At 35.3% G+C, this 121,896-nt stretch overlaps 24 protein-coding genes, 1 long non-coding RNA gene, 1 other non-coding gene and 1 pseudogene across 42 annotated transcripts; 13 read left to right on the plus strand and 14 right to left on the minus strand.

Annotated features, from left to right (window-relative positions):
- Positions 1 to 2,543: 2,543 nt before the first annotated feature.
- Positions 2,544 to 3,335, plus strand: LOC105949717 (putative CCR4-associated factor 1 homolog 11). The gene has a single exon (XM_012973038.2). It carries the CDS (start codon positions 2,544 to 2,546, stop codon positions 3,333 to 3,335), a length of 792 nt encoding a protein of 263 aa, XP_012828492.2.
- A 3,290-nt stretch (positions 3,336 to 6,625) lies between these two features.
- LOC105956143 (sulfate transporter 1.3) lies at positions 6,626 to 14,023 on the plus strand. Of its 3 annotated transcripts, none has more exons than XM_012979982.2 (15): positions 6,626 to 6,752; positions 7,020 to 7,114; positions 9,777 to 10,104; positions 10,211 to 10,259; positions 10,853 to 11,057; positions 11,324 to 11,498; positions 11,607 to 11,672; positions 11,892 to 12,005; positions 12,098 to 12,214; positions 12,297 to 12,423; positions 12,521 to 12,807; positions 12,891 to 13,081; positions 13,187 to 13,272; positions 13,396 to 13,472; positions 13,618 to 14,023. In XM_012979982.2, the coding sequence occupies exons 3-15, from the start codon at positions 9,802 to 9,804 to the stop codon at positions 13,753 to 13,755; spliced, it is 1,935 nt and encodes a 644-aa protein (XP_012835436.2). In that variant the 5' UTR covers positions 6,626 to 6,752; positions 7,020 to 7,114; positions 9,777 to 9,801; the 3' UTR covers positions 13,756 to 14,023. The 3 variants fall into 3 exon arrangements, with proteins under 3 accessions (XP_012835436.2, XP_088670877.1, XP_088670878.1); XM_088814751.1 differs by having other exon boundaries at positions 6,734 to 6,752; positions 7,039 to 7,114; XM_088814752.1 differs by lacking the exons at positions 6,626 to 6,752; positions 7,020 to 7,114 and adding an exon at positions 9,559 to 9,611.
- Positions 14,024 to 14,317: 294 nt separating this feature from the next.
- On the minus strand, positions 14,318 to 14,920 carry LOC148765047 (protein ETHYLENE INSENSITIVE 3 pseudogene; annotated as a pseudogene).
- A 1,649-nt stretch (positions 14,921 to 16,569) lies between these two features.
- On the plus strand, positions 16,570 to 21,625 carry LOC105956138 (sulfate transporter 1.3). 2 transcript variants are annotated; one of them, XM_012979975.2, is made up of 15 exons: positions 16,570 to 16,850; positions 17,013 to 17,099; positions 18,122 to 18,446; positions 18,562 to 18,610; positions 18,724 to 18,928; positions 19,034 to 19,208; positions 19,314 to 19,379; positions 19,471 to 19,584; positions 19,672 to 19,788; positions 19,889 to 20,015; positions 20,110 to 20,396; positions 20,484 to 20,674; positions 20,786 to 20,871; positions 20,965 to 21,041; positions 21,166 to 21,625. In XM_012979975.2, the coding sequence occupies exons 3-15, from the start codon at positions 18,144 to 18,146 to the stop codon at positions 21,301 to 21,303; spliced, it is 1,935 nt and encodes a 644-aa protein (XP_012835429.2). In that variant the 5' UTR covers positions 16,570 to 16,850; positions 17,013 to 17,099; positions 18,122 to 18,143; the 3' UTR covers positions 21,304 to 21,625. The 2 variants fall into 2 exon arrangements, with proteins under 2 accessions (XP_012835429.2, XP_088670876.1); XM_088814750.1 differs by lacking the exons at positions 16,570 to 16,850; positions 17,013 to 17,099 and adding an exon at positions 17,747 to 17,922.
- Positions 21,626 to 24,244: 2,619 nt separating this feature from the next.
- On the plus strand, positions 24,245 to 29,401 carry LOC105956137 (sulfate transporter 1.3). Of its 4 annotated transcripts, none has more exons than XM_088814746.1 (15): positions 24,245 to 24,618; positions 24,792 to 24,857; positions 25,875 to 26,205; positions 26,321 to 26,369; positions 26,483 to 26,687; positions 26,793 to 26,967; positions 27,073 to 27,138; positions 27,293 to 27,406; positions 27,491 to 27,607; positions 27,694 to 27,820; positions 27,902 to 28,188; positions 28,276 to 28,466; positions 28,567 to 28,652; positions 28,748 to 28,824; positions 28,960 to 29,401. In XM_088814746.1, exons 3-15 carry the CDS (start codon positions 25,900 to 25,902, stop codon positions 29,095 to 29,097), a joined length of 1,938 nt encoding a protein of 645 aa, XP_088670872.1. In that variant the 5' UTR covers positions 24,245 to 24,618; positions 24,792 to 24,857; positions 25,875 to 25,899; the 3' UTR covers positions 29,098 to 29,401. The 4 variants fall into 4 exon arrangements, with proteins under 4 accessions (XP_088670872.1, XP_088670873.1, XP_088670875.1 ...); XM_088814747.1 differs by having other exon boundaries at positions 24,317 to 24,618; positions 24,774 to 24,857; XM_088814749.1 differs by lacking the exons at positions 24,245 to 24,618; positions 24,792 to 24,857 and adding an exon at positions 25,458 to 25,802.
- A 163-nt stretch (positions 29,402 to 29,564) lies between these two features.
- On the minus strand, positions 29,565 to 32,022 carry LOC105956142 (non-specific lipid transfer protein GPI-anchored 31). Its single transcript, XM_012979981.2, has 3 exons — positions 31,595 to 32,022; positions 31,020 to 31,046; positions 29,565 to 30,111 (listed from the first exon to the last, which is right to left on the minus strand). Exons 1-3 carry the CDS (start codon positions 31,938 to 31,940, stop codon positions 29,918 to 29,920), a joined length of 567 nt encoding a protein of 188 aa, XP_012835435.1. The 5' UTR covers positions 31,941 to 32,022; the 3' UTR covers positions 29,565 to 29,917.
- A 4,851-nt stretch (positions 32,023 to 36,873) lies between these two features.
- Positions 36,874 to 41,835, minus strand: LOC105956139 (sulfate transporter 1.3). 3 transcript variants are annotated; one of them, XM_012979976.2, is made up of 15 exons: positions 41,464 to 41,835; positions 41,234 to 41,318; positions 40,027 to 40,351; positions 39,866 to 39,914; positions 39,561 to 39,765; positions 39,280 to 39,454; positions 39,109 to 39,174; positions 38,911 to 39,024; positions 38,710 to 38,826; positions 38,497 to 38,623; positions 38,129 to 38,415; positions 37,851 to 38,041; positions 37,654 to 37,739; positions 37,478 to 37,554; positions 36,874 to 37,326 (listed from the first exon to the last, which is right to left on the minus strand). In XM_012979976.2, the coding sequence occupies exons 3-15, from the start codon at positions 40,327 to 40,329 to the stop codon at positions 37,189 to 37,191; spliced, it is 1,935 nt and encodes a 644-aa protein (XP_012835430.1). In that variant the 5' UTR covers positions 40,330 to 40,351; positions 41,234 to 41,318; positions 41,464 to 41,835; the 3' UTR covers positions 36,874 to 37,188. The 3 variants fall into 3 exon arrangements, with proteins under 3 accessions (XP_012835430.1, XP_012835431.1, XP_088670879.1); XM_012979977.2 differs by having other exon boundaries at positions 41,234 to 41,300; positions 41,464 to 41,719; XM_088814753.1 differs by lacking the exons at positions 41,234 to 41,318; positions 41,464 to 41,835 and adding an exon at positions 40,572 to 40,713.
- Positions 41,836 to 42,763: 928 nt separating this feature from the next.
- On the plus strand, positions 42,764 to 43,904 carry LOC105956140 (chlorophyll a-b binding protein CP24 10A, chloroplastic). Its single transcript, XM_088814754.1, has 2 exons — positions 42,764 to 43,174; positions 43,286 to 43,904. The coding sequence occupies exons 1-2, from the start codon at positions 42,954 to 42,956 to the stop codon at positions 43,833 to 43,835; spliced, it is 771 nt and encodes a 256-aa protein (XP_088670880.1). The 5' UTR covers positions 42,764 to 42,953; the 3' UTR covers positions 43,836 to 43,904.
- A 181-nt stretch (positions 43,905 to 44,085) lies between these two features.
- Positions 44,086 to 47,185, plus strand: LOC105956062 (pollen receptor-like kinase 2; the record flags this gene model as incomplete). Its single annotated transcript, XM_012979884.2, has 2 exons — positions 44,086 to 45,514; positions 46,348 to 47,185. Coding segments are annotated over 2 exons (2,124 nt in total), but the record flags the coding sequence as incomplete, so codon positions are not given.
- Positions 47,186 to 47,807: 622 nt separating this feature from the next.
- On the plus strand, positions 47,808 to 50,356 carry LOC105956136 (plant/protein). The gene is made up of 4 exons (XM_012979972.2): positions 47,808 to 48,081; positions 48,190 to 48,310; positions 49,655 to 49,808; positions 49,963 to 50,356. Exons 1-4 carry the CDS (start codon positions 47,881 to 47,883, stop codon positions 50,183 to 50,185), a joined length of 699 nt encoding a protein of 232 aa, XP_012835426.2. The 5' UTR covers positions 47,808 to 47,880; the 3' UTR covers positions 50,186 to 50,356.
- A 28-nt stretch (positions 50,357 to 50,384) lies between these two features.
- Positions 50,385 to 53,983, minus strand: LOC105956135 (uncharacterized). Of its 2 annotated transcripts, XM_088814755.1 has the most exons (7): positions 53,634 to 53,983; positions 53,295 to 53,354; positions 51,948 to 52,437; positions 51,512 to 51,854; positions 51,229 to 51,314; positions 50,713 to 50,809; positions 50,385 to 50,603 (listed from the first exon to the last, which is right to left on the minus strand). In XM_088814755.1, exons 3-7 carry the CDS (start codon positions 52,265 to 52,267, stop codon positions 50,508 to 50,510), a joined length of 942 nt encoding a protein of 313 aa, XP_088670881.1. In that variant the 5' UTR covers positions 52,268 to 52,437; positions 53,295 to 53,354; positions 53,634 to 53,983; the 3' UTR covers positions 50,385 to 50,507. The 2 variants fall into 2 exon arrangements, with proteins under 2 accessions (XP_088670881.1, XP_012835424.1); XM_012979970.2 differs by lacking the exon at positions 53,295 to 53,354 and having other exon boundaries at positions 53,634 to 53,854.
- Positions 53,984 to 62,892: 8,909 nt separating this feature from the next.
- Positions 62,893 to 66,945, minus strand: LOC105956134 (putative pumilio homolog 8, chloroplastic). The gene is made up of 5 exons (XM_012979969.2): positions 64,801 to 66,945; positions 64,563 to 64,725; positions 63,705 to 63,868; positions 63,342 to 63,600; positions 62,893 to 63,235 (listed from the first exon to the last, which is right to left on the minus strand). The coding sequence occupies exons 1-5, from the start codon at positions 66,090 to 66,092 to the stop codon at positions 63,128 to 63,130; spliced, it is 1,986 nt and encodes a 661-aa protein (XP_012835423.2). The 5' UTR covers positions 66,093 to 66,945; the 3' UTR covers positions 62,893 to 63,127.
- Positions 66,946 to 68,383: 1,438 nt separating this feature from the next.
- On the minus strand, positions 68,384 to 71,941 carry AOX2 (alternative oxidase 2). The gene is made up of 4 exons (XM_012979955.2): positions 71,368 to 71,941; positions 70,306 to 70,434; positions 69,289 to 69,777; positions 68,384 to 68,643 (listed from the first exon to the last, which is right to left on the minus strand). Exons 1-4 carry the CDS (start codon positions 71,734 to 71,736, stop codon positions 68,584 to 68,586), a joined length of 1,047 nt encoding a protein of 348 aa, XP_012835409.2. The 5' UTR covers positions 71,737 to 71,941; the 3' UTR covers positions 68,384 to 68,583.
- A 522-nt stretch (positions 71,942 to 72,463) lies between these two features.
- LOC105956126 (ubiquitin carboxyl-terminal hydrolase 3-like) lies at positions 72,464 to 76,361 on the minus strand. Its single transcript, XM_012979954.2, has 6 exons — positions 75,948 to 76,361; positions 75,193 to 75,309; positions 74,991 to 75,089; positions 73,878 to 74,060; positions 73,083 to 73,264; positions 72,464 to 72,991 (listed from the first exon to the last, which is right to left on the minus strand). Exons 1-6 carry the CDS (start codon positions 76,062 to 76,064, stop codon positions 72,589 to 72,591), a joined length of 1,101 nt encoding a protein of 366 aa, XP_012835408.2. The 5' UTR covers positions 76,065 to 76,361; the 3' UTR covers positions 72,464 to 72,588.
- A 1,946-nt stretch (positions 76,362 to 78,307) lies between these two features.
- On the minus strand, positions 78,308 to 78,699 carry LOC148765048 (uncharacterized). Its single transcript, XR_016029752.1, has 2 exons — positions 78,467 to 78,699; positions 78,308 to 78,353 (listed from the first exon to the last, which is right to left on the minus strand). It is a non-coding gene; the product is annotated as an uncharacterized LOC148765048 (long non-coding RNA).
- A 627-nt stretch (positions 78,700 to 79,326) lies between these two features.
- On the plus strand, positions 79,327 to 81,745 carry LOC105956131 (putative glucose-6-phosphate 1-epimerase). Its single transcript, XM_088813362.1, has 8 exons — positions 79,327 to 79,626; positions 79,819 to 79,893; positions 80,124 to 80,180; positions 80,437 to 80,606; positions 80,686 to 80,826; positions 80,934 to 81,036; positions 81,157 to 81,259; positions 81,371 to 81,745. Exons 1-8 carry the CDS (start codon positions 79,531 to 79,533, stop codon positions 81,535 to 81,537), a joined length of 912 nt encoding a protein of 303 aa, XP_088669488.1. The 5' UTR covers positions 79,327 to 79,530; the 3' UTR covers positions 81,538 to 81,745.
- A 1,098-nt stretch (positions 81,746 to 82,843) lies between these two features.
- LOC105956129 (putative glucose-6-phosphate 1-epimerase) lies at positions 82,844 to 85,008 on the plus strand. Its single transcript, XM_012979959.2, has 8 exons — positions 82,844 to 83,093; positions 83,234 to 83,308; positions 83,539 to 83,595; positions 83,743 to 83,912; positions 83,989 to 84,129; positions 84,234 to 84,336; positions 84,424 to 84,526; positions 84,653 to 85,008. The coding sequence occupies exons 1-8, from the start codon at positions 82,968 to 82,970 to the stop codon at positions 84,817 to 84,819; spliced, it is 942 nt and encodes a 313-aa protein (XP_012835413.1). The 5' UTR covers positions 82,844 to 82,967; the 3' UTR covers positions 84,820 to 85,008.
- A 940-nt stretch (positions 85,009 to 85,948) lies between these two features.
- LOC105956130 (putative protein phosphatase 2C 9) lies at positions 85,949 to 88,664 on the plus strand. 4 transcript variants are annotated; one of them, XM_012979960.2, is made up of 7 exons: positions 85,949 to 86,217; positions 86,327 to 86,389; positions 86,575 to 86,636; positions 86,901 to 87,134; positions 87,237 to 87,513; positions 88,034 to 88,188; positions 88,282 to 88,664. In XM_012979960.2, the coding sequence occupies exons 3-7, from the start codon at positions 86,598 to 86,600 to the stop codon at positions 88,414 to 88,416; spliced, it is 840 nt and encodes a 279-aa protein (XP_012835414.1). In that variant the 5' UTR covers positions 85,949 to 86,217; positions 86,327 to 86,389; positions 86,575 to 86,597; the 3' UTR covers positions 88,417 to 88,664. The 4 variants fall into 4 exon arrangements, with proteins under 4 accessions (XP_012835414.1, XP_088669677.1, XP_088669676.1 ...); XM_088813551.1 differs by having other exon boundaries at positions 86,085 to 86,217; positions 88,034 to 88,177; XM_088813550.1 differs by lacking the exon at positions 85,949 to 86,217 and having other exon boundaries at positions 86,248 to 86,389.
- Positions 88,665 to 90,188: 1,524 nt separating this feature from the next.
- LOC105956124 (outer envelope protein 64, mitochondrial) lies at positions 90,189 to 95,767 on the plus strand. Of its 3 annotated transcripts, XR_016029660.1 has the most exons (11): positions 90,189 to 90,560; positions 90,833 to 90,985; positions 91,258 to 91,382; positions 91,866 to 91,991; positions 92,122 to 92,304; positions 92,485 to 92,629; positions 92,778 to 92,946; positions 93,042 to 93,176; positions 93,267 to 93,458; positions 94,240 to 94,356; positions 94,832 to 95,767. XR_016029660.1 is itself a non-coding variant. In XM_012979953.2 (10 exons), exons 1-10 carry the CDS (start codon positions 90,313 to 90,315, stop codon positions 94,249 to 94,251), a joined length of 1,491 nt encoding a protein of 496 aa, XP_012835407.2. In that variant the 5' UTR covers positions 90,189 to 90,312; the 3' UTR covers positions 94,252 to 94,356. The 3 variants fall into 3 exon arrangements, 2 of the variants coding, with proteins under 2 accessions (XP_012835407.2, XP_088669640.1); XM_012979953.2 differs by lacking the exon at positions 94,832 to 95,767 and having other exon boundaries at positions 94,237 to 94,356; XM_088813514.1 differs by lacking the exons at positions 91,866 to 91,991; positions 94,832 to 95,767 and having other exon boundaries at positions 90,211 to 90,560; positions 94,237 to 94,356.
- On the minus strand, positions 93,841 to 95,610 carry LOC105956128 (metacaspase-1). Of its 2 annotated transcripts, none has more exons than XM_012979958.2 (5): positions 95,364 to 95,610; positions 94,842 to 95,166; positions 94,618 to 94,738; positions 94,255 to 94,458; positions 93,841 to 94,123 (listed from the first exon to the last, which is right to left on the minus strand). In XM_012979958.2, the coding sequence occupies exons 1-5, from the start codon at positions 95,608 to 95,610 to the stop codon at positions 94,067 to 94,069; spliced, it is 954 nt and encodes a 317-aa protein (XP_012835412.2). In that variant the 3' UTR covers positions 93,841 to 94,066. The 2 variants fall into 2 exon arrangements, with proteins under 2 accessions (XP_012835412.2, XP_012835410.2); XM_012979956.2 differs by having other exon boundaries at positions 94,618 to 94,741.
- Positions 95,768 to 96,570: 803 nt separating the features above from the next.
- On the minus strand, positions 96,571 to 96,656 carry TRNAY-GUA (transfer RNA tyrosine (anticodon GUA)). Its single transcript is given in 2 exon segments — positions 96,571 to 96,606; positions 96,620 to 96,656. It is a non-coding gene; the product is annotated as a tRNA-Tyr (tRNA).
- Positions 96,657 to 97,473: 817 nt separating this feature from the next.
- Positions 97,474 to 99,319, plus strand: LOC105956133 (hypothetical protein). Its single transcript, XM_012979967.2, has 3 exons — positions 97,474 to 97,642; positions 98,642 to 98,693; positions 98,943 to 99,319. The coding sequence occupies exons 1-3, from the start codon at positions 97,558 to 97,560 to the stop codon at positions 99,085 to 99,087; spliced, it is 282 nt and encodes a 93-aa protein (XP_012835421.1). The 5' UTR covers positions 97,474 to 97,557; the 3' UTR covers positions 99,088 to 99,319.
- Positions 99,320 to 99,580: 261 nt separating this feature from the next.
- LOC105956123 (lysine-specific histone demethylase 1 homolog 1) lies at positions 99,581 to 102,295 on the minus strand. Its single transcript, XM_012979951.2, has one exon. It carries the CDS (start codon positions 102,128 to 102,130, stop codon positions 99,722 to 99,724), a length of 2,409 nt encoding a protein of 802 aa, XP_012835405.2. The 5' UTR covers positions 102,131 to 102,295; the 3' UTR covers positions 99,581 to 99,721.
- Positions 102,296 to 103,194: 899 nt separating this feature from the next.
- Positions 103,195 to 105,542, minus strand: LOC105956060 (7-deoxyloganetin glucosyltransferase). Its single transcript, XM_088812622.1, has 2 exons — positions 105,017 to 105,542; positions 103,195 to 104,141 (listed from the first exon to the last, which is right to left on the minus strand). Exons 1-2 carry the CDS (start codon positions 105,540 to 105,542, stop codon positions 103,195 to 103,197), a joined length of 1,473 nt encoding a protein of 490 aa, XP_088668748.1.
- Positions 105,543 to 106,678: 1,136 nt separating this feature from the next.
- Positions 106,679 to 111,282, minus strand: LOC105956122 (7-deoxyloganetin glucosyltransferase-like). The gene is made up of 2 exons (XM_088812620.1): positions 110,562 to 111,282; positions 106,679 to 107,794 (listed from the first exon to the last, which is right to left on the minus strand). The coding sequence occupies exons 1-2, from the start codon at positions 111,091 to 111,093 to the stop codon at positions 106,857 to 106,859; spliced, it is 1,470 nt and encodes a 489-aa protein (XP_088668746.1). The 5' UTR covers positions 111,094 to 111,282; the 3' UTR covers positions 106,679 to 106,856.
- A 2,843-nt stretch (positions 111,283 to 114,125) lies between these two features.
- LOC105956120 (Tetratricopeptide repeat (TPR)-like superfamily protein) lies at positions 114,126 to 118,341 on the minus strand. The gene is made up of 4 exons (XM_088812619.1): positions 117,548 to 118,341; positions 115,006 to 117,240; positions 114,807 to 114,909; positions 114,126 to 114,548 (listed from the first exon to the last, which is right to left on the minus strand). Exons 2-3 carry the CDS (start codon positions 117,180 to 117,182, stop codon positions 114,885 to 114,887), a joined length of 2,202 nt encoding a protein of 733 aa, XP_088668745.1. The 5' UTR covers positions 117,183 to 117,240; positions 117,548 to 118,341; the 3' UTR covers positions 114,126 to 114,548; positions 114,807 to 114,884.
- LOC105956121 (7-deoxyloganetin glucosyltransferase) lies at positions 118,221 to 121,383 on the plus strand. Of its 2 annotated transcripts, none has more exons than XM_012979950.2 (3): positions 118,221 to 118,309; positions 119,214 to 119,723; positions 120,280 to 121,383. In XM_012979950.2, exons 2-3 carry the CDS (start codon positions 119,216 to 119,218, stop codon positions 121,233 to 121,235), a joined length of 1,464 nt encoding a protein of 487 aa, XP_012835404.2. In that variant the 5' UTR covers positions 118,221 to 118,309; positions 119,214 to 119,215; the 3' UTR covers positions 121,236 to 121,383. The 2 variants fall into 2 exon arrangements, with proteins under 2 accessions (XP_012835404.2, XP_088668747.1); XM_088812621.1 differs by having other exon boundaries at positions 118,226 to 118,309; positions 119,209 to 119,723.
- Positions 121,384 to 121,896: the final 513 nt, after the last annotated feature.

Below are 121,896 nucleotides of genomic sequence, written 5' to 3' on the forward strand. Positions count from 1 at the left end.
AACTCGGAAAAAACGTACTAAATTAGTAGTTCGATAATATAATATTTTGCTAAATTACTAAAATTTTATTAGTGTCGACTGTATTAATTTATAGGGATTTAACTGTACAACTATATCTAAATAAATCCTACCATTTGCCGATATAAAGTTATGGAAATATTCATTTTATGACTAGCTATTCAAATTTGTTGAATATATAGTATTTAATTTTAACTCTACTAAAGTTTAATCCAAAAACCGGATTGTAGACGAATTAAATTCAAAATTAAAGTTAATAATTTTAAAGAAACGAAAAACAGAAATGTAAGGGTCGAGATTGTTTATTGGAAGTTTGTTTGATCTTTAATTTATTAAAATAACGATTCTAACTGAGACGCTATTTCCACCTTTAAAATATCTTATTTCACCACAAAATTAAATATATTTCCCAATTTTCCCTTTTCTTTTCTTGTCAACTATATTTTTTACAAATTTATAAATCATCCACCATCATCCACCACTAAACTAATTAAAATATTTATAAAAAAAACCCACTATTTTTCACTGGAACATTTGTCACAAAATTTCACCTTTTTCACCTTAAGTGAATGATACTTTCGTCACAGAAAAACATTTCCGAATGTAAAAAAGAGAGAAATTCACGTTCTTAGAGAACTAAATTAAGAGTACTTGTATGGAAGATCCTCAACTTCCTCCACAATTGGCCAATTTGGCTTAATATAATTTCGTGTCCTGAAAAAAATTACATAATTTGTAGATCATCTGATATGGAAGATTAAATATCTTGTAATAAATATTTCATTGCAAAAAAAAAATTAAAAAGTTCATAAAATTAAATAAAATAGAAATAGCTTAGAACACATGAGGATTAACCGAAAATAAGAAAGGGTGGTGGATTATAAATGTGTAGGGTTATTTATGACATTTTATATATCTTCGGTGGTAAACTGAGATACTTTGGAAGTGGAAATAGCAACACTCTTCTAACTTGATCACATATTTTCATCTCGAACTCGATTAAAAATATAAAGATAAAATATGTAAACAAAATCAAACGACTAGAATTCGATTCGTGGACGGCTCGATTAATGGAGATGACTACAAGAACAAAACTTAACCTATAATTTTTAAGAAAACAAAGAAAATATATTGTTTGACCACATATCGTACACTAAACAAAGATGTTCCATCGCATGAAGAACAACAAATCAAACAAACATAATCGAATTAAAGAATGAAAAATATGATTTAATTTTACATATAATAACAAAAAATCTACAGCCCTCATAATTCATATATTCACAAAATCGACGATTAATGTCCATCCACGCATATTAATCAAGAATCGATACTCGATTAATGTTTTCGAATTTACAAACAAAAGTTTAGTAAAAAAGACTTACTTGTTGGTGGTGGTGCGGTGGTGGTGATGATGCGTGTGGTGCCGGCGCGGTGGAAGTCTCGCTGGTCGTCGCAGCGGTCTGGTGACGGCATTCGTGAGTTTTTTTTTTTGGTGAACAATTAAAAAATAGGGTTTGTTTGTATTTTGGTATTATTTGTTGATAATGGCATATTCGTCCTCTTTGGTCTTGATGTGATAAAATTAGATTAATTTACGGGCTTGAACTAATAAACCTCTTTATATAAATTTGAACTAATAAAAAATGGGTTTGCATATATCCGCCGCCTTAGTAATTACCATGGTTAATTTACAGCGAAGAGAGTTTACTCCTTGACCAATTAAAAAACATAAAAGGCAAAAGAAGAGTACACAAGAGTAAATATATAATCACGTTATTTATACAAAAATAAATAAAGTAAAATAAAATAATATTGAGTAAAAGAAATATATATTCAAAGAAAACTACAATAAATTTCAAGAAAAAAAGGTAATTTCTTTTACTGTATAATCACATATACAATATACATTAAATATAAATTTCGAGAAAAAAGAGATTATTTACCGTACAAAATCATTTCATGCAATATACAGCAAAAAAAAAAAGGATTAATTACTGTTTATTCACATTATACAGTAAAAAGTAAAAATCGAGAAAGGAAAAGGCAAAATAAAACAAATATATAGCAAAAAAAATGCAAATATTAAAAGAAAACGAAAAAAAAACTTTTGGCACTTTAAATGGCCGAATTGAATTATGGGTAAAAAGAAAATAATTATAGCTACTTAATGAATTTTATACTTCAGTAGGTCCCATATGAGAGAGTGCATAATTAACACATGTTACACGATGAATGGGGTCCATTTTTTTTGGTTTAACGGCGCATCCGTTTGGATTGTATTCCCATAAAGAAAACTTAGATTTTAAAACGTGTTTGAAAACAATTGTATTTGAATGAAACGACACTACAAATAATAATATGCAATTAGGACTAGGAATCCTAGTACTTTAAAGATACAAATAATATATATATATATATATATATATATATATATATATATATATATATATATATATATATATATACATGCAAACCAAGAGAGAGAACTCTGCATGTAAACTAATAGAAAACAAAGACGAACGATGTTATCGCCGGAGATAGTGAATGTATGGCCTCACAATCTCATGTCTGAATTCAATCGCATCGACACCTGTGTATCAGTGTTTCCGTACGTCTCCATCGACACGGAATTTCCAGGGATCGTATACCACCATATCAACATACCCAAACACACGATGGAGTCTCTCTCCCCGGCGGAATTCTACGCCGTGATGAAAAGGAACGTGGATGCGTTGAAGCTCATCCAGCTCGGCCTCACACTCTCCAGTTCCGACGGCAGGTCCCACTACTCGTGGGAATTCAACTTCCGGGATTTCGATTCCGATCACGATCTCCAAAACCCCGAATCCATATCCTTCCTCAAGCGTCAGGGGATCAATTTCTTGAAGAACAAGCAACGCGGAATCGAATCATGGGTATTCGCTGTACTGTTCAGGCGGATTTTCAGCGAGCCGGGGAAAAATTTGAAGTGGGCCACATTTCACGGGCCGTACGATTTAGGGTTCCTGATCAAGATTCTAACCGGGATGGAACTGCCGGAGAGTTTGGATGGATTTATGATGCTCGTGAGGGGTTTCTTTGGAGACGAGGTCTATGATTTGAAGGAAGTGGTTCGGGTTTTTGGGCTAGGTGGGGGGCTTGAGGGGGTGGCTAGGAGTTTGAATTTGGAGCGGGTGACGGGGAAAAGGCATAAAGCGGGTTCGGATAGTTTGATGATCATGAGGGTGTTTTTCGAGCTTAAGAGAAAGTGTTCCGAAGAGGAGATGAATCGAATTTTGCAGAGGTTCAAGTATAGGTTGTATGGTTTGTCTTGAGTTGGGTTTTGTCTTGAGTTGGGTTTATACGTGCGTGCATGCATGCATGCAAACCCGTAGTTATATGATGAATGGTTTTGTACGTAGTTAAATAGGTTTCTTCAGTTAATCTATGATATATGTTTATTTATTTACTTCTGTCTTTTTTTCCCCCTGTTGGAGGGTAGAAATTGACTGGGAGATTTATATTATTGATTAATATTAATTGAATTTTACATTTGAAATTTTTAATAATTATGAAAAGGTACTCTGACATAGTTTCTTTTGCAATTTAATTTCTCTCTTTCACTTTTGCATCAACTTGTCAAAATTAAATACGAAAAATAATTATTAGAAATTTATGATTTCGGTTAGGTTTGGAAAAATATTTAATTTTAGAAGATGTTTTTGTGTGTGCGTGGGGGGGGGGGGGATGCACTCTGTAGTCTGTAGTATAGGAGCGGCAAATCATCGAATAAAAAATAGTGTTTAGTTCAAATTTTTTTTAATAATTCAACATCGAAATTTGGAAATTTAGAATTAAAAAAAAAAAAAATATTGTTCTACACTCCTAATGTGGAAAATGTGAAATTCGGAGAGAATCGTTACTTTGTAGGTGTACTTTTGAAATTTTAAATCGGATTGAATATATGTTCCAATTTCAATAAGAAAAAAAATAATCGAAAATATCAGATTTTAAAATTCATGGGAACTAAAATTAGAAAGTCTTGAATCAACTTGAGGTTTGGGGTGGCCTGTGCCGTAGGATTGAAAATCAGACAAATTGAATGAAAAATAATATTTACTTTTTTTTTTTAATAATTGGACTTCGAAATTTTGGAAATTATAATGAAAAAAATTGTTTTAACACTCGAAAAATAATCGTGACTTGGTAGAATTACTCTTGAAATTTTAAATTGGATTAAATATAGATTCCAATTTCAATTAAAAAAAATTGAAAATCTCAAACATTAAAATTCATGTGAACTAAAATTAGAAAGTTTCGATCAAATTAGAATCGGTAGAACTCGAGAATTCTACTTTATAATATAGTCTATAAAGTAAAGTTGAATTTGTATTATGTGATTTAAAGTCTTAGACAATGATCGACATAAGTCTTGGTCAAATCAACTTAATTATCTTTTCTCTCTTAATTATTTGAATATTTGAAGTTCCCATTTGGCTTCCTTCGATACTAATAGAAATTACATAGGATGAAGACATTTTTGTTAAATTTGAGGGTAAAATGGGATTGTTGTATGGGTAAATTACAAACACTCCTGAGGTATGGTTAATTTACAAAAAAAAATCCTCTTGTTTGGATAATTACATCTACCCCTCAACTATATTTTGTTCTTACACCTACACCCTTATGGTGTCAAATTCGACATAATCATCTACATTTCGTGGAATGTGCTCTAGTTTGTACTCGTTTTGTGTAAAAATACAGTTTCATGCACCACAATTTGATTTATACAAGCCAAAAAATACATATTATAATCATCTTGCTTCAAAATGTATAGTTCGAATGGGATAAAACGGATAAAAAATTGATAATATTCCATATAATCTAGAAAATTCCACTAAATTTAAGGAGTTGAGGGGGTGGTTGTAATTATCCAAACTAAATGGGGCTTTCGTAATTTGACCAGGGCTGGTTGTAATTTACCCTTGTTATATTCAGATATAAAGTTACCTCCCAAACAGAACTTGGTCAATTTTCACTCTTTTAATGAAGTCAACAGTCAGTCAACGGTGCGTTGGACAGCCAGCGGGCTGATTGTGAAAGGACACGTGGCGCGATCTGCTGTGCTGAAAAGCACATCAAAGGCTAGAAAGATAGTTGCCTTTGAATTAGGTTCAATTATTTGGCTGTATAGTTGACTTCGGAATTAGGTTCAATTTTTTGGCTATGTTTGAAAAGTATTTACTATACGGAATTGCTTTTGCGGTTTGAAAATTGATATTTGCGGTTTATAACAAAACCACCAAAAAAACACTTTATTTCACTAAAACCCCAATTTGTTTCAAAAAAATCCAACAACCCCCCCCCCCCCCCCCCCCCCCCCCCCCCCCCCAAAACGCGTAAAAGGGGCGTTCGTACACGCCTTGGGCGCCCATCTTGGGCGTTCGAACATTTTTTTGCGAAAAAAAAAGTCCTACAAATCGATTTGTAGGGCTTTTTAACATGAAATTGGTTCCGTAATCGACCTACCCAATACATATTACACATAAAAGAGTCGAAATTACATCAAAAAATCGAAGCCCAACCCTTCTTCAAGCTAGATTTTCGAATTTTCGATTTTGTTTTTTTTTTTTTTTGCTATTTGCAGTTTTGGGGGGGTTTTGGATATTTTTAAAAGTTTTGGGGGGTTTTGTTATAAACCGCGAATAGCAATTTTGTGACCGCAAATAGCATTTCATTTACTATAATATAAATAAAATTTACTTTATTTCATTTTTCTTTTATCCAACACTTTACATCATTTGATATTGTGAATGTGATAAGATAAATTCCGAGGTTTTTAGAATTTGGAGACTATTTCAAGATTATAATTCTTTTGAAAATTGAAATCGAACTTGATTTTTTTTATTTAAAAAATCATAAAAATTACAATTTTCGTCCCTCAAGTTTGCACCAATTTTACATTTAACCCCACATGTTCACAAAAAACACATTTGGTCTCTAATGTTTCGAAAAATGAACACTTAGTCTTTTTCGTCAATTTTCTGTTAGTACTAACGGAATCATGTGTGTGCCCGTCACTGGTTTAACTGACGGACTAACAGTAAATTGACGGAAAATACCAAAAGTGTTAAATTATTCAAACACGAGGGATCAAATGTGTTTTGTGTGAACATGAAGGACCAACTGTGGAATTAATGCAAACTTGAGGGATGGAAACTGTTATTTTCCCAAAATAAATCGTACAAAAGCTAAATCCAGTTTGTTTCGTTCGATTTCGAACCCGTTCGGCACCCATTGTCAAATTTCTACTTCCCCTCTCCAAAAATTTAACTAACAAACTAACAAATTTTCAAAGGTATTTATTCCCCCCAAATTCTTTTTAAACTACCAATTTACTATTATTCAACATATGATTAAATTAATCAATCTCTTCATTTCACATTACAAGAAAGAATAAAAGAAAGAAAAAAGAAGAAAAGAAACTCCAAAAATAATTGTTTAAATAATTGTCACGCATGACAAGTTTGAAAATTGGGTCCAACCTAGGAAAAAATGTAATTACCAATAATTCATACTATATATTAAAAAAAATATATATATATATGAATTAAAAAAAAAGAATAAATAAGGAGTTTTCTTCGCCTTCTTCCCTGCAAAATACGTGAAAGATATTTCTGCAGAAAAGACGTGGTTGCAAAACACACTTCTTCCAGCTGTTGCTTATCTGCTCGTGTACTCTACCATAACAGGTCAACTGTTTTTACCATACAAATATATAAAACAATGATATATAATTATATATATATATTTCTAAAAAAAAATTCAACGCATTCAAGTTCATTGAACCTGGACAGAAACTCCAGTTATATCTATTTCTTCTCTCCGATCATTGATCAATATTCTTCAACTTGTTTTTTTTATTTTATTATTATAATTATTATTTATCTAGTAGTATATTGTATATATAGTACGTGTGTCAATGAACATTTATTTATTTAATTATTTTTTTTTCGTAGGATAATATTTGATTTGTTTATGATGAAATTGGAGAATTGATCGAGTGGCTTCCATACGTAGGCTTGCACGCACCAAAATTATTGCACAAGAAAAGGTCAGATTTCAGAACTATTATATTACTTTAATTTAATAGTTAAATTAAATGTAAAAGTAATTAAATTAAATTACTTTAATTTTTATTTTTATTCAATTGTTCTTTTTTCTCCCTCTTTGACATTAAATTATTATACGTTTTTGGGATGTCATGAGGGGATAGACGCATCGAATTTTATAAACTAAATTATTGATCAAGCTTATTTAAAAAAAAAAAAAAAAATCGAACTTCTGTTTAAGAGAATTTGAATAAGTTTGAATTCACTTAAATAACAGTTGAGATCGAATATTTCATTTTTCAACGATACGTTACAAAAATATACTTGATTTTAATATAGAAGTGAATGTTATAGAAGAGCCTCGGTCGACCTAAACTAATAACCCGCTTGGCTAAGCTTAATTTGAACAAATAATAAACTCTTACGTCTGATAAACTGTTTTAGAAGTTGATAAGTTGTTACGTCTTATTTTTGTAATTAATTGTAAAAATATTTGGATGATGATGAGCTTATAAGCTACAAGTTCGATATATTTTTTCAAAAAGATCTTATTTACTCTCTCATGTCTTATGTTTTGAATTTTTATAATCTTGTTTAAATTTTACTAAGCACTTTGAAATAACTTATAAATTATTAAACATCGTATAAACTTAGCCAAACAAGTTACAAACATTATTATTAAAAGAAAATGATAAAGAGTTAACAAATTGTTGATTGAGTTATATGAACCCCACAAAATTTGATTTTGACACGAGATATTGATTGCCCTTTTTAACCAAACTTATTAAATTATTTGACTTTGTGCACTTTCTTAATGAACCAATAAAAAGATAAATAAATAGGGGCAGTTGCACTTTATAGTTTATGTTGTGGATTGCAAACATTAGGGCAATTCTAATTGTGGATTAATATACTGCAAAAATTGTATTAGATACAAAATTAATTTGATTTTTTTTTTCTTAAAAGATTGATTTTTTTTTTTAATATTGCACTTTATAGTTTATGTTGTGGATTGTAAACATTAAGGCAATTCTAATTGTGGATTAATATACTGCAAAAACTGTATTAGATACAAAATTAATTTGAATTTTTTTTCTTAAAAAATTGATTTTTTTTAATATTTCCAACAAATTTCCGCAACATTTTCGAAAACCTCGAAGCTTTCCGAATTTGTAATGAATTTTTCAAATTCCGAAAGTTTTTGATTCAGATTTGAAAGTCATTTTCTACTTCAGATAAATATAAAATATTGGATTTTCTTTTTTTTTTTTGAAAAATGTTATTCCGATATATTCCATTAGGTTGCCACCCGAGTTATCAGTATTGGTATTTTTCATATCATCAATTCATCATATAAAATTTGAAAAAATTACAGTTTTCATCCCTTAAGTCTGTAACGATTTCACATTTGGTCCCCATTTTCAGAAAAAAAAAAAAAAAAAAAAAAAAAAAAAACATATTTAGTCATTCATATTTCAATAATTTGACATGTTTGATCATTTCTGTCAATTTACCGTTAGTCCGTCGGTTACGATAGTGATGGACACACGTTTGATTGAGTTAGTTTTAATGAAAAATTGACAGAAATGATTAGAAATGTCAAATAATTAAAACATTATGGACAAAATATATTTTTTATAAACACATGAGAGCAAATGTGAAATTGGTGCACACGTTCCCAATAATATTTATATTTCCATTTGTTAATTACCAATTTAATCATTGACCCAAGTGGGGGGCATCTTTGACTGTTCATAAGCGTGAAAGGTCAAAAACCCCACTTGCATCCGCGCGGAGACTTGAAATCGTGTTCATAATAACACTTTTTTAATTTCTGTTCAAACATCAGCCATTATTACAGACTTTTCTGCCAATAAGAGTTAGGTTATATAATTACTTGTAAGAAACATTATTAAAACACATAGTTAGACTAATTAGTACACGCTTTTAGACTTCACAAACTCATGCTTTTTTCTTGCCACTTTATCTAACTCAAAGTCAACTCATCAATCCCATATTTTATCTATTAATTACTCACAAATATTTAAATCTTCAATCACTCATCATTAAGATAATCTCTTTGTTTTAGCCTCTGTTTGGCAGCAATTGTTCACGTGGGGAGGCCCGATTATAGACGATCCACAATCGAATGTCATGGACGCTTGTGTGTGCTGAATTGCACTATAAAATTAGTGTTTTCACCTTTCCTGACACCGAATCATGTCCAACTGATAGCGCATTAGGTCAGGGTCAGACTTAGAGACTTTTTGATGGGAGCTAAAATAGAGTATGAATTAAGAGAAGAAAAAAAATTATTTTTTCATCGTAAAATACAAAATTTATTCCTGTCTATATATATATATATATATATATATATATATATATATATATATATATATATATATATATATATAATTGACTTTAGATTCTTGAACATTATATATAAGCTTTAATTATAAGTCACTACCCTCATTCACTAACAATATTTCTGCATACTAGGTACTTTCCATTGCCCTTTATCTTAAACTCGTTCATACCTTCATACCGGTTTCTTTTCGTATTTCGAATTCCACGAAAGAATTAACGAAAAACCATATTAATCATTCAAGAATAATCTTTTTTAATTTTTTTTCTTTTTGTTTGTTGTTTCGATCTTTTTCATAGGTGATTCCATTTTCCGGCCACAATCATGACACGTGTGGGGGACGAGGGCGGTGCAAATGCGGGCGACGATGACGTGGCGCCATACGTCCACAAGGTGGGGGTGCCACCTAAGCAAGGGCTGTTGAAGGAGATCAAGTTTGCATTGAAGGAGACATTCTTCCATGACGAACCTCTTAAACATTTCAAGGACCAATCGGTATCGAGAAAGTTGTTGCTTGCTATACAAGGCGTCTTCCCGATTCTTGATTGGGCTAGACGCTACAAACTCCACTTGTTCAGGGGCGATCTCATAGCCGGGCTCACGATCGCAAGTCTATGCATACCTCAGGTGATATTCGAAAATATATTTAACTAGAAAAAAATCGTTTATAGTTACGTTCGATGATAGTTTCTAACGATATTCGATTTTTTTGTTGTGTTTGTTATTGCATTAGGATATTGCATATGCAAAGCTTGCTAACTTGGACCCCCAGTTTGGACTATGTAAGTATACCGTCATTTCTTTTCTTGGTTTATTGCGTTTAGCACCCCTGTGTTTACTCTAATTATCATAAAACTCCCTACGTAAAAAAATATTAGCAAAATCTCCCCTGGAATTCACTTTTACTAGCAAACTACCCCCTAAAAATCACGCCATTTAGGGGGATCGCGTGCTATAAAAGAATGCATTGTAGAGGTTTTTAGCTAATCTTTTTAACACGAGGAGTTTTTTAGCAATTCGGTATAATACAAGGGTAATAAACGCAATCATGAAAAAATATATATATATTATTAAAAAAAAATATATATATATATATATATATATATATATATATATATATATATATATATATATATATATATTTTCGAATAAAAAAATGAGAGTATACAGTTAAACCTCTATAAATTAATATAGTCGGGACTAGCAAAATTCTATTAATTTAGCGAAATATTAAATTGTCGAACTAATTAATAATTTAGTACGTTTTCACCGAGCCGGTATGGAAAAAAATTATTATTTAAGCGAGGTTATCAATGTTGTACTGTAATATTTTTTATTTATTTTTGTGTGTGTGTGTGGGGTTTGAATTTTGCAGACAGTAGTTTTGTTCCGCCGTTGATTTATGCAGCAATGGGAAGCTCGAGAGATATCGCGATTGGACCGGTGGCTGTGGTTTCTCTGTTGCTCGGAAGTATGCTTCAACAGGAAATCGATCCTAAGCACAAAATCGAGTATCAAAAACTTGCCTTCACGGCTACTTTTTTCGCCGGGATCACTCAGTTTACACTCGGTTTCTTCCGGTATATTTTTCTTTTACGCTCTGCTTCGTTCGCGGATTTCGAAGTTACAAAAATGAAAATGCAAAATAAATTAAATGAAAAATGAAAATAGAGCATTTGAAAATTCTATACTATGTAATTTGCTTCCTAAATAAAATGGTAATGAAATTGAAATCATTTTCTTTTACTTAACTTGATCCAAACAGAGCCTTCGAAAACGAAAAAAAGTATTGCATTACTTCAAAGAATTAACAACAATGGAGTTCTTGGTCTTTTTTGCTTTTTAGGTTGGGTTTCTTGATCGACTTTCTTTCTCACGCGGCGATTGTGGGATTTATGGCGGGAGCAGCCATAACGATCGGCCTTCAACAGCTAAAGGGATTGCTCGGCGTGAAGACTTTTACTAAGAAAACCGACATAGTTTCGGTTATGAGTTCCGTTTGGACTAATGTTCATCATGGGGTAATTAGATCAACTAATTACAATTAATGTCTTACATCATTAGCAAAAATAATAAGATTTTGAAACTAGTTAGTTAAATGTTTCTCTTATGTATTATTATTATTACAGTGGAATTGGGAGACTTGCGTCATTGGAATCACATTCTTGGCTTTTCTGCTCCTTGCCAAGTATATTGTAAGAAGCCTAACTAACTTTTCTTTTCGGTTTTCGGGTTTTCGTTTTTTCGGGTTTCCGGGTTTCATTTTTCGTTTTTCAGGTTTCGGTTTTTTGGGTTTTCGGGTTTCGTTTTTCGTTTTTTCGTTTTTTCAGGTTTCGGGTTTCGGGTTTCGGGTTTTTCGGGTTTTCGGGTTTCGGTTTTGGTTTTGATGATACTAATAAGATTTGGTGGATCAGGGAAAAAGGAACAAGAGACTATTTTGGGTACCGGCAATAGCTCCGTTGATTTCTGTTATCGTTGCAACGTTTTGCGTTTTCATCACCCGTGCAGACAAGAAAGGAGTCCAAATCGTACGTATTTTTCTAACTTGTTCGTTCTTCATAACTAATTTAGTTTCTAAAAAAAAAAATTTAACGTAGAAATCGTTGAATCTTGTATGAAGGTACGCCACATTGAAAGAGGCATCAATCCTCCGTCTCTCGATAAAATCCACTTCACCGGCAGCTATGTCCTCACCGGTTTCAGAATTGGCGCTATCGCAGGATTAATCGCACTAACCGTAAGCCAAAAAAATAAAAATAAAAATAAATAAATCGAACTAATCAAGTACTAATAACATATTATATAAATGTAAATAACAGGAAGCGGTCGCAATTGGTCGAACATTTGCAGCAATGAAAGACTATCACTTAGATGGGAACAAAGAAATGGTGGCACTAGGCACAATGAACATCGTCGGCTCGATGACTTCATGTTACGTCGCCACAGGTTTAATTTCACATTAATTATTATATATAATCCTCATATGTTAATTAGATAATAATATACTAATCTTCGATTTTTTATTTATTTTTATTCGGGATAGGATCGTTCTCGAGATCAGCTGTGAACTACATGGCGGGATGCAACACAGCTGTGTCGAACATAGTGATGTCGATAGTAGTGTTACTTACATTGGAGGTGATCACCCCCTTGTTCAAGTACACACCGAACGCAATTCTTGCCTCAATTATTATATCTGCCGTGGTGGGATTATTCGACTACCAAGCAATGATTCTTATATGGAAGATCGATAAATTTGACTTTGTTGCTTGCATGGGTGCCTTCTTTGGTGTCGTTTTCATCTCTATCGAAATCGGCCTTCTCATTGCGGTACAATTTTTTTTTTTCGTATTTTTTTATATTGACAAAAATATATGAGCTTATGAAATGATTCTTGATATATCGAAAAATAGGTGGCAATATCGTTTGCGAAGATTCTTCTGCAAGTAACTCGACCGAGAACTGCGGTTCTTGGTAAAATTCCGAGAACTTCGGTTTATAGGAACACTCAGCAATATCCAGAAGCAACTAAGGTTCCTGGTGTTCTTATTGTTAGAGTTGACTCTGCTATCTATTTTTCTAACTCCAATTACATTAGGGAGAGGTAATATATTATTCTTTGTTTTTTAATTAAATCCTTTTAAATAAAAATATATTATTTTCTTTGAAATTACAATTCTTGATCTCTTACAAATGGTTCTATATGTAGGATACTGAGGTTGTTGAGTGATGAAGAGGAGAACCACAAAGAGAATGACCAATCAAGATTCCAGTATTTGATTGTCGAAATGTCTCGTAAGGAATATTCTCTACTCGTTTTTTTCGGGTTTTTTTCTTTCTTTCCCACATCGAGTCCCGTTGCAACTCGAGCTAGAAAAAAATAAAATGTCGTCTTTTTTTTTTTTTTTTGGTAATCAGCTGTGACCGATATAGATACTAGTGGCATTCATTCCTTGGAAGATCTACAAAAAAGTCTTGGAAAGAGACATATACAGGTAAATTAGTACAAAAAAGGTTATTTGCTTCATATATAAATACACTGTTAAAATGCTACATCACGTGAAATACACTAATATTATATAATATATAGTTTATCAACACAAATTATAAATTAATTTATTTTTCTAAAAAAAAATTCAGCTTGTTCTAGCGAACCCGGGACAAACGGTACTTGACAAGCTACATGCGTCGGAATTTGCTAGCAAAGTCGGAGAGGACAATATTTTCCTCACCGTTGGAGATGCAGTCTCGACTTTGGCTCCCAAAATGGAGCCTTGAGGTTTACCTTTTTTCGGTCGGAGAAAATGTTTTTGATTTGATATAATCGCTAGGGGAATATTTCAAATTAATAGCTAGGGGAATATGTCAAATTAATAGGATGAATTTTATTAATTGACATTCATATTTGAATTAGGATATATTGTTGTTTATCTTGTGATTAGTATAGAAAACTCTTTTGTTTGTATTGATTAACTAAGTTTGATTGTGATGTAAAAGATGAATAAGAGTTTAACAGTTTGTTATAAACCTTAACGGAATAAATAAATTGTCTAGATTATACTTTTATTAAAGAGTAAAAAGCAGTTTACCCCCTAAACTATAGCCCGTTTTGCACTTTACCCCCAAACAAAAATTTTTTGCACGTTTTTACCTAAACTACGGTTTTCGTTGCACGGTGCCTTAAAAAGGGAATATTCAGGGCATTTTTGCCGGAATCCCACACATGTGACTTTCACGTGATTTTTCCAAGGGCAAAAATGTCTTTTCATAAAGAAATTAACCTGGGTTTGATTTCCCCTTTTCTCTCCTTTTTTTTTCCCCTGCAATTGCCTCACATCTCCTCTTCTCTTCTTCTCCGTTACAACTTACAATACCTTTCTTTTCCCCGTTTTTTTTTGTTGGTCTCGTTTTTGCCGGCGACGAAGTTCTCCGACTGGTACTTCGAAATGGCGGCGGGGCTGTTCCGGTCGAAGCAGACCTTCTCCTTCCACCACTCGCGGAGGTTGTCGGAGGAGCCGCTGACCGGCTTGCCCTTCTCCGGTATGATGTCGTACACGAACCCTTGCGCCTTCATTTTAAGCATGTACTTCAGGATCCCGTCTTGGGCCCGGGACATTTTTTTCCGGCGGGCCTGCTCTTGGGACTGCCTCTGTTTTGCTAAATCCAGGGCCGAGCCGCCACCGCCACCGCCGCTGTCTTTGCCCCTGTTCGATTCCTTAAGCCTTTTCAGCCGCATCTTGTCCCGCCACATTCTTCTCTCAAACTCGTCCATGTCGATGTCATCGTCGGTGTAGTCTTCGTCGCCGGCGAGGTCTTGCTGCTGACCTGGCGGCTCCGAAGATTGGAGAGGACACGTGTCCGGCTCTTTGACGAAGGGCGCCGCAGACGAGAAGAAATCGAAATCGAAATCGCCACAAAAACCCAAGTCATCGCACATCATCATCTTATCAAGATCCTATAATTAAATTATATCGATCACCGGAATTTTCTTTCAGACTATATATATACACTTCGAAAGTGTTGAAATTTACTTAATTGCCATTTTCTTCACCACCATCACCTGCAGAGATGAAACAGTACTGATAAATTAAAGCTGCTAACCACGGAGAGAAAAAGCCAGATCCGAACATATTATAATGGAGAAAATTCAAAACATAACATCCCATAAAAATCTAAACTCAGATTACCAAAATCCACTGGAAGAAAAAATAAATAAATAAATCAATTTAATGCATAATTACCAGTAATCTGATTTTGAAGAATAATTAGGTAAAAATCTATGGATTCTTTTTCCTTTTTTTTCTTGTCTTCTCATATCCCATTAAGAGACCAGCACAACAAAAAAAATGAAAAAAAAATGGGAAAGAAAATTATCGTAAGAGATTGAAGAAAGGAAGAGGAGATGTCAGGAAATTGGAGAAAAAAAAAAAGAGAGAAAAGGGGGAAATCAAACCCAGGTTAATTTCTTTATGAAAAGACATTTTTGCCCTTGGAAAAATCACGTGAAAGTCACGTGTGTGGGATTCCGGCAAAAATGCCCTGAATATTCCCTTTTTAAGGCACCGTGCAACGAAAACCGTAGTTTAGGTAAAAACGTGCAAAAAATTTTTGTTTGGGGGTAAAGTGCAAAACGGGCTATAGTTTAGGGGGAAAACTGCCTTTTACTCTTTATTAAACAAATAAACTATAGGTAAATTACACGTAACTCCAGAGTTAAGAAAAAACAATTAGCCCCTGTGGGTATATTACATTTACCCCTGAGGTTGATTTGAAAATTCATAACAAATATTCGATATCTTTAGGATTTTCCATCACTCATTAAAAGGGTGTAATTGTAAGATGAAAAAATAACAGGGAATATTTGTAATTAACTATAGATAGGGGTCTATAAGTTATTTAGCTTTATCTCACTGTAGTTTACACTATAAATAATGGCTTAATCCCAATTTGCGCCTTGAAACGTAGCATATTGGCAGTTTGCACCATCGCCAAAATTTAATAGCACTTTACACTCTTGAAAGACAATAAATCATTCACAATGCACCATGAATTAAATATTTAAAACTTAATGAGAGTAATTTTAGTTTTTATTGGTTTTCTTTTAATTTACAGGGTGCAAAATAACAAACTAAATTGTTATTTTCTTTTATATCCAAAATGATTTCGAGCATTAAAAAAAAAAAACTAGAATGAATTACTGATTTTTGTTTTTATAATTTCTTAAAAATATATATTTTTTCACTAAATTATTTGACTGATGGACCATTTATTGTCAAATTGTCATTAGTCAAAATATTTGGAAGAAAATGTAAAATTTCTAAATAACTTGATACAAAATAGCCGAAGGATTTTTGTTGTTTTTTTTTAGAAAAAAAGTTAAATATACTGATGAGATTTTTTTTTATTTTCGCATTTTGTAGTTTCAAAAGAATTGGTGAATATAACGAAGAATAAATTACCTTCATAAGCTTTAAAACTTCATTCGGGGTGCATTATGCATGATTTATAATGTTTTAAGGGTGCTAAGTGCTATTAATTTTTTCTAAAGTGCAAAGTGCAAAAAACGATGTTTCAAAATTAAAAAAAATAATTGATCACACAAATTCAGTTAGCCTCTTATGTTTATCAGCAAATCACACTCTAAATTCCCACTTAGAATTTTAGATGTTAGTGAGCGATAAGAGAGAAGACGAAGGGGGTCTTCACCCCCCTTCTTCCTACGCTGCAGAAACCCTAGAAAACATTTATGAACAAATTCGACGTGTTCCCAAATCCCATATCCTCATTTGTTCCAGCTGTTTGCTTCAAAACAATAAAAAAATAAAATTGAAAATTCGACGCACTCCAGTTCATTGAACCTGGACGGAAATCAGGTTAGCGGCTCCCCTCAATTCCTTGTTCTTCAATTTGATTTATTTTATTTTAATTCTAATTTTTTTTCGCCGATGGACAATATTATTATGTGATTATCCTTGGATAATTCGTCAGAAACCATTTGATTTTGATTTTTTCTAATTTTGTTTTGTAATTATTAGAAATATTAGATTCTCTCCAGCTGTATGTTGAGATGATGAAATCGAAGAACTGGTCGAGTGGATTCCATGCATTACACAAGGGAAAAGGTCAGATTTATTCCAGAATTATATTTTATGTTTTTGTTGCGTTATTTATTTATTTTTTAATTTTAATTTTAATTTTTTTTTTAATTTTTAATTTATTTATTTATACCATTTCGCTTTGATTCGAAAGTTCGATTATATGTGGAAATATTTATTGTGTTGTTATATGCAGAGTTCCTGTTTTTTAAAAAATGTTAATACTGCAGATTTATACGAATCTAGTTTTACATTAATCGAGTTTTTTAAAATATTAATACTGCAGTTACCTCTTAAAATTTGCGTTTATATTAATGTGGTTGAATACAAGTCGATTTCGAGTAATTTAATCTATTGATAAATACTTTATCGTTTTCTCAAACATTAAGATCTTATCGGAGAACAATATGCATCGGAATATAGTGAAAACACCACCTTAATTACGGAATAAATGGCCATATATTCCAAATCCGATAGAGTTAGCTTAGTGGTAAGTAAATTAAAAAATGTACGTATATAGTAGACTAGTACACACTTTTATATAAAAGTCAACTCAGTAATTAATCTCATATATGTATGTACAATATTCATATATCTTGCATAATCATCAATCATTCATCATTAAGATAATATTTTGTCGACAATAATAAATCCACAACTGTCATTCTTAAGTCAAAACCTGAATGTAGTTTGTATGTGATCTAGGTTCATTTCTCCTATGTGCGATTACTTTTAGTTCCTCTCTATCCATATACAGTTGACTTTATATTCTTGTAGCTTATATAAGCGCTTAAGTTTTATCTACCATATATCACATTCTGAGAGAATATAATATATTTCTGCACACTAGGTACTCCCCATTGCCCTTTATCTACCTTTATACCAGTTTCGTTTTGTATTCGTGATAACGGAAAAACGGAAACCATAAACATTCAAGAATAATCAGGGTTATTTCATATGTTTGTTAATTAGCTTTAAGGTATATACGTCTTTATCATGTTATATTGATGTTTAATCATAGGGTTTTTTTTGTTGTTTTTTCATCATAGGTGATTGCATTTTGGGGCCAAAATGACACGTATTGGAGACGAGGGTGGCGGTACAAGTGAAGACAATAATGACGGACCTTATGTTCACAAGGTGGGGGTGCCACCTAAGCAAGGGATCTTGAAAGAGATCAAGTTTGCATTGGAGGAGACTTTCTTCCATGATGAACCTCTCAAACATTTCAAGGACCAATCGAAATCGAGAAAATTGTTGCTTGCTATACAAGGCGTTTTCCCGATTCTTGATTGGGCTAAACGCTACAAACTCCACTTGTTCAGAGGTGATCTCATAGCCGGGCTCACCATTGCAAGTCTATGCATACCTCAGGTGAATTAATCAATAATATTCGAAAAAGATAAATTAGAGAAATTCGTTTAATTACGTTTGATATATAGTTTCTAAACAATATTCGATTCTCTTCTTTTGTTTGGTATTGCATTAGGATATTGCATATGCAAAACTTGCCAACATGGATCCCCAGTTTGGCCTATGTAAGTTTCATTCAAAATAAGACAAACATGGATCAACATTTGTTTTAGTGTCTTCGAAAAAATAATAATAATAATAATAATACCTTTTCTTTTTGTTATGAATAATTTTGCAGACAGTAGTTTTGTCCCGCCATTGATTTATGCAGCAATGGGAAGCTCGAGGGATATAGCCATCGGACCGGTGGCTGTGGTTTCTCTGTTGCTTGGAAGTTTGCTTCAAAAGGAAATCGATCCCAAACACAAAGTCGAGTATCAGAAACTTGCCTTTACGGCTACTTTCTTTGCTGGGATCATTCAGTTTACTCTCGGTTTCTTCAGGTTTATATTTTTCCTCTTTTTGTAAAAAGAAAAGAAAAAGATTCTTAATATCATCAAAGATTTAATTTAACAACAAAGGACTTTTTTGTCTTTTTTTGTTTTCAGGTTGGGTTTCTTGATCGACTTCCTTTCTCACGCGGCGATTGTGGGATTTATGGCGGGAGCAGCCATAACTATCGGCCTTCAACAACTTAAGGGGTTGCTCGGTGTAAAGACTTTTACCAAGAAAACCGACATAGTTTCTGTTATGCGTTCCGTCTGGACTAATGTTCATCATGGGGTAATTAGATCAACTAATTACAATCTTCTTACATCATTAGTAAAACTAATAAGATTATGAAGCTAATTAGTTAAATGTTTCTCTTATGTATTATTATTATTACAGTGGAATTGGGAGACTTGTGTCATAGGAATCACATTCTTGGCTTTTCTGCTCCTTACCAAGTATATTGTAAGAAGCCTAACTAACTTGTCTTATATATATATATATATATATATATATATATACTAATATGTATATACTAATAAGTTTGTTGGATCAGGGAAAAAGGAACAAGAAATTATTTTGGGTTCCTGCAATAGCTCCATTGCTGTCTGTTATCATAGCAACGTTCTGTGTTTTCATTACCCGTGCAGACAAGAAAGGAGTACAAATTGTATGTATTGCTACTTTTTCTTCTTCAAAACTAGTGATTAAAAATAAAATAAAAACTAATTTATAAATTGTTTTATCTTATCCGAAGGTCCGCCATATTGAAAGAGGCCTACCCCCTCCGTCTCTCGATCAAATCCACTTCACCGGCAGCTATCTCATGACCGGTTTCAGAATTGGCGCTATCTCAGGCTTAGTCGCACTAACTGTAAGCCAAGAAAATCTTCATATAGGAACTATTACAATTTTTGATTACTTATGACATATATTTATATGTATAACGTATTATATAAATATATATATAACAGGAAGCAGTAGCAATTGGTCGAACATTTGCAGCATTGAAAGACTATCACTTAGATGGGAACAAAGAAATGGTGGCACTAGGCACAATGAACATTGTCGGCTCGATGACTTCTTGTTATGTAGCCACAGGTTTAAATTTCACATTAATTATTTTATATATAATCCTCATATGTTAATTAGGAAATAATATAATAATCCCTGATTTTTTTTTTTGGATATATAGGATCTTTCTCGAGATCGGCTGTGAACTACATGGCGGGATGTAACACAGCTGTGTCGAACATAGTAATGTCGATAGTGGTGTTACTAACATTGCTGGTGATCACACCCTTGTTCAAATACACACCCAACGCTATTCTTGCTGCCATCATTATATCTGCTGTTGTTGGATTATTCGATTACAAAGCTATGAAACTTATATGGAAGATCGATAAATTAGACTTTGTTGCTTGCATGGGTGCCTTCTTTGGTGTCATTTTCATCTCCATCGAAATTGGCCTTCTCATCTCGGTACACAAATAAATCGTGAATTCTTTTTTATCATACAATTTTTTTTTTATGTTCCGAAAAATGATTCTTGAGACAAATAAACGACAGGTGGCATTATCGTTTGCTAAGATTCTTCTGCAAGTGACACGTCCAAGAACTGCGGTTCTTGGTAAAATACCGAGGACTACGGTTTATAGGAACACTCAGCAATATCCAGAAGCAACTAATGTTCCTGGTGTTCTCATTGTCAGAGTCGACTCTGCAATCTATTTTTCCAACTCCAATTACATTAGGGAGAGGTAATTATTTATTTATTCATTTATATTGTTTTTATTTAATTTTCTAACTTCATTTAAATCCCAATGTATTTCAATTAATTCTTGATCTCTTACAATAATTGTTTTTTCAAGGTTACTGAGGTTGTTGAGTGATGAAGAGGAAAACCATAAAGAGAATGGCCAGTCAAGAATCCAGTATTTGATTGTCGAAATGTCTCGTAAGTTATTCTCTACTCGTCTTTTCGTTTTTTCCCGACATGGAATAAAAATAAAATTCTAATTTTTTATGTATTTTTATTTCTTGTGATCAGCTGTGACAGATATAGATACTAGTGGAATTCATTCCTTGGAAGAGCTGCAAAAAAGTATTCAAAAGAGGGACATACAGGTGAATTTAATTTACATGTTTTTTCTTATAAACACACGCACCCGTGCGTCAAATTAATAAACGGTAAAATGTAATTAATTAATTAATTAATCCCTGCATGTAACACAAACCTTCTATGAATCAGCTTGTTCTAGCAAATCCAGGCCAGACTGTATTGGACAAATTACACGCGTCAGAATTTGCCAGCAAAGTCGGAGAAGACAAGATTTTCCTCACTGTTGCAGACGCTATCTCGACTTTGGCTCCCAAACTGCAGCCTTGAGAGGTCCATTTTTTCGGCCCGGAAATCCATCAAGATCTATCGATATATTTATTTAAAAAAAAGTGTGGAAAAATCATGTAATTTGAATTTGAAAGATGATCGTAAAGCATGCTATGGTGTTGAGAATTTACCTCTATTGTCTATACGTTTACCTTTGTGTGTATTTTCGTGTTTCGATTGTAATATCTTCATCAATTCATTTTGTTTTATTTTTTTATTCTTTTATTTATTTTCGGAATCTCTCCATGGTTGTGTTGGTGGATGTGTTTGAGTTTGGGATTGTCTTATTAATTCAATATATTTCCACTTGGGTTTGTTCTTTTGATGTTGTTTCTGTGAATTTCTTCACTCTTTCTTAAAACTGATACTATAAATCTCAGTAATAAATCATGAAATCCTCGATGATTCAAGAATTCAAGATATAATAATTTTTACAAGCAAGTGTATCTGTGTATTGTATCGCTTTCAAATAGTAAAGTGATACGGTGGTTAACGATGATAGCACCCAATATTAAACTTTATGGTAAATTACGGCCACCCTCTGTGGTAATGTAAAGTTACGAAAAAAAACCCTCATGTTTGTGTGATTACAACACCCATTAACTATGAATTTTCTTACACATCCATCCTCATGGTGTCAAATTTGAACCAAATGTTCTCGATTCCGTGGAATGTTCTCTAGTTTGTGTTCGATTTGTGCAAAAATGCAATTTTTGATGCATCACTAAACTGATAAAGAGACACATCTTATGATCACCTTGTTTCAAAATGTGGAGCTCGAATTGAATAAAACGGATACAAACTGGAGAATATTCCGCATAATCTAAAATATTCCACTAAATTTGACACCGCAATGGTAGGCATGTACAAAGATTCATAGTTGATGGATGGTTCTAATTACCCATACATTAAAGATTTTTTTTATAATTTGACTTTACCTTAGAGATGACCGTAATTTACCCTAAACTTTTACTCTTATTTTGATCTCGTTTATATGTAGTTACGTACAAGAACACTGATAATAACAAAATAAAATAATACTAATAAAGTAGCTAAAGAAAAAGCAAGAATAAATGTACAAAATATTGAAATTAAATGTAAATGATGCTCTAATCACTAATCTAGAATGAAATCAGTGAGCTCTTATTTATAATTGGATGCTCCATCCGTTCTTTAATAAGTGTTATTTTTATCGTATAAGTATTAGGGTAAATTTCACTTTTGTCCCTTATACTTTGACTTAATATCACTTTACCTCATTTTACTTTCCATATCATCGATTTGCCCCCTTTTTATTGAAAATTTGTCTCAATGTGCCCATTGCCGTTAGTTTTCAGACCTTTGACCTTAACACCGTTTGATCTAAGTTTGAAAAATTCAGAAAAGTCACCCCTCCCAGTTTAAATAATTATTAAAAAATTTAAAAAAATAAAATAAAATAAATTGTGGTTGGCGTCGTGGAGAATGTTTTCTCGTTGTCTTCAAATTTTTATTATTTTATTATTTTTATTATTTTTTTAATAATTATTTAAACTGGGAGATGTGACGTTTTTATAATTTTCTTTAGGTCAAATGTCTGACAACTAACAACGAATGCCAGATTGAGACAATTTTTCAAGTGCATGGGGACAAATTGATGCAATCGATAGTAGAAGAGGGTAAAGTGATTGAACCAATGTACAAGAGGAGAAAGTGGAATTTACCCTACGTATTAAGAATCTTATTGAATTTTGCCAATCATACATTTATATGCCTATAGAAATCAATTAACCTCAGTTGTAACAGTTAGGTTGTGGGAACAGTATTCAGTTTCAACTAAAATTCTTGTGTTAACACAGTTACAAACTACTGAAAGCAAATAAATGAACACAAGAAATTAATGTGGTTCAGACACAAATGTGCCCTACATGCACGTGGAGCTGCAAACACGATTTCACTAGTTCAGATTTATAGTGTACATTAATAGGACTTATTAAAAATAATAAAGACTCCATCTTTAATTTTTATGTCGTTCTTGTACACAACTCGAACTTCGTGTCTCTCTCCACAGCTGCTCCACTCCGCGTGCGTTGAACCTTTTTCAAGTCTGAACTCCCTTCAGAAACGCAGATGACCTCCCCTGAGGTCTATACAGCAAGTCTATATATGTTGGCACACGCAACGATGACATAGATTTTAGGAAAGGGGTTAATATATTGGGTCTCTCAAACCAAATTCAATCATAACTAATTAAATAATAATTGTAAACTATTTCTTTTAAATATACTCTTATTTCAAAACATAATATGATCTACATCCATAAAAAAAATGTTATCCCTAATTTGCCCTTACACTCTATATTTACGTTTCTCCATCTCAGATATATTTTCCTTCTTCTTCTTCTCTCTCGATATCTCTCTTTTGGTATCGTTCTCGCTCTCTTCAATCTCTCGCTCCCAAGTTATGGCGGGGGTGAACATGGTGGCTATGGAGGCGATGCGTGTGGTAGGGGTGGATATGAAGGCAACTATGGTTGATGACGGCGGCTATGGTGGATGGCGACCGCTATGGATACTGTGGGTATGAAGGGACGACTATGGAGGCGGTTATGACAGTGGTGGTCGCGGTTACAGCGAGGAGTGGTTATGGCGATATGGGGGCAAAAGGCTATGTTGGCTGCAGGTCTGAGGTTTCATTTTCGGATAAACTTTGATGACTACGGTCTACGAGTGACTGTGGATTACTGTGGGTGTCTACTGGCTGAAAGAGAGAGTTAGAGTTTTCAAATTGTTTGACTACGAATGACTGTGGATTACTACAAATTCCTACATGTGTTTATAGGTGACTATTGTCGAAAAAACAGATATTATAATTTTCAATATTATGTATAGAAAAAAGAAAAAAAAAAAAAGAAAGTAAATGAGTGGTTATTTGTATAGTTTATGATGCAAAATAAAACGATACTTTTTACTCCGCATATAATCTTAGAAACCCAAAATTCCATATATTGTAATTTATTATAGGGCAGTTAGTTAGTAACGATTTCATAGTATAAATAAATAATTGACGACACAAATCCATTGGCCTCTTCTGGTTAATTACACTCTAAATTTCCACTTAGATGTTAGTGAGCGATGAGAGAGAGAGAGAGAGAGAGAGAGAGAGAGAGAGAGAGAGAGAGAAAACGAAGGGGGTATTCACCCCCTCCTTCATACGCTGCAGAAACCCTTGAAGACGTGTTCCCAAATCCCTATTCTCACTCATTCCAGCTTGTTGCTTCAAAAAAATATTAAAATAAAAAATTCAACGCATTCATTGAACCTGGACGGAAATCAGGTTAGCTTCTTCTCTCAATTCCTTATTCTTCAACTTGGCTTTTTTTTTTTTTTTTAATTTTTTTTTTGTGACGAACAATTATGTGATTATTTTTAGATAATTCGTCTGAAAATATTTGATTTTGTGTTTTTTTCTTAATTTATAACAATTATTAGAAATATTAAATTCTCCAGTTGTACGTTGAGATGATGAAATCGGAGAACTGGTCGAGTGGCTTCCATGCATTACACAAGGAAAAGGTCAGATTTATTTCACAACTATATTTTCTCTATTTGTTTTTTTGTTGATTTCGATTTGAAAATTTGATTTATAATGTTAATGATTGTGTAATACCTTGTCCCGATATCGATTATCGAAACAAATAACTTCGATAAACTTTTGGGATTCACTTGTGTTAGCCGTGTTTTATAGTTTTAGATTTTTTTAATACTGCAGGTTTATATGAATCTAGTTTTATATTAATCGAGTTTTTAAAATATTAATAGTGCAGTTACCTCTTAAAATTTGCATTTATATTAATGCAATTGAATAATCGTCGAGTTCGAGTTCTTCAATCTGTTGATAGATACTTTATCATTTTCTCGAACTTTAAGATCTTAATGGAATTTAATAAGTTGCCATCTTTCAAAATGCGATGACAGTTCGTAAGCGTGAATGGCCAACCCCAATTAAATCGTTTTTTTTTTGTTCTTCATTTGAACACTAATAGTTAATACTAATGTTCAATATGAGCCATTGTTAAAGATACGTAGTAGACTAGTACACTTTTAGCTGAAAGTCAACTCGTTAATCTCATATTTTTATGTACAATGTTCACACATCTTACATAATTTTCAATCATTCATTCATTAGGATAATGTTTCGTAAAACAATACAGCACAACTGTCATTTTTAGGCAAAAGCTGAATGTAGTTTGTATGTGATCTAGGTTCACTTTTCGTATATAAACTTTAATTTTGTATACAGTTGACTTTATATTGGTGCAGCTTATATAAGCTTTTAAGTTTTAGCCACAATATATCACATTCTGAGAGAATATAATATATTTCTGCATACTAGGTACTCTTCATAGCCTTTTATCTTGATGAACACATTTGTACCTCTACACCAGCTTCTTTTCGTATTCGTTTTAACGGAAAAGCGAAAAACCATAATCAAGAGTTATTCATATTTGTTAGGCTAAGGTGTATATATATATATATGTCTTTATCATATCATATTGGTAATATGTTTTTTTGTTACTTTTCGTATTATAGGTGATTGCATTTTCCAGCCGCCAAAATGACACGGTTTGGAGACGAGGGCGGCGGTACGAGCGCAGGAGATGATGATGTGACACCATATGTTCACAAGGTGGGGGTGCCACCTAAGCAAGGGATTTTGAAAGAGATCAAGTTTGCATTGGAGGAGACTTTCTTCCATGATGAACCTCTTAAACATTTCAAGGACCAATCGAAATCGAGAAAACTGTTACTTGCTATACAAGGCGTTTTCCCGATTCTTGATTGGGCTAAACGCTACAAACTCCACTTGTTCAAAGGCGATCTCATAGCTGGGCTCACCATTGCAAGTCTATGCATACCTCAGGTGAATTAATCAATTATATTAGAAAAAGATAAATTAGACAAATTCGTTTAATTACGTTTGATATATAGTTTCTAAACTATATTCGATTTTCTTCTTTTGTTTGCTATTGCATTAGGATATTGCATATGCAAAGCTTGCCAACATGGATCCCCAGTTTGGCCTATGTAAGTTTCATTAAAAATAAGACAAACATGGATCAACATTTGTTTTAATGTCTTGAATAAAATAATAATAATAATAATAATACCTTTTCTTTTTTATATGAATAATTTTGCAGACAGTAGTTTTGTTCCGCCATTGATTTATGCAGCAATGGGAAGTTCGAGAGATATAGCCATCGGACCGGTGGCTGTGGTTTCTCTTTTGCTTGGAAGTTTGCTTCAAAAGGAAATCGATCCCAAACACAAAGTCGAGTATCAGAAACTTGCCTTTACGGCTACTTTCTTTGCTGGGATCATTCAGTTTACTCTCGGTTTCTTCAGGTTTATATTTTTCCTATTTTTGTAAAAAGAAAAAAAAAGATTCTTAATATCATCAAAGATTTAATTCAACAACAAAGGACTTTTTTGTCTTTTTTTTGTTTTCAGGTTGGGTTTCTTGATCGACTTTCTTTCTCACGCGGCGATTGTGGGATTTATGGCAGGAGCGGCCATAACTATCGGCCTTCAACAGCTGAAGGGGTTGCTCGGTGTAAAGACTTTTACCAAGAAAACCGACATAGTTTCTGTTATGCGTTCCGTTTGGACTAATGTTCATCATGGGGTAATTAGATCAACCTATTACAATCTTCTTACATCATTAGTAAACCTAATAAGATTATGAAGCTAATTAGTTAAATGTTTCTCTTATGTTTTATTATTATTACAGTGGAATTGGGAGACTTGTGTCATAGGAATCACATTCTTGGCTTTTCTGCTCCTTACCAAGTATATTGTAAGAAGCCTAACTAACTTGTCTTATATATATATATATATATATATATATATATATATATATATATATATATATATATATATATATATATATATATATATGTATTCTAATATGTATTCTAATATGTATATACTCATAAGTTTTGTTGGATCAGGGAAAACGGAACAAGAAACTATTTTGGGTTCCTGCGATAGCTCCATTGCTGTCTGTTATCATAGCAACGTTCTGCGTTTTCATCACCCGTGCAGACAAGAAAGGAGTCCAAATCGTACGCATTTGCTTACTTTCTTCAGAACTAGTGATTAAAAATAAAATAAAAACTAATTTATAAATCGTTTTATCTTATACGAAGGTCCGCCATATTGAAAGAGGCCTACCCCCTCCGTCTCTCGATCAAATCCACTTCACCGGCAGCTATGTCATGACCGGTTTCAGAATTGGCGCTATCGCAGGCTTAGTTGCACTAACCGTAAGCCAAGAAAATCTTCATACAGGAACTTGTTTAATTTTCTGAGTACTTATAACATATATTTATATATATATAACGTAAAACAGGAAGCAGTAGCAATTGGTCGAACATTTGCAGCATTGAAAGACTATCACTTAGATGGGAACAAAGAAATGGTGGCATTAGGCACAATGAACATTGTCGGCTCTATGACTTCTTGTTATGTTGCCACAGGTTTGTTTCGTAATCGTCTAGCACATTAATTATTATATATATAATCCTCGATTTTAAATTTGAATTTTCTTTTTGTAACAGGATCTTTCTCGAGATCGGCTGTGAACTACATGGCGGGATGCAACACAGCTGTGTCGAACATAGTAATGTCGATAGTTGTCTTACTAACGTTGCTGGTGATCACACCCTTGTTCAAATACACACCCAACGCTATTCTTGCTGCCATCATTATATCTGCTGTTGTTGGATTATTCGATTACAAAGCTATGAAACTTATATGGAAGATCGATAAATTCGACTTTGTTGCTTGCATGGGTGCCTTCTTTGGTGTCATTTTCATCTCCATCGAAATTGGCCTTCTCATCTCGGTACAGAAATAAATGATCAATTTCTTTTTTTCATACAAATTTTTTTTTATGTTCCGAAAAATGATTCTTGAGACAAATAAACGACAGGTGGCATTATCGTTTGCTAAGATTCTTCTGCAAGTGACACGTCCAAGAACTGCGGTTCTTGGTAAAATACCGAGGACTACGGTTTATAGGAACACTCAGCAATATCCAGAAGCAACTAAAGTTCCTGGTGCTCTCATTGTCAGAGTCGACTCTGCAATCTATTTTTCCAACTCCAATTACATTAGGGAGAGGTATTTACTTATTTATTTATATATATTGTTTTAATTTAATTTGTTAACTTCAATGTATTTCTATTAATTCCTGATCTCTTACAATAATTGTTTTTTCAAGGTTACTGAGGTTGTTGAGTGATGAAGAGGAAAACCATAAAGAGAACGGCCAGTCAAGAATCCAGTATTTGATTGTCGAAATGTCTCGTAAGTGATTCTCTATTCGTCTTTTTGTTTTTTCCCGACATGGAATAAAAATAAAATTCTAATTTTTTATGTATTTTTATTTGTTTTGTAATCAGCTGTGACAGATATAGATACTAGTGGAATTCATTCCTTGGAAGAGCTGCAAAAAAGTATTCAAAAGAGAGACATACAGGTGAATTTAATTTTGCATGTTCTTTCTTATAAACACACACACACCCATGCGGGTGTGTGCTCGTACGCTAAATTAATAAACGGTAAGATCTAATTAATTAATCCTTGCATGTAACACAAACCTTCTATGAATCAGCTTGTTCTAGCAAATCCAGGCCAGACTGTATTGGACAAATTACACGCGTCAGAATTTGCCAGCAAAGTCGGAGAAGACAAGATTTTCCTTACTGTTGCAGACGCTATCTCGACTTTGGCTCCCAAACTGCAGCCTTGAAAGGTTGATTTTTTCGCCTCGAAAATCCATCAAAGATTTATCGATACATTTATTTTAAATAAAGTGTGGAAAAGATTATCTAAATTTGAAATTGTGTGGGGTTTGGAGAAAGATGATCCTTAATCATGCAATACGTGTACCTTTGTGTTTATTTTCTTGTTTATTTGTAATATCTTCGTCATTTTTTTTTTGTTCGGAATCTCTCCACAGTTCTGTTGTGGATCGAGACAAAGTTTGCATCGACGATGATGTATTTGAGTTTGGGAGTGTCGTATTAATTCATTTTCGACTTGGTTTGTTTTGAGTTTTTGTTGTTTTTCTTTGAATTTCTGTGCTCTTTAATATTTCTCAAGAGTCTTTCTCGGCACTTATTAATCGAACTCGTTTATATTATCGAAACTCGTACCAAATGAGATGCGGGTTCGGGATTTTGCCCAAACCCCACGCCTCAAAACAAACGCAAAAAATAAATAATAATAATTTATAAATTTAGAGAGTTTACTTTGATGAATAAACCAAACCCTGAAATAATAGTTCTATAAAAGCCATCACAATCACAACATTGCCAAATAAAAGGGTAACAATCATAATAATAATAAACAAAAAAAAAAAGAAAAAAGTAAAGAAATAATAAAATTCAATACAAGTTAATAAGAAAAATCTCATACCATCACACTACAAGAAAATAAGCTCAGATTCAATTCTATGTACCCCTTCTTTTTCCTCCGAAAAAAAAAAAAAAAACTAACTCCCGAAAAATGAAGTCGCAGACATCGATTTGGTGCGCATGCAAAGAGATCGGAATCTTTCTTGTGTGCTCTTACATGAATAGAGGCAAGGATAGAATCACAGCTGACGTGGCAAGAAATAGAAACTCGATCGAGACAGTGAGTGACGAAGAACCGGAACTGCCGGAGCCGGTGGGTCCCGAAGCCGGAGAAACTTCATTAGCTCCAACGGGCTCAGTTGATGGGCCCGCAACTGAGCTCGGAGATACAGCCAATGGAGAGAGAGCTGTAGAAGAACATAAAGTGTATATATATGGCATGTGTTAGAAAAGGATTGTGCAAGCATATTAAAAACATCATGACCAATAACAAAATTAAGTTTTCATTTAGATTCGAGATCGAGATTTGACACAACAAAATACAAATAGATAACATTTGGAAAAATTGTAATTTGGTCCTTTACGTTGGTCTATTTAAGGTTTTAGTCCTCTATGTTGTCATATTTCGATTTTGGGTAAATTACGGCCACCCCTAAAGTAAGGTCAAATTACTAAAAAACCTTCAATGTTTGGGTAATTACAAGCACCCCCTCAACTATGAATATTCTCAAGTTTGTACCCATTTTATCCCATTTGAGCTCCACATTTTGAAACAAGATGATCGTAAGATGTGTTTATTGGCTTTTATATATCAAATTGTGATGCCTCAGAAACTGAAGTTTTGCACAAAACGAGTACAAACTAGAGAACATTTCACGGAATCTAGAATATTATGTTGAAATTGATACCATAAGTGTGAACGTGTAAGAAGATCTTCATAGTTGAGGTGCGTAGTTGTAATTACCCAAACAAGAGAGATTTTTTTGTATTTTGACCTTAGCTCGGGGTGGTTGTAATTTACACCAATTTTAAATACAATAAATAACTTTGCAAATTCCTTGTCTAACTTAATTTTGATAGAATTTTAATCATGTGAGATGGTGAGTTTATAAACAAAGTTAGAGGACCATTTATATTTTAATGCATACACACACACACACACACACACACACACATATATATATATATATATATATATATATATATATATATATATATATATATATATATATATATATATATATATATATATATATATAAAATAAAATTCAAAGATTGCATAAATATAATTAAATCTGTATTTATGTGTATGTACCTGGGGCAGCACCGGTATCAATGCTCACTGTTGAAGAAGAACAAAGAGGAAAAAAAATGGAAGATCAAAATCGGGTTATACATATATATATATGAGAAAAATATAGTTTTCATCCCTAAGTTTGCATCTTTTTCCATTTTGGTCCATTATAATCACAAAAAGCACATTCAGTCCTTCATGTTTAAAAAATGCAAGTCATTTTCGTGAAATTTCCGTTAAAACTAACATACTTAAAAGTGTGTGCCCATCGCTACCTTAACTGACGGACTAACGGTAAATTGATGGAGAGAACCAAAAGTAGGGATGGCAATTTGACCCGCCCCGACCCGAAATTTTCGGGTATTACCCGACCCGAAAAATAATGGGGCGGGTATGGGGATTGAAATTTTTTTTTGACCGGGTATGGGTACGGGGATGAGGTTGCCTATACCCGCCCCGTAGACCCGCCCCGCATTATTTATATATATAATATATATTTTTTAATTATTATATTAAATATAATATAATTAAATATATTAAAGAGAGAGAGAAAAAAAAGGAATGAAGAGAGAGAGAGAGGTGGGAAAGAAACATACGGCCGCAGTTGGAGACGGAGGGGGAGGACACGTGGCAGGCGGTGGGGAGGGTGAGGGCTTTGGTGACGTTGAGCGTGACACCCAACTGTGCGCTGTTTCTGAATGCCTCGCAGATGCACTCTGCGTCTGTTTTCAGTACTGTTTTAAGCCCGGAGCAGCACGTTCCCTCCGGCGTCTTCGCCGTGCTCCCCTCCGTCACGAACGACAGGCAGTCCGCCATGTTCAGCACCAGGCTCGAGCAGTCCACCGCCGGCGCCGCCGCCGTATTCGCCGCCCGACCCACCGATGCTGACACGGCGAACACCAGCCACAGCAGCGGAATCCTCAATCCCAACAACACACCCATTTATGATTTATATATATGTATGTATGTATACACGCAGAAATGGATATACAGAGAAATGGTGGCAGAATTTGATGAAATATAACAAGAGGTTGTATATATATATATATAGGAAAATATACACTTTTCATCCCTAAAGTTTGTACCAATTTCACATTTGGTCCCTCATGTTCCAACAATTGAACTTATGGTCATTTTCGTCATTTTACTGTTAACTCTCAGTGATGGGCACACACTTGATTCCGTTAGTAATAACGGAAAATTGACGGAATTGACTAAAAGTGTTGAATTTCTGAAACATGAGGGACTAAATGTGTTTTTTGTAAACACGAGGGACCAAATGTGGAATAATTGCAAACTTGAGGGATGAAAAATTTATTTTTCCCTATATATATATAGTCTCCTCTAATTTTGATAATTAAAAATAAAATAAAAATAAAGATATTTGAAAATTTGAAAATCCAAGGATTTAAAAATTAATTTGTGGGATTTTAGTGGTGGTAATGATTTTGTAATTCTCCTTTATTACATTTACATGCTGGTTGTCTGTTGCCATGTTGTTGTAGAGGTGATCATTTTTATTTTTTTTATTATTATTATTATTATTATTATTATTATTATATTTTCTTAGGGCAATTTTGAAATTATGAATGTTTTGTTGAAGCATGCAATATAAATCATGAGTAAGATTTGATTTATATATTTTAATACATTTAAACTGCTTTCTGAAAGAAAAAAATCACTTATCATAACGCCCATAATCACTTTTGAAATGGGAAAGAAAAAGGCTAATTTGCAGGTTCACAATGATTGGTTAGCTTAAATCTCTTTACCCCACGCGACCAACTTTCTTCTCGGCGCAACTTTAACTTTGAGCTTCTAGCTTTTCAAATTGGTCAAAATTAAGCCTTTTTGTGGGTGCATTTCAAATATATATATATATATATATATATATATATATATATATATATATATATATATATATATATATATATATACATATATATATATATATATATATATTTAGCTTTTTTTTTTATAGAGTCACATTATATGAAATAATTTTTAAAAAAGGGCTTGGTATATTTGCTACGAGGTTTTTTACTAGTCACAACATGATTTTAATCATTTAAAACTTTTTTCCTTCAAAAATTCTCTCTAACCATCACAAACTCTTTCAAATATTCGAAAATCATCAAAACTCACGCCATTCAATCCATCACTTACGACTCTTGAGTACAGTGATTTTTAGTAACTTACTTCATTTCAATTAATTTATTTACAAATTAATTAACATATATAGATTTAAGTTTAGGTTTAGGAGTTCAAAAAAAAAAAGGTAAATTACAACCACCCTTGAGGTATGATCAATTTACGAAAAAATCCCTCTTGTTTGGATAATTACATTTATCCCCTCAACTATGATTTTTTTTTACACGTCCACCTTTATGGTGTCAAATTCAAAATAATCATCTAGATTTCATTGAATGTGCTCTACTTTTGTATTCGTTGTGTAAAAATGCAGTTTCTGATGCATCACAATCTGATATATACAAGCCAAAAAACACATATTATGATCATCTTGCTTCAAAATGTGGAGTTCGAATGGGATAAAACGGGTGCAAAAGTGATAATATTTCATATAATCTCGAAGATTACACTAAATTTGAAACCGCAAGGGTGGACGTGTAAGATGATTTATAGTTGAGGGGTGGTTGTAATTACCCAAACATGAGGGGGGTTTTTCATAATTTGATCATACCTCAGGGGGTGGTTGTAATTTACACAAAATATTATTGAATCTGACCTAGTTTTGTGTTATAGGGCACGGAAACCCCAAGAATTTGAAGTTTTTGTGCTCTAGGAGCACGAGAACTCAAAATTTAGAAAGTTTCGTGCTCTAGAGCACGAAAAAATTGATATTTTTTACAGTTTCATGCGACCAATAAAAATCCCGATACAATTAGCATTTCAGTTTAAAAAACGACTCCTTCAAATTATGTTCTCACATTCAAACTCTTTCCGATATTGCTGAAAATTAAATCAAATCAAATCAAAAACCTTCTTCCACGAGTCATAAGTTGGTTTCGAACAATAGACCTCGTATCAAATGAACAAAGTTGAAATTATTTGAGGTGGGAAATTCATTATTGGGTAAATTATACCCACATCCCTGAGGTATGCTTAAATAACTTTAAGGTTCCTATGGTATCGATAATTACACTCATCCCCTGAAACGTAGTTAGAAACTCTAATGGGATAATGCTTTGGATACGTTATTCCGATCAGGTTCTAACACACTATTACTTTTAGCTAGTGGTGGAGACAACATAAAGTTATGGGGTGACATGACTCCCCCAACATTTCTTAATCACCGATAGCTGTTTGTTGTCTCCACCATTTCCTGAAACCAATAGTCAGTTAGAACTCTATCGAAAGAATATAGCCAATACATTATCTCATTAGAGTTTCTAACTACGTTTCAGCGAGTGTAATTATCAATACCACAGGGACCTTAAAATTATATAAGCATAGTGAATGTAATTTACCCTTCATTATTTTTCTCAAATATGTGAATCTTTTTTTTTATCACATGAAAAGAGATGATTAGGTTATCCAGTATGGGTGATAGTTATGATTTATGAAAGTGGGCTTCACACATGACTATGTGACTGGAAACATAGGCTGGTGAAGGGCCCACCAAACCCACGCCGATCAACTTTCGGTGGCTATAGCCTACAAATTTGAGTGAAATTCTTTTTTTCTTTTTTCTTTTTTTTTTTTTTTTTTTTTAATATTTATACTTAGATTTAAAGGCAAATTACGGACACCACTAAAGTAATATTTCGAAAAATTCTCTCAGGTTTGGGTAGTTATAATTATACCCACAATTATGTATTGTTTTACACGTTCACACTTATTGTATCAAATTTACCCACTGGATGATGGGTTTTTTCGTAAGACAGTACATAGTTGGAGATTGTAATTATTCAAACATGAGGGAATTTTTTTCGTGAATTGACCTTAGGTTGATCGTAATTTGCCCTATATCTAATTTAGTTTTTGATATGAATGATTGGTTTTGAACTCTTCATATAAACATGACCAATTTTGTATCTGGTTGTAAGAGAAAGGTATATAATATTTAGTTTGAGGGTAGTTAAATAGTTTTGTTTGATAATAGATCAAGCTAAGATGAATTGATTTGACATCTACTATAGTAATATTTCTTTTATGTTATGGATTCTTGATATCGCCTCTTCTAAGTCTTGAATAATCACAATATAATTTCATAGAGCTTGTATAAATACATAAAATAAAATCCATCGTTAATTTCAATGTAGTGAAAATATTATCGCTCGCTCCCGTGGATGTAAATATATGTAGAAATTGTCCCGCAAGTGATGATCTAGCGATTGGAGCAAGTGAGTTTGTATCAATTGACCCAAGTTCGACTTTTCTTATCAGTGGTCGTTGGGTCAAACTTGTAACATATATGATTAGCCTAGTTGTTAAGTGTTTGAGCCCAATTAATGATCTTTAGTGATCTGGGCCATTCTCTAACAAATGTAGCCCAATTCAAGGAACCGGGCCCAACAGCAACTTAAGCCCATTGATCTGGTCAAACCCAATTTGGACCGTTCGTTGCGTGGTTTCAATCTCGGTCGTTCATCCCCAAACCCTAGCAGCTCATTCTGCTGCGCCGTTTCTCTCTTTTCCTCTTGTCCTCTTCTCTCTCTATAGTGTTTCGTCATCCATTGTCGTTTTCCGGCGACACCGTCGCATGTCTAGCCGGAAAATTGGTGTCTTTGCCGTCGCAGCACAATTAATGTTGAAGACCGTTGAATCTTCGTGTATATATACTGTGGTGAGAGAGAGACAAGTGTGACTTACCTTTTATTCAATCCGAGTGTTTTCTGTCATTAATACTCTTCTGTGAGTGATTAAGGAACTCTGAGTGAGCGAAATTGGGTTTGTGCTGAGTGGGGAGGGTGAGTTGGTAACTGAGTTGACTGTGCATGTGTTGATGAGTCAACTCAGTGTGAGTTTGGGGATAGATCTAGGGTTTTGGATCAGTGTTTGTTGTTTGGTGCTTGTTTCCGTTTTGGTGTTGCCACCAGACCATGCAGCTCTCGGCTTGAGCTATTTATCATTTTATCTCTCTCCCTCTTTCTTTGGTTCTACGGATCTATGGCTGAATCTAAAGGAAGATGTACCTAACAATTCGTACTCACATAATTAAAAAACCCTAACTCTCTCTTTTAACCTTAATCGTCAGCCGGCCGTAGACACGCACAAAAATCCGCAGTCAGTCACTCATAATTATCAAAGCTTATCCGAAAATGAAACCATCTAGATCTGGAAACCACAGTAACTATCGCCCCTCATACCGCCATAACCACCCCTCGCAGTAACCGCGACCATAACCGCCTCACCATATCCACACCTTTCACACATTCTAGATTAGTGATGAGGGGCATCATTTAGATTTAATTTCATAATTTTGTAGATTGATTCTTGTTTGTTCTTCGGCTACTTTATTAGTATTATGTTATTTTGGTATTATTAGTGTTCTTGTAGGTAAATGAATGAATAACAACTAACAACTTTCATATTTTATGAGATAGGGATTCAAACGAGGTCAAAATAAGGGTTAAAGTTTGAAACTGGGTGCTGGTCTATCATTTTTAACCGCGGTATCGCTTTATTATTTGAAAAGGCGATACATGCACAAATACACTTGCTTGTAAGAATATTTACGCAATAAATTTTGGCGTTGTTTGCACGGGAGCACAGTTAAACAAGCGATATTAGAATTATCATACCTCGAATCATCGAGAATTTTTCATAATTTATTTCGGAGAATTATACTGTCAGTTTTAAGAAAGATTGAAGAAAATATTAAAGACAAGTACATAAATTCACAGAAACAACATCAAAAGAACAAACCCAAGTGGAAATTATATTGAATTAATAAGACAATCCCAAACTCAAACACATCATCCACCAACACAACCGTGGAGAGATTCCGAAAATAAATAAAATAATACTAATAAAAAAAAATGAATTGACAAAGATATTAAAAAAGAAACAAGAAAATGCACGCAAAGGTAAAACGTATAGATGTTAGAAGTAGATTCTCAACACTATAGCATGCTTTACGATCAAATTTAGATGATTTTTTCCACACTTGAAAACAAAAATGTATCGATGAATCTTGATGGATTTTCGGGCCGAAGAAATGGACCTCTCAAGGCTCCAGTTTGGGAGACAAAGTCGAGATAGCGTCTGCAACAGTGAGGAAAATCTTGTCTTCTCCGACTTTGCTGGCAAATTCTGACGCATGTAGTTTGTCCAATACAGTCTGCCCCGGATTTGCAAGAACAAGCTGATTCATAGAAGGTTTGTGTTACATGCAGGGATTAATTAACCTAATTCATTAATTAATTTGATCTTACCGTTTATTAATTTGGCGCACGAGCACACACCCACATGGGTGTGTGTGTTTATAAGAAAAAAACATGCAAAATTAAATTCACCTGTATGTCTCTCTTTTGAATACTTTTTTGCAGCTCTTCCAAGGAATGAATCCCACTAGTATCTATATCTGTCACAGCTGATCACAAGAAATAAAAATATAAAAATTAGGATAATTTTTTTATTTATTTTATTCCATGTGGGAAAAAAACGAAAAGACGAGTGGAGAATCACTTACGAGACATTTCGACAATCAAATACTGGATTCTTGACTGGTCATTCTCTTTATGGTTTTCCTCTTCATCACTCAACAACCTCAGTAACCTTGAAAAAACAATTATTGTAAGAGATCAGGAATTAATAGAAATACATTGGGATGTAAATGAAGTTAACAAATTAAATTAAAACAATATATATAAATAAATAAGTAAATACCTCTCCCTAATGTAATTGGAGTTGGAAAAATAGATTGCAGAGTCGACTCTGACAATGAGAGCACCAGGAACTTTAGTTGCCTCTGGATATTGCTGAGTGTTCCTATAAACCGTAGTCCTCGGTATTTTACCAAGAACCGCAGTTCTTGGACGTGTCACTTGCAGAAGAATCTTAGCAAACGATAATGCCACCTGTCGTTTATTTGTCTCAAGAATCATTTTTCGGAACATAAAAAAAAATTTGTATGAAAAAAAGAAATTGATCATTTATTTCTGTACCGAGATGAGAAGGCCAATTTCGATGGAGATGAAAATGACACCAAAGAAGGCACCCATGCAAGCAACAAAGTCGAATTTATCGATCTTCCATATAAGTTTCATAGCTTTGTAATCGAATAATCCAACAACAGCAGATATAATGATGGCAGCAAGAATAGCGTTGGGTGTGTATTTGAACAAGGGTGTGATCACCAGCAACGTTAGTAAGACAACTATCGACATTACTATGTTCGACACAGCTGTGTTGCATCCCGCCATGTAGTTCACAGCCGATCTCGAGAAAGATCCTGTTACAAAAAGAAAATTCAAATTTAAAATCGAGGATTATATATATGATAATTAATGTGTTAGACGATTACGAAACAAACCTGTGGCAACATAACAAGAAGTCATAGAGCCGACAATGTTCATTGTGCCTAATGCCACCATTTCTTTGTTCCCATCTAAGTGATAGTCTTTCAATGCTGCAAATGTTCGACCAATTGCTACTGCTTCCTGTTTTACGTTATATATATATAAATATATGTTATAAGTACTCAGAAAATTAAACAAGTTCCTGTATGAAGATTTTCTTGGCTTACGGTTAGTGCAACTAAGCCTGCGATAGCGCCAATTCTGAAACCGGTCATGACATAGCTGCCGGTGAAGTGGATTTGATCGAGAGACGGAGGGGGTAGGCCTCTTTCAATATGGCGGACCTTCGTATAAGATAAAACGATTTATAAATTAGTTTTTATTTTATTTATAATCACTAGTTCTGAAGAAAGTAAGCAAATGCGTACGATTTGGACTCCTTTCTTGTCTGCACGGGTGATGAAAACGCAGAACGTTGCTATGATAACAGACAGCAATGGAGCTATCGCAGGAACCCAAAATAGTTTCTTGTTCCTTTTTCCCTGATCCAACAAAACTTATTAGTATATATATATATATATATATATATATATATATATATAAGACAAGTTAGTTAGGCTTCTTACAATATACTTGGTAAGGAGCAGAAAAGCCAAGAATGTGATTCCTATGACACAAGTCTCCCAATTCCACTGTAATAATAATAAAACATAAGAGAAACATTTAACTAATTAGCTTCATAATCTTATTAGGTTTACTAATGATGTAAGAAGATTGTAATTGGTTGATCTAATTACCCCATGATGAACATTAGTCCAAACGGAACGCATAACAGAAACTATGTCGGTTTTCTTGGTAAAAGTCTTTACACCGAGCAACCCCTTCAGCTGTTGAAGGCCGATAGTTATGGCCGCTCCTGCCATAAATCCCACAATCGCCGCGTGAGAAAGAAAGTCGATCAAGAAACCCAACCTGAAAACAAAAAAAAGACAAAAAAGTCCTTTGTTGTTGAATTAAATCTTTGATGATATTAAGAATCTTTTTCTTTTCTTTTTACAAAAAGAGGAAAAATATAAACCTGAAGAAACCGAGAGTAAACTGAATGATCCCAGCAAAGAAAGTAGCCGTAAAGGCAAGTTTCTGATACTCGACTTTGTGTTTGGGATCGATTTCCTTTTGAAGCAAACTTCCAAGCAACAGAGAAACCACAGCCACCGGTCCGATGGCTATATCTCTCGAACTTCCCATTGCTGCATAAATCAATGGCGGAACAAAACTACTGTCTGCAAATTCCAAAAAATGAAAAGGTATTATTAGTATTTTTTTTTCAAGACACTAAAACAAAGGACGATCCATGTTTGTCTTATTTTTAATGAAACTTACATAGGCCAAACTGGGGATCCATGTTGGCAAGCTTTGCATATGCAATATCCTAATGCAATAGCAAACAAAAGAAAATCGAATATTGTTTAGAAACTATATATCAAACGTAATTAAACGAATTTGTCTAATTTATCTTTTTCGAATATTATTGATTAATTCACCTGAGGTATGCATAGACTTGCAATGGTGAGCCCGGCTATGAGATCACCTCTGAACAAGTGGAGTTTGTAGCGTTTAGCCCAATCAAGAATCGGGAAAACGCCTTGTATAGCAAGTAACAGTTTTCTCGATTTCGATTGGTCCTTGAAATGTTTAAGAGGTTCATCATGGAAGAAAGTCTCCTTCAACGTAAACTTGATCTCCTTCAAGAGCCCTTGCTTAGGTGGCACCCCCACCTTGTGAACGTAAGACCCGTCATTATTGCCTTCACTTGTACCGCCACCCTCGTCTCCAACACGTACCATCTTGGCCGGAAAATGCAATCACCTATGTGATAAAAACAAAAAAAAAAAAAAAAAAAACAGATTGTACATCAATATATTATATGATAAAGACATATATATATATATATATACCTTAAAGTTAACTAACAAAAATATGAAATAACCCTTGATTGTTCTTGAATGTTTATGATTTCCGTTTTTCCGTTACTATAAATACAAAAAGAAACTGGTAGTGAAGGTAGATAAAGGGCAATGGGGAGTACCTAGTGTGCAGAAATATATTATATTCTCTCAGAATGTGATAGATTGTAGCTTAAACTTAAGCGCTTATATAAGCTGCAAGAATCTAAAGTCAACTGTATATAAAATTAAAGCTTACATACGAAAAGTGAACCTAGATCACATACAAACTACATTCAGCTTTTGCCTTAAAATGACAGTTGTGGATTTATTATTAGTCGACAACAGATTATCCTAAAGAATGAATGATTGAATATTGTACATAAAAATAAGAGATTAACGAGTTGACTTTTAGCTAAAAGTCCACTACGTATCTTTCTCTAACTGAACATTAGTATTAACAATTAATTGTTCAATTGAAAAAGAAAAAAAAAAACACAATTTCTAGCCGATTTAAGTGGGGGTTGGCCATTCGCGTTTACGAACGGTCATCGCATTTGAAAGATGGCAACTTATTAAATTCCAATAAGATATTATAGTTCGAGAAAATGATAAAGTAGCGATCAATAGATTAAAGTACTCGAACTCGACGAATATTCAAATAGGTTCATGTAAATCTGCCGTATTTGTTTCGATAATCGATATCAGGACAAGGTATTACACAATCATTAACATTATAAATCAAACTTTCGAATTGAAAATCAACATACAAATAGATAAAATATAGTTGTGAAATAAATCTGACCTTTTCCCTTGTGTATTGCATGGAATCCACTCGACCAGTTCTCCGATTTCATCATCTCAACATACAACTGGAGAATTTAATATTTCTAATAATTACATTAAAAAAAAAAAACAGATCAAATATTTTCAGACTAATTATCTATAGATAATCACATAATTGTTCGTCACAAAAAGAAATTAAAAAAAATGAAAACAAAATAAGCCAAGTAGGAATTGAGAGAAGAAGCTAACCTGATTTCCGTCCAGGTTCAATGAACTGGAATGCGTTGAATTTTCAAATTTATTTTTTTATTGTTTTGAAGCAAACAGCTGGAACAAGTGAGGATATGGGATTTGGGAACACGTCGAATTTGTTCATCAATGTTTTCTAGGGTTTCTGCAGCGTAGGAAGAAGGGGGGTGAAGACCCCCTTCGTCTTCTCTCTTATCGCTCACTGACATCTAAGTGGGAATTTAGTGTGTAATTAACCAGAACAGGTTACTTCGTTGGGTGGTTGTTCCAAATTTTCAAAATTTAAAGGGCAAATTTCATTTTTCCCACCAAATACTTTGGTTCGATATCGATTTACTTCTTCTACTCTTAATTGTCTCAACGTGGCTCTCGCTGTTAGTTGTCAAATATTTAACATTAATACCGTTTGGTCTAAACTCTGAAATTACAAAATATCACACCTCCCGGTTTAAATAATTATTTGGAGGGTAAATTACAACCACTCCTAAGGTATGGTCAAATTATGAAGAAAAAAAAACCCTCTTGTTTAGATAATTACATCTACCCCTCAACTATGAATCTTCTTACACCTCCACCTTTATGGTTTCAAATTCAACATAATCATCTAGATTTCGTAGAATGTGCTATAGTTTGTACTCGTTTTTGTATATAAATACAGTTTCTGATGCACCAAAATTTGTTATATATACAAGTCAAAAAACACATCTTATGATCATCTTGCTTCAAAATGTGGAGCTCGAATGGGATAAAATGGATACAAAAGTGATAATATTATATATAATCTAAAAGATTCCACTAATTTTGAAACCACAAGGGTGGACGTGTAAGAAGATTTATAGTTGAGGGGTGGTTGTAATTACTCAAACAAGAGGGAGGTTTCGTAATTTGATCATACCACAGGGGTGGTTGTAATTTACTCTTATTAAGAAAACAAAAAAAATAAATAAAATTAAAAATCACAAGTCCACAAGAGCAACTGGTTTTGCCATTGGGTTTCCCCAAAAGACCTCATACCAATAGAGTTGTTATCCCTTCTTTATAAAGGAGTGATATTTCTCATGTTTTGTTTGCACCTCAATACTAGTCAAATTTATGTGTTTAATATAATTTGCAAGCTAATATACAAGAGTGTAGATTTATCCAATAAATCTTTACGGTTGATTGCGAGGCGGAATCCTCGGATCCATTTCACACACAATTTTAGTAGAATAGGGGGACAAATAACTAAAGGACGAAATCATCCACGTGGATATCACCATCTAAAATATTTATAGATGGATTTTGTTATTCTGATTGGCTAGAAATATGTCCAATGGAGTCTCAAGATTTGATCTCCAGATTTCACTTATCCTACCTGTCTGCTGCTCCCACATTTGATCTCCTTCAACAAGTAAACCAAACCTTCTTTTAAACAGCAATTAACTGACTGAATTTTATAAGATAACTTCTTATCTACCTTGAGAGAGAGAGAGAGAGAGAGAGAGAGAGAGATGGCCTCTACATCAGCTGCATTGCTAAATGGCTTGGGCTCTACCTTCTTGACAGGTGGCAAGAAAAGCCAATCCCTCCTCTCAGCCACCATCGCCGCCAGAACTGGCGGCGCCGCATCTCCAAAGAGGCTCATAGTGGCGGCTGCCGCCACCAAGAAGTCTTGGATTCCGGCCGTTAAAGGCGGCGGCAACTTACTCGACCCCGAATGGCTCGACGGCTCGTAAGTCGTCCCCCACTTCTCGCTCTGTATATGTGTGTGTTACTTGTAGATTTTTCTGTTTCTTTTTTTGGTAGTGTTTTATTTATTTATTTATTTTTTTAAATTTTATAGTCTCCCCGGGGACTTCGGTTTCGACCCGTTGGGCCTAGGAAAGGACCCGTCATTCTTGAAATGGTACAGAGAGGCGGAGCTCATCCACGGCCGGTGGGCCATGGCTGCAGTCCTAGGCATATTCGTGGGCCAGGCCTACACTGGAATCCCGTGGTTCGAGGTGGGGGCCGCCCCGGGGGCGGTGGCCCCCTTCTCGTTCGGATCCTTGCTCGGGACCCAGCTGTTCCTGATGGGCTGGGTCGAGAGCAAGAGATGGGTCGATTTCTTCAACCCGGAATCTCAATCGGTTGAGTGGGCCACACCGTGGTCGAGAACCGCGGAGAACTTTGCCAACTTCACGGGCGAACAGGGTTACCCGGGCGGGAAATTCTTCGACCCGTTAGGGTTTGCGGGCACATTGAAGGACGGGGTTTATTTGCCCGATGAAGAGAAGCTCGAGAGATTGAAGCTTGCGGAAATCAAGCATGCGAGGACGGCTATGTTGGCTATGCTTATCTTTTATTTCGAGGCCGGGCAAGGGAAAACGCCCCTCGGAGCACTCGGCTTGTAAAAAATCTCGTCGACATATTCTTTTGTATAAAGAAACATTTCCAATGTAAAGAGTTCAGTTAGTGCACTAGCGATTGTGTCGCTTCGAACCTCGTGCCCGAGGTTGAATCTACTATTACGCAAACTACGACCTCTACGCAATATCGAGCATCAAATGTATTTATCGAATGAAAAACTAATACACAAAACCGAAAAAAAAAAGTTCATTTTTGAAAGCTAATAAAAACAAATAGACAAAGATTTCATTGTACTCTCAGTCTCAGCTGACAAAATCTTCCAAGAGTTTCTTGTTTTTCTTACCACAAAGTAAAACTCATAGCTGTCCTAGAATATCCCTCTTGTTTGAATCACTATATCACTCATCAAACTCCCCTCTTTACACAATTCATACACAAATATTAAAAAAAAAAAAAAAAAAAGAAACTCCGAAAAAAGATGTCTCACTCCAATTTAATTTGTTCATCTTCCTAATTCTCATGTCCCTTTTGCTTCTAAACAAACGAGCCGTATCCGAAGACGATTCCGTCGGCTTCCACGGATATGAGAGGGACGCCCTTTTGAGACTAAAGGCAGGTTTCAATAACGCGTTTCTCGATGGAAATTGGACGGGAATCATGTGCTACATGAACGAGCCGCCTTACTGGCACGGCGTCCAGTGTCTGAACGGCCGCGTCAGTGGCGTAACCCTAGAAAAAATGGGTCTCGTCGGTGAAATTAAAGTAGATTCGCTCTTCAATCTCACCGAGCTAACCACTCTCACCTTCAAGAATAACTCCATATCCGGAAATATGATGGACTTCACGTATAGCCGGAAGTTGATAAACATCGACTTATCGGGCAATAATTTCGTCGGGGAAATTCCTTCGTCACTTTTGAACCTCGATTCTCTTGAATCTCTCAATCTTGAAAACAACAAGTTAACCGGTCCAATCCCGGAATTAAATCAATCCACCCTACAATCATTCAATGTCTCTAACAACAATCTCTCCGGTGAAGTACCGGAAACCAAAACCCTTCAGTCGTTCGGTCTTTCGTCTTACTTAGGTAACGAAAACCTATGTGGGCCACCAACTCCTACACTCTGCACCACCTTGCGTGAATCCAACGGCGACGAAAATCCGGGCAAGAAAAGCAAAAACAACGAGCTTTTCGCGGCGGTTATAGTGGTGGTGGACGTGGTTGTGCTAGTGGTGATTCTCTTCCTACTCATCATATACTACAAAAAGTACAAGAAACTCAAAACCGAAATTCAGACAAGAAACAACAACAACGTACCTCTAAACGACGAGCACGACAGCACGATAATCGAACGGTCGAATGACAAAAGTGCCCTTGACGGAGGAGAGAGGGGGAAGCTCGTGTTTCTGGAGAATAATAATAGCAATAACGGGGCGATATTCGAGCTCGATGACTTGTTGAAAGCGTCGGCCGAAGGATTGGGGAATGGCAATTTCGGGAATTGCTATAAGGCTATGCTTGCGATCGGGGAGGTCGTCGTTGTGAAAAAGCTGAGGGATTTGAAACCGATGAATGGTGACGAGTTTGTGAGAAAGGTGACAGAAATTGCTGAGCATAAGCATCCAAATTTGATGCCTCTTTTGGGGTATTACTATTCCAAGAATGAGAAGCTGTTTCTTTACAGATTCGCATCTTCCGGAAATTTGCATAATCGCCTTCACGGTAAATTTTTCGATTTTTGAACAATATTTCTCATTCCAAAAACTTTAGATTTTTCGATTCTGATTTCCAAAAAATTTAGATTTTCGGTTTATTTTTCGATTTCTTTTGGAACGGATATATAATACATATTAGATTCCGATTTCTGATCCAATTATGATTTCTGAAAACTCCGATTCTTTTCCGGAAGTTACATTTGTAGGATCAATATTATTATGTATCTTATGGGAAAATTACAGTTTTGATCCCCAAGTTTGCACCGATTTCACATTTCGTCATTCATGTTCAGAAAATAAATACAATTCGGCCCCTCATGTTTCAATAATTTAACATTTTTAGAAATTTCCGTCAATTTACCGTTAGTACGTTAGTTAAGGCAGCGATGGACACATGCTTGCTTCCATCAGTTTTAACAGAAATTTGACGGAATGAACTAAAAGTGTTGAATTATAAAATATGAAGGATCAAATGTATTTTTTGTAAACAAGTACATAAAATGTGTAATCAATGCAAACTTGAAAGATTAAAACTGTATTATTCCCTGTAATTTATAATTTATAGTACAGATTATTACTACATTACTAAAGAAATCAACTACCAAATTCCGCCGATTTTGATTCGAAAATCTTCGGGTTCGGAATAAGTTTTCTCGACTCCAATTTTCGAAATTCGATTTCTGATTTTCTCAAAATTCTTTTAATTTTTCTCGGAACGGAATTGCAACTATTTTTTCACTTTACGAAAAAATAATGACCTTTTTACCCCTAACTGTGTGTAAATCAAAATTGGAAAATTTTCATTGTGGAAGAATTTATTACCAAATGCTTGATCTGCAGGAGGAAGAGGAACAAGGGATCGGGTCCCCTTCCGGTGGAGCTCGCGGCTCGCCGCCGCCCGCGGCGTCGGAAGAGCCCTACAGCACCTGCATCTCAACTCCGGCCGATCACAAACCACCGCCCCCCACGGCAACCTTAAATCCTCAAACGTCCTCCTCGACGAGAACGACGAAACCCTAGTTTCCGACTACGGCCTCGCCGCCCTAATCGCGGCCCCAATTGCCGCCCAACGAATGGCCGCCTACAAATGCCCGGAATACCAGTCCCGCAAACGGATATCCGAAAAGTCGGACGTTTGGAGCTACGGCGGCCTGCTGCTGGAGCTCCTGACGGGGAGGATTCCGGCGCACTCGGCGGCGCCGGGGACGGAGGGGGTAGATCTCTGCAGCTGGGTCCACCGCGCGGTGAGGGAGGAGTGGACGGCGGAGATATTCGATGCGGAGATCGCGGTGCAGAGCGGGGCGAACAGCGGGATGCTGAGGCTGATGCAGATCGCCATGAAGTGCTGCGAGAAGTCGCCGGAGAAGCGGCCGGAGATAAGTCAGGTGGTGGCGGAGGTGGAGGAGATCAAGGGTGGCGGCAGGGATTCGGAAGAAGATGATGAGTATTCGTCATACTCGTCGTTTGATCGATCGGTGACGGATGATTCTTGGTCGGCAACTCCGTCACTGGTAATCGGAGATGCTCACAGATAACTATTTGTGGATATGGGTAGAAATTGATATATGAAAATCAGATGGATTAAATATGAATCATGACTTTTAAATAAAATCAAATTTGTTTCTTCACTAAAGAAACTAATTCAAATTTTGTCCCATGAAATTTCAAAAAATAAAAATTACGAATTGTAATTATATATATATATATATATGTTTTATACATTCTTTCTATATACATTCAAAAAAAAGGAAGGCTTACGAGGCGGCTCGTAAGTTCACAAACAATTAAAAAAAGAAAAGCTTGAGCTTGCGAGCTCGAGTTGAAATTGAAGTGTTTTTTTTGAGTCGGCTCATCGAGCTCACGAGTCAGCTTAACTCGTCTACCACCCCTACTGCCCTACATACATAATAAAATTGATATTCAAGATCTCGAACATCGATCTGCAAGAATATATTATCATATATGCACCGAAAAAACTTCATTAAACGCCAAATGTTATGAATTTGTAATGGACAATACAACTCATGAACATCTATGGTTTAAAATTAAAATCGAAACTCAAAGGCTGTATGTATACCCGACTCGAAGAAAATGAAAAAAAATCGACGAAGAAGACGGAAAGGGCAAATGTTCCAGAACAAATGAACACACATAGAGATAGAATTTATTGATGAAAAATATTAATCGAATTTTGGCGGGAATCCCAATTAAAGGCTCCGGCTGGAGTGTAAGGGGTATTATTGGAAATTACTAAGGTCTTGTGTATAGCGTAATTACGGTATTGCATTTAGACTCGCTGATATATATATTTTACTTTGAATCCAAAATATCTGCCGACTGACAAATTACCCGATCTGCAGCACAAATTCTCCGATGAGCTTATCTCTGCTGCAAGGCTACTCCTCCGCCGAAGAAGACGACGGCGACCAACTGTTGCTGCAAGAGGAACAGCTCTCCTCCGATGAAGAGGCGAACGACGCCGTTCCGAAGACTAGCCGTTCCTACAAACCCTTGACCGATCCCAATCCGCCGTCCTCTTCCTCCCTGCCTTCCGCTTTCGACGCCTTCTCCGAAGTAGTTACCCAATTTTTTTTATTCGTTCAATTGTTTTCTTCGGTTTGTTATTTCTAGGGTTTTGCAAAATAAAAAATCTTATATTTTTTTTTAATTTTTATTTTGGAGATTTCAGGACCGCCGCAGTTTCTGAACAACTCTGTGAAAGAAGATACGCCGAAAGAAGATGTGCATCGGTGGAGGCACGGTGGTCGGAGAAATCGTAAAGCAAAGAATAATTTACCTTCAGGTGATCTTTTTATTTTTCGCCTTTTTGAGTATTGGCATTTATGATTTATTTCTATGGAGTTCATCTTCATTTCAGTATTGGGGGTTGTTAATATTTTGCAGCAACCTAAATTTCGTCAGCTGTGATGTTAAGGAAGGTGAAAAAGCAATGTTGATGTTCACTTCTTAGTAGAATGATGATTGTTTTTTTTTTTAAATTAGAATCGATTGTATCTACCGTCTCCTGCATTTATAGCCCAATTTGCTTTTGGAGATTTTCCGAGATTTTAGTTCCAGATTTTTTTTACAAATTCCACAAAACATTGTCCAAGAGTTTTTCTCGTGGAAAGTGAATTAGATGAAAATTTAGAGATAGAAGGTCGAGTAAGTAACGAACAAATAGCTTAATTTCGACTCTGAAATCTTTGATGAAGGCCATTCAAACTAGAAATATTTGCTATCGATCTTCTTACTACTTTGTGGTCTTGTTGAATGTTGTATTTAAGTAAATTATAAGGAAAAGGACTGGGATAACAGCTAGCCTAATAGTTTAGATCCGTTTAGGATGGGTCTCTTTTATTATACTCTGATGAAGTCCGTTTTTCGCTTTTGTATTATTGTATTTGGTATTGATGTTATGAATTAAAAGAATATCGTGATTCTCTTGATGCTGTTGAAACTTGAGGTATACTCGAGTTTATTTTGTTTTTTTTTCTTCATCTTTCTTTCAATATTTTTATGGCATGGCCATCTCGTACTCATTTTGATAAAACTTGATCATCTAAGCTCGTTGCTGTTTTTGTCATATTCCAGCATGTGAAACCTGTTTGTCGGCGTCGATTCCATTGCAATGCATCTTCAAAATATACCCCATTTCACTTTCTTTTCGTGTTTTCTTATGCCAAAATTTTCATTTTCACACCTTTGCTTTTGACATAGTAGACCGCTTCACGTTTTGATCCGCGGGCTTCGTACAGAGTATTAGAGCAACTAGTTCTCTTCGGCCTTGTATATTTGATCCATTTCACCATTCCCCCTAATTTTAGGTATGGTATCCCATTAGGCTGGATTTGGAGCTAACGATTTCAAATCCGTAGTAACAAATCCATCTATCTTACTTGGATGGGATGATCAAATTTTAACTCTTAGTTGAACTAATTTTTGAGCTATACTGTAGAGGATCTGAAATAAATTGGATATTTCAGATCCTTCAATCCAAACAGAGCCTTATGAAAGTTGGATGAAAAAAATTGTATCTAATAATTTCAAAATAGAAACATAACAGTGTCTTGTAATGCAAAATTTTCTGTGGACTGGAGTCATGTTAAGATGTTCATTTCGTTTGAAAGTTATGTGTTTTTTGTAGGTGCTGTAGTCGAATCCAAGGCCCAATTAGTTGGAATCCACGAGAGAGTGAGAAGCGATATCGTAAGCAACGTTTCCAAAGACCAACCCAACGGTGCAAAACGTGTGGCTACAGCTGGAAGCCCTAATGCAGAAGATGCAGCTGAACTTTTAAGGTGCGTGTTTTTAATTCTTTTGTGGAACCAAATTAAGATTAGATGGTAGTTTAGTAAGTTAGTACACTTGTTTAATATATATATACAAAAACAACGGTGGTTTAGTAAGGTAGTACACTTGTTTAATATCTAAAAAAACAACGGTGTTTTACAGGATGTGTGTGAAATGTGGAATCCCGAAAACGTTCACTCATGGGAAAGGAATGGTTTGCCCAATGTGTGGGGACCGCCCACCTGTCGACTCGGATAAAGAATCTCTGAAGAAAAAGAGTTCGGCTGTCAAGGACAAGGAGAAGAGTAAGAGGATGAAGGGCCAATCATCACATGCCACGTGGAAAAGTGAAACGGAGATGCAACTCAGGCAGCAGTTTGATTAGAGAAAAACGAGGCTAGAGTTTTCGATGACCTCATCATGTATGTTTAGTTTTTTTGTTTTTTTTTTTTTTTTGAACTTTTAGAAATTGCGGATGGATCTGTGCTATAATTTGTTGTCACCTCTATTTGTATCTGTTACTTTGTTCGTTTATTCTCGTCGGTTTTGTGGCAAATTTGGAGTAACAGAGTAATAATCACAACTAAGGAAGAAAGAAAAACAAATAACTTATGAGTGAATTTTGGCGTTAAAACGCCTGAGGTTACTTGTATTACAATTTACAGACGATGAATGGAAATCTGCAGAAGCAATCGAACATTGTATATTCAGCAACATGACAACTTCTCAACTTCAGAAACAACTGTTGATTCGCTGAAGTAATTCTCGTTTGATAGAGGTGAACTTGCGATAGGTTCATGAACCTGCTCGTGAGACAAGAAGTTAATAATAGTTCAATTACAAGATTGCGTGAATAAATCAAATAATAAATGTTCGATTTGTGGCATATGCGGAGAAAAGGAAAAGATTTACCTCACTAGGGTTGGTGGCTGAGTCTAAAGGCATTTGAAATAATAAGTGTGCTATCGAACGGTCGAGAGGATTCGTATGTATTTCGATATCCATGAAACTGGTGCACATAGAATTGCGTATCACGATTAACACTAGTATTAGTTACCATTTAACTTAAGTAGACAAATAAACATTGTTTACGAAAAATAAAGGGGGACAGATGAAAAAGATTTTCCATTTATATTAGGGCAAATTACGAAAACCCCCTCCTGTTTGAGTAATTACAACCAGCCCCTCGACTATGCATTGTCTTACACTTCCACCTTTACGGTGTCAAACTTACCTACTATATGAGGGGTTTTTTCGTAAGAAAATACATAATTAAAGGGGTGGTTGGTAATTACCCAAAAATGAAGGGTTTTTTTTTTTTTTTTGTAATTTAACTTTAATTTGGCCGTAATTAGCCCTTGTATTATATGCTTAAACTTAAATAAACATAAGAATGAAGATAAAAGAAAGAGGTCGAATTTTACATACTTGTTTGCGCGGTTACGTCTTTTGTTAGCACTCCGAGCCAAACGGTACAAACTATCCCGTATGCATAACTTTGTTCTCGAATCCAACTAAACCAAAAATGTGGTGAAGTTATTAATATACATCGGATTTCGGTTTCAATCTTATTATATACATCGTCATTTATTCATAAACGTACAAAGGAAATGACTGGTACGCGGAAGAAAACTTTGTTTGCCAACTTTAAATTAAAGAAAACAGATCAATCGAATTATGTAATTTTCGATCTCGAATAAGGAATTAGTACCTGTTTCATAGCATGCTGAAGCTGTCGTTGAACATCTAAAAAAGCCTGGTCAGAAGTAATCCCGGAAGGAAGCTGTGTGACTTCATTCGATACATCACCGATATAATTGAAACCACCGTTTCCAAGGGTAAAATCGTCTTTGCCATTGGCTATTTCAGGACCAGTCACAAATGACATGTAAGAATCGTCAGACTTTACCGAGTCCCAAGAACTAGTCATGACAGAATCATTGACAGAATATTCCTTTGAGAAGTCGTGGTTTTCTGAAATATTTTCCACCACATTCGGCCAACTCATCTCTTCCTCTTTGCAGATCCCGATGCCAAATATCGAATCGCAATTTCTGGAAAACCAAGGGCACATTCAGTATAAGTGGAAAAAGAAACAATAATTAATAATACAACAATGAAATTTTTCGAATAAAGAAACTGTTTACCTGAACTTCCCGTCGATATCTTCAAACATCCCGTCAATATTTTCAAAGTTGCCGATTTCAGGCCAACCGTAATACAGGAAATCATTAGAATCTTTGTTCTCGGTATTTTCAAAGAAATCGTTGCCGATAGTTTTTATGTCGTCGAGCGGATAATTAAAAGAGTTGTTATCAAATATAGTGGTCTTGTCACTGAGAACTGAGTCAACTCGAATCGAGTCAGCAACGTTCAGTTTGTGGGACAACGGTTCTATTTCCGGCATCGCGTTCTTTCTTTTACCCAGAGTCGAAAATCCACCTTGTTCTCTTTGTTTGATCAACATTTTTAGCAGCAAATCTCTCTTCGATGTTATTCTAAATAACTCGTTAATTCGCGGTGCGGTTTTTTGTCGTTATTTCCCAGAATTAAATAATCACCGAGCTTCTTTGAACAAATATGCGTCTCTATATGATCATCACTCGAGCAACATTCGTCCCGAGATGCGTCTATAAACTGTAAAAGCAGGTAAATAATTTTAGCTACAATAAAATTTACAGCTAAAAATCACTCGAAATCAACGAATTTATTACAATTTATAAAAATTAAGAGTCGAACATATTATATATAGGATTGCTAAGTTGAATAGTAGAAACAATCAAATGCAAATAAATTTAAATCATCATTAAAATTTAAGTGTAAATTACGGCCAACCCCCTGAGATAATGTCAAATTACAAAAAATCCCTCGTGTTTGGGTAATTACAGCCACCCCTCAACTATGAATCTTTTTACACATACACCCTCACGGTATCAAATTTGGATCTTCTAGATTATGTGGAATATTCTCTAATTTGTACCCGTTTTACCCCGTCCGAGCTCCACATTTGAAAATAAAATGATCACAAGATGTGTCTCTTGCCTTGTAAATATCATATTGTGTGGTGCAATAGAAACTGCATGTTCGCAAAAAACGAGTACAAACTAGAGCATATTCCATGGAATCTAGAATATTCTATTGAATCTGACACTATAAAAATAGATGCATAAGAAGATTCATAGTTGGGTTGATTGTAATTACCCAAACATGAGGGGTTTTTTCGTAATTAAACGAGAACAAACTAGAGCATATTCTATGGAATCTAGATTATTCTATCGAATTTGACTCCATAAAAGTGGATGCATAAGAAGATTCATAGTTGGGCTGAATGTAATTACCCAAATATGAGGGGTTTTTTTGTAATTAAACGAGTATAAAATAGAGCATATTCCACGGAATCTAGAATATTCCATCAAATCTGACACCATAAAAGTGGATGTGTGAGAAGATTCATAGTTGGGATAATTGTAATTACCCAAACACGATGAATTTACCTTTCCTCAGTGTGACCGTAGTATCCCAAAATATTAATCTATCTTCCTTGCTATGTGAATCTAAAAAAAAAAAAAGAAATTAACAGAAAATAAATCCGAAAGAACTAATCTGCTGCAACGCATCCTCAATTTAATTCTATGGACTTCCAAAAAGGAGGAAAATAAACACACACACACACACACACATCCATGTTTCAATCAACTTTTCCTTTTAATTTCAACTTTTAAGCTGAATCCGAACCATAAAATTAATTCAGTGATTTAAAAAAAAAAATAGACTCAAATTTGCTTTACATCGATCTAATACTCAATCGAGCTAAAATACTCGAGAAAACTCACCCGAAAAATCTAATCAGCAGCTGAAATCGTGAAAACCGGCGGGAAATTGTGAAGTTCAATCCACGAAGATAATCAACCGCTGATTCTCCGGAGTCCCAAATCTCGGATGTTTTTTTAGAGAGAGAAAGCAAAACCAAAGACTTCTCTCTCTCTCTGTATTCTGTTTTTTGTGCGTCTGCGAGTTTTTTAATGAATAATAATAATAATAATAATAATTGAGTAGACAAAATCTCTCAAGAAAAACAAAAAAGAAATTGAATAGACAAATGGGGTCGCTAGAAACCGACACGTGTCTGGTCGAAACGGCCGACCTACGGGTGGGTTGTCAGAACTCGTGGCTGAGAGCACCCGGAGATACGATCTCTTTCGGCGTTCCTATTGGTGGTTGTGTCCCTTAGAGAAATGAGAAGCCGACACGTGTCTGGTGAAACCAAGTAGTGTGGCCAACTTGGAATTAGTGGTTATGGGGCTTTGGGCAAATGGATTGGGCTTTGGCTGTTAGCTTATTTCAGTGTTGCACTTTATTATTTATGGGTAAATTACACCTACACTCTTGGGCTATGTTAAAATGACTTTAAGGTTCATATTAATAATTGTAGTCGAACATCAGAAACAATTATCGGAACCAAGATTTTATGACCTGGGAATCCATATATACTATATTTTTTTTCCCCTGGGCCGTTAATACTATCATAGACGAAAATTTATAAATCTTATATAAAATAATAAGGATTTAGAAATGTTAGGAGAACCATGTCACCCCTAGCTCCATGTCGTCTCCACAACTGCTTGAAACTAATAGTTCGTTAGAACCCTAACGGAATAACTTATCCAATGCATTATTCCGTTAGTATTTCTAACAATGTTTCAGGGGGTAATTGTAATAACCGATACTACATCGACCTTCAAAATTATTTTAGCATACCTCAGGGGTCTAGGTGTAATTTACCCTTTTATTATTATTACTAGCATTTTTTTCCCGTGTGCTGCACGTGATAGCATTTCAAAAGCGACAATTAGAGAAAATTTACATAGAAAATAATAATTACAACAATATAATTAACAAAGAAAGCGAAATAACAAAGCAGTAAATCGTTCAATAGATATATATAAGAATGAAAAGAAGAAGAAAAAAAACCTATCGCTTCAGTTTCGTGCTACAAAGCACGAAACAAATGATATTTTCATAATATAGGTATGTTTCGTGTCGATCTACCCTCAGGTTCGTGCTACCGATGAGTTGGGTATTACCCGCTAAAATCCGAAACGAGACACGAGAGCCGGATACTCGATAGGGTGATGTCGTATTAATTTGTATTTATATGTATATTATTAAAACAAACAAAATGCATTTATATTAGGAAAAAAAAAAGTAGTTAGTTGGAGCTAATTGATGACTTCCAAAATTACGGCTGAAGTCTTCTTGTCTAATCAAAACCATACACAATTGCCCTCAAAATTATACACATAGTCTCGGGCCCCTGCAAAGACAAAGATCCAACATTAATTAGCCAATGTCCACATTTTTTGTTTAATTATTATTATTATTATTATTATTATTATTATTATTATTATTATTATTATTATTATTATTATTATTATTATTATTATTATTATTATTATTATTATTATTATTATTATTATTATTATTATTATTATTATTATTATTATTATTATTATTATTATTATTATTATCATTTCTTGCAATTGAGATTGTAAGAACACCACATTACATGCTTGATGAAATGTCCAATCCCAAATTTAGCAACAATGAATTAAGGCAATGTGAGGATAAGTCTCCATTATATATATAGGTGGCCATTTCTACTCAAATTACACCACAAATCCATTACAATAGTTCACTATATCACTATCTCATCCTAAAACCAAAAATCAACTATGACTCGACCTACTTTCGAGCCTCCACCACAAAACAATCGGTGTCTCGATACAACCCAGGCCGATACTTTTACAGAGCCAGACGTTGAGGACTCTATGCAGTGGCGAGTCCAGAAATTTAATACAGTGTGAGCTTAAAATTTCGAGGGTTCGGAGGCAGCGCCCTCGAAAAAAAAAGTAGGACCTTTTGTTTTGGATAAATTAGGAAGAGATAAACTCTTAGGGTTTCTTCTGCATAATTTGAGTTTTTGAGTGGGCTAAATAATAAAAATTGGATGAGCAAAATAATAATAAAGAAAAAAAGACCCAAACAAACTAAAACATAAGGAGAGGGATTCGTTTCAAAAGTTTGCTTAGGTACTACCTAGATCTCAGGACCGATCGGACCTGCAACGACAGAAGTTTACGACATTAAAGAAAGTGGACTCGGTGCACGGCAAAATGATTCCTCCACGGCTATGGAATCCATAGACTTCGGCCGACTCGTCGAGTAGTTTTTGGAATTGAGGATTTTTCAAGAAAGAAATGGGAATTACAAATCTGCCCATTTCTTCACCAACATAAACCACAATATGCCCCTTTGGAGTATTATTAATCTTCTTCTTGATCTTCCCTTCATCTGATTTTGATGATGATGATGATGATGATGATGAGATTTTCCAGTAATTTCCCATTTTTTTCTGATGTTTGTTTGTAATAAAAGGAAACAAGAATTTATGTAGTGATTTTGGAGAAGCAAATAGGGTTTGTTTTAACTTGTATATGTTAAGTTTATTTGCATAAACATGTCACATATATATATAGAGAGAGAGAGAGAGAGAGAGAGAGAGAGAGAGAGAGAGAGAGAGAGAGAGAGAGAGAGAGAGAGAGAGAGAGAGAGAGAGAGAGAGAGAGAGAGAGAGAGAGAGAGAGAGAGAGAGAGATGCATGCAACGTACAATTGTACTATTAGGTCTACAGGGAAAATATACAGCAATATTATGGGGCTGCATGCAGCTGAAAATGTTGACAACGTGGGGGAAATAATTTGAACAATAGTTTGTGTTATAAACATCGTTTGAGGGCACGAGAAGTCACCTTGATTTGATATTTAACGCCCTACTAATTATCAACTAATATAAAATATCTTTGAGACGTACTGTTTTTTCATCCTTCAAGATATTTTATTTCACCGTTAAATTAAATATATATTTTCTATTTTATTATTCCTTTATTTCTCTTTTACTTGTATTTTGTACAAATTCATAAATTGTCCACCACCAAATTAATTAATTAGAATATTCACTAAAACATTACTGAAAACAACTAAAATTAAATAGTAGACCCCGAAATCAACTACAAGGTATCAAACGCAGCAATTTTTTGTAAGAGACCAACAAAAATCAAAATTAAAAATAACTATATTGATGTTTTCGAGTACAAAATTATCCAAATAAACTGCAATTATCAAAATCAACCACACGATCTAGTTGATTAATGAAATCAACTATAACTGTAACGGGAACAACTATATTTCTGTAAGTAACACCAACACAATCTCAACAAACGAACACTACAATTGATTGAATAATAATATAGTATATTTAAAGCTACATATTCTTTTTTTTTTCTTTTTTTTTTTTTATCAATTTTAGTTACATGGCATGTGTTTGTTTATTCAAAGCACTTTTAAATATATTTGTTTTCCCTAATGTAATTCATTTATAAAAAATGATATAATTAATATGGATATTTATATAGATCAGCAACACAACATAAACATTTTCCCCATGTTTGGATGTATAAAATTAAAGATCTTATCGAAATAATGTTCGGTGCCAGTTTTTTTGAAGTGACTGATCAAAAGCGTGAAGAAATTAAATACTTTTTTTTTAATTTAACTAGATTGAAATTAATATTAATATAATATTAGTATAATATTAATATAATATTAATATAATATTAATATTAATATTAAAACCTCAGATAACACGAAACTCATGGTTGCTTGTTAGGGTACATCTCCCTTATTGGTTTCCCACAGCCCACAATTACATTAAATTGTCCATATAAAGTCACATGCAACAATTGAAACATAAGTATCGTACTATCTTTCAATTTGGCACGTGTTTGGGATTAATTTATTGTAGTAATTCATCGATATTTCACGTCAATTATATCAATGTATTGTCCAACCAACGGCTCGGAGCGAATGTGCATTGATGATTTAATACATAGATGCGGAATCGGGGATTAAATTAAAAAAAAAAATCGTCATGCGATGCGATGCACGAGATAAAATTTCAAAAATGAAAACAATGATTAGTTTAATACTTGACAATAAAAATTATAATAAAATGTATGATACATTACACCCACACCCCTGGAGTATGTTAAAATAACTTTAAGGTCCATGTAGTATCGGTAATTACAATCACCTCCTAAAACATTAGAAACCGTACGGAATAATGCATTGAATAAGTTATTCCGTTAGAATTCTAACTGATTATTAATTTCAGGCAGCGGTGGAGACGACTTAGATCAGGGGTGACATGACTCTACTAATATTTCTTAAATCCTTATTATTTTATATAAGATTTATAAATTTTCGTCTAACGCCCCCGCGGATAACAAATATAGTTCATATCAGTCCCCACGACATGAAATCTTGACTCCGGCAATTGTTTAGGGGTGTAACTGTAATTATCAATACTATAAGAACCTTAAAATTATTTTAGCATACCTTAAGGGTGTAGGTGTAATTTACCTTATATATAAAGCATTAAAATAGTCTAACTAAAAGATATTTATTAATTAAGTACTATATAAAGCATTAGTCCAATCCAATTTTAACTATATTGTGATGAAACCCCAACCAAACTTCACATGCATGTGCCTGTTATACATATATACTTCTCTATCATCACCAGTTTTTAGATATTTCTTACCATCAGTTGAGGAAGAAAAAAGTTGTCTGAAATGAATGTCAAGTTGATCAAGAATCAAGAATCAAGATATTTCTTTTGCGTTTGCCGTTCATTTTTTTATTTTTATTTTTATTTATTTATTTTTTTTATTTTTTTTTTGTAATTCCACTTGTAATTCTCGATAATTCTTGATATTGATTCTAAATTCCTTCTTCCGTCACATTTATAAAAAATAGAGTTCATAATCGTTGGAATAACAATATAAGTATATTTAGAGATAATAATAATAAGAATGTGTGTAGTAGGAATACTCAGGAGAGGATATCAAGTTGTCCTAACTTTGTGCTCCAAGACTGTATTTATACATGTCCATGAGATGGAGCGGTGGGTCTCGCGTTCTGTCTTCGGTCAGACCACACGTGGGGATAGTGTGACTACTATGAGTTGTGTTTGTCTGCTGAGGGCGAGCTATCTTGCTCTATGCGATCTGGCGATCTGGCCAGTTAAAAGGAGAGAGCACGCTGGTGTGGTCGCTCGAGGTTATGCCGTAAGTGGGCCTCTTCCTGGTCCATGTAATGTTGCAAGTTTTCTGCCTTTGTTTCTGATATTGGGCGGAATGTAGTCACATTCATCGTCTATGTCTACTCCACGTGAGTCTAGTGACAGGCTCTATGAAGTGTTAGTGGGCATGGTAAAATTAGGTTGGGTTACCTTTGGACTTTATATGAGATTCTTGATATTTGGGTTTTAGAGCAATTGAGATCGTATCAATTATATTAGGGGATCATTATAACAAATTCCAAATTTTCCTTAGTTCAATACTACCAAGTTTAAAATTACAATTGAGTACATATTTATAAGTTTTTTCTTACTTTAATACCAAAATAAAATTAAAAGTACAAAAATACCGTTTCTTACAAATATCAATTATATTAGAAAAAAATTGAAATTACTTTATTAAAACCAATTAAAAGAAAAGGAAAAAAAAAAAAACTCCCCTTTCAACCCACCCACCGGCGCCGCCTCCTCCCTCCACCGTCGCTCACCGGCCAGAATCTACCTACCCTCGCCGAACGCCGCCGCCGCCGAAACCTCCGTCGTTATCAAACCGTCACCGCCACCGTCGTTATCACAAGTAATATTTAGTTTCGTTTTTTTTTTCTTTAATATTGAGTTAGGATTTGATTGTTTGATATGGGTATTTAGGATTTTATTGTTTTAGGTAGGAATGATCGTTAATTAGTAATGGGTGCATCTAAATTCAGTCGATTTGAGCATTGATTAGAAATTTCGTGGGTTGTTCTTCGTTTCACAAAAATCGACCTGAAAGTGTCGATTTTTTCAAAATTTTCGACATATTGCCGTCGAAAATTATGCATAAATCGACACTTTGTTGTCGATTTTTGTGAAATTTTTGAAATTTATTCCAGTTCATTTTCGACAGCAACCTGTCAAAAATTATGGCAAAATCGACAAGTTACTGTCAATTTTGCCAACATTTTCGACAGTTTGCTGTAGAAAATGAACTGTTATTAATTTTTTTTTTGTTGTTTGTTTTTTATATTATGTATATTTATTTATTTGTGTGTTATTTTCGGGTTTTTGCAGTGGAAGAACCACGTGAACCTCGTATACCCGGCTGTCTCGAACCGTAAGAAGAGGAAGGAATTATCCGATAAGGGCAAGGGCAAGACAATCACGACCAAGAAAAAGATTACGACCAAGACTAAGTCTGGAGAGGGTTCTTCCTCAACGAATCCGGTGCCGACTCTACCTCTCCCATCGACTGTAGAAGTTGATGATTCGAGCAACAAACCGGTCCGAGGTCCCGAGATATCGAAATTGTACATAAACTGTGAATAAATTTTTTTTTATAATTTACAATTTTGATTTTTTTAGTCCAAAAACACTTAGAATATGTTTTTTTATGTTACATTGAAGTTAATTTCACTAAAAAAAAAAAGATTTGCAAATTATCAAAAAAAAAAAAAAAACTAACAGTTACTTTTCGACAGCTAACTGTCGGTTTTATCTGAAAAATCGACAGCTAGCTGTCGAAAAGTAACTGTTACATTTTTTTTTTGATAATTTGAATTTTTTTTTTTTTAGTCCAAAACACTTAGAATATTTTTTTATGTTACCTTGAAATAGATTTTGAGTCCAAAAAAATAATTAAAAAAAATAAAGGCCTTCTTGCCAGCATAAAGGCCCCTCACGCTCACAACAAACAATCACATACGGTGTCCTACGTCCTCTATTCCCGTCACTCGAACCCGCAATCATTAACACCATTCCAATTCTTTTACATACTTCACGAACCCATGCCAATAAAGCTTCTTGTGTTGGGAATTTTTCTGACGTGGTAAATGAATGGGTGCAATCGATTTACACAAAAGTGGAGAAAAGATTAGACAAATAAATTTGCAACAGAAAAAAATCGACACTTAAGTGTCGAATTTGTTCCCTATTTCCGACACTTAAGTGTCGAAAATAATGGACAAATTCGACACTTAAGTGTCGAAATATGACTTATATAATAATTGATATTATATATTTTCGACGGGTAACTGTCGAATTTGACCACTATTTTCGAGACTTAAGTGTCGAAAATGAGGATAAATTCGGCAGTTACTAGTCGAAAACATATAATATCAACTATTATGTGTTTCGACCCATACATGTCGAAAAATAAGCACAATTTCGATCTGTATGTGTCGAAATTTAATGGCAGAAAAAAAAATCAAAATCGACGTTTTAGCTCAAAAAATACATGGATACATACCTGAATGGGTTCTCCTTGATCGTAAACTACCATTTTATTGTCATTTGACGTCATTTTGCAAGTTGTGTAAGCTTTTGATTTCTTTAGTTTTGAAGTTTTTTAGGAGGGTTTTTTGGGAAGGGAGAAGAAGGAGGTGAGGGGTTTGTGAGTGAGGAGGGAAATGAGTTTTGAGGGGTTTTGATTATTTGGTATTGAAGAAAGAAAAATAATATTTGTAATATTTTTTTGATTTTGATTTTCATTAAGGGTATTAAAGTAATTTATGATTAATTGTTTATTTTTTATTTTTTTGGTATCCAACTAAGGAAAAGTTGGGATTTGTTATAGTGATCCCATTATATTATCAAAATAGGTATTAATAAATATATGTTTTCTTTTTCTATAAAGCTATCCAACACAATCCTATACAATTTGTTTAAGAATGTGACCTCACAAAATACAAATTAATTCACGTCCTAAGAAATACATTCTCTGAGAATAATGGATTAATTCCACTTTATACCCTCTAAATATAGTGTTTTGGCTCCTTACACTCCTAAAAGGAATTACTAGCTCTTTATACCTCGGAAAGTTATAAATCATTCACATTGTATTTCTTTAAGAGTTAAAAATAAGGGTAAATTACACATCGAGCTATGAGTTTTAGGCAGTTGTGGAGACAATATAGAGCTAGGGGTGTGACTGTAATTATCAATACTACATGAACCTTAAAGTTATTTTAGTATAACTCAGGGGTGTATGTGTAATTTACCCTAAAAATAAAGATTGCTATGTATTAGGAAACAAGAAGTAACCTTTATTCTTGCATGAGGTTAGCTAGAGCTAGGGGAAAGAAATCCATTTATAGGCAAAAAAAATCACTTTGTCAAAGAGTGGTTGAGTAAGATAGCTTCCAATGCCTTAGAAAATTTGTCTCTTGATTTTTGTAACCACATAAATAGAAATCAAACTAAAGTATTCGGACACTCACACTTTAAGCAAGACACTAGTTTAGAAATAAGATAACATAATTTTTTTTATTCACTTTGCACCCCATAATTATGTAGTGTGTCACAAACATACCCCTCAATTATGATAAGTACCAAATACCCCCTACATTTTCTGGTCAAGCTTATAAAAATAAAGGGAAAAGAAGACTTCGGAAAGTATGATTATATCTTCTTGCATATGCTTCTGCTCAAACCTCAATCAAGATCTAAATCATCTTATCGAGCTTTAATCGAGCTGAACTCAAATATAGCTTTAATTTATCGTATATCTTTTATTATCATCTTTTGGGTAAATTACGGCCACCCCCTAATGTATAGTCATATTACGAAAAAAACATATTGTTTGGGAGTGGTTGTAATTACCCAAACATGAGGGAGTTCTTCGTAATTTGACCATACCTCAGGTGGGTGGCCGTAATTTGCCCTTTTTTTGTATAAATCGAGTTAAGAACAATGCATCGAAGCTCGGTTCTTAAACAAACCGAGCTTTAGCAATTGTTCTTTACTGTCAAACTTTTGTGTTTAAATTCTTCTTATTTGACAGCAGAAACAATAACACTAGTACACATAGCAGCAAAGTGTATATATATATATATATATATATATATATATATATATATATATATATATATATATATATATATATATATATATATATATATATATATATCAAAACACTGCATCTTTATAAGTTTCTCAAGACCGAGAAAGCACAATCTTGTGCCTATTTTATACACTCTTCATATGAGCCAAAAAAAGAGAAATGCAGTAGCAACAAAGATATTTTGCAACCAAATGCCCAAAAAGAAAAATAAAAATAAAATACGATTCACCGAGAAAACGATGAATCGACAACAACAAGTTTCCGTTTATAGAGTCGGCAAAAAGAAAACCAACAACATTTAACTCAATTTATTTATCACCTCTTCAAAAGCTTGTGAGAGTAAAACCGCTTCGAGTAAGGACTATTCCTCGACATCACCTTGTACGACTCGATTGCATGAACCAAACAATTATGGAGCCGCCCCTAATTAATAAAATATCGAATTATTTTAAAAATAACGACAATTTACGCGCTTGGTTTTATTTCTAAAATTTTATAAATTAATAAAAAAAAATCGGAATTTTAGTACCTGAGAAAAACGGAGGGCTTTTTGGACAACGTAATTTGCATGGGGATCTTGAAGCAGCTGATCAAAGTAAGAAGCGGAGAGCAATTCGCGGATGATTTTTGAACGCGTTTCTTCGTTACATACGGTGAGACACGTTTCAACGACGTGGCTGCTGAATTTTTGCGTGGAGAGATGGACGTAATTGCCCTCGAACTGAGATGTGATCTTCGATATTGCACTCGGGATTTTAAGCTCCAATAGATATTGCACCGCGTAGTTTCTGCGTCCCAAATTTAAAAAAAAAAAGAAAAAAAAAAAAGAATGGTAAATATTTTACTTGCAAGAATAAAATGGATATTAAATTTTGGTTTTTTTTTTGGTTACCCATAAGCATCTTGAGCGAGTAGAAGGGCGTTTGCGGAAATTTCGGAGACCAAATTTTGGAGGTGGGCCCCAGTTGAGTTGCTGATGCAACGTTGAAGAACACAGCATCCATACTGATGTGTTGCCATTTCAACACAGTACTTAGCAGCATCAACGAAAATGAACTGAAAATAAAAAACGAGATAATCGATAAGACGATACTTGGTTGACAACTAGACATTCGAAATATCCAGAATGCAAGTCAGATTTTCGAGCTTTCGCAAATTGAAACAAAGCTATTAGTTTCCGATTAGGAGTCTTCTAGTGCAATGTGCATTTAAACAAAATTCAAAACGAGCTTTTTAGTTTTTCGATTTTCGTCCCTATAATTAGTGTTTGGCAAGAAAATTTTACGCTTTTTAGTTTTTCGATTTAAACTTATGCTCGATAAAACGACAAAAAACAGAATTCCTCCCTAGAAAAAACGAACATTGGCAAGAAAATCAATTCACATGGCAACATGACAAATCCGACAGCATCTTCATAACGACAGACAAATATCAGATAACGGCAAAAAACCGCGATGGATTTCTATATATATATATATATATATATATATATATATATATATATATGAACAAAGGTAAATTATAAATTGATAATTACGAGATACTGCGATATTTTCATCGACAGTAATTATTCCAAATACGTGTATCTCTAAGAAAAAAAATAACTATAGAGTATGCAGAAAAAAAATAGATCATACCAATCTATATAGACGATGCTCGACTTTGAATAAGTACCATTTACGAAAAGGTACATAATAATAATAAATAAATAAATAAATAAATCGTAAAACTCAATCGAGAGCAATTTTACCTTCCTATCCTCGTGCGGAAAGCATTGCAAGCACCTCTTAATAACATGATTCCCATTAGAGTCTTTGACGAGTTCGAGAAACCCCGGTTCGAGCGCTGCAATAATCAGCGAAATTTGCTGCTTCGTTTTAACGGTCTCGATCAACTTCTGCACTACTCGTGTCCTAATACAAAATAAAAAATAAAAAATTAAATGAATCGTTTAAATAAACCAAAGCAAAATGTACGAACATACATACCCATGCGTATTCAATGAGATTCTAACGAGATCGTTTGTCGCCATAAACAGCACATCCATCCTCTGCTCTTCGCTGCAAACATCCAACAATTTCTGCATTAAATAATTTCCGAACGGGTTCATCATCAATTCGACGGCGTGACCGATTATCTCAACGAATATAATATACACATCCAACAAAGTCCCTTCCTCGAACACCCTCTGCAAGAATCTGCATCCGTGTTGATCTTTCGCTATGTGGTATATATTCCCCCGCGCAGCTGCAAGCGAACTGAACTTCGAATCCGAAATATTCATCGTCGGAACCGCGGGCCCCACGTGGTTCGCTCTATTCTTGCCCGAACGGGTGTTACTATTACTATTACGCCCTCGAAAACGTTGATCGATACTTTCACCGTGGACGATGAAACTATCCTCGTTTTGGACGCTCAACGGGGCTTTGTTTCGTTCGTAATGAATAAAATTTTCTTCATTGTAACGAGTCGGGAGTGTAAGAAGCCCGTTTCTCGGAGGGTAGAATAGACTATCACTACTAATGGTGGGATTGTTGTTGATTAAGGAGGATAGTCCCATTATATCGTCTCCGTAAAATCGAGAGCTCGTTAAAGAAGGGGTTTCGAATTCGGGTTGATTTGGGAGGAATCGAACGCTTTCGAGATTCGGGATCGGTTTTCTTGGAACAGAGGGATTGTTGTTGAGGACGCCGAAATCGGGATACCGATTTCGGTAATTATCGGGAGCTTCGTGATGGACGCCGTATGGGGAAATCGGAATGCCCCTTTGCTCGGTGGCGGCGATGTGCATTTTGCTGAAATTTCGGGATAAATCGAGATAATCGGAGAAATCGTTGTTGTTGAAATCGAGAGAGAATCCATTGTTGTGGGGGAAGTGTGGTGCTGGTGGTGGTTTGAAATCTTCGAACTGAGGGGAAGGAGGGGATCCGCCGCCGCCGCCGCTGGAGAAGAGGCTGGAGGAGGAGCCGTCGGAGTGGAGTGAGAAGCCGCTTACAGGGGAAGATGCGGCGGCGTACTTGTGGTGGTGGTGGGGGTTGAAGCAGTCGTCGTCGTACATAAGAGGGTGGATCGTCGTGGTGTTGTTATTACCGTCGCACCATCCATGGCGGTTGTTTCTCTGGGCGGCCACGCACGATGCATGGCCGCCGCCGCCGCCGTGGATGTAAGCATGATCGACGTGGCTGCAGTGATTTTGAAGATGGTGGTGGTGATGTAATGATGATGACGTGGCGTGTGAGATCTCGCCTAGTAGCATTTCTAACTCTTCTTCTTCCTTCATTCTTTTTTTTTTAAACAACAACAGAAAAAAAAAAAAACCAGACACAGAAAGAACAACAACAACAAGAAGAACACTAACAAATTACACACACAAAACACACACACAAAAAGGGAAAAGCGGTAAAAGAAAGAGAAACCCACTAGAGATTAGTGATTTTTAGCATCTGGGTTTGTCACCGTAGAAAGGAAAAAAAAAACAGAGGTGTTGATAGTAAATATGGAAAGAGCTAGGGGCTTCGGTGCAATTTCAAATCATATGAACAGAGAGAGAGAGAGAGAGAGAGAGAGAGAGAGAGAGAGAGAGAGAGAGAGAGAGAGAGAGAAAATCATTTGGATTTTTTGGGGTTATCTGATTTGGGTTTTGGATTTCAATGGTGAAAAAATCAAAATGGTGGGTGAAGCATGCAAAGATGGAGGACTGTGTATATATGTATATATATACCGTTTATATACATACAGATACTGATACACAGAGACGACAATTGGTACAGTGACTACAGACTCACACCATTAAAGATGGGGGAGATAAAAGGAACACACAGTTCTCTCTCTCTCTCTCTAACTTTCTCTCTCTAGAAAACAGGACAAAATTCTCGCTCCGGGTATACATACAAAAAAAACTGGTTGTATTGTGTATGTATATGTTTGAGAGTGACAAAAAGAATTTGTACGATATATTGGGTGAGCTGGGGACTGGCAGACATACGCTCTGCTGATATACGCAGAGACACATACACACACACACACACTGAGAGTGAGAGAGTGTTCTTTTTTACATCAGAGGGAAGAAGGCGACAAATTGAAAATTAAAAGACATTATTAATAATTAATATTTTTCTGTAATAATGGGGTGTGATTAAAATTTAAAATAAGTGGTGATAATTAGTGACGAGATTAACTAACTAATCTCGAGTGTTGAGAGCATTTCTCGTTTGTAATCCTCCTTTTACGGTGTTTGAAGATCTGGACTTTTGAATTCTTTGCTCAAGATCAAGATTGATTAATTAATAATAATAATAATAATAATAATAATAATAATAATAATAATAATAATAATAATTAATAATAATAATAATAATAACCATATTTTTTGAATTTTGAAAATCGATCATTTTACGTAGTAAATTTCAGTTTATCTACGAAATTTTCCAAATCTCGTCGATTTTGATTCGCATTTTTTTATTATGGGGCATAATTTTCATTTTGAATCCCGAAATTGTTGAGAATAGTTCCTAAAAAATCGATTTGATTTTAATTTTAAGAATGATTCTGAAAAAATTGGATATCGGAACCCCTTTTTTTCATTTTGATTTCCGATTTGTTTGTTTGTTTTTATTTTAACGAAATTGGAATTACTTTTTACTTCAGTAAAATATGGATTTTTTCCGAAAGTGTGAAGTGCGATCTGGTCAGTGCGATTTTCACCGTATCTTTAGTTTGGGTGTGCATGGCTTTATGCTATTTTTATTCATAATATGGCTTAGGAAAAGTCATCATTGAACAAAAACTATACCAAAATATAAAATAATAATAATAAATAAATAAACAAAAGAAAAACTTAGTTGGTAAAATTACTTAATTAAAACTGCCTTATGTAACACAATAGTGAAATTCTTTTGTCAAAAAATATAATTAATTAAATAAAAAATTGGCCAAGGTGACAATAATTTGGGCAATGTGAGAAGTTAAGTGGAAAAGTGAAATGCAATTATAGAGCTGATGGACCACAAAAGTGTCATAATCCATAGTCATATATTTCATATGGCATTATGGGCTTTTACCAGCTCATGCAGACTCCCTTAAATAGCATTCTTCACTTATCACAATTTTAATATTCATGTATATATTATTTTATTATAATATTATGATATTATAATATTAAAAATCGAAAGTAGGGCAAAACTGGAAAAGTACTATATGAACACGAAAATAGACACACACCGGTGCACATGATGGTGCTTTTGTGGTAGCATATTTTAGTTTTTACAAGTCCAATTCTTTTAAATTAAATAAGGATATATATTATATTTACTTATTTTTAATAATTATTGGCAAATGAACGAGCAATTACATGTGTGCAGTGTGTGAAAACCTCGTTTTCGTGCAATAATCCACAAATCACACGACATGTATAATTACACATGTAGTCGCCTATCTTACTGCACCAACTAAGTCACTGATTCTCGTCTAGGGTAATATTGAGATATACTAATTATCTTTTATATTATGTACATTAAAACACTATCTAATCCTATCAAGTCCAAAAAATAAAGATAATGTGTAAAACTAGAATTAAAGGCTTTAACACACCTACACACACACTTCATCATTATTAACCAATTAATGGTTGTTTATTTCAGAGTATATTACCATATTAAAGCATGAATAATAAGTTCTCAAACTGCCTCTGATCATTTTAAAACATTGACACATGTAACATACCTAAATCGTTTTTTTAGCAACAATGAAAAATAACGAAAAAACGACCTCCATTAATGGTATCCAACAGGTGCTGGCGCGTCTCTTAACTCCTTCCCCTGGAAATGAATATCCTGCATATCCAAATATAAATAACAAATCAGCCGCATAATTAGAATTAAGTGCCGATATAAACAGCAATTTCAGGGCAATCATCGAACGACATGTGATTTTTGCTTGCCTTTGGAGAAAACGGAGCCTTGTTACAATAATCTTACATTCTGAGGAATACAAACAAGTCATCTAGCAAATTAACAACCCCCCCCCCCCCCCCCCCCCCCAAAAAAAAAAAAAAAAAAAAAAACCCAAAACCCGAAATCATGACTAACCACGAAAATTACGCAAATGCAAGCTCATCCATCTCCTACTCCCTTGTTTGGGAATTATGACGAGACTCGATAGACAACGTTTTTGAGGCTTAGGATTGGGTTCGGATTTCAATATGTAGTCCACACTCAATTCCTATTATTACACAATCCTATGACAGATATTACCCAAATACAAGGTTTGTATTATCACAAATCTGAAACATATGATTATATAATCACATATCACATTTGTGATCCTAAACCAATTCATCGATTATATCAATCACATCAACATTCCCAAACCAAGGCATATTATACCCTCTATTATATTATCTCACCAAAATATATAGATAGGATAAAATGCTATAAATTATAAAAAACAGAATATTCAAGAAAGTCAGCAAAACTCACAGAAGCAAAATGGTTGACATCTCTGTGATGCGCCTCGTCAGCGCGGATGACAGTGATAACATCCTTGAGAGTTGCGTCTTTGGGGAGCCTCCAGTAGTCGATAGCAATAGCAGGGGCACGGACATTTTCAATCTTGCCATCGTCAATGTCCTTCAAGTACTCAGTATACGAATGTATGGCCTCTTCTTCTAAATAGCCGACAACTCGATGTGCGAGTTTTGGAGAGAGAAGGTAGAGTGTGAAGAAGGCGTTGAAGAAGACTCCCTGAACAGTGAGAACCAGAAACCTTTCGTACCACTTTGGCTGCACAAGCTCCACCATAGTCATCAAGTGCATCCTCTCGTTTTCGGCTTCTTCGAGCAGTGCTTTAATCCAACCACCGCTCTGCTGAAACTTGCGCAGAGATCTCAGATGCAACAGCATTCCTCCCACCATACCAGGAACGGCGGCCACAGTTTCAAGCATCATTGCACGACACCCGTACCGCCTCTGCAAAATAATTCCAAAGTATAATTAGTAGACTTTGCTGTTATTCGAAGCTCGAAAAGATTACTGACTGGGATAACTAAAACAGAAAACAATGAAAAGAGGTTTTTTTATATGTGAAGCAACAAGTCGAAATATGGTCTTAAGCAATAATATGCATCCAGGAAATCGTACGGAGTTTATCACCATATCTATCCATTAAGCAAATGTGTCTAAAAGTAAGACAAATCAATTGACCTTAGCTGCAATCGACTACGGCTATATCTATTCAGCATAATTCATCACCCTATAGGTTGAATAGCTGTAGTAGGTTTAGTTAAATCACAACTGCAACATACTAATTTTTGAGGGAGTAGGTAGAGTGAGGGACACATGCACATAGTTACCTCGTCTACTAAATAAAGCTCATAGTGAAAAATCATAGCAAGATAATACTAATGCTTACATATTTCAGGAAACAATGTGCTTTGGAACTATCGTTTCAACACATGAGGAACAAGCAAATGTGTGGAGATAACGAAGACTGCAAACCTTGAAAAACAAATCTGTGGGCATCCTAAGAAGTTTCACTGTCCGATATGCCACTTTGTCAGCAAACGTCTTCGGAACATGGTGCTTGCTAAGATCGATTGATACGTCTGCCTGATAAGTTTCCCATGGCTGCACAATGTAAAATTAATGGAAAATAGTTCAGGTTGCTACAAAACAACGAAAATATTGTTACAGTTCAACGCGCAAAGTTGCTCTGAGATGTGAATACTCCAAGCCAGCAAATTACAACAACATCAAACCATTAGAAGCTCGTGATGGACTCCAACATCATTTCTGTTACCTATACATCAAAAAACAAAAACGAAGCCAGAGTACATTGCAGCCAATCCAAAAACAAGATAATGCACTGGGTATAAGTTTTCCCCCTTATCTTGTTCTCTCGTATTCAAAGACAACACTTACACTATTCCCTAACTATTTCCTACTGATAGCCGATATGCTTTTTGGGCTTCTATTTTCTTCTTTAGTTTCAATTATCCGATCCTAAATTGCAATTTCAATTTTCAAATCAAAAGATATAGCGTGGCACAACAATTGCTCATTGCTGAATAAAATGTAGGCCAAACCTAAACCTACATTAACACGATTTGAAACTTCGAGTATCCTAACATTTAAACGATACAGAGTTACTGCTAACACCACCGTAGTTCACCAAACTCGTTACCGTTTCTTCCGAGACTCCTACTATCACAGCTCACTCTCCCTAGCTAGAAATCGACAGACCAAAACCATCTACCTTAAAGCAATTGACACCTTACATCATCATTAATTAATTAAGGCTTATCCATCATCATCATCATTAATTAAGGCTTCTAATCTCTGTTTTAAGATTATCATCCGGCGTGATTTCAATTTCAGAGTTGGTTAAAGTATTTACCACAAATTGGGGGAACAGAAAATGCAGAAAAAATCAGAAGACAAAAACATATGCATAGATGCATTAATTACAGTAAAAAACAATTTATCATGCCAGATGCATTAATTGCAGTAAAAAGCAATTCATCGTGTCAGTATACACACAGATGCTTTTAATCATGTTACCATGAAGCAGTTCCAAGGCCACTCCGTGCCATCTTCTCTGGTGATTTTAGGCCTAGAAACCCCCCAATAGCTCGAAACCACCACGGCGCCGCCGCCGCCGCCTTTCTCCGCCTTCTCCGTCGCCACAGCACCGTCGCGTTTCTCGTCCTTCCCCACCACCACCGAAGTCGGAGAAGAGGACTCCGGCGCCGTGCTCATCATCCGTCCCCACCGTATCAACACCATACTTAACCCCTGCGACTGGTAACCGGCGGCCGCCGCCGACGCATCAAACGGCGCCACGGCACGTAACCCCGACGACACGTGGCGGCCGTAGTTACCGCCGCCGACCAGACTCTTCATCAATGATCTCGCCGCCGAGTGATTCATTTTTGCAGTTCAAGACAAAAACCCCAAGTTCAAAAGACTGATCTGGAATGTATTAATATATTCATGAAAACCGGTTTGCTGAACCTGAAATTAAATTGTAAACGGTGGAGAAAATTTCATTTTATTCGAAATCAGATGACGTGGCAATAGTTTATTGGTTGATGTAGGTGCACCAAAAGTAGCTGGTTCCCTCAGGGCTGTGTTTGGATAGCTGTTGACCGGGACACGAATTATTAGGAAACTGCCTTTCTTTTTCTCCAAGTTTACTGGAAAAAATGTATGGTGTGAGCGGGTGCAGGATAAGCAATGTGAAGTTTGCTGGCTGATTACACGTGGATAGTTATTAGTGGAGGGACTACCGGGTAATTGGAGGTCTTCAACATGATTTCTTGAACAAAAAGTCTTTTTTTATTGTTCAAAATAATAATAATAATAATAATGGGATATTACAGTTTTCACCCCTCAAGTTTGCACTAATTTTATATTTAATCCCTTGTATTCACAGAATACACATTTAGTTTCTCATGTTTGAATAATTTAACACTTTTAATCATTTTCGTATTTACCGTTGGTCAGTTAATATAATGATGGGCACGCACTTGACTACGTGTTGATTCCATTAGTTTCAACATTCCATTAATTTTAACGAAAAATTGATGGAAATGACTAAAATTTCTGAATTTTTTTTGTGAGTATGAGGGGTCCAAATGTGAACTCGGTGCAAACATGAGGGACGAATACTATATTTTTTCAATAATAATATACTGAAAAACATATATAAGTTTACCCAGTCACCCATCTATAATCTCAAAAAGTCAACCTTCGATCAATATTTACAACATGACTTCTACTTCACCACTGGTGGTCCCCACTCACAAGCCTCTCGTAGAAGAGAATATACCCAATATCCGTATTGCTCGAATACTCCGGCGAACACCCAAAAAAGTTCTGAATAACCGACTCGTCGACCATCTCCACGTTCTCATCGTCGAAGCACAGCCATCGATCATGGCTCTTGACTATACTCACGTAATGCCCGTGGTTGGGCCCACTTCCCACGTGGACCACCACAGACGATAACGAGTATTCACAGTCCGCACCTTCCACTGTGTTGTTCAGCTTCAGCTCCAACGGAAACACCACGCGGTACGACAGCTTCTTGTGCCTCTGCTCGACGAATTTGAACCGCTTGAGGTGGATCACTAGTATACGTGGCGGTTTCTTTATCTTCAGCCTTTTTTGCGCTTCTTGCAAACTGTGCGAAAGAAAACGTTAAATTACATTTCTTTTCTTTTTTCCCGAGGGAGCGAGGAAAAAGAATTAGGGTTGTCTTTTTTTTTTTTTACCTAGAGCAGTTGTCGCAGAAGAATTTTTCGTCGGCGATTAGAGTTTCGGTGGAGCTGAAGTTCTTGAGGCAGCCACTTAACGAGCTGTTTTGTTCGATATCGATGCTCAAGTCTAGGAATATCTCGTCTCTTGCGGTGACTGTCTCGCACCTTAAACACCTCGTCTCGTTTGTAAGAATACCCTGCGTGTCAGAAAGTCAAATGATGAGATTTGATTGAATTAGTTTAGAATTGCATGTCCAAGATAATGTAATTGTAATATCCGATAATCTTATGTTTTCGGATTTGTGTAGTAATAGAGGTTTAGTGTGGACTAAATATCCCTTTGTATGTTCGATTAGGGCCCTTTTCTATCACGTGCTTGAAACGTAGAGCCTAAACATTTGATCGGGCCTTCTCAAACAAGACCCAATGGTTATTTTTCGTTAAAAGTATGAGTGGAAATCGGACGGATTGGAGAGAAACTGCATTTTTTTTTCGAGAGTTAAGAACTCATTCCAATTTTGTTCCGATTTTCTTTAGAAAAGCTGAAAATTGGAATTTCGAAATTGGAATGAAAAACTGGTTCCAGAATTGGATATTTTCGATCTGAATCGGCGGAATTTTGAATTTCCATTTTTATAGTAGTTTTTCGAAATTAAAATCGGAACAGAAATTGGATATGTAGTCCAGTTCGGTTAAAAAAAAAAAAAAATCGGAATCGCATCATATCACCCGATTCACCAACTAAAGAGAAACAGAGGTCCTTATAGCTTTTGAATTGGGGAACAATCCAAAATTTACGAGAAAGTTTACCTGAAAAACTTTATGGACCCAACTGAAAAAGGGTTCATTAGAACCGTTGATCCGACCATTGGTTGGTTCGTTTACAGCATCCTCCACCGAAACCGTTTGTGGCGCACTTGTCACTTTGTGAGACTCTTTCTCCATTATCTCAACTAGTTTATTCAGCACAAAATTCAAGAATTCATGTGCATCCTGCATGACGGAAAATTTAAATAAATAATTGTAATATCGAATAAATTACAAATTAATGTCTATAAAAAGTTTACATTCCGTTTAGTTGGAAAAAAAAAACAAATTACGTATATACGAGAAACCAAGTTTACGAGCAGGGGCGAGTCCACCCAAGGGCTAGGGTGGACTCAAGCCCCCCCTCACTTCCAAATTTTTTTCCATTATATATATATATATATATATATATATATATATATATATATATATATATATATATATATATATATATATATATATATATATATATATATATATATATATATATTTGATATATATTCTATTTAAGTTTTTAGTCTATTCAAATATATTATTTAAGTCCACTTATTTTTAGTTTATTTACTCAAAGCCCCATGTATATTTTATTTATATTTTTAGCCTATTCAATTATATCTTTTTTTTTTTAATCTATTCAATTATATTATTTAAGCCCACTTATTTCTAGTCCACTTACTCAAAGCCCCCCATGTCTGACTTGCTCTCATCTTCTATTTTTCAACTTCGTTACGTTTCTTGAAAAAAAAAAAAAAAACTTTGTTCTCTCCCATAGTCTCACTAATAGCAGTTAAATTGCCACCCACCGACAATCGTTTAGCATTTGACAATTTCTCTCTCATCTTAATTTTCAAATTGGGTATCAATTAGAAGTCGATTGTGTCAATTTGATAATCGACTTGATATTCATATTTCTTAAATTTTTATAGCAATTTAGCTTTCACGATTCGTTTTGGATTATCATCTGAAAGTGAAGGGAAAAAAATGCGTATCAAATTTTCATCTCAAATTTCTTTTATAGCAAAAAAAATTTCGGGGGCGCTGCCCCCGAACCCCCCGTGTGTTTAAGCCCCCCCTCACCAAACTTTCTGGCCTCGCCACTGTTTACGAGCAACAAACCTGATGCATGTACGATCGAAAACTCTCGTTGTCCCTTCGAACTCGATGTACAAAGCGTTTTGGAGCTATTACACCTGTTTTCTTCTTGTGTGAACTTATCTGCATTAACACGATCGTCAATCTCGACAGTTATCTGCATAAGTTTTTGCCATGTTTTTCTTCGGACCATAAAATACACGAGAAATACGGCAATTATAACTACCTGTGAGAACAATTCTGCAAGACATGTCAAGATATTATCATCTGCTTCGCCCGAGTTTTTGTTGTCTGAATAATACTCCAGCAGTTGCTCGCGAAACGGGACGCAAAAGTAAAGAGCCTAAATCAAAAATCAAATGATATTAGAAACTCGAAACTAACCAAGACATTAATTCAAGCTCAAAAAAATTAATGCGTAGAAACAAACGTGACATGTTTGCGACTACAATCCCTCTATTGACATTGTTACGACGTTGAATTACTATATTCTCAAATGCATCGGTTTTTGTAAAACTAAAAATCGAATATGTCGGTTTTATCACAATTCAGTTTTATACGATCTTCGATTTATTTTCAATTCATGCTCGGTTTATTTTTTTCATTTTACAAGATATTTACAAGGTATTAGTACACTACAATCAAGAATGCCAATTATACATAAACTATAAAAGATTATACAAAAAGGTAGAGCAAACAGAAGTTTTTTTCTGATCGAATCGTTAATCAGCTCGTTTCGGTTTTTGGTTTTTTCGATTCTCTTTGCTCAACACTACTCAAAAGTAATGGAAGGCTCTAATTCATTTAAAATACTAAAAGTGGAGCAAGAAAATCTACTAATTAAACTATTAACACCAAATTATGGTTTCATTCAATTAATTAATCACCCAACAAAGCACAGAATTAAACAATACATAACATCAAAAAACAAGTAAAAAGGCGGCCACGCACACACACACACACACACACACACACACACACCTGGAGAACACTGTTGCAATAGCAAGTGTTTCCGAAATTCTCCAAACCAAAGTAGCGTTCGCCTTCGGGAAATTGTTCGCCCAGTGCCTTCTCTAACTTAGAACCCGCCATACCCATTGCGATCGTGACACGTCACCATCCACCATCTACCAGAGCTCCTCTATCGCTACGGTGATCGGAGTTCTTCGTCAATTTCAGGCGGGTTTGCTCCGATTGTCTGATAATTAGGCCGTGAAATTCTTCGCTCCTATGACCTAATTATACATACACATGTATGTATGTATGTGTGTGTGGTGTTTCTGGAGGTGAATTGCAGTGGTTTTTAGTCGGCGGGGGAGTGGTGCGGTGTCTATCTTCTGCTCTGCCACCGAAGTTGTCTGCTTATTTTGTTTTGGGATTTTTGTTGATTTTCTTGTATGTTTTTGGAAAAATTACAGTTTTCACCCCTTAAGTTTGTATCAATTCCACATTTGGCCTCCTATATCCAAACAAAATCACATTTAACCCCTCGAGTTTCAATAATTTAACATTTCCTACCGTTTTTTCGTCAAATTACCGTTAGTCCGCATGTTAAGATTATCAAATTATATTTATGATACTTATGTCATGCTACCAAAATTGAGATGTCCCAAAAATATTTTAAAATAAATAAATTTACAATGAACTAAAAAAAATTTAGCAATAAGCCCCACCCCCACCCCCAATTTGCGAAAGTCGTACAAGAGGGGACCCTTTTTTTACGTAATTAGTGAAGTGAAGTTGTACGGCGGTGGAGAGGTGGTCGGTTTTGGAGGGAGGGCGTGGAAACATTAGCGGAGCAAGGATTTTAATATTAAGGGGGCCCAATGCATTAAAAAGATTCTAGGGGGCGTTAACGCAATTATACACAATTTTTTATATTTCTATATAAAATAATAGGGTAAATTACAAACACCCCCCTGAGGTATGACCAAATTACAAAAACACCCCTCTTGTTTGGATAATTACAACCACCCCCCTCAACTCATCAAATTTAGCGGAATCTTCGAGATTATATGGAATATTATCACTTTTGTACCCGTTTTATCCCATTCAAACTCTACATTATGAAGCAAGATGACCATAATATGTGATTTTTAGCTTGTATATATGAGTTTGTGGTGCATCGAAAACTGTATTTTTTACACAAAGAGTACAAACTAGAGCACATTTCACGGAATCTAGATGACTATGTTGAATTTGGCACCATAAAGGTAAGAAAAAATCATAGTTGAGGGGGGTAGATGTAATTATCCAAACAAGAGGGGGTTTTTTGTAATTTAACCATACCTCAGGGGGGTATTTGTAATTTACCCTAAAATAATATGAGTTTGAGAAATGTTGGGGGCAATGGCCCCTTGCCCCTATGCTGAGTCCGTCACTGCGTGGAAAGGCATACGACGGTGGGGAGCATCTGGTAGAGAGGTCTTTCCCGAACTTGTCCATTGCATGTTTTCAAATAATGCGAGTCGACTCTCGTGGTATCAATTTTGCCATCTCTCGCCTAAGGTCACCGGTGACCGCCTTGATTAGGATATAGCTTCAATTTGTATTGGATTAAAATCTAGCTAATTTTCTTTACTTATTTTTCAAATAATTTAATTAATTTATGCTTCTTGACTGTCTGTTGAGATTTTCTTAATTGAATATACTTTAGTTTGATTAATATGTAGGGGCTCTTTGAGAAACCCCCTCATTATTTTTTTTAATTGAGGGAGACCCAAAATATTTTAGTCCATTTGAGAAAAGGCCCACACCCATTTTTAGCCATTATGTTTTCCAGCTTTACCCCGCTCGCCACCTCATCACTGGGCCAGCGCTGATTGTTTTTTTTTTTTTTTTTTTCCATTTTTTTAATCGACTATGAAGCATAGTCGATTAGTCTTAAATCGACTATGCATCATAGTCGATTAAGGAAAATCTTTATTTTTTTATTTTTTTTTGTTTCTAATATTGTTTTTAAATGTTTTTTGGTTTTTTTAATTTTTTTCTCTATCAGGTTTATTAATGCATAGTCGATTAAAATTTTAGCTATTAAAAATAACAAATCACAATTACAAAAAAAATGCAAAATCAACTGTATTTAAAAAAAAAATATACAAACATTGTAATTGATTTATACATTGGAATCAATAAACAAAAAAAAAAAAAAAAAAATTAACAACTGGAGTCGGTTAACCTTAATCGACTACTGAACATAGTCGATTAAGCCTTAATCGACTATTGAACATAGTCGATTAAACACACGTAGTCGATTAAGGGCCCTGCCTGCGCGAATTTCTTTTTCTGCGCCGTCTTCCGCCACAATCCACCAAAAAACCCTAGATCTGCTCTTTATCCTCACCACGTCGTCGCCACACCACACCATCACCACCCCACTTCCATATTCTAAGTAGTACAGAGTAGATATACATATTTAACACAGAAGAATTTAAATGGATGCATTTTGTAATGTTTAGAGAACACAATCAACAATCAACAAATCAACATTAATATATTACCTGTTGTGTATTGTGTAGTAGAGTAAGGGAACGACGAAGGGACGGTGGTGGTCGGTGCGGCGGCGGCGGTGGACGGCGGCGGAGAAGCATTGGCGGTGGTGAAAGGTGTGAATTTGGGAAAGAGAAATTAGGGTTTCAAAATAGTATATTGACAATTAAGGATAAATTTGGAATTATAAAAGTAATATTTGGTGGAATACTAATCAAGGGGGTTTTTTCAAATTATTTTTGGAAGGGGGTGTTTTCTTAACTACATTACCTCATGAGGGGGGTCTTGCTAATAATCTCTAATATGTAATGAATTTTGTAAACTAAAAAAAAAAAGAAAAAAACAATTCTTTTTTTCTTTTCTTTTTGGGTTTTGCCGTTGAATTGTGTTGGTTGTCATAACAGGTTCATGGTTGTTTCTGTTACTTCAAAAATTAATTACATTAAACAACTACAGTAGAACCTCAATAAACCAATGATCGATAAGTTACTAATCTTGTTTAAATAATATATTTTTCCGGTCCCGACTCATAAAGCAAAAGTATTCATAGAGGTTTAAATGAATATACTTATTAAAAAATTATTTCGCTAAAATTAATACTTCGCTAAATTAATAAAATTTAGCTGATCCCGATTATATTAATTTATAGAGGTTTAACTATACTATTTCTATAGCCGACTTCATTATTCAACTAATTCTTTTAGTGTTCGATTTCCTTAATCAACTACGGTTTTAGTAATATTTGGAGACTTTATCCAAGTGGAAAGAAAAAATAAAAACAAAATAGAGAATACAGGGGGTGTTTTGGTAATTCGGCGCCGGAAAAATGCTGTACACGCTGTATAGGCTGTTGTATCTATCGATTTCAGTTAGAGAGCGGAAACTAAATTCTGTTACTATAAATTGACACAAACTGTGAAGAAGGCGGAAAACACCATTTTCAAAAATATTCCGATCTGCAGCAGTTACAATAATCACTCGGAGTTGCTTCTTCTTCCACCCAATAAACACACGCACAAACACACACACACACACACACACATTCTGTGTGATTTTGCAATTGGCGGTGAACAACATGCAACCAGCTGCACGGCAGTGGCCTTATCGGGAATATATCGACGACGCCTGTCCTTGCATACTTCTCTATCCTCCTGGCGGCTACTTCGCCGAGGTATATATATATATATATATATATATATATATATATATATATATATATATCATTCTCCGTACAAGTTTCCCCCTATTGTAATAATTAACTAACGCAATGTATTTATTTCGGTGCGCGATTAGGTTTTCATTGTTTTGAATTTTGAATTTTGAATTTGATTTTGATGAACAAGTGTTTTCGATCCGTTTGTAGATTCAGTTACTTGGAGCTCAGGTAATATCATGGGAGAACGAACGCCAAGAAGAGTTGCTTTTTCTCACTGGAGAGGTACTTCAATTTCTCTGATTTTAATTACCAGTGGTTTAATTTAATTTAATTTAATTTTCTGTGAAATATATTAACTATTTAATTTGCCGAAAAAATTATGTTATTAATTAGTGTGAGATGATGGATCTTGTATATTCCTTAATCATCTGGTTTTTTATTTTTGTATATTGATGTAATGTAGCAGTACTGTCATAAATAATAATTACAAATAACAAATTTTTAATTTTCAGACCGATTACAGACTTCAACATCCGGTTCGTGGAGGCATCCCAATTTGCTTCCCAACGGTTTGCTTCGTTTATTCGTTTTGACTTCCATTTGCCTAACTGCGTTTATTCGTTTCGGCTTCCATTTGCCTAACTGCGTTTATTCGTTTCGACTTTCATTTGCCTAACTGCATTTATTCGTTTGTACTTCCATTTGCCTAACTGCGTTTATTCGTTCCGACTTCCATTTGCCTAACTGCGTTTATTCAGTCTCGTATTGCTTAATTAGAAGAAACTAAATTTGATTATATTGTATAATATAATTAATCGTGATCAGTTTTACGACAATTATGACGTGGATGACTACGGATTTGCTCGAACCAGAATGTGGAGAACCGAGGATTTGATGGATGATGCGGCCTTTCCCGCTCCACCCCGTGATCATGCATTTGTTGATTTCATTCTCGATAATATGCCCGACAACTTCCCGGACTGGCCTAACCATAGGTACTTGATTATATATTAATCTTTCATTAATAGCTAACTTTCGTAATTGTATCATTCGTGTTTTAAATGCATGTTGCAGGTTTGAGCTCCGTTTACGTGTAATCCTGGGACCCACCGGAGATCTGACTATGATATCTCGTGTAAAAAACGTCAATACTGATGGGAATCCTTTCACATTCAAATTTGCCTATCACACCTACTTCTCTGTTTCAGATATCATGTAATAGTAACGAGATTATATATTACTGGCCGGTTATTATTATTATTATTATTATCGTTATTATAATCGCGATAGTGAACTACTAACTCAATTAATCACTTTTTCAGGGCAACTCAGGTTGAAGGATTGGAGACGGTGGATTATGTGGACTATCTGAATGATCACGAGCGATTTACTGAAGGGCCTAATCCAATCACTTTCGAAAATGAAGTACATATATATAATAAAGAGATCAATTCTGCCGATTGTTACCTAAGTTTTAAATTATTATTTGTTGTGCAGTTAATTATGTTGACGATTGACGACCCCAACTTCAATTTCCGTTTTTAGGTCGACAAGGTATACCTGAACACTCCCGATGTGATAACTGTTAGGGACCGTGAGCGTAGAAGAACTTATACCATTCACAAAGATGCCAATCTTCCTGAAATTGGTAAGGATTTTTTCAATTATATACATACTTTATTATGTCGTATTTACATATGCAACGAGTTATTTAATAAAACGTGCGTTGATAAATCTGTTTTCTTTTTATTTTCTCTAGTTGTGTGGAATCCATGGGACCTTGAGGCAAGGCGTATGTCTGATTTCGGAGACATAGAGTATAGGGAGATGGTTTGTGTTGAAGCAGCTGCTGTGGAGAGTGAAATTACGTTGAATCCCGATCAAGAGTGGACCGGGACCCAACGACTTTCCGTCGAGCAATTCTGATTTGATTTGTTACTTTTGCTAATTCAGTTGATAAAACCTTCTTTTGCCATAATGCATAATACATACATTCATGTAATACTCTGTTCCCCCATATTATAGTACTACTTCTGGTTGACAATATTCTTCTTGCATTCAAGTATAAGACCTAATATCCAGCTTTTGATCAATATGTGATTTGATATGATTTTCCTATTTGATTTGTTTCTGATTCTGCAGTGTTTTTACATTTAAAGATATTAAGTAATTCTTTTGTATGATAGAGTCATATTTATATTTAGGCTTAACTCCACTTTGCACCCTTAAAACATAATAAATCATTCACAATGCATTCTTAATTGAATAATAAATGATAATTCATTTTTTATTGATTTTCTTTTTCCCAAGGTGCAAAATAACAAATTAAATTTTTATTTCTTCAACCTCTAACCTAATTTCGAGCGCACAAAGTAAGAAAGAATTTAAAATCATACGGGATTATTGAAACAAATTATATTTTCTTACAAAATAAAATCAAATAAACTTTATCACTAAATTATTCGCTTGATAGATCTTTTATTGTAATTGGTGGAAATATTATGCAGAAATATTTGGAAGAAAATATGGTTTTCAGATAACTTGATAACGAAATAGCTGATGAATTTTTTTTCGTAATATATTTTTTGTGATAAAAAATATAAATTTTAAATACCACTAAACATATTAAATTACCTTTATTAGCTTTAAAAACTCACGTGTGGTGTATTATGCATGATAATTTGTGTTTTGATGGTGCAAAGTGCCATTAATTTGTTTCGAGGTTGTAAATTGCCAAAATGGTATATTTCAAGGGTGCAAATGAGATTAAGCCATTTAATTTATGTTCTATTCAATAATATTTCAATTCTAATATTAATAAATGATTTTTTGTAATTGCAAATATTTATCAGTTATTAAATTTTATTATTTTTTGATATATTCTACATGATAATAATTAAATTTGTATAAAATAAAATAAGTAACATTGAAATATATATATAATTTATACGGAAAAAAAAATTGTGGGCCCCTACTAGAAATGGGCTGTGGTTGTGGGTCATGCTTGTAATTACCCAAACAAGATGAGTTGTTTGTAATTTGATCTTAGTTCAAGGAGGTGCCCGTAATTTGGCAAAAAAAAAAAAATGAACAAAATAGAAAATACGGGGGTATTGTGGTAATTCGGCGCCGGAAAAATACTGTACATGCCTGTATCTATCGATTTCAGTTAGAGAGCGGAAACTAAATTCCGTTACTATAAATTGACACAAACTGTGAAGAAGGCGGAAAACACCATTTTCAAAAATATTCCGATCTGCAGCAGTTACAATAATCACCCGGAGTTGCTTCTTCTTCCACCCAATAAACACACGCACAAACACACACACGCACACACACACAAACACACATTCAGTATGGTTTTGCAATTGGCCCCGAACATGCAGCAACCAGCTGTACTGCAGTGGCCGTACAGGCAATATGACGACGGCGACGGCGTCCCTCACATCACTCTCCTTCATCCTGGCGGCTACACCGCCGAGGTATATATATATATTTTCAGTCTCCGTTCAAGTTTCCCCCTTTTGCTCCGGCGTAATTAACTATACGCAGTGTATTTTGGTGCGCGCTTAGGGTTTCGATCGTGATTTTGATGAATTAAATGTTTTCGATCCATTTGTAGATTATGCTTTATGGAGCTCAGGTAGTATCATGGACGAACGAACGCGAAGAGGAGTTGCTTTTTATCAGTACAGAGGTACTTCAATTTCTCTGATTTTAATTACCAGTTGCTTAATTAATTTAAATTTCTGTGAAATATATATTAATTATCTAATTTGACGAAAAAATTATGTTATTAATTAGTGTGAGATGATCGATCATGTATTATTCCTTAATTAATCACCTAATAATCATCTGGTTTTTTTTTTCTTTTTTTTTTTTTTTTGTATCTTGATGTAATGTAGCAGTACTTCGTTTAATTTTCAGGCCGTTTACGAACCTCCACATCCGGCTCGTGGAGGCATCCCAATTTGCTTCCCAAAGGTTTGCTTCGTTTATTCGTTTCGGCTTCCATTTGCCTAACTGCGTTTATTCGTTCCGACTTCCATTTGCCTACTGCGTTTACTCGGTCTCATATTGATTAATTAGAAAATAAATAAATTGTTACATAATATAATTAATCATGATCAGTTTTACGACAATGTAAACATGGAGGAAAACGGATTTGCTCGAACCAGAATGTGGAGACTCGAGGATTTGATGCACGATATAGCCTTTCCCGTTCCACCCCGTGATCATGCATTTGTTGATTTCATTCTCGATAATATGCCCGACAACTTCCCGAACTGGCCTAACCATAGGTATTCGACTATATATTAATCTTTCATTAATCACCAACTTTCGTAATTGTATGTTTCTTGTTTTTAAATGTTGCAGATTTGAGCTCCGTTTACGTGTTATGCTCGGACCCACCGGAGATCTGACTATGATATCTCGTGTAAAAAACGTCAACATTGACGGGAATCCTTTCACATTCAAATTTGCCTATCACACCTACTTCCCTGTTTCAGATATCAGGTAATTAATTACTAACAAGAGTATATTACTGGTTTCTTTTTTTTAAATACAATTATTATTATATAATTGCAATAGTGAACTAACTTAATTAATCCCTTTTCCAGGGCAACTCAGGTTGAAGGATTGGAGACGGTGGATTTTGTGGACTATCTGCAGATGCACGAGCGATTTACTGAAGGGCCTAATCCAATCACTTTCGACAATGAAGTACATATATATATATATATAAAGATTGTTACCAGAAGTTTTAAATTATATTATTTTTGACGACCCCCATTTTAATTTCCGTTATAGATCGACAGGGTATATCTGAACACTCCCGATGAGATAACTGTTAGGGACCGTGAGCTTAGAAGAACTTTTACCATTCACAAAGATGCCAATCTTCCTGAAATTGGTAACTTTTTTTTTTTTTTTTTTTTTAATTATATTCATACTTTACAATGTCGTATTTATATGAAACGAATTATTTAATAAAACGTGCGTTGATCGATAAGTCGGTTTTGTTTTTAAATTTTCTTAGTTGTGTGGAATCCATGGGATCTTGAGGCAAGGCGTACGGCTGATTTAGGAGACGAAGAGTATAAGGAGATGGTTTGTGTTGAAGCAGCTGCTGTGGAGAGTGACGTTACGTTGAATCCCGATCAAGAGTGGACCGGGACCCAACGACTTTCCGTCGAGTATTTCTGATTTGATTTGTTACTTTTGCTAATTCAGTTGATAAACCTTCTTTTGCCATAATGCCTAATACTTCTGATTGACAACACAATATTATTGCATTCAAGTATAATACCTAATATCCAGCTTTTGATGAATGTATATATGATGTGATTTGATTTTTTTTCTTATTAGTATATTTTCTTTCTTTTTGTGGAACAACATTCCTTGTACTCCACGTACGTAATCTCACTAAACAATATAAAATCCCGGTGTGTTAATTAGAGAAAAACGTGCACATTTTTTTTTTTTTTTCATTTTATTATGTAAAAAAATTGCATTTGTATTATTTTATTTGCGCAAAAGTACTTACGTGCATGTATATTTCACACAATAAAAGTGCCACGGAACTTGATTTTTGAAAGATATCAAATTTTATACGAATAAATTAATTATTTATAAATCCCAGTTATTAACATTGATTGAGTTACGAAAGGGTACAAATTGTTCCAATTTTTTTAGTTGGGGGTGAATTTTGGATCGGAGCCTATAATTCATAGGGTTAATTGTACTACTAAAGAAAAAGGGATTAAAAAGAGGAAAAAATTGCTGCTATATGAGAATTTTGTGCACATATTGTTTTTCCTCAATTTTTTTTTTCACACCATTTAGTAGTGTATATGAATGTATATTTACTATTTAGTTCATCCAATTTTATTATTGACTGCACGACCTCGTTTAGTTGGAGAGATTAATTATAATTAACTAAATAATTGAACATTGTTTAATGTTTGATATTCAAGAAACTTGTTGCAAATATTTTGCAAATATTATGTTATAATGCATTTTATGCATATTTTTTTATTATTCTAAGGTTTAATACTACAATTGAATTTTATTAAATTATTTAGTTGAATCTCAGGCTTATTTTATCTTAGCCAGTTAAACGGGACCTACGCGTATTAATTACAAGAAATAAATAAAGAAATGGAAAATAGATGCAAAGACAAGAAAAGGAAACAATAATTATTAAAAATTAAAAGCAAAATTCGGAGATGTTAAAAAAAGCTGGAAACAGAGGGTTGACCAAATCAAAAAAAAAAGAAAAAAGGAATGTGCTTTTATCCTCATTAAATACAAAACCCCTTTTCCCCCAATTTGTGAAACCTAAGCCCCTTTGAAAACAAGAACACAACACAGAGAGTTTATAATTGCAGAGCTGTAAATCGTAATAACGAAAAAAGCTGTCTCTGCTTTTTCACAATTTATTTATTACTAATACTGCAAAAGCAATCAATTAAAAAGGAACAATAATTAATCAACAAAGACAGCAGCAAAGTCAAAAGGGGGCGGCCAAGAACTGTTTCTTTGGCAGCCATTCTCTCTCTCTCTCTCTCTCTTCCCTTCCAAGAAATCGAAATCCCCAAATCAGTTCGTTGAATTAAATCTCCCCTTTTTTAATTTTTTAATTTTTAATTTTGCATGCAGAGAGGGGATCAACTCAAACTCGGCTTAAAGATTGATTTTTTATTTCTTGCAGATAGGGTTTTCCTTTTGTTCCCCCCTCCTTTTTAGTTTTCTTGATTCTGGGAGTTGTGGATCGGTGAGTTGGAATATTTTTTAGATGCCCATGTTCTGTTCTTGAATTTTTTTTTTTTTTTTTTTTTTTTTTTATGATTCTTGAATATATATGTATATATATGTGTGTGTGTGTGTTTGTGTGTGAATTTGTTGCTTGGTTCTTTGAGTTTTGATGGTCAAGATTTTACTGTCCATTTTTTTTTACAGGGGTTGAGGGTTTCTGAGTTTAAATGGATAGTTTATGCTGCTTCAGTGGAGTTAATTCAGAGGTTAATTTTCTACTCTCTTTGTGGAAATATATTAGTTTTTGGTGAATTAATTAATTCCCTTCAATTTTCTGCTATAGTACTCTGGATTCGTTCGATGATTGATTTCGTATCCGAATAAATTTAGTATCGACTTTCGGGTTTTCCTTTTAATTGATAATCGCATATTCTTGTTGTACATATGCTCGGTTCTGTATACTCTGCTTATCGATCGCTCGTATTCTCAGTTAGTCGCGTAGTTAATTATTTTATTTTTATAATTTTTAGGGAGGAAATTCGTCGTTGAGCTCGGGAAAGGGAAGCAGCAAAAAAGGGCATGTTAAGTACGGATTCAGTTTAGCAAAGGGTAAGGCGAATCATCCAATGGAAGATTACCACGTGGCGAAATTCGTGCAGTTTCAAGGCCACGAGCTCGGTCTATTCGCCATTTACGACGGGCACATGGGCGACAACGTGCCCACTTACTTACAAAAGAATCTTTTCTCGAATATCTTGAAGGAGGTTGGTCAGTTCGTTAGTTTCGAATTTAAAAAAACACACACCCCGTTTTCTAATTTTTAACCAAGAACCGATTTTTACGCGATTCTTGAATTTTTATTGCAGGAGGGGTTTTTGAAGGACCCGAATACGTGTATTGCTAAAGCTTACGAGAGAACCGACGAAGCTATTTTGTCGCATAGTACCGAATTGGGGGAAGGTGGGTCGACCGCCGTAAATGCGATTCTTATAAACGGTCGATTCTTGTGGGTGGCTAATGTGGGAGATTCGAGGGGGGTGCTTTCTAGAAGGGGTGAGGCTGTACAGATGAGCATTGATCACGAGCCTAATTTGGAGAGGGGTAGTATCGAAAATAGAGGTGGATTCGTTTCGAACTTGCCAGGTACCACGGAAATTCTATTAATTTAGCGAATTATTAAATTATCGAGTTAATAATTTAACACGTTTTCACCGAGTCGGGTTTTCACCGAGTCAGGACCGAGAGAAACTATTATCTAATCGAGGTTATTATTTAATCGAGTATTAATTTATCGAGGTTCTACTGTATTACATAGTTTGATTTTATTAATTTATTTACTATTTATTTTAAGTCGCATGTGTTTGGCTGTCGCATTCGGTAGCAATTGTTGGAGCGACGTGTATTTCTGATTTTTTAATTTTTTTAAATGTTTCTTATTGAACATTTCGTGAGTTCTTTTTAGTAGTTGTTTCCGTCGTTTTTGGGTTTTTTGGCATGACTAATTGCTCGTACGAGAGAGGTCATTTTCCATCTAGCCATTTATCGTAGCACGATTTCTCGATTTATCATTCACCTTTTCTTCCCTTCTACTTTTTCTTGAAATATTTTTTGCTCCAAATATTTTAATATTATATAAAATTGTTTTCGGTATATATTTTATCAGGAGACGTTGCGAGAGTGAACGGGCAATTGGCAGTTTCTCGTGCTTTTGGAGACAAAAACTTGAAGGATCACTTAAGATCCGATCCCGATATAGCAAATGCCGAGATAGATTCCGAGACCGAATTCCTTATTCTTGCTAGTGATGGTATATGGAAGGTTATTTTCGTCCTTTCTGCATCTTTTTTATTCCTTCCTTTTATCATGTGAAATGACTAAAACGCCCTTCATCGGTCGTAAATTTTCTTCCAGGTTATGTCGAATCAAGAGGCTGTAGATATTGTGAAGAACACGCGGGACCCACACAAGGCAGCAAAGCAACTAGTGATCGAAGCGTTGCACAGAGATAGTAAGGACGACATTTCCTGCATTGTCGTCCGATTTTAGCTGTAGAGAAGAAAATGCGAAATTTTCGCCTTTTCCGTATTTAAGTTCTTTTTATATTGTTTATTATTGGTTGATTTTTTTAATTTTTTATTTTTTGTGTAGATTTTTTTTTATTTTTATTATTTTTCATGAAGACATGTAAAATGGGTTGTTTTCTGCAGTACTTATAGGGACATAGAGTAATGTTTTTTTAATCTTTTATTTTATTTTATTTGTGAACTAGTGTTAATATATCTGTGTTATGTAAATCAAATGCCATAGAATATATTACATTATTTATTTTTATTGGGGAAATTACAGCTTTCATCCCTCAAATTTGCACCTATCACATTTGGTCCCTCATGTTCACAAAAAATACATTAGGTCCCTCATGTTCCAATAATTTAACACTTTTGGTCATTTCCGTTAATTTACCGTTAGCCCATTAGTTAAGGCAATGATGGACACACGCTTGATTCCGTTAGTTTTAACGGAAAATTGACGAAAATGACTAAAAAAATGTTGAATTTTTGAAACATAAGGGACCAAATATATTTTTTGTGAACATGGGGGACCAAATGTGAAATCGGTGCAAACTTGAGGGCCACAAACTCTATTTTTCCCTATTTTTATTATAACTTTATATTACAAAATTCGATTCGTTTGATTCAAGTTGTGTTAGAAAGTTCATAAAAAAATCTATAATTTTAGTGTTTTATAATTTTCGAGATTTATTTTATATTATGCTCAAAAATCAATGTGAAACATTATAAACAATGGGAGGGTATTGTCAAAAAGAGTTTATAAATAATAACAAAAAAATTCTTAAATGTTATACATTTATTATTGATAAGGGTCTTTACACAATTAAAACTTTTATCAATGAGAGTTGTGAATAAATTGGATGCACGTAAATGGATAACTTTACTTAATTTATTAGCAAGATTAGTATTAAGTGTGTTTGCTTAATTCAAACTTTTATCAATGAGACTTTTTAATGAATTGGAGGCACGTTCGACACTTTAACTTATTCTCAAGATACAGTAGTTGTTGTATATACTATAAAGGTGTGACTTGCGCTGCACATCTCTATATTAATTTATCTATATATTAAAGTATTAAAATAATGGTTTCTGTGGCCGAAACAGAAATTTAAATATTGCCGTCAAAGTGCTAATGAAACGAAATTGTTGATCACCTTGCAAAATGGGAATTATCATGTTTATGGAATGGTTTTGTTGATATTGATGCTTTACCAGCTGCTTGTTTTTGTGATGGAGGTTACCCTATCTTAGACTCGTTTATTTCGCCTCATTAATATATTTACATTTTAGTTATATATATAAAAAAAACACGATCATGTGTATGTATTGATTGTGTACAGATTTACCGTAACATTCACTATAAACTTATTGATATTTATCATAAATTTCACATATATATTTTTTGGTGTATTCAATATTTGGGAAAAATTCAATTTTCATTCCTCATGTTTGCACTGATTTCATATTTGGTCCCATGTTCATTAAAAAAATACATTTGATCCTTCATGTTTCAAAATTTCATTATTTTTAGCCATTTTCGTCAATTTTCCGTCAATAGTAACAGAATCAAGCTTGTGTCCTTCACTTCTCTGTCTTAACTGAAGGACTAACAGACTAACAATAAACTGACGGAAATAACCAAAATTATTGAATTATTAAAATATGAAGGACTAAATGAATTTTTCCTAAACATAACGGACCAAATGTGAAATTAGTGCAAACTTAAGGGATGAAAACTGTATTTTCCACACAATATTTCTACATTTCATAAGAACATTGAATTTGAGCCTTAAACCCCATCTCTCTCTCTCTCTAAAACCCCAGCCTCAATTCTATCGAGGAGAAGTATAACTGTCCACAATTAGCTGTTATCATGTCATTTTCCGATCGTCAATTGTCAAAATTGGCATCGAATCCGAGAGTATGGGTGGTGATCGGCGTCGGCCTCGCCGGAATTTTAGTCCTCGCGGAGGTCCAACGGCGCCGGATCAGAGCCAAGAGTTCCGTGAACGAAGATTTCGGAGCTTTCGTCGCCCGCTTTGAGCTTCTCCCGTTTCCTCAGCCGCCGCCTCCGGCGGCTCGCCTCCCCCTCTCCGGCCTCACCTTCGCCATCAGCGACAAGTATATAATCACTCCCCTTTTTAAGCTTTTCTTCTGGATTTATTCTACTTCCTATTGAAATGTGGTAATTCCTCTCGTCCGCGAAGAATTCTGTGCAAATACCTAATTGGGGATTTTATAATGTAGTCATGTAAGTAGCTTTGTTTTCAAGGAAGAAAAACATTTTGGAGTGTTGTTAGGCTGAAATTTAAATTTAATTTATCTAGGCGTAAAAATTAGTTGCTAAAGATCTAACTGTACATCTAATTAATTTATTTGTGTTTATTCTGTAGCATTGATGTAAAAAACTATGTGACTGGATATGGAAGTACATATTGGAAGAGGACTCATAAAGCAGCCGAGATAACTGCTATGGCGGTAACAACCATGCTAAGAAACGGCTCGACCTGCAAGGGCAAGACTGTCATGGATGAACTTGGTTTCGGGTAATTTTCGTTTGCCTAGCATTTGTTAATACAGCACGGTCTAAATCTATGTGAACGTTAGATAATGAGAAACAGAAATCTTAATGCATGAGATTTCGACTTCGTAAAGTTATTGTGGTTTTTGGTATAACACCATTATAACAGGGCTTGCTAAATCTGGTTAGATTTTGTTTTACGAGGCTGGGAAAATCTTCTCATAGTTTCTTCTTTTTCAGCGGTGATGGTGGTTAAAGGTATAAATTGACCATTGTTTATTGGATAATGCTTTACAGGATATTAGGGGAAAATAGGAGTTATGGAACCCCAATAAATCCACAAAAGCCATCTCATGTTCCAGGAGGCTCGTCTAGTGGAGCAGCAGTAGCTGTTGCAGCCCATCTTGTGGATTTTGCTCTTGGTATAATCTTTTGGTTCACTTTGTTTTTAATTATTGAGATCATTAACGATTTTGGTGTTAATATTGTTTTCATGCACAATTTAGATAATTATGTTAACGTTTTTTTTGTTAAGAATTTATATGCTTATCTTATAGGAAATACATTTTAAATTCAAGTTCCTTACAATACAAATAGTTCCGAACGTTTTCTAAAATTGTCTTGCTTATAATTTCAAAATTCTCTTAGATGGTCATGCTTTTTAGAGTTTCGGTAAATTTTCTGCTATTGATTTGAACTATTGATGGCGTCTACATTGGTGTTCTGCTACTTATCTGTTCTATATGTTATGTGGACATCAGATAGTTCAATTTTCTAGCTTGCTGTATATATTCATATGGACTATAATCCCCAGATTAACGTGTACCGTACTTTTAAGTTGCAGTCCCTTGCTTATTTTGCCCCTTGCTAATTTGGCATTCTAATCATACGAGTTGATATTTTAGGTACAGATACAACTGGTTGTATAAGATTACCATCATCATGTTGTGGTATTCTTGGATTCAGACCATCTCATGGTGTTGTATCTATGATTGGTGTTTTGCCAAACTCTCAAAGTCTAGACACCGTCGGTATGCAATTACACCCTGTTCTTCTGAAAGTTCAAATCTCGTATCCCTCCTTGTCTGAAATGCCAAAACTTCTTTAGTGACACGACAAGTTCAGTAATAATATTTAGTAATAATAAAATTACTGCTTCAGGTTGCTTGGCATCTGATCCATCTGTTTTGCATCGTGTCGGACATGTTCTACTCCAGTTAAATTTCCTGGAACTTAAAAAGACGAGGAGCATAATTATAGCTGATGATCTTTTCCAGCTTTCTAACGTCCCAATTCAGAAGACTGTTCATGTTGTAAGAAAAGCAACAGAGAATTTATCTGGCTGTAAGTAGCAGATTCTTTTTTTTCTAAAATGGAAATTTTCTTTTTCTGTACTCATCTGTAATTGATCGGTAAAGTTCGAGTAACTATTTACCAACATTTTCCTGATGAATTATGTCCCGACTCCGCAGTAAAATATTTAAATTTGAAATAGCTCACTTTTCATTTGTTTTACGTGTGCAGACAAAGCACCAAAGCATATGAATTTTGGGAACTATATTGCTTCAAACGTGCCTAGCCTGAAAAGATTTTGTGAAGAATCAAGAAATCAGCAAAACGGAATATCAACTATGAAAGCACTGTCTTCTGTAATGCTTTTACTACAAAGGTATTGTTCAAATGAGTGAATTATGTCTTTTAATAAACTGGTTTTACAATTTTGGGAGGAAAAAGACGAAGTTTATTTTGTGGTCAATTCTTTTTATTTTTTTTAGTTAGTGGCATTAATTTCTCAATCTAGCTTTGTTGCTTTTCAGATACGAGTTCAAAACAAATCATGAAGAGTGGATTAGATCAGTGAAACCTAAACTAGGTTCTGATATCTCGAATCGTGTTTGGGCAGCAATAAGCACAACCCAAGAGAATGTCAAGAGTTTATATAAAGTTAGAACAGAAATGAGAGCTGTTCTACAAAGTTTATTGAAGGTGTTCATTCATTCTATTGCCAGCAAATATGCCAAATTATGTTCTTAATTTTTCTTGCTTCTAATTGGTTCCATTTCTCTGCTCGACTATTTAAGGATGACGGGATATTAGTAATTCCTACAGTAGCTGATCCTCCGATCAAACTGAACACAAAAAAAGGTCTTTTTACGGAAGTCTATGACAGAATTCATGCATTGTTGAGCATTGCTAGTTTGTCTGGAGGATGTCAGGTAATTTTTAATGGAAGAAGTTTAAACATTCTGATTTATTTATATTGCCAACAATATGAATTTTTTTTTGTGTGTGTGTGAGATGTTCAGGTTGCCGTTCCATTTGGAAGCCATGACGGCTGTCCGATTTCTGTATCGTTTATTGCATCTCACGGATCTGATAAATTCCTACTTGATACCGTCTTGGATATGTATTCTTCTCTTCAAGAAGAAGTCGGCACCCTTCAGTTACCATATAATACCAATGGTACCATAGATGCCGCTGAGCTTTTAAAGGAAAAGGTGTGTTCTCTTTATCGTTAGTATTTCATAATTAAGTCTCGTCTTAGCCAGTGAACTATGTAAAAAAGGACAAACAAATGTTTCAAGATTCATACTAAATCTCTCTTTCTATTGTCGTCCTGATGTAAATCAACTTTAGCCTTTCAGTTTCCAGTGTATAGATCGATACAACTTGTAATCTGTGTGCGCTGCTGCATCGTAGTACTTGCAATGTGATATACGAAAAGTCGAAAGCATATTCTTTTTGGAAATATATTGCTTGTAGATTGTGAATTTTAATGTTAGTATTGTCTATTCAGCCTGATGATTGATTTTTCAAAATTACAAAAATATTCACGAGGTTTCATATGTTCACCAAAAAATTAAAAAAAATCCAGCTAAGTTTGTAAATTATTAATATCACACTGATTTTATTTATTTATTATTATTATTTATTTTTTTGTAAATTGCACAAATCAAGAGGGATGGAACAAAGCCTTAAAATGTCTTTTGCATTATTCAAAATCTGAATAAAGATAAAAGAAGTTTGAAAATCATGAACAAAAAGAATCTTAAAGCTCTTTATTTCTTAACAATGTTTCAATCATCTTCTCACTGTCTGGGCATGATTAGAGCTTGAACTCCGTTTCAGTGTCGAACTCTTCTGAAGACGACAATAGAGGATCCTGAAAACATTCCCAAATCCTTGTCATGTTATAGTAGAAATATATATATATATATATCCATAATAGATTTTTTCTATGTGAGAAAATGTGTTATATATTTTTTTCTTGGTCAGAAGTGGAGAAATTAAAACCTGGAAAATCTTGCGACGAAGAGCTCTACGAAAGCCAGCACCGACACAGCTCACCTTTTCTTCTTGATTTAGTGACTGATGCATATGATCAAGAATCCCTTGGTAAGTTATCTTCTTTCCATTGTTTGATGCTGCTCCTCCTTTTACTGCTCTTACGAAGATACACGTCATTGCACCTGTCATATTCTTCTCCGGCGAGAATGCCTGCAATAATATATATATATATATATATATATATATATATATATATATATATATATATATATATATATATATATATATATATATATATATATATATATTATTAACAGTGTCAATAGTTATATATTATGCATTGGAAAAGCTTTAAAGAAGATGCATTACTGATGTATCTGCAGCCTGCTGATAATCTTGACATGCACTAATTGAAATGGCCTTTCCACCATTTGTTCCCTTATTACAAGAAGATTCCTCATTCCTAGGACTATTATCATCCCATTTTCTTCTGCTAAAACGAAATCCGTTATTCCCATTGCATAATAACCGACAATGATTTTAAATCTTATTACATCATTTCTCTCTCTCTCTATATATAAAGGGGGACTCACGTGTTCATGTTGTACACAAGTGGCAAATCGAGAACCGTTCCACTGTGGCAAGAATCTATTATGGCATGGAGTGTGACCCCACGGATCAACGGCCGAACGAGTGTTGTGTTGATGTAGTTGTCCAAAATCATTCCATTTGTCTGAAAATCTAGCGGGCAGATTGTCTCATCGTAGCCGTCGATCTCATCTCCGTGGAGTCCACGTTGTCTTAATCCATGGCCCGAGAAGTAGAACACTAACGAGTCACCAGGCTGAATGCCCCTCATTAGCCATTGGAAACCGTCTTCTATGTTCTTCCTCGTTGGAGGCGAATATCGCTCTTTCTCTGCAATTTTTTTATTTTTTTTATATTTTGTTTCTTCAATCATCAATATATACAATTATCTTCTTTTCATATATCATTAATTACGGTAAAGTTGGACCAAAAACAAAAGCGACACTTAATATGGGAAAAAAAGAATTATGATTAAATAGAGTAAGGATTTTCGTCATGAAATAGACAGGTAATCGTTTCTGATTCACCTGCAAGAATGAGGATGGCATCGAGGGGGAATCGGAATTGTTCGACGAGCAAACTTCTCATGTTCTTCAGGTCATGTGTTGTTCCCTTAAGCTCGAATTTTTGGTTTCTGTAACTTACGCAACAAAGGAGAGCACGTTTTCCACGTGGTGGTTGCTCTGAGAATGAACTTGATCCACTTGTTCTGTATCTATTGACAGAGTTTTTCTTACCATTGTTGTAAGACAATAACCTCTTTGCTTCAGCCATGATCTTGTCTCGATATTCGTGCTCGAAATATTGAAGAAGAAGAAGGTTATATATATTGTGATCAAGGAATCTGCACTATTGTTGTATTCTGATAAAATGAGATTATGCTTCTTAAATGAAGAAGATTTAATCGTGGGATAGGATTCTTTTTTCTTGATACGCTTTTTTTTAATTTTTTTTTTCTTCTCTTTATATTCTTTTTAGTCTTTAAATGGAGACGGTCATTAGAAGAAATTCCAATTGTTTTAATGCAAAAGCAAGTAATTATTGAAATATATAAATTTGTTTCCATACTAAAGCCTACAACCTATGTAGTACGAACATGTAAATAGTGATACGGGAGCCTGGGGAAACATGCAAATATTAAAAGTATAAGCGTATATTTATAAATAATGTGATATAAACATATATAAGTTTTTATTTATAAATAGATTCTTTTATATATTTTCATGCAAACATGTTCAAAATAAATTTTACTATCAACTATCAATTTGCATTTAAAGATAAAAATTTTACTATAAATTTTAATAACAATTTTATGGGTCATGTAAATCAACAAAATATTTGAAAATTTGTTATTCAAATATTCTTCCAATTTTTCCGAAATTGCAAAATGACCCATAAAATGTCTGTCTGACAGGTGTTCTTGAGTGTCAGACACGAAACATATTCAAACCATTAAGAAGTTGAAGTTTCCGTACTAAATAGCCTATGACTATAAGATTGACACATAGTTTGTTTGTGCTCACGCGCATAATGCAATGCTGAGTGGAAACCTTTTTAAGATTCTTTGCAAAATGTAAAATCAATATAATCAGATGCTCCCTTTAATTAATAAGGGACGACAGAATGAATCTTTCTCTATTTTGAGGGTTTCAATTTTGTGACCAAGAATAACACAAAAAGATTAATTAGAAAGAAATACAAAAAAAAAAAAAAAATGCAATTAAAAAAACCATATCCGACTTGCCGGATTCGAACCAGCGACCTAAGGATTTCCATGTAAACACTACAGTCCTCCGCTCTACCAACTGAGCTAAAGTCGGATGTTGATACTTTTCATCTAAAACCTAATATACCTTAATCACAGAATAATGACTATTTAACTCGTGGCTCGTGTAAGAAAATACTTGGGCAAATTACCAAAAACCCTATTCGAAGACAAAATTTCTTAACAAGAAATGTGTAATGTCTATAATGTCCTTAAATGAAAATACATGAATTACCAAACTCTCCTAGTCCTCAAGTATCTATAGGTTACTAAAAAAAACCCTAAAGTTTGTTTTGATCTACAACATCCCTTACATGGTTAGTTTAAAAAAATATTGAATTTTGTTTTGTAGGTTTGAAGAATTCGAATTGTAGATTTTGACGGTGGTCGGCGAGGGTGTCTAGTAAATTTTTGGGTCATATATTAATATTGCTTTGACGAATTTTTCATTGACATTCTTACGACTTTCTACTGACATTTGATGAATTCCATGTGGTTTTTTTCCGATTCAAAAATTTATAAAGATGGAACAAATGTTTTTATCCCAATTTTTGAAAATTTGATTTCCATTTTTTTGACGAAATTACAGTTAAATATTTAAAAGGTGTTATATTATATAAAATGTTATATTTAACACCTTCTTAAGTAATAAAACATTTTTTTAAGACTTCTCATACAGAAGAACATTCCATGGAATAAAAGGAGAAAAAAATATTGTCAAAATTCATACCGCTAAGGGTACAATGTAAGACAACAACAAAGTTCAGGGGTATTGTAATAATTACGAATAATTACGGGTTGTTTATAAATTAATCTTAACTCAGGGGCTTCTCGTAATTTATTTAACCCCTAAAAAGTTTGTACTGCCAATTTCAACCATTTCCGATTTCACTTTTCATCTGTACTCTCATTTCACAATTCCTCTCTCTCTCTCTCTCTCTCTAAAGCATCAAGGAATGACGTCGTCGCCACCTCTTACCGGAGCAGAGCTCGCTCCTCCTCCGTCCGCCGTCGAGTCTCAGCTATCTTCTCTCATTTACGGTAATGCTTCTACACACACACACACACACACACACACTTATGGTGTGCAATATGCATTTCGGATTTGTTGCTATGCCGAATTATTGTTTTGATTAAGTTCCTATCTTCACTAAATTTAGTTTTCCCTGCGATCGAAGAATTGATTTCGTGTTTCTTTCTTCAATTTTCAAATTGCTGCTTGTCAATTTTGTTTTTGATTTTCAGTGAGGAGATTTTGATTTGATGTTATTCCTGAGTAATGAAATACAGTGTACATATTCCCCGATCCTTGACGTATACTCATATCGTTGATGTGGTTTTTATGCTTGATGATAGAATAAATTCTGTAAAAAGCTGTGAAAAAATATGTATGTTGTTCAAAATTTTCAGTAGTTTTCATCTTAATTACATAATCACATTTGTCTATATTAAGTTGCTTATGTCGAAAATCTCTCTCGATTTACACCATTCACAATTGAAGATATTCGATACTTGTTGCTTGAATGGATTTGATATTTTTCGAGACAGTTGTTTCTGTTAACTATTTTGAAATGTAATAGGATACGAAGACGACAAAGAATAAAAGAATATTGTGTGACATGACTTATTTGTTTCACCGATTGTTAAAACTAAAGAACAATTGGAAGATTTTCGACTGAACGGAATGATTGCTTTACAGAGGAGAATTTCTCAGTGCACTGGAATGATTCTAATGTTCATTGATTACGAGATTAGATAAAATCTAATTGTAAAAATATTATGTGTTCCATAACCATCAGGATAAATGTTCTGTTCGAACTTTTTCACCTATGTTCAGATTTGGTAAGTCTTAAATGTAAACAGTTGTGGATTCATCGACAGTTCCTATATGTCGTATATGTGAGTTCCATTTAGTTGTTGATGTAAACTATCGAAAAATTAGGTCAGTTTTTCATGTATTGATCACTTACGATTGTACGAGTTTTACTTTATATTTTTAATATAATTCTAACAAAAAAATTGTTTTTGTGAGACGAACAGATCTCACTCAGAACGTGCAAGTAGCGATGGACAACATGCTTAAGATGATAAAGTAAGCTATATGCCTATGAGCCAACAAAAAGCACGTTTACGTTTATGAATATTTCTAGGCATTTCTCTTGCTTCATAATTCTAAATCTCATTATTGTTGATCGAAATAGTTGATTATGCAGTCGTCTCGTTTATGAGTCTATTCTTGGGAATATTTGTTACTTCGATTTGTGTACTGTTGTAAAACCTGTACTACCTTTCGTTATTTATTATACTTTCAAATGAACCTATTTCCACCCGATTTTCACAGTGAAATTGACCACAACTCTGCTGGCATAATGGAGGAGATACAGAAGTCGAAAGACTTTGCGCTCGAGAGGAAAAATCACTTGGAACAAGAGAAGGATCATTTCCAGAAAGCTGCATTCTCGATTCTTGACATGCTTAATAAATAATAGTCGTGGTGGTGTCAGCTGAATCTCTAAGGTATCCCTTTACTCCACAACTTGACTTGACGGTATTATATAGTCGTGAACTTGTATATATAGTGATGTCAACTGAATCTCTAAGGTTTGCTTTTCCGTGTTCACCAAACACATAAGTTGCTTGTTAGTACGTGAACTGAACGAAAATGCGATTCCTTCCAACAGAGGAAATAGAGAACTTTTCGAGTTTTTTTTCGATTTTTGGATGATGCCTTTTTCGATTTTTGGATGATGCCCAGGCAGTAGTACTCGTATTCGAAGCATGTCTTGTGCGTACAGTTATTATAGGTTGTTGAATAAAGCAATATTCAAAATGAAAGATCTTATCGATTTTTATAATGGTTGTTATGTGTACAGTTAATTGAACCTCGATAAATTAATACTCGATGAGGGCTTAAATAATAATTTTTTCTTGTCCCGATTCGGTAAAAATACATTAAATTATTAGTTCGATAATTTAATATTTCGATAAATTAACCAAGTTATATTTACATAACCGAGGTTACAAAGTTCCATCTCAAGAAATTACACATATTCAACAGAGCCATTCAATCTAAATTCCCAGCACCTGTCTAACATAAATTCCACTACTAATAATCAAAAGTCACACGAGATTCGGAACCGATTTGCCCGATTTCATTCTACCAATAAGAGATTCAGCCGCATCACACAACCCGTTTCTTCCAACCAACCTCACCCCAAAGACACGTGTCAACATCTCAATCCTCTTCAAATCATCTCCCAAACTACTCAACTCAACAACCTGCTTCTTCTCAATCAACCCATACAAATACACACCACCACCACCAAATTCTGACCCCTCATTCTCAATCGAAACCCGTAACAAACAATAACTTTCCACACCCGTCGAATTCGTATCACACAGAATCGAAAAGCTCCCAAATTCAAAATCAGGGTTCTCAAACAACAAATCCACATCATTTCTTTCATGGTTCGTAATAGTATTATTATTCACTTTTGCAGCTTCGGCATTAACTATTCTCTTTCTAGTCACCACCCTCATTATATTAGCAGCCTCTCTCATCCCACTCATAAAAGCCCCGTGCATCGTGGCCGGATACTGTTTATTAGTTGCTTCGCCCGCGAAAAAAACTCTATCTCCCACACTCTCCGCAAGAATATCGTAATCATCACCCGAAGCTCCAATCGCAACGTAAGAATACGAACCGTACGAGAACTGATCTTGACCCCACCTAGTACAAACCGCCTGAACTGGATCAGGAACTGCAATTCCTTTCGGACCGTAAATACCCCTCAAAATCTCCAAAACCCTATTCACAGATTCCACAGGCGACATACTTTCGAATTTTACAGCAGCTTCTCCAGCCACAAGAGCAATGAGGAGGGGCCCACCTGCTACCGACGAGTAGCTGTAGAAGAGAAAGAACTCCCCTCTCATATTAGGGTCCTCTGTCAAATGCCCAAACGTATCGATTTCTCCACCCCAGAAATCGTACGGGAACAAAATCGCAACTTTATTCAATAACCCAAACCCTAATCTTTCGATTGCGTCTTTTTTCCTTTGAGGAAGCTCCGGTGAAAACTCAATTGTGCCCTTCTTGAGCACACCTAGCGGCACTGTACAAAGCACTACATCACTTTGATACTCTTGCCCCCCTGCGTGTATTATAACCCCGTCACTTCCGTATCTCACACTCTCCACTGGACGGTTAAAAAAAATCGGAAGATCCTCTGCTAATGCTCTAATTAGCCTTTCATTACCGCCAGGTATAAAACAGTGATCTCCGCCCATTTCGTACGGGTCATCTTGATCCCAAAAAGCCATGGAAAGATTCGACATGAGTGTGGCATTAGCGTATTCGAGATTTGCTAAATGCCAATCCAATAGCATCCGTTCGAACGGCTCCTCTGCAACTTTGTACACACGCCTAAATGCTTCTAAAGCTGTTCCTAAAGAAATGTCCACATTCTTGATCTCATCCATGATGCCCTGCCTTAGCTTACAAACCCTATCCAATAACTTATTAAACGAGACCTCTACTTTCGAATCGACATCGGAATCGACCGTTCTACCGTTGGGTAAATACAAGGGGCAGATATCTCTCACCTTGTGAAGAGGGAACTCGAGCTGCCGTGCCAAAACTCCCAACGGGTTTCCGTTGATTCCGGTCAGCACACTGCCGCCTAAATCGGCGGCACCCACCACACTGCCGCCACTTCCGCCACTTCCGCTCATTTTCTTCGTTCGAACTCTGCCTCCGGAGCGGGACCTACCCTCGAGGACAACAACCCTAAAGCCGAGAAAAATCAACTGCCTTGCAGCAACTAAACCAGAGAGACCAGCGCCTATTACAATTACGCTTCCCTTTGGTGTTTCGCCGGAGAATTTGGTCTTGACAGCGGCGATAGCAGGGGCAACACCGAAGTTTATGTAGCCATGGTGGAGAAGGTAATTGTAGGCCGAGTTGACTAGGTTTTTGTGCTCGATGCGTATCGATTCGAGTACGTGGTCCTTTGTGAGCCAATCGGAGACGTTGGATCGCCACCTGGCGAGGATGTGGTTTCGAACGATAATATAGTTGGCTTGCTCTGCGCCACCGATTTGGGAGACTACGTTCGCCTCAATTTCTTCCTCCGTCAGGGAATCTACGGGGAATCCGACGGAGATTGCGATGAGAGCTTCGATGTCGACCTCCTTGGAGAGGTCGGGGGCGCCTCTGCGCTTGCGTTGGTGGCCGGAGAGGGGGTCGTCGATGTCTTCGGCGGCGGCGGCGAGTTTGGAGTGGGGGCGGATAACGCGGAGACGCGATGCGGTTGAGGAGATCATATCCGTGAAGATTTTTTTGCGGCGGCGCCGCCTCTTGCGGGGTTGGGGTTGGGGTTCGGCGATTGGGATGGGATCGTTGATTTCCATATGGTCGGAAATGGATTTGGATGGGGAGTGAGAAACGGCGGGGTCAGGATTCGTATTGTTCTGAGCGGAGGCAGGAACGATGGAGGTGGATTCCGGTGGTGACTCGGTGGTTTCCATCGGCGCCGAGTGGACGCCGGGGCTAGGGTTTTAGAGCTGCCGGAAACTGTTATTAATTTTGTGATTCGGGATAAGAAAAAAAGAAATTGATTCAAGTATAAATGTATAATACAAAATTTTGATAATTTTTTTTAAGAATGGCCGAAAATATATATATATATGAATTGCGTATCGGCCCTAATTAAATTGGGTCCAAATATAACAAAAAATGTGACCGATATACAATATATATAATTAATAAATTGCTATATTTTTTTAAGGCCCAAGAACTACTTTACCCCCTTGTACTCTTAATTTCGTCGATTTACCCATTTGTACTTGTAAAATTTTCCAATACAATCCTCTTCGTCAATTTTTTTCGATTTTGACTCTGACGCCATTTGGTCAAGAGTCAAAATATTGATGTAAATATTGAATTTTTTTTATTTTGACTCTCGAGATTAGAAAAGAGAAAGTTTCACACATTCATATATTTTTTTCTTTGTACTGGGTGGAATCGATCAATTTTTGGGTCTTGATTTTTACTAAGTTAGGGGTTCGATCAATTTGGGGATATCTTGGAAGGGAAGTGGTGGGAGAAGAAGAAATGACGATGTTGACGGAGGAGAAACGACGCGTTACAGGCAGTGGCAATTTTGTAATTTACAGAGTTGACCAAACGGCGTCTGAGTCAAAATTGACAAAAGTTGAAGGAAATGGTTGTATTAAGAAATTGTACCCGTTTATTTCACATTTTGAAGCAAGATGATCATAATATGTGTTTTTTGGCTTGTATATATCAGATTGCGGTGCATCAGAAACTGTATTTTTACACAAACGAATACAAACCAGAGCATATTCTACGAAATCTAGATAATTACGTTGAATTTGACACCACAAAGGTGGAAGTATAAGAAAAAATCATAGTTGAGAGAGTAGATATAATTATCCAAACAAAAAGAATTTTGTTCGTAAATTAACCATATCTCAAGGGTGGTTGTAATTTACCCTTTTATTGAATAATAATAACTTAATTTATAAAATAGTAAAAGAAAGAATAATTGCCAAATCCCGAAATGCAAAAATCAGGCATTCAAAACCTCAGTGATCAACCTATCCAAATTCAAACACGACGAACCACCGCAGGCAACGGCCGCCGCCGCCTTCTCTTTCCACTCCGCCGCCCTTTTCCTCAACATCTCACCTCTCTCCCCATCCATCAACTCTCTCACTAGAACCCCCAATTCATCTCTCTTCACATCGCCGCCCTTAACCTCCACGCCGATCCCCCATTCCTCACACGCGTACCTGCAATTCACATTCTGATCGGCGAATAACGGCCAGCACAGCACCGGAACCCCACAGCAAACGCTCTCCAGCAACGAATTCCAGCCGCAGTGCGTCAGAAACCCCCCCACCGCCGCGTGGCCAAGCACCTTCTCCTGCGGGCACCACCCGGCGATGAATCCCCTCCCGCGGATCTCCGCCCAGAACTCCTCCGGAAGCGGCGCGTTCTCCCCACGCACCGAATCCGGCCGCACAATCCACACGAAATTCCTCTCGCTCCCGGCGAGCCCCCACGCCAATTCGATCAGCTGGTGTTGAGTTAGAACTGCGATACTGCCGAAATTGACGTAGATTACCGAATTTTCCGGCTTCGAATCGAGCCATTTGAGTACGGAGGCGTCTTCTCTCCAGAGGCTGGATCTCATCGATTTGGTGGCGTCGTCGCTCATGTTTTCCGACGGCTGATTGTGGAGGAGATGAAGAGATCCGACGGTGTAGATCGGCGGGGACATTGTGGAGAGGGCGGAAAGCACGTTCTGCTCCAGCGCGTCGAATGTGTTGATGATTATCGCCGCCGCCGTCGATGAACGAGAAGTTCCGGCGATGACGAACTGCAATAAGGCATCGTTTGGATCGGTTGTTTGGATAACGAAGTTGCAGAAGTCTTTCAGTCGGAGAGGGAATATTCCGGGGACCCAATCGATTTGAGGTTTATCCAAGTGTCCGTTCGTGAAAGAGCTTTCATCTACATAATAATATAAAAAAATATAAAAAATAATAACTTTTTAATAACATTCAATAAAGAAAAAAAAAATTTAATGATGATAAAAATAAATTATAGGGGTTTGATATTTCTAAATAAAATAAAAAAACAAGTATCCCTAGGGGTTGTTTTGGATGGGTCGGATCTGAATTAACATTTTCAGAAGACAAAAGTCAAAAATATTTGGAAATGAAAAAATGATTCTAATTTTGTTTCTAAGAAAATTGAAAATTTAGATCGGAAACGACGAAATTTGAGACTTCATTTCCTATTTCCACCCCTAGATATTCTTTATATGTGTTTTCGTTTTGTAACAGAAGATTTAAGAGCAAATAACAACCACCATTGAGGTAAGATTAAATTACGAAAATCCCCTTATGTTTTGATAATTACAACATATCTTAAATAAGTATTTTTCTTACGAAAAACTCCTTCCTTCAGTCGATAAATTTTATAGTGGACGTGTAAGACAATACATAGTTGACAAGGGTGATTGTAATTATCTAAATAGAGGGGTTTTTTTTTTCGTAATTTAAACTTACCTCAGAGGTGGCTGTAATTTGTCCAAGATTCAATAATGCAACAACAATTTCTTTTTCTTTGAGAAAAATGCAACAAAAATTCTAAAAAATAACAAGAAGCCCAAAAATTAGTAATACTAATACCTCAATATTTAATTATTACGATTATCATTTTTTTCCCAAATCATTTTTATTGACTTGTTTTGTATAATTTTTCCTTCACTTGTTGATACATTTTAAGTAAATCTAAAGTCATTATTTTTGTATTTCGATTAGTTAAATAGTAGTTAATTTTATATTTCATCAGGTGTAGGATCTCAAAAGCCGTATATTTACCTTTAAAAGGTACGAAGCCTTTCTCCACGAGACGCGGAATGTTTTTATTGCACATGAAATCTCCGGCACAACTAGTCTGCAGAAGCACGCCAGGAACACGGATCCGATCCGCCGCGTCCAGCACAAACCACATATGCATATCAGCAATCACGCAGCTCACCGGCGGCGGCGATCTCGGGTGGCCGCCGTTCAACCTGTCGATGAGTTCGTTGAGCGGCGCCAAGCTGTGCTCTCTTGTCGACAAACACAGAGATCTAATGTCCTGTGTGGAGTCTTCGTTCTCCGGCGGAGGTAGGCCATCGGGAATTGTGGCGAACTGGAAGTCCGGCAGGGGAAAAACGGCGGCGGTGCCGCCGGTCTTGAGGAGGCGGTTGTGGTTGTACTCCGTGTGGACGAAGGTTATGTGGAAGCCTTTGCGGTGAAGAAGAAAGGCTAACTTGAGCATCGGGTTGATGTGCCCTTGCGCCGGAAAAGGTACGCAAACTGCATGCGGCGTCGGCTTCTGTGTTTTGACGGCGGACGCCATTTTTTTTTTGTGCGTGTTTGTTGATGCTGCAGTACACACAATAGAGTGTGTATTGTATATATGTATGTATAAATAGACAATGCGTGTATTTATGATTATGAAATCTGATATTATTTCATGTATATATGAGCAATCTTGTGTTAATTGCTTCATTCCTTTATTAAAATCTGATAATAATTGTTTTAATTAAGAGGGCTGATCCTTTTAAAATACTATTATATTTTAGATTTTAATTTTTTTAAGCAGAATTCAGAATAGTTACTCAGTTCCACAATTTTCCTCGAGATTGCTCTAATAAAAAGGACTTATTTTTAGAATATAATGTTAGCATTTAGCAATATAAGAACGCGTTGACCGATAAATCAATATACTATAAGCTATTGCTATCACAAAATCTAAATTTGTGAATCCACGGGATACATTTACTAATATAATATGATATGATTGGAATGATTTAAATATATAATATTCAAATGGGACTTGATAAATGCAAGACACATTTTAGTCAACGTACGACATTTTATCTTAATAAATTAAAATTTAATACTAACCTCATCTTTTTCTTTCAAATATTTATTTTGCCATTTATCAAATTTTGAGTATGACTGAGATTTGTGTCTACCAGTGTCTACCGTATACGCTCGTTATTCTGGATTTGTGAAGTTTTTAGGTCAACATTTTCCATCATGAAAACTCTTCAATTCAATCAAATATTTTTAGTGTTTTCCTAATTAATTACATGATTTAATGATCAACTGTAAATTGGTAGTTGATAATAGTATTTCTTTTGAATATGTTTGTATGGAAATATATATAAACAAAATTTACGTATATGTGAAAAAACTTATATATGTTTCCATAGCATATTTATAAACATACCCTTATACTTTTAATATTTAAACGTTTACCCCAAACTCCCGTATCCCCATTTTTTAGACATACCGTATTTCCGTATCCATTTTCCCATCATCCCGTATCACCGTTTCCATATCCGTGCTACGTAGCCTTTAAACACTTCAAACTAAATGATGCCTAAGGTAAAAAATTGTATGGAGCAAATCTATCTACATTATGTTCACATTTGTGTATGTGAATGAAATGAACATAGAAAACAATACAATACAATCGAAAACTCCATCAAACTTTCTCCGATTATTACGCTACCCATTTTACTAACATATAACAAATCGAACGTCGTCGTCTCCCCATCTCCCCATAATAGTAAAATCGAAATAAAACCACAAAGCGAAACTTAGGCATTTTAATTATTAAAAAATAAAAATAAAAATAATTTACCTTGTCTTCAACATGATCTTATTTCAAAAGCACCTCATGAATCAATTCCTCCAAATTCAAATGAGAAGAACCGCCAACCGCCGCCGCCACCTCAGCTTTCTCTCTCCACTCCGAAACCCTAATCTTCATCTTCTCCCCCTTCTCCCCACCACTCATCATTTCTCTCACTAGAATCTCCACTTCATCTCTCTTCACATCATTATCAATCTCCATACCCACCCCCCACTCCACACAACTAAACCGGCAATTCGTCTGCTGCTCCGCGAAAAACGGCCAACAAACCACCGGAATCCCGCCGGAGATACTCTCCAGAGTCGAATTCCACCCACTGTGCGTCAGAAACCCTCCCACCGCAGGGTGGCCCAAGACCTCCTCCTGCGGGCACCAGCTCACCATCATGCTCCGATCCTTCGTCTCCGATAAAAACTCCGGCGGCAGCATGGCGGTCTCTCCGGCGACTATATCCGGCCGTATTATCCACAGGAACGGAATCTTGCTGTTGGCCAACCCCCATGCAAACTCCGTTAGCTGCTGAGCTGTCACCACCGTTATGCTTCCGAAGTTTACGTACACCACCGAGTTGGGTTCTTTCTTGTCGAGCCATTCGATGCATTCGGGCTCTTCTTTCCATAGGCTAGTTTTGAGTGGTTCTAGGGTTTTGTCGTGGATGTGGTTGTTCATCATGAGGTGGAGTGGGCCCACCGGGTAGATTTTGACCGGCAATAGTGCTGCTGACATGGCTTCTAGAACGTCGTGCTCGAGTTCTTCGAAGGTGTTGAGGATTAGGGCTTTGGACTTATGGAGGGCGTCGCATTCTTGGATGATGAAATTGATCATGGTGTCTTTTTGATCGGTGGTTCGGATGAAAGATGGGAAGTCCCGTAAACGGATTCCGTCCATTCCTTTGACCGAGTCGACGACCGTGTCTAGATAGCCGTTTGTTACTTGGCTCATATCTGTGCAAATGGGGTTATGAGAATTTAGGGTTATACATATAGGGAGAGGGAGAGAAGAAATTATATATAATACAAATTACACTCTCTCCTTCCTATTTTAACTGTCGTTTTGAGTCGATGCATATATATATTAAGAAAACTAATAGATTTGTATGGATTCTAAGGAAAAAAAGAAAATAAATGACTGAAATACCCCTCTCATTAATTGTGTCATCGATCATTCTCTCAATCAATTAAGATCTTTTAAAATAGTAACGGTGGAACTAAGAAAAATATAATAAATGCATGTTTTATAGAAATTATAAAACTGAAATGCTAAATTCGGCAGTAATTTTAACAAGTCATGCACATAATTAAAAATATTTTTCTAATTAATATCTTCTCTACTCCTTCCTCACCTTTTTTTTACCCTAATTTTTTTTTCACAGAATCACACACTAAAAGCGCCCCTAGCATTCCAAGTTCCAATTTGAAAAAATCTTCACATATTCAAACTAAAATAAAGTTGGAGAGGAAAAAAAGCGAATTGATATGGAGTTGAATAATTAAATTGGCTTAATGCAATCGAATAAATATTAATTAAAACTGAACTCACGTTTTATGATTATTCACGTAAAAAAATAATGAATTTTGAGTGACTTGGATAAAATCATCTTAGAGAGAAGTTAGAGAAAATATGAGTAGAGATAATTTTTTTTTTTAATTTATGTGTGGGATTCAGTAAATTTTAGTGTAGGATTTAGCACACCCCATTCTAAAATGGCAAATAATTTGAACAAATTAAAGTAATATTTGGCTACATGTTGGGAGTGATCAAATTATAATATTTAAATTGGAACTTCGAAAGTTTTCGAAAGGGTATTTGGATACTTGAAATATAGATTGATGTTTGTTTGTATCTTAGTGAAAATATTTTAAAAAGTAGCAGTCAATTCATGTCCGTACGTAAGATACATTTTTGTTTTAGAACATTGAGATTTTGTTTTGAAACTTTTAACAAGTACGATTTTATTTCGGAAGAGAGTGCGAAAATATTACCCAACATGTGAAAATTATGATGTTATGTGGGCCTATGCCCAATCAGTTTTCACGGGTTATTCTATGCTACACTCTGTGAAATTATCAACATAGGTTTATATCATTTGTCTACACAAAAAAACATATATACATACAAACTATACACGTTTGTACATTAGATGAATGGGAAAATAGATATTATACCTGATTATTTATATTGATGGATTTCAATCGGTGATCTGATTAAATAAAAATTCACTAATCACATATACACATGATTATGTATTTAATTATATTTAAATTTATGGTTAAAATCTATTGCGTATAAATAATCAGGTGTAAAATTTAATTACTCGATGAATGGTAGGATAGGACAAATTTTTCCAGACTAATAATTTTTCAATTAATGCTTGAAATAGTAGGTGGACTTATATGAAAATCATTTTTTAATAGTGGCGATCCAAAATCAAGCCACCGACTACCCCCAAAAAGCTAATAAAATAAAATATTATTACTCAAATAATTGGAGTGAAGAGGGACCCAGAAATAAATATGAATAAAATATATGCAAGTTGAGAATCTTCCAGATACGTATGGATTTCCAATCCAGTATGTGATGACCGTAGGTGTGCATTTCGCTATCAAATTAACATGGAAATAAATTCTGATCGGATCCGCTGCTTTTTGGAGATAAGCGGATTCCATTCAGCTCATGACACGTGGAGTTTAACTAGCTGTAAAATTTAATTTAACCCTTAACTAGCTGCAATTAACATTCATTTTGCGATAACATTTAAATATTATTATTTACCTTATAATAAATCACAAAGAGAATATAAAATTAATTACTCTATTATTATTTATTTTTTTTAAATGTACCTAAATAAGTATTTCATAATTACCATCATGCTTACAGAAGCAATTTAATGAAATTTAAAATTTCACCAATTCTAATCGGGTTTTCGTTTTTTCAATATAGGAACAATGTTTTTGTGTTCAAAATCGAGATTTCAATTGTTTAGGACCGGAATTGAGAAATGTATGAGAGTCCAATTTCAATTTCGAAAATTCCGAAAATTAAATTTCATTTTGGTTTTTACTTCAAAATCACACTAATATAATTAATATCAACATTATTATGTATTTTATTTTACATGTAAATATAAGAGAAATAAAAAATTGTACTCTCCATCAATCCCAATTTCCAATTTTCTAACAAATGTTTTCCCTCCAGTTTAAGAAATTTTGAATCTTCCCATCTTTTGGGAGGAGATTGGAATTAGTTTTTCAACTCCAAAAAGAAAATATCATTCTAGAAATTCCTAACACATCCGATCAATTTCGTCCGATTTAATTTCCACCCCTAATTACGATCCATATATACCAAATTAAATGACATTTTTTTTATTTAATTCATTATTTTATATCATATGCATCACACTAATTGACTATGCATGTACACATATCATATCATATGCAATTCAAATCTATTTATAATAATAATTTACAAAATATAGCATATAATAATTAATAATAATAATACAGTAGTAGAACCTCGATAAATTAATAACTTCGATTAATTAATAATTTCATCCAGCTCTGACTCGGTAAAAACATATTAAATTATTAATTCAATATTCTACTATTTCGCTAAATTAATAAAATTTTGTTAGTTCCGACTTCCGATTTTAATAATTTATGGAGGTTTAACTGAAAATCGAAAAAATAAAAAATTAAATTTAACGGTTACCTTGGAGTGGGGTAAATCCTTCATCAACAAGGCGGCGATACTGCATATACGCCAACAACCCACACGCACTGGTGGTCCAAAACAGCACCTCCGGCAGCCCAAACCTCTCCGCCGCCTTCAGCGTGAAGCTCATCACCCCGTCGGAGACCACGCACCTCACCGGCGGCACATCCCCGCCGGAGCTGTTCAGCTCCGCCAGCAGCTCGCAGAAGGGCTCCAAGCAAGTGGTGGAGGTGGCGACGCAGAGCGAGGGTATGTCCTGGGTTGCGTCGGCGTCGGACGGCGGCATGCCGTCGGGGATGGTGGCGAAGCGGAAGCCCGGCAGGCCGTCGAGGGCGGCGGGGCCGCGGGACTTGAGGAGGCGGCGGTGGTTGTACTCGGTGAGGACGAAGGTGATGTAGAAGCCACTGTGGTGGAGGAGCTTGGCTAGCTTCAGCATGGGGTTTATGTGGCCCTGCGCTGGGTATGGTATGCATACAGCGTGGGGTTTCTGCTGCTCGAATATTCCGGCGCCGGCGGCGGTGGAACCCATTTTTTCTCTCTCACACAGTAGTTACTGAATAATACACGTTGAGATACACACAGTTGAGGATTGAGATGAAAAGCTTTATAGCTGCAGAAAATGTTAAAAGGAGCCTTTTTTTTTTAATTATTTATTTATTAATAGTTAAATTTGATTAAATTATTTTAATTTATTCTGCACATGTCTTCACTATATTGGTTCGCTTTATTTATTATTTTTTTAAACCATATATAATTTATCCGGCTAGATTTTTCAAACTTAATATAAAAAAATAAAATTAATTAGCTAAACACTTGGAACTTTGTGCTTGTATTACAATTACTAGGTAAAACTGGTTGCTTGTGTGAAATGACCAAAATGCCCCTATAGAGACGACGGAGTATCGTAAACTCTGTGTTATGCTTTAACGACATAACTAATTACTACAATTATTTTTTTGGGTCAGATCTATGCTACACCTGATAAAATATATGTCGGATACGTTTTATTGTTTTATCTATATATACACTATACACATCATCATCTTTCAGGTTCAAAGCAATTATGGCGTAAACCATTTCATTATGTATAATTCGGACCCAAAAAATTAATCCATGCATTTGTGCTAGCTTTCGAGATTATTCTCATATCTTGGTTTTAAGAGAACAAAATATAAATGATACTTATGCAAAAACATAATAAAAAGTAAATAATGAACAAAGAAAAAAGGAATCATATATAATTTTCAATTTCATTTTATTACAAAAACCCCACCTTAATATAAAAAAAAAAAAAAAAAAAAAACTCAATAATTAAAATTCATTTGTTGAACATTCCAGAAGCAATTAATAATACAGATCAATTTGTATATTTAAAAGTACATCTCTTCGTGAAAAGATATAGCCAATTAAGAGTAAGATGGAAATCCAATGTCTAAAGTCAACGTCTCCACGAAAATGCATCATTTGGATGAAGAGAATTTATGTCGATAGATCCAAATTTGAATTATTTTGTTAACGGCCTCTAAATCGATCTCGTTACACATAATCAGTTCAGTATGATTTAAATGAGGCAAAAAAATACATAGCTATAAATTCACATTTAAATACTATTGTAGATAAAATAAATTATACTTTGGATGCTTATAAACTGCAATCGCATTTAATACAGATGACAGCAATTCAGGTAAAGTTGAATTAAGCCCGCATGGGTGTAGCTCAACTGGTTCCGGAGGTGGTAAAGTTGGTGCAAGGTCCTAGGATCGAATCCTGACAGCCGCAGTGTGGGAATTTCAACTCCAAATGAGGATTGGTTCCTTGTGGGCACTAGATCCGGGGCCGCTACCTTAACGGGCCGTTGAGTTACCATGATTTACATCCTCCATCAATCCTTGTCGGGCCAAGGGATGGGGGCCCGGCCCTGGGGACGAGGGATTCGGGTGCAAGGTAAAGTTGAATTAATAATAAAAAATAAAATAAAAATCTGGGACCAAAAGATTTCCCACGTGTGCCTTTATTAATATAATTAATATTAGTATTAGAAAATGTTAATTCATCTTTTATGGATTGATTTGTAGTCATTAGTTAACCCAAGGGGCAGTGAGTTTAAAACAAAAAAAGAAATCGAAGAATTAGGTATATCAATTAATTAAGAGTAACATAGCTACTTTCTCTCTCTCAACTTTTTTAATTTAATTAATTAAATCAGTGTCACATCTTTAAAATTGTATTTTAACTTTTTTTTTATTAATTGATAAGAAAATCAGGTTGATATTGTGCAATGTGCAATATGCCATCTGGCCCTGCCGACCCTAGTAAATGAATTCAATTAATTATTATTGTTTGTCTCCACCTACTAAGGCCAACTTGCGTATTATTTAGTGCATTATTCTATTTATTAACATTTGCATACTACATATAGACATAATATTTGCAATTTAGTAATAATATTTTTTATATAGGTTTTCATGAATGAGTTTGTCTGTTTCATTATTAGTCATCACTTGTAAAATTAATCACTTAGGAAGAAGCTTCGACTACCAGAAGGGGTCGTGGCCCCCCTAATAATTCTCGATTTTATTTTTTTATGCGAAAACTTAAAAAAATTGTCTCAAAAGCATCATTTGCCTCTCCGCTCATCAAAGTTTTAATGTATTCGACCTACGATTCGTGAACTTAAAATTCTGACTTCAGTAGTAGAGTTATGTCTGGTGTGTCTAATTTAAATAATTGTATAGATTATAAATTATTATAATTAAAGAAAAATGTAAACTTATCTAGTCCACATGTTAGTTTATTGAGAAATCAGATTAAAAAATGAATATATTGTAAATCAGAACAGTGGTTCCCTTTTATTCGGGACATTGTAAAAACAGCCAGCTGGACAAGACGATAGAATTTTTTAATTCGTGCACCATGTGCTTATTTGTTTGTATATATAATATTTAAATGATTCATCGAGATTTCCACCAACAATTCAATATACAACATACTTAAAGAAATCATTTCTTAAAGGGCCGCTTTTCAAGAAAGATGAAGGATTGACTGGTTAGTCCCACCTAATCACACTCCTCAGGTGTAAACGAGCCGAGATCTTCGAACTCGAATTCGATTTTTTCAAGCTCGAATTTTCTGACGAGGCAAAACCGAGCTCATTTTGTTCGTGAGCTCATTTTTCGAGATCGACTTTTTTTTTTTTTTTTTTTAAATATAATTAATATAAAATAAATAATTAATTCATACAATATAATAATAAATTTCTAATAATATTAATAATAATTTAAAAAAAAAACACAAAATGGGTCAGGCTCGAGCTCGACGTCAAAATGGATGCGAGCTCGCCAAAACATGATTCATTTCTGTTGGATGTCGAGTCCCTTCCTCACCCAAGAACAAACGTAGAATTGCTATCGGAAAAAAAAGAAAATTTGGGGAAGATTTATTCTTACAGCGATTTGTGAAGAAGACGTGAATTCAGAGGGTAAAAAGATAATTTCACGAACCACCAATCAAAAGAATCTTTGAAACTTAACATGAGATACGAAAGGATTAATGGATAGTCGATTGTGCTAGTCGAGAAAAGATATTCATCTAGATGAAATTGATATTTTTTTTTACGTGCAATAACTTGTAAATTACATGAACAGATTCGAACTCGAGTCATTTGACTTCGGTTTCTTTCAATACATCTTTGACTATGTCTCGATTATCTCCCTCTCTCGTAAACATAAACAAACATTATTTTAATTATCAAAATCCTCTCTCAAAAACACTGGAAATCTCGAAAATTAAAACAGAAATATATCCTCAAAGTGTAACCAAACATACCAATAAAAATGATCAAGTGGCAAAACTTAAACAAGTACCTGTAACGGAGCCAACGCTGACATGGCGCTTTTGTCTTCCGATGAAGCCTGGTCGATCGATAGAGCTGTTGCTTCTGTTTTGTCTCTTGACTGATCCAATTAGTAGTTTTTCGCTTAGTTCCTGCAATAAAAACTCATCTTTGTTCTGTAAAAGCACATCATTCACCAAATGCGCGCTTTCTTGATTTCTTTTTACCATTTCTTGCAACTATTCAAGTTCTCGACCATCAAACTATTATAATAACGTCAAATTCCCATTTCTTAACATGGCAAAAGAAATTCAAATATTTTCTAATAACTAACATTTGCTTGTCGGGTATTAGTTTCTTTTGCTACCAAACGAACAATACGCAGCATAAATCAATGGAATTTACTTTACCTTGTAAAAAACGAAGACCGAATTCAGCTTCACGACTTTTTAATAATGCAGCTCCATTCCAAAGAGGGGATGTCTCACTTACTGCAACTCAAATTCCTTTCCTCTGACAACATCGTAAAATCAAAAAAATCAAACATAGAATCTTGAAAACAAACTTCAAAATATGCAAGGGGAAAAAAAATGAAAATCTGCAACATACATCTTTTGTAATGCAAAGAGAGCTTCAGGGTTTTCACACGCTACACAATCGATATCTTTCATGTGTTTACTCAACCCCACAAGCAGAACGAAAATTTCATCCGCTTGTTCGTTCGAGCTATCTTCAACCAAGAACGGAGAAAATCCAGCACCGATATCAATCCAAGCACAACCAGGTTCTTTCCTCACGCCCAAATCCCGCATAAAAGTCCTCACTTTCGCCAGTTTGGTCCAGCAACCAGCGGCAGCATACATATTCGCTATCAAAACATAGTATCCCGAATTCTTCGGCTTCATTTCTAGAAGCTTCTCAGCCGCCCATTCCCCAATCTCCGTATTCCCGTGGACCCTACATGATCCTATAAGCGTGGCCCACATTTCGGGCGTCGGATCATAAGGCATCTTTAATAGAATCTCTTTTGCCTTGTTCAACAAGCCAGCTCTCCCGTAAAGATCAACCATGCATGCAAAATGCTCCAAAGCTGGATTCACACAGTAAACGCTCATCATCTTTTCGAATAATAACTTGCCTTGAAGAACAAGACCCGAGTGACTACAAGCAGACAAAATAGCGACCATTGCTACGTGGTCGGGTTCTATTTTCGATTTTATCATTTCTTCGAATAGTTCAACGGCTACTCTGCCGCCTCCTTGTATGCCGTATCCACCTATTATCGAAGTGTAAGTCACTGTATCTCTTTTTTCCAGTGAATCGAATAATCGTCTAGCGATTAACACTCTGCCCGATCTTGAATACATATCAATAAGAGCGTTCCAAAGTAAGAGATGCCCGTGAAATTCTTCGTGCTTAACAATATATCCATGAAACTCCCTCCCATGTTGGAGATTCGCCACACGCGCGCAGAGGGGTAAAATGCCTGCAAGTGTCACGTGATTCGGTTTGATGTCTGTGAGAAACAGTTCTCGGAAGAGCAACGAGGATTCTTCGGACCTATCCCACTGTGCGAAACCGGATATGATCGAATTCCACGAAATTACGGTTTTACCCTCCACCAATCGGAAGACGATGTAAGCGTGCTTAAGGTCTCCACACCGAGAATACAACGTAATCAACGCGTTCTTCACATTATCGTAGTCGATTGAAGAGCTTCGAATCGCTAACCCGTGAATTTCTTTCCCCTGTTTCAGTGCGCAGATATGAGAGCACGCACCTAAGCCAATAATCACTGCCACGGGATCTAACTGATTGCCACTTATTCTCATCGTACAGATCAATTCAAGAGCACGTTCGAAATTGCCTGTCCTCAAACAACCTCCAGCAACAGTGTTCCAAATTATAATGTTCAATTTCACACCAGCTTCTTGCATACCTTCGAAAAGTTCAAAAGCCTGACCCCACATACCCCTGGAGGAATATGCCGAGATTATCGAGTTCCACGAAACTTCGTCTTTAACAAATATCTTGTCAAAAATACTCCGAGCAGTTTCCAAATCACCACACTTTCCGTACATAGAGACCAACGCATTCTGCACAAACAAGTCCGAGTTCATAGAGCTACTACCACTAATAGACTTATGAACCTCTCTCCCAAAATCAAGATTTGATTGCTCGGCACAAGCTTTGAGAACAGACGGGTAACTGAAACAATCGGGTATAATTCCCTTACGACGCATTTGCTTGTAGGTAAAGATAGCTTCCTCGTACCGCCCTTTACTCACATAAGACGAAATAATTATATTCCAGGGCAAAGGGTCCAGAATGTTTGAATCCGCAACTATGAAACGAGCATCGTCGATAAAATCGAAACTCGTGTAATAAGATACTAGTTTTCGGACCAATGCGTGACTTTTGTGAAGACCCCACGTAATAACTTGGGCATGAAGCTGTTTGCCTTGTGGAAGCAACTTCAGATTCGTACAAGACAATAGTAGAGAGGAAAACGAGTCCACCACAAAAACGGGAGATGCAGATGCTAAGGCATGACCTCGAATAACCGAAAATATTCTAAAGGCTTTGATTAAATGACCTTGGCGGGCAAAATCTTTCAAGGTGGCGACAAGGCAAGCCACCATAGAACTATCGGCTTTCTCGTCGAGCCGTATAATAGTTTCGTGCTTGATTTTTTTCGGGAGATCAAATGGTTTTGGTTTGATGGTTTCTTTCCATTTCATAGGAATGCATCTTTCGATTTGATAAACATTGAACTTACTACACATCTAGGCGCAGTAACCGTGCAATACGACGGCATGATTCAACCCGTATAAATCATACCATCTGTAGAAGGACATAAGATATGATTTTAGAGTAAGAATTTAGGCATCATAATAAAGTCTATTTAATAGCTAAAATACTCTGGTGGAGACATGGTTACACAGTGAAATTCTTTTTTTTTTTTTTTTTTTTTTTTTTCTAAATCGTGTTGTAATTGGATATATTCTTTTTACCTAAACGCGGCTTCTAAAGTAGCGCTTTTTTTACACAGGTTTTTTTTTTCTTTTTTCTTCTGTAATTTTGATATAATCGTAAATAAATACAAAATATTGTTCCATTTGGGGGGAAAATTGAAAAAAAAAAAACTTACTCGAAATCGCGCCGTCGACCACCGTCGGCAGTGGTTTGTGTTTGTCGCCGGCATTAAACCCTTCTCTGGAATTATATGGGAGGATTTCTGGGCTGCGGATTCAAGCTACAATTTTTCTGGGCATAAAACCCTTCTCTGCTGACCTAATGGACAGAAGTCTTACACAAATCTGAATTGTGAAGAGTGGCTGGTGATGCTGCCGTGCTGGTTCTGTTGCAGGCGGCGAATGGCGGTGCCGGCTGTGGTTAACGATCGACGGCGAAAGGTGAAGATGAGGGAAATCAGAAATGTGTGTGTGTGTTAATTCTTAAATGAAAATGGAATTACAAATAAAAATTGCGGTGATTTGTGGTAATTTTGAACTCTAGGGTTTCGGTTTTATCTACCTTCAGCAATTTATTCTCAATACGGCGTCGTTCTCTGACTATTTCGTGTAGAATTAGAAATCAGCGTACATCAATTCTCTCTCTCTCTCTCTCTCTCTCCCCTCTTTCATTACTTTATCAGTTATCTCAACTCCACCACCACCACACCTCCGAAAATGGCCGATTCGGCGCGCAAAATTGAATCAAAGTCTACGTTGATGAGTTAAAAAAAGATATTCTTTTGCGGAAGCCGGTTTTTGGATTTTAGTATGGATTTATCCGCCATTTTTTACAGCTCAAATATACTTCCAGTGATGGCGGCTATGGCAATTGGCAACCTGATTCGCGAAGAACAAGTTGACCGATCGTCGATTGGTTGAAGCAAACTGCCTCACCGGTACAAAAATTGATTCTGTTTTTCAATTACTCGATCTCATATTTTTCTTAAATTCTCATATATATATATATATATATATATATATATATATATATATGTGTGTGTGTGTGTGTGTGTGTGTGTTTAAGGAGATTGAGCTCTTTGAGATGTTTACACTTGGGGTGTATTCAAATTATGAAAATACCCTCATGTTTGGGTAATTACAATCATCCCTCAACTATGAATCTTCTTACGTTCTTATGGTGTCAAATTCAATAGAATTTTTTAGATTCTATGGAATGTTCTCTAGTTTGTACTCGTTTTGTACGGAAATGCAGTTTTTGATGCACTACAATCTGGTAGGTATGTACAAGTCAAGAGACACATCTTACGATCATCTTGTTTCAAAATTTGGAGCTCGAATAAGGTAAAACGAGTACAAGTTGGACAATATTCCACATATTCTAGAAGATTCCACTAAATCTGACACCGCAAGGGTGGACGTGTAAGAAGATTCATATTTGAAGGGCGTGGTTGTAATTACCCAAACAAAAGATTTTTTTTTGTAATTTGACATTATCTCAGGGGTGGACGTAATTTACCCTTTATACTTTATTACTAGATTGGGGGTCGATTTATCAAACCATGATTGGGAGGTAATGATATTTCGATTTTGCTTCATAAATTGTTACTTACAGTAGAATCTCGATAAATTAATAACCTCGATTAAATAATTGTTTTTTCTGGTCCCGAATCGGTAAAAAAACCTACTAAATTGTCAGTTCGAAATTTAATATTTCGCTAAATTAATAGAATCTTGTTAGTCCTTACTGTATTAATTTATTAATTTATAAAGGTTTAACTGCACTTGATTGTTGCTTACGCTTATTTATAATTTTTATTTTACTTACATGGAAAAGTACAGAAATGGAGTCTACCGGAAAACCTCATGCAGTTTGCATACCATTTCCATCACAAGGCCACATAAATCCCATGCTCAAATTAGCCACTCTTCTTCACCGAAAAGGCTTTCACATAACCTTCGTCCATACGCAGTACAACCGAACCCGCCTCCTCGAATCTCAGGGCGATGTTTCCCTGCCGGATTTCCAGATTGCCGCCATCTCCGACGGGCTCCCGCCGCCACCGGATGACGGGAATGCCGCCACGCAAGACATTAGGTCGTTGTGTTTGTCGACCCAAGTCAACTGCTTGGAACCGCTTAATGAACTCATCGATGGTTTAAACCACCGCTCCTCGTGTGTTGTGCCTCCGGTGAGTTGCGTAGTTTATGACATGATTATGAGTTTCGCTCTCGATGCGGCTGAGCGGATCGGTGTTCCTGGTGTGGTGCTGCAGACCGCCGGCGCTTGCAGCTTTATGTGTAATAAATACCTTACGCATCTTGTGGAGAAAGGATTTGTACCTCTCAAAGGTAAATTATACGTGTGTGTATATATATATATATATATATATATATATATATATATATATATATATATATATATATATATATATATATATATATATATATATATTTATGTGTTTATTTACGGCGTTTAGGTGTAGAAATTGGAATCGAAATTTTGGTTTTCGTTGATTTTGGTCCAATTCCTGTTTTTTTTTTTCTCCGATTTTTGGACACAATCTCTTGTTCCAAATTTTGAAAGTGCCGATTTCAGGATTTTCCAATTATTTTCGAAACTTCCGATTTCTTTTTTGATTTTAATTTTCGGAACAAAATTTCTGATTTGTACCCGAAAATTACTCGTATAATATCAATATTATTTTGTACTTCAAAAAATGGATATTCTTGAATTCCGCCAATTTCGATCCGAAAATTTCCAGTTTTGGAACAAGTTTATTCATTCAAATTTCCGAAAAATTCCACTTTTGGAATTGGTTTTCTCGTTCGAAAAAAAATGATTTTTTTTCCCGCCCGGTTTCCACTCTTAGTTACATTAAACAATGAAATTTCTTGGTGCATGCAGATAAAAGCTGTATGACAAATGGTTATCTGGAGACTCAAATAGATTGGATTCCGGGAGTGATTCCTCTTAAACTCGGCGAGTTAACTCACACAATTCAAACAACAGATCCAAACGACCCCTTGCTAAACTTCGTCATCACTCAATTCGCCCGATCTTCAAAAGCAGCAGCCATAATCATCAACAGCTTCGACGCATTGGAGCAAAACGCACTTTCCTCTCTGTCCTCAATATGCCCGCCAATCTACACCGTGGGCCCGCTTCATCTCTTCCTCGATCAGCCACCGAAGAATCCGACCGCGAAATCAATGACGATCTCCAGCCTCTGGAAAGAAGACACCACGTGCCTAAAATGGCTCGATTCGAAACCCGAAAGATCGGTCATTTACGTAAATTTCGGAAGCATTGCAGTTCCGACACCTCAGCAAATGAGCGAGCTGGCGTGGGGGCTCGCCGGAAGCGAGGAGAATTTCTTGTGGGTAGTGAGGCCGGATTTGCTCCGGCGGGAGAACCCCGCCGCTCTGCCGCCGGAGTTCCGGGAGGAAACCGGGGAGAGGGGTTTTGTTTCCGGGTGGGGCCCGCAGGAGGAGGTGCTGCGCCACCCGGCGGTTGGAGGGTTCTTGACGCACTGCGGGTGGAACTCGGTGGTGGAGGGCGTGTCCGCTGGGGTTCCGATGATTTGTTGGCCGTTTTTCGCCGATCAGAGGATAAATTGTAGGTACGTATGTGACGAGTGGCGGGTTGGTGTCGAAATGAATCGGGATGTGGAGAGAGATGAAGTGGGAGTTCTTGTGAGAGAGTTGATGGGTGGGGAGAGGGGTGGCGCGTTGAGGAGAAGGGCTGAGGAGTGGAGGGAGAAGGCGGCAGCGGCGGCGGCGGCGGCGGTTGGTGGTGATGGTGGTGGTGGTTCGTCGTGGTTGAAGTTGGAGAGATTGGTTCATGAAGTTTTGATTGTTTGATATTTGCAATTTGGTGGTATTAATATGTTTCATTAGTGTAAATTACTAGTAATTTTTCAAGGTGCAAAGTGCTAATATGTTGTATTTAAAGGGTGCAAAATCATATTAATTAAACCAAAAAAATTTATACAGATAATTCTTTATATATTAATACAGAGTTGGGACTAGCCAAATTCGATTAACATGTTGCATTCAAGTCAGGATCGAGAAAACATATTATTTAAATGAGATTAGTAATACATCGAGGTTCTAGTGTATTTTTCTCATACTGGTCATGTACGAATCACTAATTTTTCCAGTATACAAAGACGATTAGTCATCGAAAATCAGAATTAATTTAGTCGAAAACAATCATACATGCATCTCTTGTGTGTGTGTATATATATATGCTCTTATTAAGTTATTTTCACTAAAAAATGAGAATAATCCATTACAATAGAACATCCATTCATAATAATTCTCAACATTATTCATTAGAAAAGAAAAAAAAGACAAATATATCTAAAATAATTATTATTATTCAAGAACGCTGAAACGAAAAAAGAAATTGCACCGAATCGTACATAGATTTTATTGTAATGGTGATGGTGAGGGCGACTGAGTTTGTTGAATATTCCAAATACTACAAATTCTCCGAAGCATAGCAGGATACCAAGGTTTC

Source organism: Erythranthe guttata, chromosome 14 (assembly GCF_056151865.1).
Source record: "Erythranthe guttata isolate IM_541 chromosome 14, IM_541, whole genome shotgun sequence".
Classification (NCBI taxonomy): domain Eukaryota; kingdom Viridiplantae; phylum Streptophyta; class Magnoliopsida; order Lamiales; family Phrymaceae; genus Erythranthe; species Erythranthe guttata.

What these genes read in the sequence shown, in the direction of transcription:
- LOC105956060 (XM_088812622.1), bottom strand. Translation starts at nt 105,542, where the DNA reads ATGGCGTCCGCCGTCAAAACACAGAAGCCGACGCCGCATGCAGTTTGC. An exon ending in AGGCTTCGTACCTTTTAAAG is followed by an intron (nt 104,142 to 105,016) that starts GTAAATATACGG and finishes ATTATTATGTAG; the next exon opens with ATGAAAGCTCTTTCACGAAC.
- LOC105956143 (XM_012979982.2), top strand. Translation starts at nt 9,802, where the DNA reads ATGACACGTGTGGGGGACGAGGGCGGTGCAAATGCGGGCGACGATGAC. An exon ending in GGACCCCCAGTTTGGACTAT is followed by an intron (nt 10,260 to 10,852) that starts GTAAGTATACCG and finishes TGAATTTTGCAG; the next exon opens with ACAGTAGTTTTGTTCCGCCG. An exon ending in AAATCGGCCTTCTCATTGCG is followed by an intron (nt 12,808 to 12,890) that starts GTACAATTTTTT and finishes ATCGAAAAATAG; the next exon opens with GTGGCAATATCGTTTGCGAA.
- LOC105956130 (XM_012979960.2), top strand. Translation starts at nt 86,598, where the DNA reads ATGGATAGTTTATGCTGCTTCAGTGGAGTTAATTCAGAG. An exon ending in TCTCGAATATCTTGAAGGAG is followed by an intron (nt 87,135 to 87,236) that starts GTTGGTCAGTTC and finishes TTTTTATTGCAG; the next exon opens with GAGGGGTTTTTGAAGGACCC. An exon ending in ATTCGTTTCGAACTTGCCAG is followed by an intron (nt 87,514 to 88,033) that starts GTACCACGGAAA and finishes ATATTTTATCAG; the next exon opens with GAGACGTTGCGAGAGTGAAC.
- LOC105956138 (XM_012979975.2), top strand. Translation starts at nt 18,144, where the DNA reads ATGACACGTATTGGAGACGAGGGTGGCGGTACAAGTGAAGACAATAAT. An exon ending in GGACTAATGTTCATCATGGG is followed by an intron (nt 19,209 to 19,313) that starts GTAATTAGATCA and finishes TTATTATTACAG; the next exon opens with TGGAATTGGGAGACTTGTGT. An exon ending in AAATTGGCCTTCTCATCTCG is followed by an intron (nt 20,397 to 20,483) that starts GTACACAAATAA and finishes AATAAACGACAG; the next exon opens with GTGGCATTATCGTTTGCTAA.
- LOC105956128 (XM_012979956.2), bottom strand. Translation starts at nt 95,610, where the DNA reads ATGGCTGAAGCAAAGAGGTTATTGTCTTACAACAATGGTAAGAAAAAC. An exon ending in TGCCATCCTCATTCTTGCAG is followed by an intron (nt 95,167 to 95,363) that starts GTGAATCAGAAA and finishes AAAAAATTGCAG; the next exon opens with AGAAAGAGCGATATTCGCCT. An exon ending in CTTGTGTACAACATGAACAC is followed by an intron (nt 94,742 to 94,841) that starts GTGAGTCCCCCT and finishes ATTTCGTTTTAG; the next exon opens with CAGAAGAAAATGGGATGATA.
- LOC105956126 (XM_012979954.2), bottom strand. Translation starts at nt 76,064, where the DNA reads ATGGGTATGGCGGGTTCTAAGTTAGAGAAGGCACTGGGCGAACAATTT. An exon ending in ATTGCAACAGTGTTCTCCAG is followed by an intron (nt 75,310 to 75,947) that starts GTGTGTGTGTGT and finishes TTTTTGATTTAG; the next exon opens with GCTCTTTACTTTTGCGTCCC. An exon ending in TTCGATCGTACATGCATCAG is followed by an intron (nt 74,061 to 74,990) that starts GTTTGTTGCTCG and finishes TCCGTCATGCAG; the next exon opens with GATGCACATGAATTCTTGAA.
- LOC105956129 (XM_012979959.2), top strand. Translation starts at nt 82,968, where the DNA reads ATGGTTTTGCAATTGGCCCCGAACATGCAGCAACCAGCTGTACTGCAG. An exon ending in CCGAACTGGCCTAACCATAG is followed by an intron (nt 83,913 to 83,988) that starts GTATTCGACTAT and finishes TAAATGTTGCAG; the next exon opens with ATTTGAGCTCCGTTTACGTG. An exon ending in CAATCACTTTCGACAATGAA is followed by an intron (nt 84,337 to 84,423) that starts GTACATATATAT and finishes TTTCCGTTATAG; the next exon opens with ATCGACAGGGTATATCTGAA.
- LOC105956131 (XM_088813362.1), top strand. Translation starts at nt 79,531, where the DNA reads ATGCAACCAGCTGCACGGCAGTGGCCTTATCGGGAATATATCGACGAC. An exon ending in CTGGCGGCTACTTCGCCGAG is followed by an intron (nt 79,627 to 79,818) that starts GTATATATATAT and finishes ATCCGTTTGTAG; the next exon opens with ATTCAGTTACTTGGAGCTCA. An exon ending in TCCCAATTTGCTTCCCAACG is followed by an intron (nt 80,181 to 80,436) that starts GTTTGCTTCGTT and finishes AATCGTGATCAG; the next exon opens with TTTTACGACAATTATGACGT.
- LOC105956121 (XM_012979950.2), top strand. Translation starts at nt 119,216, where the DNA reads ATGGAGTCTACCGGAAAACCTCATGCAGTTTGCATACCATTTCCATCA. An exon ending in AGGATTTGTACCTCTCAAAG is followed by an intron (nt 119,724 to 120,279) that starts GTAAATTATACG and finishes TGGTGCATGCAG; the next exon opens with ATAAAAGCTGTATGACAAAT.
- LOC105956140 (XM_088814754.1), top strand. Translation starts at nt 42,954, where the DNA reads ATGGCCTCTACATCAGCTGCATTGCTAAATGGCTTGGGCTCTACCTTC. An exon ending in CCCGAATGGCTCGACGGCTC is followed by an intron (nt 43,175 to 43,285) that starts GTAAGTCGTCCC and finishes TAAATTTTATAG; the next exon opens with TCTCCCCGGGGACTTCGGTT.
- LOC105949717 (XM_012973038.2), top strand. Translation starts at nt 2,544, where the DNA reads ATGTTATCGCCGGAGATAGTGAATGTATGGCCTCACAATCTCATGTCT.
- LOC105956123 (XM_012979951.2), bottom strand. Translation starts at nt 102,130, where the DNA reads ATGGAAACCACCGAGTCACCACCGGAATCCACCTCCATCGTTCCTGCC.
- LOC105956137 (XM_088814746.1), top strand. Translation starts at nt 25,900, where the DNA reads ATGACACGGTTTGGAGACGAGGGCGGCGGTACGAGCGCAGGAGATGAT. An exon ending in GGATCCCCAGTTTGGCCTAT is followed by an intron (nt 26,370 to 26,482) that starts GTAAGTTTCATT and finishes ATAATTTTGCAG; the next exon opens with ACAGTAGTTTTGTTCCGCCA. An exon ending in AAATTGGCCTTCTCATCTCG is followed by an intron (nt 28,189 to 28,275) that starts GTACAGAAATAA and finishes AATAAACGACAG; the next exon opens with GTGGCATTATCGTTTGCTAA.
- LOC105956124 (XM_012979953.2), top strand. Translation starts at nt 90,313, where the DNA reads ATGTCATTTTCCGATCGTCAATTGTCAAAATTGGCATCGAATCCGAGA. An exon ending in ACCTTCGCCATCAGCGACAA is followed by an intron (nt 90,561 to 90,832) that starts GTATATAATCAC and finishes TTTATTCTGTAG; the next exon opens with CATTGATGTAAAAAACTATG. An exon ending in TCAAAGTCTAGACACCGTCG is followed by an intron (nt 91,992 to 92,121) that starts GTATGCAATTAC and finishes TTACTGCTTCAG; the next exon opens with GTTGCTTGGCATCTGATCCA.
- LOC105956142 (XM_012979981.2), bottom strand. Translation starts at nt 31,940, where the DNA reads ATGGGTGTGTTGTTGGGATTGAGGATTCCGCTGCTGTGGCTGGTGTTC. An exon ending in CTCCGTCTCCAACTGCGGCC is followed by an intron (nt 31,047 to 31,594) that starts GTATGTTTCTTT and finishes CTTCTTCAACAG; the next exon opens with TGAGCATTGATACCGGTGCT. An exon ending in TGATACCGGTGCTGCCCCAG is followed by an intron (nt 30,112 to 31,019) that starts GTACATACACAT and finishes GTTCTTCTACAG; the next exon opens with CTCTCTCTCCATTGGCTGTA.
- LOC105956135 (XM_088814755.1), bottom strand. Translation starts at nt 52,267, where the DNA reads ATGTTGATCAAACAAAGAGAACAAGGTGGATTTTCGACTCTGGGTAAA. An exon ending in TTCAGCATGCTATGAAACAG is followed by an intron (nt 51,315 to 51,511) that starts GTACTAATTCCT and finishes TTTTTGGTTTAG; the next exon opens with TTGGATTCGAGAACAAAGTT. An exon ending in CAGCCACCAACCCTAGTGAG is followed by an intron (nt 50,604 to 50,712) that starts GTAAATCTTTTC and finishes TCTCACGAGCAG; the next exon opens with GTTCATGAACCTATCGCAAG.
- LOC105956122 (XM_088812620.1), bottom strand. Translation starts at nt 111,093, where the DNA reads ATGGGTTCCACCGCCGCCGGCGCCGGAATATTCGAGCAGCAGAAACCC. An exon ending in AGGATTTACCCCACTCCAAG is followed by an intron (nt 107,795 to 110,561) that starts GTAACCGTTAAA and finishes CCATTTGCACAG; the next exon opens with ATATGAGCCAAGTAACAAAC.
- LOC105956134 (XM_012979969.2), bottom strand. Translation starts at nt 66,092, where the DNA reads ATGAAGGAAGAAGAAGAGTTAGAAATGCTACTAGGCGAGATCTCACAC. An exon ending in CTCGCTCAAGATGCTTATGG is followed by an intron (nt 63,601 to 63,704) that starts GTAACCAAAAAA and finishes TTTGGGACGCAG; the next exon opens with AAACTACGCGGTGCAATATC. An exon ending in AAGCCCTCCGTTTTTCTCAG is followed by an intron (nt 63,236 to 63,341) that starts GTACTAAAATTC and finishes TTTATTAATTAG; the next exon opens with GGGCGGCTCCATAATTGTTT.
- LOC105956133 (XM_012979967.2), top strand. Translation starts at nt 97,558, where the DNA reads ATGACGTCGTCGCCACCTCTTACCGGAGCAGAGCTCGCTCCTCCTCCG. An exon ending in GCTATCTTCTCTCATTTACG is followed by an intron (nt 97,643 to 98,641) that starts GTAATGCTTCTA and finishes TGAGACGAACAG; the next exon opens with ATCTCACTCAGAACGTGCAA. An exon ending in AACATGCTTAAGATGATAAA is followed by an intron (nt 98,694 to 98,942) that starts GTAAGCTATATG and finishes CGATTTTCACAG; the next exon opens with TGAAATTGACCACAACTCTG.
- LOC105956136 (XM_012979972.2), top strand. Translation starts at nt 47,881, where the DNA reads ATGAGCTTATCTCTGCTGCAAGGCTACTCCTCCGCCGAAGAAGACGAC. An exon ending in AAAGAATAATTTACCTTCAG is followed by an intron (nt 48,311 to 49,654) that starts GTGATCTTTTTA and finishes TGTTTTTTGTAG; the next exon opens with GTGCTGTAGTCGAATCCAAG. An exon ending in GATGCAGCTGAACTTTTAAG is followed by an intron (nt 49,809 to 49,962) that starts GTGCGTGTTTTT and finishes GGTGTTTTACAG; the next exon opens with GATGTGTGTGAAATGTGGAA.
- AOX2 (XM_012979955.2), bottom strand. Translation starts at nt 71,736, where the DNA reads ATGAATCACTCGGCGGCGAGATCATTGATGAAGAGTCTGGTCGGCGGC. An exon ending in CCACAGATTTGTTTTTCAAG is followed by an intron (nt 69,778 to 70,305) that starts GTTTGCAGTCTT and finishes ATTATTTTGCAG; the next exon opens with AGGCGGTACGGGTGTCGTGC. An exon ending in ATGTCAACCATTTTGCTTCT is followed by an intron (nt 68,644 to 69,288) that starts GTGAGTTTTGCT and finishes TTGGATATGCAG; the next exon opens with GATATTCATTTCCAGGGGAA.
- LOC105956120 (XM_088812619.1), bottom strand. Translation starts at nt 117,182, where the DNA reads ATGTGTAGTAAGTTCAATGTTTATCAAATCGAAAGATGCATTCCTATG. An exon ending in CTCTTTGCATTACAAAAGAT is followed by an intron (nt 114,910 to 115,005) that starts GTATGTTGCAGA and finishes CGATGTTGTCAG; the next exon opens with AGGAAAGGAATTTGAGTTGC.
- LOC105956139 (XM_012979976.2), bottom strand. Translation starts at nt 40,329, where the DNA reads ATGGTACGTGTTGGAGACGAGGGTGGCGGTACAAGTGAAGGCAATAAT. An exon ending in TTTACTCTCGGTTTCTTCAG is followed by an intron (nt 39,455 to 39,560) that starts GTTTATATTTTT and finishes TTTTGTTTTCAG; the next exon opens with GTTGGGTTTCTTGATCGACT. An exon ending in TTCTTGTTATGTTGCCACAG is followed by an intron (nt 38,416 to 38,496) that starts GTTTGTTTCGTA and finishes TTTTTGTAACAG; the next exon opens with GATCTTTCTCGAGATCGGCT.